Genomic DNA, 141,983 nt, shown 5'->3' on the forward strand with positions numbered 1-141,983 from the left:
CTAAAACAATGCTACCCATAAAGAGGTACATTACATTTTAATTTTGTATACATTAATATATAAATGTACAAGCAATATGAAAACTTTAGCATACACTTTTGCTTTCAGTTTAACTTGATGCTTCCCACCCACGCAAATATTTTCCTTCTGGTATGTTAACTGAATAACCCTAATCTTAATACAAGAGGACCGTCCTGTTCGTTGAAGTTTTTCTAGTTTGATTTCTAGCTTTCGAATCTAAAAATCGTTAACAGTTACGAAAAAAAGTCTTTAATAGTATAAGATTTAAAAGTGGGCAAATTAAAGTAGTGATACACAAATATAACTTAAATATATATATATATATATCTGAAGTATCAACCAACAAAATAAAGGAAAGTATTACGTTAGTAGCGAAATTGAGACCTCAATCTACCGGCGGTTTGAGAATGAGTACTAGATATTTTGGGTGATACCATTGATTATTCTATGTAATAGAAAGTCTCCAATTAAATGCAAAAATAAGTTATTTAAAAGTATGGGTCATTAGTAGGGAGCATTGACCTAAAAAAAAAAAAAAAATGACTATTAAATTTGTAACTAACTTTAAAAGGGCACAACAGACATACCAAATGATGGACATCGTGATAGGGGTTGCTGATTGGAACAAACTTTCGCGTTCTATTAAGTAGTGAAGTTGGTAGGTCAGTGTCAAATTTCATGACTCCTAGCGATCACTTTAGTTCCAATATCTCATCTGATCTTATATCCGAGAAACGCTTGGTACTTTCCGTTTGACAATACAGAAACGAAGACCTAACATCTATAGTTCAGACCCTCTTTCTTTTGCTTGCAAATTATCATTTTATGGGAAAACGTGTTTACCTCAGTGCAAAGTCTCGAGCATATTACCAAAATTAAAGAATGAGGAAAGAATCACCAAAACTTAAGAAAAATGATCTAAAAGCTGAAAATTGGCAGAATATCCATAAAAATGGTACCATTTTTAATTCAGAGCAAAGTGTAATATATATTTGATGGACATTAATTATGTCCGCGATATCAGAAAAAAAATAGCATTTCCGCCCCCCCCTCCCCCCAATTACGTTTCATGGAATTCCTAACACTATTTTCTCGCTCATAGCCATTTGTTCTGTAATCCTCTAACAGGATAATTTTGTTTTCGAAAAGGAAGTTTCACAGCTATTGATGGTTGATTTCTTTAAACAGAATAATTGATATTACCATCTGCTAGATATTTACTATTGCTTCTCAAATATACTATATAAACTGGATAGCATTTGTGTTCGTATGCTTGTTAATGTACTTGCAACATAAAAAGCCGAACACAGCTTTTACTGATCACTTCTGTTTCAGTTTCAAGTTCATAGCCGTCATTTATTTAATAGTTTATATTACAATGTGTAACAGCATGTTTCAATGGGTGACTTTTAAGTATCGGCCAGTTTTGTCAGTTATGTTTCCTTTTCAATTACGTGTTGTACGTTTATTTTAATTAGTTACAGAAATTGACATGGAATAACGTAATGATGATAAGAGACGTTTTCTTCGAAGATTATAATTTGAACGAGGTATTTGTTGTTCATACTTTCTAAAACTATATTTAGTTTGAATTGTAGTTTGTTCGAACGAAACCTCATTCTGTGAATACTATAGCTATGTAGTGTGAAAGTGCTACGGCGTTTTGCTTGCCGCATGTTTCACTGCCTTTGCATTTTGTTCCAATATTATATTTGAATAATTTCTGTGAACACTGTACGTGGCACGTTTTACATGATTAATAAAATCATAGCACACCGAAGGGAAAGGCCACCATAGAACTACAGATTTCGTGTTCATGCGTAGAGCAGTACAAAGGTCGGTTAGGAAGTAACGCACATTCCACTGTAGCTCAGTAATTGGTAAGCACAGCGAAATGAAATTTTCAAACAGAAACATTGGTCTTTGGGAATGTCACCGAATATATATGATCTATTTGCTTCATTGCGCTACAGCCATCTTTGTTTCCATGACAAATGCAAGCCACTACTCTTTCACACGCAGTGAGCTCAGCTGAGCCTTCAGTCGTTCAGATAAGACAGAAATCCAGTGGAGTTATGTGGGGGCTAAACGGAGAGGAGGACATTCTGGACAGTTCCTAAAGAAACTTCGCCAATCACATACATTTACTTTCTTCCTGATTTGCATTATTTTCCATATCCTAATCGTTGGATTAGCGTCAACACAGATCATTTGCTATACCTGTGCTCCATGATATCTCTCTCTTGGTGATGCACATTTCATTTTAGAGGAGTTCCTCAATAATTAATGCATTTTCATCAGTTGTGACTGTTACCCTGTACCGTAGTTAGTTCTGGATACTGTGATCACCAAGCCGAAACCGCTTAAGCTATCGGCACACACTACTTCGATTCATTTTGTTGTGCTCATTGACTTGCAACACCTTAGTGTGAATTGATGTTGCTGAGCTATCCCTGGATTCGATCACTACACGTAAGCGCAGTATAATGTTACCTTCATCATTTATGGTTGACTCCTGCAAAAACGGGAAATGAAAATTGGGTACAGTTTAAGTGATGAAGACCAATACTTCTATTTTCAAAATTTCATTTTTCTAGTGCTTAACCATTACCGAGCAAATTGTGTGTTTACTTGTTGACTGATCTTTCTATTTTATTGCCTAGTCATCGTTGTCAATTATATAACTGGGTATTGGTAAAGTGTGAACTTGTCATAAAAATTCAATTCAATTTTTGATAGAAAGATGTAAGTGTTCAAATAATAATTGCAATTAATGAAACTTGGCTATTTTGGGCAGGTCAGATGTGTTTTGGCATTAGAAAGTCTGCTTTGATTTTAAAATCACAAAAATGAATAAAGTTTGTACCTATGAAAATATATCTATTCATATATCCCTATATCTATTCATGTACACTGAAACAAGTTTCCTGTGAAATATGCAGTTTTCCATTCCAGATTTTGCTTACTTACTGAAGTGTTGTATCTGAGGATTACTCCCTATCTTTCAACAATGTTAATAAAATGAAAATTTTACTCCAATTATTGTATTGGAATATTTAAACATGAATGCAAATAAGCATTTTCAATCCCTCGTTTACTCAATGAATACCAACTATGCATGTATTTTAGCAGCACAGAGACCAAAAGAAGACACGGCTTCAGCAGGTAACTCTAAGCTGGGTGTCAGAATATTGTGATTTTAAGAAGTGTACAACGTATATTAAAACGCAGATTTGCATTGTGAAACTGCTCCTTTCACATGAGTCAAATTTAATATCTGTCTGAGTTTATCCGACCAATTTCTTTTTCACTCTTGTAATGTTTTTTGAAAGAAGTTTTGGGGTACAAGGGCTTCGTACGGAAAATGCGAACCCTTGGTCTACAGTTAAACGTTAATTACTGCAATATGTATATTCCCACAGGGTTGGCAAAAACCATGGTTTTTATTTAAAAAAAAAAAAAAAAAAAAAAAAGTTTTCTTGGTTTAAATAATTTACTTCATGTATTTATATGGACAGAAATAAGTTTGTTTCGCCTTGGTGTTACTATACAACAACCAGGTTATGTTGGAAGGGGTCCCATAAGCTTAAAGCGGAATCCAAACCGCTTCTCTGCTTACATCCGAGAGAAATTGTCCTCCACTTGAACTCGAAACCGGGACTAATTGGCCACAAATACGATACGTCTGCCGACGCACTCAGGAAGGACTCCTGATAAAAACACGTTCTACTGATCTTTACATAGGTCTACTTGTCAATATAATTGTCAAGAATCCTTTAAGGACAAAAAGATAAACAGTTGCACAAGTGAAACCATTATACAGAATTACATATGGACAATTTCAAAATACTTCAAGTGCAGAAGAACTAATTTAGTCCAAGTTAAAGAAATACGACGACTTAATTTGCATATCAGTAAGAAAAGTGAATAAAGATACGAATTAATTGGGTCCACTTTGGCTCTGACCCATTTATACATAAACAGATACCAAAGATACTTCTGATTTCAATAAATGCCTCTCGTAGGGTTTGTATGACTTCCCCCTTAAAAAATAGAACGGAATTTCTATGTATTTTATCAACAATAAACATTATTAAAACGAAACAATATTTAGAATTTTCCAATTGCATAACAATAATAAACTATAAAAAAGTTGCTTTTGTAGTATAATCCTTTTGAGTAATGAATGGAGAATTTAGGTCTGAATATAATACGAATAATATACGGGAGTGAAACGTGATAACCCACAAATGTGTGTTCATTACGATGTACCGAACATTTTTCGTTTTTTGGTTTAAACCAGCCAACCCTGTATTCCCATCAGGGAAACGAACCCAATTTCAAACCAAATACGAGGAGTGGATAATTTACAAAGTAATACTTGATTAGAGCCTTCATACAGTGTTAGCTTTAATTAACACTGTTAGTAATCATTGTTGAAAAATTAAGTATTGGTCGACATATGTCAGCAGGTATTGAGGATGAAATCACTGAACGAATTGTAAATTTAAGCAACACCTGCGCAACTTTTCTTCCCGTAGATATAACTACCTCCTTTCAAATCAAGGATTCCATTGCTTTTACAGCAAATACTTTGATTTATTATTGCTTTAAAATATATACACTTTTTCCAAGTTGAATCATCTCAAGATGTTTGTTTATTTGGAAGGTTGAAAAAAGATACATAAAATTCAAAGTCTAAATACAAGACTTAAGAATGGCACCATCATTGGCTATAAGGGGATAAATAGCACACAATCACAGCCCCTTTACAAAATATCTATACAAATTGCACATACGTGTAAAAGAAAAAAAAATTAACTTATAACTAAGAATTAATATATGTTCACAACCTTTCAACCACCAAAATAGATCTAATTACCGTAATTACTCGTAACTTCAACATGTTAAAAAATATTACTCTACCAATAATTCAACCTAATAAAAATAAACAGTAATTAAATTTTCAAAACTATCCCGATTAAATTTCTCAAATTAATAATAATGGAAAATGATGGTGCCAGAAGTACAAATACACTCAACATAATTACAATAAACACAATTTACATGACAAATCGATAGTTAACTTCTAAACAATGCAATTCTAGAAAAGGATTTTATTAGGTAACACACAAAAGTAAGGTTTTAAAAAAAGGCACCCTAGTATTTTGTTTCAATCATTTAAATTATACACAGGCAAAATAGTTGATTTATGTACAATAAAAGAGTAAATATTAACACATTAAATATACACAGGTCTTAATAATATAAAGACATTTATTTTACTAACATGCACAGATAAAACTTCTCAGTTGAAATAACAAACGTTTCCCTCGCAATAACTTGTGTGCTATTTTCAACAGAGGAAGTAATGACATGTCTGTCACTTCCTTGCAGGGGTAAAGATCATGACAAAAGCAAAATATGAATGCAGGAGAATATATAAATAGTATTTTTTTTTTTTTTACAACATGTACATTGCACTTGCTAATATTTAGCAAAGAGGAGCTAAAACACACAAATTGTATCGTATAATACATGAACACTCCCCTTAAGACTTATGGTGAATGGAGGTAGACAACAAACGTATGTAGACATGGAGGAATAAAAAAAAAAAGAAAGAAAAAATATGACGTGTAGCACATGAAACTCCTGGCAACAATGACAAATTCTAGTAGAAAATGTAACATATCACAGGTGTTCTTTTAACACACCATCTACTGAATTAACAGCAGTTAGAAATTAGGGTTCCACAACATAAGTGTTGCATTCAATAATTTCTTCCTTATCTACTGTTTACTCAGACTTCAATGATCCAGGATGAAAGAGGCAATTTAAACTCAACAACCACCCCATGCACCCAAAGGTAAGGACTTGAATTGACACCGAAAGTTCCTTTGAAACACCTTAAAAGCAAAAAAAAATTTGTACAACTGCTACACGTCGACCACCATCTTCTTATGAATATCTGTATTTCCGACCACCTGAAAACGTAAAACATTTTTATTAGAAGGTAATAAGTAATAATAACCTCTTTGCAAATAGCAAGAAAATTGTAATTGAAGTAGTTCGTTTTTTGTTATTTCATCCATGTTTTATTTACTTCAGCTTACGCACTGACTGCTTCATCATTCGAGTTCAACTTACATGAATGCAGTCAGTCGTTTCAAACGTAAAAGGTGAAATAAAGTAAATGGAAAACCAGGAATTGAACTTTTTTAAATTACAAATATCTCCAGGAAAATTTGGTTTAATATTAAGTAAAATAAAATATTTATCTGAGTATGTCATGTTTTATTGTTTACCCGAATTTTCGGTACCATTCTTGACCGTTATCTTTTGCAAGGGACGAAAATTCGATTTAAAACTATATTACCTAGCTACATTCCTGATAAAAAAAAAAGGGAATTTTGTGCTTAAGATAATAATAATTTCAGTTTCTTTTCATTATTTGCGAAAATATTACACGAAACAGCAACCGAAGATAACTTGGTAGTCAACCCAAAGAAAAATACCAACAACAGGTTAGAAAAATAAGAATTTCTGGGAAACGATATCAAGATTTTTTTATTATTATTATTATGTGGCTACATGGAATGATGTTTTCGACCCTCGCGAAGGTTATCGAAGCCAAGAGTTACTTAACATTGTATACAAATAAAACAAGACGTACTCAGGTAACATTTTACTATTATTATTATACAAGCATATAAATGAAAATGAATCGTTAACATTTTATAGGAAAATTGATTGCTGTATTTTCACCATTGAATTCCACAGCATTATTAAGAGTTCCTTCCAAGACAGAGATTGTACGAGACGTGAATCTAAACTTAACATGGAATCCGAACCCGCCGGGAATCAAATCCGGATCTTACACGCGGAAGACTCATACGCTAAGCTAGGAAGAAGCCCATTTTCACCATACAACAACACTAGATTACCATCGTTTCGACTATTTATTGCAATATGTGTGAGGTCATGCGTAATCAATATGCTATCAATGAATTCCTTTTATTATTATTAAAAATTAGATCATGTGCCCACTTGGCAGACATCAAATAATACAGGTGATTATCAATCGAATTAAAAACCACAAATTGACAGCATAAGATGATTTGAAAATAGTAATTTTATATATATAAGTAATAGATCTGCTTTTGATGAATATTGCTTTCATTACCATAATTTTTTTCTCAGTTACAACAAATAGTCATTTGGTATTAAGTAGTAGAAAAACAGTACAGTTTCAAAAATCCGGACCAACTGTAATCGTTGACCAAATTTCAAAAGTATTCATACTAATTAACGTTTACAAAGATCAGGCACAAGATCATCCGAAAGATGGTAATTTTTCCAAATTGAAACAGTTATATCGCATTTCGTCAAAAACATTTAAATAATTTTTGACGAATGCTACGTGTAATACACGCAGAAAAACAATAAAATGAACTATTCCATTTATCATTACTTGTATACGAATATTTTACTCAAGTGCTCACGAAGTTTTTGGGTTGGTACATAAACATTTGGTTTGAGATTGTCACGAATACAATTTTCTCCCTCTTAACTACGTGGTGTGATTGGAAAGTTTTAAGACAGATGGTGCTACTGCTCAAGAGTCGATATAATTGCCCGTTAGCGTGACTTGGTGTGACCTTGATACGTGCTGCAAGAATCACTGCGATATCGGTTCAGTACAGCGCAGCAACTCACTGAGTGCGAAAGTGTGTGTGTGACGTGGCGGATTATTAATTGCGCAAAATGGATGAAAACTGGAACAACGCGTTTGTCAAATTTTGTTTTAAAACCGGGAAATTTGCTTCGGAGACTTTTGAACTCTTAAAAACAGCTCTTGGAGATAAATGTTTGACCCGGTCAAACGTATATATCTGGCTTAAGCGATTCAAAGATGGCATCGACTCAGTCGAGTTGATTTTGAGTTTAACGTCCCGTTCAACAGCGAGGCTATATGAGACGTGGACCTACTGATTAACGTGGAATCCAAATCACGAGCTCCCGTCGGGAAGCGAACCCGGGTCTCCCACGCCAAAGGCGCGTACTCTAACCGATTAGCCACGAATAAGCTCTTGACTCAGTCCAAGTTGACCCCCGGTCCGGCCGACCTTCCAGTACATAAACCACGGAAAACAGAAAGTTCGCGATTTAGTGCGCTCGGACCGTAGACTTACAATTAAGGAGATGGCTGACGACCTGAACTTGTTTCTGCGCGGTTCAGTCAATCTTAACTGACCATTTGGACATGCATCCAGTGTCCGCAAAATTCATTCCGAAATTGTTGCCAGTCGAGCAGAAACAACACCAACCTGAAGTGTCCCAAGACCTGCTTAATCGGATCGAAACAGGCTCATAATTGTTAAACAAGGTAATAACAGGTATGAAACATAGGTTTATGGGTATGACCCAGAAATAAAAGCCCAATCTTCTCAATGGAAGAGCCCAGATTCACACCACGACAAAGTCGGTTGAATGTGAAGACAATGTTGGTGTTTTCTTTTTTCTCGATTCTACGGGTATCGTGCATCATGCATTTGCCCCTAGGGGGCAGACAATCAACCAGGAATACTACAGAAGAGTCCTTCAGCATTTGCGTGAAAATTTGCGGAGGAAAAGGCCTGTCCTCTAGAAAGATAAGAATTGGATCCTCCAACACAACAACGCACCGGCGCACTGTGCGTTTTCGATCCAGGAATTTCTGGCTAAATTCAACATTCCTGAGCTTCTACAACTCCCTATTTCCCTTATTTGGCTTCTACCGACATCTACCTGTTTCCTAAATTGCAATTGTCGCTGAAAGGACGAGACTTGATTCAACTGAAGACATCCAGGCAAATACGGAGAGAGTTCTTCACACCCTCACGAAAGATAATTTTCAGGAATGCTTTCAGAAGTGGAAACATCATCGGAATCGGTGTGTTCAGGTAGCAAGGGACTACTTTGAAGGAGACCCATCGCAATAGCCTGTAAGTACTGCCATTTTTAAATTACAAGCCCAGTCTTAAAACTTTCCGATCACACCAAGTATAGTTGTACACTACCCATCACCTTGAAAAGGTAGGGGTTATTTCTTACTAATTTTACTTGATTTCGATTTAATTTATTTTCCGACTTAAATAATCCATGGGCATTTTACAGTGTCATTTCCTAGACGCCACGCCATATACCAACACAAAAGCAAAACAAAACTTAATACCGGTGTTTAAAAAGTTCATTTTGTAACATTTTGATCACTCAATTTGGGCAGCCAAATATTGTAAAGCGCAACTTCGTACAGCAACGGAAAAGATGCCTTTAGTTTAGCTTCCGTGGTTATACTCGGCAGATCAAACGAACGATAAATACATGTGATCGATGATAAAAGAATTTGTAGAATGAAAACAGTAAAAGTAAACCGGAGAACTCAAGAGAACATTATAATGCTGTCCACCACCTAGCTTCAAAATAGCAGTTCTTCCACTACAGTAGAATGTACTACTACTCAGCCACTCTATCTCCAACTGATTAAACAAAAATAGCCACCTACATTACACTGCTTTTGGTACAGAAAAAGGTGTAAGCTGAACTAAATGCTAAACCATTAGGTGAAATCGGTTAAGCAATCAGTATGTTTATCACGTTAAGAATCAAAGTTATGAACTGCAGTAACATTTGTGCCATTTGCTGTAAGTTGAAAGGTAAAAGAGAGTACGTATTTGGCATATCAGTTGCCACAATAGTAAATGCATTTATGGCATGAAATAAGTTGTAATTGTAAGAACTCAGTACAGGAATGTACAGCACATTACATTATTTTCAGATATGTCTACCCTAGAAGCACTATAACCTAGAAGTGGAGGGTGACAGTAAAAAAAGTAATTATATTTCCACAATTAGTAGGCCGAATTAGTAAGGACCACCTTATCTGGCTGGGCTCGAAAAGCATGTTGCTGATTGCTACATCTATTTGACCAATTCTACCTAGCCTTTCGAACAAGAATATCTGAGAATTCCGATGAGACTACATCGTTAGACCCTTTCAAGTACGCACTGCTCTATCCATGTAGGAAGATATTCCGTTAGTTGTTTGCTTGCTTACAGAATTTTAGTAGCGTCTCTCTTAAGTAACGAGGCTAAATGAGACGTGGCCGTACAGTTTAAAGTGGTATCCGAACCACTATAATGCGTTTAATTTCGATGTTCTCCCACACTGACACTTGAACACATTACGGCATTCAGATTCCACCCTAAACTGTAAGTCCACGTTTCATATAGCAAAATTCGCTTCGGAAGGTAGGTCGGTGACCCAAACATTAGAACATAAATTATTTTAACTCATGCTGCAAACAATGTCAATAATATTGCGAATTAGTACACTACAACTTTATATATTCAAATAATTGGTGATAAATACATAGACAAATAATTTATTTTTTAAAGAAGCCTTAAATCTGTTACTTTTATTTGTTTTATTAGCAACCTCGTACACATTGCATGCATCATATCTTTCGCTGAACCATTTCCCTACTGAGCGGCACAGGCAGTTTTCCCTGAACCGTATTACGTATAAACATGGCGACCATTGTTTTAAGCGCACGAGCAGCAAACCGGAATTCAATCGCAAATTTCGACTAGTTAGAATCATCGCATGAGCGAAAGGAAGTGTTCTCCGTAATCAGCTAGCAGTGAAGTATTTTAGTGCAATAAAATATGAAATCAGTGGAAATGTCAATTTTATTTGCATATGTAAACAGTAACTTATTTCTTTACGAAAACAAAACTAACAGCACCGACAATAACGAAATACGATTCAATAAATATATTAATACGAAATCTTACTCTGATCTTTAATACACCCTCTCACATTCATTCATTCAGTGGGGTATTTCGTCTATAGTTTAGTTAGTGTCAGCAAAGATGCTGAAACTAGAGGCTCTTTTAAAGTGAGCAGAGTTCTAATTTGCAAAAACGGGACACACATGAACTGGGGAGAGCGGAAAGTCCCAACTTATTCGCAGACTGCATTGGACGCTAAGTTCTAGACATGACCTAAACTGAAATGAAACGCAGCGTTTTTGTTCAATATCCCATGGTTACGGCCTTCAGGCTAGATGAGACGGATGATTAATGAAAGTGAATGGTTCTAAAATTAACTTTAGTGTTATCCTCGGGAATTGAACGCGAGAGTGTATGCACCACATTCAAATGCTCTAATCACGAGGCCAGTGGAAAGGGCTGCACGGCTTAAACATTCTCCATGAATAATATTACGAAAATAGCTTTGTACACCGTCATTTTAACGAGTGTGTGTGTAATTGCTCTCCTTATTTAAATTTTAAATGATATTTACGGGACACTATGTTTTTTTTTTTTCTTCATAAAACGGACATTTAACGTCCCATTTGAGAATGAACAAAACAGAGCAACAGCTAAAATAGGACGAACGCCTGGTAACCTTCGGCTTTTTAGATTTGACTACAGCTCAAAAAGATATTGATCGTCCTGCTAATAGTGGGAAATTGTCTCACATTGCTAGAGATTTTGGTTGTGAGGAAGTGGCTGGATCGGTAAAGTACATCCATTCCTTATTTTTTACTGACTTTAACTGTGTTTAGGAAGAATCATTGAAAGCCTGAACGGAAATATGCGCTTAGCGATTCACCCTTAAATTCTTGACGAACTTTTGTCGCATGAAATGGGGTGATTGGTAAGCCTGAAAGAAAGTATATGCCATATTGTTATTATGAAAGAACATTATTTTCTTAGTATCATATTATTTCAATAAAGAAACTTCGAAGTTTTGGGAACTTATATCTTTTACCAACTACTTCATCGGTTTCAACTGCAACCATTGAGGATGAGTAGGATGCCGTAAAGAAAGTATGAGCTACGTTTTATCGAATTCAAATCATGTTTACGTAGTTCCTACCTGAAATTGGTGTTCTGTATGTGAAAACTTATAGGATAGGGATGATTCTATTCCCTTTCACTCCCTTATTTTTGATAGGTTCTTACAAAGTTAAACAATAAGGTTATTTTTAAAGATTGGAGGAAGGCATATACAGTTTCATTAAAATCGAATGTTTAACCAGAGCTACGGTGAAACAGGCGGACAGACAGACAGAGATTCAACTTGTGGTTGGTCATCTTAAACACAGCAACAATAAGTCTGATTTAACGAATACTTTAAAACAATGATATCAGGTAATCTAAAAAGTATTCAGAGTTTTGCGTGTCAACTGGCGTTAGTGTACCAAATTCCAGGGTATTAGTCCAGGACCCATAGTATACCCCCGTAAAAAAAATCGAGGTCCAGAGAATTGGATTTTTGATTTGTGTTCTCGGATCATTATTGAATTAATTTAGCTTGCGTAGACATTTCTAATCCGGGCCGATTAGGTTCTGAACGTCATTCTAACCCTTTCGATACGGTGCGCTTTTTGATGTTTTCGTCGACGAAGCTATGCAGGTGCTGCAGCTTCCCTAATTATCCTATTGAAATTTTCTATAGTGCGTTGTGTCGGCCAAAGACAAGGTTTTCAGATGCTGGTATATTTGTTTCAAACTACTAATAAGAGGAAAATTATAAAGGGAAAAATGGAACTTTTCTCAAAATTTTCACCTACATTCGGGAATTAAAATTTCTCATGGCTGGAAACACTGCCACTAGATAGATGCAACTCATCTTTAAATAAACTTTGATACACCACTAATATCTCCGAGAAATATGTCGATATCTAACAAACTAAGCATGTAATTTAAAAAAACATATCATGCTATCTTTTAAAAAAAATCAACATTTTCTGGACGTCATTTTTAAGAATGGTGAATATATTTTAATGATGAGTTAATATTTCGTGAATCATGAGACCTATATTCAACATTTTTGTGTCAAACGTAGTTTGTCTTTCATATCTCTGGCCAAGAGAAGGTGTAGCCATCTACGGCCCACTCACTCATCAACGGATGGGAATGAAAGCTCAATTTAGAAAATATGGTTAAGTATTCTTATTTGAATCTGAATATGAATCTTATTTATGGCAAAGAAAATAATTTTATTTTTAAAACATATTTGAATAACATTTTCACTTAATTTCTAAAGAAATTTAAGTCTAATTTTGCAATTCTAAAAAAATGAGTGATTTTTATTATATAATCTTTTTGTTACATGCAGTTGTTAGAAGGTTTCAATTGAAATATATTAGTAACATTATTTTTATAAAAATAAATAATTTCCAGTTTGTTGTATCACCTCTCGAGTTCTCCCCCCTTTGTTTCTTTTTATTACCTTTAACATGATCGGTCAACTTCTGGAATTATCTCTAAACTGATTGGTTGACTATTTTGTTTTTGTTTTTTTTTCTTTTAAAAGTTTTTTCAAAGTTATGAATTCAAATATTTTGAAATTTAAGAAAAAGAAAAATCTCACTAGTGTGTGTTAAGTTGCCATAATAAACTATTTATACAGGGGGTGAACGAAAGTCAATTTTTTAAAAAGTGTGTCTGTTTAGTAATACTTGCACCTATAAAATTGAGTACTGTATAACAACCTTGCTTTTAGAAGATTTTCTTGAAGACTGCCGCTTACAGAAATAGCATGGTGTGATTTTTTTTATTGGTTTGGTAGATATTTTCTTCATATTGGCAGACAGTATTGGTTAAAGTTTCTTAAGCAGTGACTGCAATTGCAGTGGCAGGTAATATCTAGTTTCGGTGTTGTTACATTTTGTGTATAGCAGGTATTCTATTGACTTGGTGACATAAACATGAGTGATAGCAGCTGATTGAGATCTCCTGATAAACTTTTGTTAGCTATAGACTCTCTGAACCCATTCCAAAAAGGGAAATGTGTTATATGCCAAAGTGATACAAAAGTAAGACTGACATATACCAAGGCTGGACAGAAGCGAATTCGAGACGCAGCTGAAATAAGACAAGATTAAGTCCACAAAAGATTGAAATTGATTGGTGAACAAGAGCCAATATTTTATCACTGTAACAACAAGTGCTACAAGTCTTACACAATGAAGAAAAACCTGGAAAGAATTAATCAACAACTAGCAGAATCCAGTGTACCGCAACAAGATTCTGAGTGTTCCAAGAAGGCAGCTTCGGCCAAATCCAGCGTCCATCAACTAAGGAGATCTATGGCAACCCCTCGCTAAGCTCCAACATCTTATCACAAACCAGAGGACCTTCCGTGTATTATCTGTGGTTTAGCCAGAATAAGGGCAAAAGGGAATGATGGAGGAAAATACAGGGTGTGTGAGTTTTGAGGAGCAAACAAGTTTCTATTTGCAGCTAGTTTCTTCCAAGATGAATTTTTCAGTCGTGTTGCTGATCTTAACTCTGAGGTTCACGTGTTTGCAGCAGATTTGTATGCCCACGGGAACTGTATGGGTCCATATATTCGGAGATACGAACGTGCCGTGAGCTCCCAGCAACAGAAGATTCGCTTCCCGCTTTGATAAGTTCGCGCTGTTTGAAAAAGCAAATGAGGTTTTAGAACCACTCTTGAGTGCTGGGTACGGATTCACACTCAGTAATATCAGGGAATTAATGACCAACATGGATGAAACAGTAAGTGTTTGTAACAATGAGATTAAAATGTTTCTAATGAGAGTGTACGATGACAAAATTCGTTTTTGTCCGTCTGAAAAAAAAAAAAAAGGCTTATGCTATTTTCAGCAAATCTGACTCCTGAAGATCTTGCAACCAAAATAAGATCGCAGGATGCAGTGAAATCAGCAGGAAGAATTTTAAGAGAAGTCCTGAAAGACACAGATTTTGGACTTACGGACAAATTCTGTGATGCCTCAGAGCTCCGCAAATTATGGAAGTCAATAAGAATGCCTGACGTTTTCTTGACATCTTTTTCCGTTTTGTTTAATATTAGTAAAGGAAAACTATTACAAGCAAATTCCTTTGACTTAAGAACAGATGCCAACTACACTGATGATGGGTTTGAAGATATAAGCGAAGAAGAGCAGAACAATCCCATGAATTGGCTGGCTGTACGAATGTACTGTATTTATCAAATTATGTTTTATGACCTTCATCAAAGAAGAAAGAAAACTTCATTACACATGATGACCGTTCACGCGATCTATAACAAGTGCAAAGGTAAAGAGCTTGTCACTTCAATGAATAGGATAGGTGTATCAACAAGTTATAAGACATAATACGGAGCAGGAACTTGTTAGCAGCTTACGCTGTGAAATCATGTGAAACTAACAGCACACCACTCCGCAGTCACTTTACTAACAAAGCATTTACAATTGCAGCCTTTGATAATGTTGATTTTGAAGACAGCTCTTCTTTGTCCGGCACATATGGCACAACAATACGGCAATGGTGCCTTATCAAGCCCGTGCCAATGAGTTAATGCAGGGAAGTAATCAGTGTCAACATTAAATATACAGGCACGAAGTTGTAAACTTATAACACAGCTGCCTTGTCAGTGTGTGCAAAACTACTACAAGCCAAAAACACGTCCCGGTTTAACAGAAAGTTTCCAAGTGGCTGAGGATATGCATCATGTAGTGCCTGATACTGCAGTCTGTAAAACCAAGGAAACTGAATTTGTTAGTACTCTTATTCGGTGTGGACTGAAAGATCAACACAAGCCAGTTCCTCCATGGGCTGGAATTCATGTTCTAATCTCCCAGAGTACCGTCTTAATGAAAACGGTTGGCTTTTTACCAGTAATACCATCTCCTGTCGCAAAGTACGCAACAGAATATACAGCTATAAAAAAAATTCCAAAATGTGCGTCCTCAGCTTGAAGATCAACCAATCCTCCCAATATTCTGTGACGAAGGTGTCTTCCGTATTGTTGCTGCGATCTGTATGAGCAATCTAGAAGAATTTAGTGATCTTTGTCCAATAATGGGCATTTTTCACGTGACAAAGGTTGCCCTGCGGTGTGTAGGAAGTTATTTAAGTGAATGGGGCATAGAAGATGCACTTATTGAAACTGAAATCTTTGGACCCAAAACTGTGCAATCTGTATTGAGCGGAACTCAATATGTGCGATCGTTACAGGGTATGCTCGCCATCTCTGAGGCTATAGAAACATTGCGTTGGATGGCCTTTTCGGAAGAAGAATAACAAATTAAGATTTCGCAGATGTTATGGAAGAAATGTGCAAGGCACACAATGCAAAGCCAGGCAACATTTACTACACTTCGTTCAATATTACAAACCTTAAGAGCCAAGTTTGAAGAGTTTATCAAAGAGTGCGAGGATAAGTCAGAGCTTTGCAAGTACTGGGGAAATGTAATTTTAATCGGTCTAGTGAAGAACCTAGTACATGGTGATAGAAAAGGTGACTGGGAGCTGCAGAAAAAAAACTGTGGTCACTCATTCCTGTTTCGTGAATTCGATTGTATGAACTATGTGAGATATGGCTCCTGATATTTGGAAAGAATAAAAAAAAACTAGAAGTAGAAAACAAGTACCTTCACAAGAAATTTGTTCAAGGACACTTCGTGATCAAAGACAAAGAAGAACGATTCAATGCTGTAGCTCCTGATATGAAATTAGAACAAACCAGTCAGAGATCACAGAAAAGTTTCAAGGGAATTGTCGGTCAAACACGTAAAAGTGACTATGTTGCTCAATGGCAACTAGTTTACCACGAAGTACTTTCTATTTGTAACGTTTTCAAAGAGGTGACTAATTCTAAATTAATGGACCACCGTGAGCTAATGGGAAAGAGAGGAGAACGTTTCAATAGAAATGTTGAGAGCCTTGTTCATTTTATGCAGCGATGAGGAAATCCGTTTGAAATGTTTGAGCCTGTGCGGCTGCATAACTGTCACAAAACAGCATGTGAATAATGATGTAAAGGCACGTCTATTAGATATCTTTTCACATGGGTCAGAATTATATACACAGCTGAAGCAGGAGAAGTTTGTATTGAAAGTAAAATCGTTTCTTGACTTAATCAATAAAACTAACCTTCCACACTTTAATCTGAACAGTGTAACAGAACCAGCAACCAGAAAAGCTCCACTGGTGATCTCAAATAAAATTCTTTTCCAAGTCCACATAGAGATAGATGTGGCAAAAGAAAGGGGGGAATCTATCAAGAACATTATGTCTCACGACCTTCTTCCAACAAACATTTTATTTGATGGAGATGCTGCGACAAAACCAGTAAAACACACACTCTTTAAAGAATTAGAAAAATATCTTTCACCTGGTGATTTTTATTTCGAAAAAGTCCCTGCACTAAACACTGCTGTTATTGTGGATTATATGTTCCAATTGCGAACGGTCAAGCTGTCATCCATGAAAAATTTTGGAGAGGTTGTTCAGAGTTCTACGAATATCAAAATCAGTATGCACTCTGCAAGAACTGCATATCATATTTGACAGTTATCTTGAACTTTCGCTCAAAGAATGTGAGAAAATCAGGCGAATGTCTACAGCTGGATGAATCGAACTTGCATGCATAACCAATTCTACACCTTGCCTTTGCAACATGATAAATTATGGTCATCTACATAAAACAAGCTTAATCTGGAGATGCTAATCCGGCGAAATATTACTGATGTTTCAGCAAACTCAGAATTTCCAATTATTGCTAGTGGAATGATTGTTAATGAAGAATTGATGCCAGCACAAATATATTCAAACGGTGCAGGCCATATTGTGGAAGAACTGAAATACAAATTGGAGGGAGCTGACCTTCGTTCATTCCACATGTAGAGAGGGCAGTTCGAAAAGGTTTGAAGTGAGTAATTGTTCTATCGAATAACACAGATGTAATTATTCTGTTACTTCGTTTTGTTGCACTTCTTATAAGTCAAGGATTGGAAGAATTATGGATATGTTATGGAACAGGTGTAAAAAGACGCTTCATCCCTCTTCATATTTTGTACCATAGACTCAACTCAGAGATTTACAATATTCTCATCAAGGCCCATATTCTCACAGGTGATGACATTATGAGCAAAATAGGAACTAAGCATGGAGCTTTAGCCTCTGAACCACAAGTTTCTAAAAGAATTTGCTGAGATTGACGACGAATGTGACTTCAAAGACGTCGATAAGTATCTTGTGCGAGTGTGGAAAACAAAGTGTGATGCTGACACTTTTGATGAACTTTGCTACAATGAGTTCAAGAGATCAGTTCCACTAAGTGACCTTCCGCCAACGTCATCGTCCGTGCATGGACACATTAAAAGAGCATTTTATTTACTCAGAAGATGTTCGTATGTTCCAAAAGGCCTCTGTGAGTTTCGATGGGAAAACGTTGGTGTTCTTAAACCTATTAAATTTTTAAAGCCTCTACTCAGTGAACACGTAACTGCAAAACCTGCGCTATGAAAAGATGATCCTGCCGATACGCTCTTCTGAAATGTTCGTCATGCTGGAAATGTAATGCAAGTGACTGTAAAAACGCGTACTTGCAAATGGACATAATTAAATCCAGCTTCACGATATACGCTTGTAAAAAGAAATCGTGTTTCACAAAATTTCATTTTTGATTTGCAATCTTGCATCATTATTGAATTATATAGCTTAAGAAAATTGTCACGTATTTCATACAAATGTAAATCAAACAAATTTATATACACGTATTCATTACTTATAATGAGTATTCTTTATAATTTGAATTTGTATACTTGTGTACCCATAGGCAAACTTATGTATTTTATCTACTTGTGTTAATTACTTCTATTCGTGGTCTTAGACATTGTTTGCTGATCACAATAAAAGGATTGAAACCTATTTATATTTAGTTTATTTCAATACATGTCTATTCGATATTTATTACAGCCCTCATCAAAACTTTCTGTTAGACCTACAGTTAATCTAGTTGCTAGCACGCATGTCTTGAGTGCATAGTCCCGGGTTCGATTCCCGGTGGGGGTACAGTTGAACTAAAAAGTGGTTTGGATTCGTCTATAATCAATCAATAGCTTAAGAAAATTGTCACGTCTTTAACCTCTATGGCATAACTCAAACCAAAAAAAAAAAATAACATTCATTATAATTTCCTATATAATATTCGCTATTTTGTAAAATGACTAAAAGGTTGCTCTGATAGGTTATTTTCTATGTTTATAAGAATATTTGACCTTCATAATCTACGTCTTGACACAAGAATGTTGAATGTAGATCTCATGATCCACGAAATATTAAGTCATCATTAAAATATATTCGCCATTCTTAAAAATGAGGTCCAGAAAATTGTGATTTTTTAAAGGTAGAATGATATGTTTTTGAAATTACATGCTTAGTTTGTTATATATCGACATATTTCTCGGATATATTAGTGGTGTACCAAAGTTTATTTTAAGATGAGTTGCATCTATCTAGTGGCAGTGTTTCCAGCCATGAGAAATTTTAATTCCCGAATGTAGGTGAAAATTAAAAAAAAAAAAATCCATTTTTTCCTTTATAACTTCTCTCTTATTAGCTAGATTGAAACAAATATACCAGCATCTGAAAACCTTGTCTTTGGCCGACACAACGCACCATAGAAAGTTTCAATAGGATAATTAGGGAAGCTGCAGCACCTGCATAACTTCGTCGACAAAAACATCAAAAAGCGCACCGTATCGAAAGGGTTAAAATGACGTTCAGAACCTAATCGGTCCGGATTAGAAATGTCTACCCAAGCTAAATTAATCCAATAATGATCCGAGAACACAAATCAAAAATCAAATTCTCTGGACCTCGATTTTTTTATGGGGGTATATTATGGGGCCAGGTCTAGTATATAAGTCACAGCGGGACTAACCTAATGTTATTTGACGCTTGACAGTTGAAGCTATTACATAGGCAAAAGATGTTTGAATTGATCAGATGTAAGGTATTTCGCAGGGAGAAAAAAAAAATGAAATTTACACAAAACTGTGCTTCATTTTAAAATTTCATTTCAATAAAGACGTACATCCCGGAAAAAAAGAGCTGTTTATGGGCAAGATAAGTTTTCAAAACCAACACCTGAAACATGGTACCGTCGCTTTCGTTCTCGAGGTTTCGATATCCAATATGTTTCTCGCAGTGGGCGACCAATCACAGCAAAAAAGGACATTCTGGCAAAAATCGACCAAGATCGGTATGTAAGCAGTCATGACATGGCCAATGACCTAAAAATCCATCACCAAACAGTGTTGAAACATTTAGAGAAACCTGGCTACAAGAAACGACGTTTGGGGGCTACATTATCTTATTCAATCGAATCTCTCTCTATTGAAATGTAACGAACTCGAGAATCCATCACCAAACAGTGTTGAAACATTTAGAGAAAGCTGGCTACAAGAAACGACGTTTGGGAGCTACATGATCTTATTCAGTCGAATTTCTCTCTATTGAAATGTAACGAACTCGAGAATCATCACCAAACAGTGTTAGAACATTTAGAGAAAGCTGACTACAAGAAACGACGTTTGGGAGCTACATTATCTTATTCAATCGAATCTCTATCTATTGAAATGTAACGAACTCGAGAATCCATCACCAAACAGTGCTGAAACATTTAGAGAAAGCTGACTATAAGAAACGACGTTTGGGAACTACATGATCTTATTCAAACGAATCTCTCTCTACTGAAATGTAACGAACTCGAGCCATTTCTCTACGGCTGATCACGAGTGAGGAAAAGTAGATAGCTGGCAACAATGTGGGGAAAAAGATTGTAGTCGAAGCAAGAAGGTCAACTGTCTGTGGCAAAGCCCATTATGCTGTGCGTTTAGTGGGATGGAAGGACATCGTACATCACATCACAAGTTGCTGCCGCCGAGTAGAACGACAGACTCGGACCTGTACTGTCGACAATTAGCGCGAGTACATTTGACAATTCAAAAGAACGACCGGTACTGGTCAACATGAAGAATGTCGTACACCATGCTGATAATGCAGATCGCATACATCTTTACTGACCTGTCAGAAATTGAGAGAACTTGGCTGGGAGATTTAATGCATCCACCGTATAACCAGGACTTTGCACCGACAGACTATTATTTATTTCTGTTTCCGCAGAACTCCCTGAACGACGTTAAATTAGTTTAAAAGAGGCCCGTAAGACCAACGTGTCTCAATGTTTTGAACCGAAACCACAGAAATGCAATAGCGAGAGGATTATGATTGGCGAAAAATGGCAGAGAATCATCGAGGAAAATGTTGTTGTTGCTGAGTTTGACGTCCTGTTCAGCAGCGAGGCTATATGAGACGTGGACCTACTGGTTAACGTTGAATCCGAACCACGTGAGCTCCCGCCGGGAATCGAACGCCAAAGGCGCGTACAATAACTGCTTAGCCACGGAGGAGTTCCATCGAGAAAACGATGCATATGTGGTTTCATAATGTTATTCAGCTCCAAAGGTTCAATACTTTTTAGACAACCTCATATTAAGATCAGAGCAAAAATCCAACAGCCAATTGTTCAAGTCAAAAACAATGTAGGAATTTCACCAATGTCTGCCAATATTGATATATATCAGCAGAAATAAGATTATTGAGCAAGAAGTATATTTTTCTATAATTCGAAAAACACTGTAAGAGCTTTTTTTAAAAAATAGTTTTCATTTTTACAAAGAAAACTGAAAGACGTAATTCGTCGAATATATTCGTTGGGTGAAATTCTGCATGCCTACAAAACAGTCTTCTCGACTATAAACAGTGTGCTTGAAATATGTTTTCTGATGTTATATATATAAACGAATTCCTTGTATTTACGGATTTATAAGCAACTGTGGAACATGGCCATTACGACTATGTACGGAATTAGGAATATATACAGGGTATCTACTATTTTGGAGCGAACTTGACGCGATACTAGAGGCCTTTGACTTTCACCTGCTGTTTGATTCAATCGATCGGTCACCCTTGCGAGCAAGAAAATTAAATGAAATCTTTGTTTTACGTCTCACGCTTATGTCGGCTAGGCTAAAAAGAGACGGTAATGATGAGAAATGAATGGAATGAATAAAGTAGGAGGAAACGGGAGAATCCTGAGAAAACCCCCACACACGGTGTATGTCCACCACAAAGCTCACTTGGCGCGAGGTAGGATCAAACCAGGGACCTCATACACCAAAGGTGAACGCTTTACCACTGAGCCACCGCGGCCCCACACCTGTAAGCAGGGGTAATTATTTGAAATCAACCTTCTGTAAATAGCTCTTACATTCTAGTCATTTGAAGGCATCGTGAATTTCGAGTAATATTTTGACAACTTTTCTCATTTATTACAGAATTTCCAATTAACTGTTGGTCTGTCCAAGAATTTTTTAAAAAATTTATACCTTTTATACCTTCTTCAAAGCCAACGAGTACCTCCTACCTTCGACACTGGACGAGCTATGACTGCTGTATGTGCACAACAACCTGTATTATTGAAGGTCGATGGTCAGCTGACTTCCGATCGCTTGGCAGGCACATGCGTCATTTCCTTTCGTCTCTGTGAGCGCATGATTAACGGGACATCAAAAACTGCAAGAACTTTTTTTTGGGGGGGAGGGGGTTACCTTGTTCTATTCTTTGTTCTCATGCTTTTCAAATGTTCCTTCTTGGAGTAAGATTCTAATCCAAAAACAACTGTACCTAGGTATTTGCAATTTTTCATTCTGAAGTTTCACACTATCAGCCACTTCATTATCACGAAACATATGCAAACTAGCCTTCGGCTAGCTGGGGACTTCGCCCCCACATTCTCGCATTAACTCGGCCTACGGTCTGAAACATCTAATATCTCTAACATGTCTCTAATCTTAAGGGATTTCTAGATAAAGCCATATTACTTTCACAATTACAACTCCCATCCTTTTTCCTCTCCTTCTAGGAGAAATATCGAAAAACGCTTAAACACATCTTTAATTATTTTAAATGAAAACTCGACTAGATATCAAATTTCATGTCTCTAAGTTTAACGGATTTCGTGAAATGGACATGTTATTTTTAACAATTTCAAGCCCTATTTTTTTAACCGCTTTTTTCTTCCCTTCTGGGGTAAATATCAGAAAAGGGAGAAACACGTGTCTAATTATTTTAAATGAGAAATCCAAGTACTGAATTTCATCTCTCTAACCTTAATAGATTCCGAGATATGGACGTCTTGTTATAATTATTCTAATTTGCAATTATTTTTCCTTCTCACCTCCTTTTCTTTCTTTCTAAGTTAAATATCAAAAAGCGCTGAAACATTCTAATTGTTTGAAATTGGAAGTCCGTTTATTAACTTTAATGTCTCTAACATTCATAGATTCCGAGATAGGGACATTTTAAGATGATAACTGTCACTCCACTTTTTCCTCTTTCCGTCAAATTTCCAGTGGGACCTTGCATTCACAAATCCTACGACATGTCCAAATTTTAAGTTTCTAGTTTAAGCGGTTTGGCCTGAGCGTTAATCAGTCAGTCAGTCAGGATTTCTTTTATATCTATAAAGACATAACGGAACTGCATTAGCTGCTCCCCTTAAGAACTGAGGAGTTGGTTTCTTATAATTGAATGCAAACACTAAAGAAATTCCCACACGTGTAACTTGGTCTTTGCAGAGAATTTCTGCATAGTTTTATCCTCATTAAGAATGAGATTTTTCTGTAGAAATTTTCTGAGCAGTATTCATAAATAAAGTACTTGCAACATCGTTCTCGGAATTGAGTTCTTTCTGATTTCCAGACATGTTTATCCATACGTCGAGAGTGATATATTTCTTTCCTGTTCAGATAACGAATATTTTGAAATGAAATTAAATATTTCACTTTAACCCCACTTTTCTCCCGATTATGCTCTTTAGGCTAAAGGAGACTACGATCAAGGCAAATGGAAGATGATGGAAAAATTGGTGGAATGAGGAATTAGGAGGAAATGGGAGTACCCCGAGAAAACCCACGGACACGATGTTGTCCACTACAAACTTACATGGCCGGAGATCGGACCGGGGACCCCACGTAGAGGTAAGCACTCTACCATTGATCCACCGTGCCCAATGAATGATGTTCTCTATCATCTGTTTTTCTATTACTTAAAGGTAGTTTCATTTACACAAAACGCAGTTAACCTGAAAATTTGTCGACTGTTATTTTGACAACTCAGTATGAATTTCCTTCTCCAACAATATCTTGTTAAATGCAATTTTCTTCATCATAGCTACAATTATAACGAAGGAAAATAGGCAGGACTGAATTTCACACATACAATAAACCTACGGTGTACAAGGATGTCATCACAAATACTCAATAAAAAAGGAAGTATTGTGTGATGAACATAACCAAATTCCCGAAAAATAAGTAAGGTGTTAATTCTATACCAAGATGGCAAAACATGATATGTACATTTGTACAAGCAAGCAAATTTCAACCTTATGAATCAAATCTGCAAGATGGCAAAACATATCACTTTGTGTTCATTTTTTTGTTTTTTGTTTTTGTTTTTTTTTTTTTTTTTTTTGTTTTTCTTTCTGATTTCGAATATATGTATTTCGTTTTCGCTAGTGAACTAGAAATATTTTAAAATTTAATTCATAAGGTTAAAATTTCCTTGCCTGTATGAATGTACATGTTTTGCTATAGAATTAATATATAAAGAAAATTCGCTGGTGAAATATTCATACCAAAACAAGAGGAGTCCGTGTGAGCAGGTAAAATGTCACATAGTTTCAAATCAGCAAATGTGAAACATTTACTTTAAAACGCCTGCTAGAAAATTAAGGAATCTATTGAATGCGGTTAAAGGAATTACTTAGAAACTAGAATAGTTTCTATCTAACTATCCATGTTTTAGATTCCACCACATGCGAAACGCTTTTTTTTTAAAGGAAATCTGGGTTTTGAAACGTGTCCCTAAATACGGACTCGTGCGTCATAAAATTCGTTCTGAGCATGGCAGGAGTTTTTCATATTTCAAGATAATCATCTACTTGAAATTAGAGACTAACACCTTAAAAGCTTTTCTTCAAAGAGAAATGAGTAGATTCATACTATAAAAAGAGTATATCAAGTAAAATTCTTTAGAAAAAGAAACTGAAAACATCGGGAAAACTGTCGCACCAAGGCATGGTTTCGTTGTAGCGAAAACATTCATTCATTAAATTTTCTGTATTTTACAATATAAATTTAACCTATCACTCAAATTCCCAAAACATATTGAAAATTCTATGACTTTTCCAGGGTTTTCAAACCAGTAAACTCTGGTAAAAGATAGTGCTCACGTCATTCAAATCTATCTTCCCGAAAGTATGTGCAGTAACAGAGAAAATTAATTAATATGAAATGTACTAATTCCGTATCGAAACTATTTTCATTTCAGAGAATCCCAATAAAGATACACATTACGTAGTTAATACTTAGTACCAGCAAGTATCAAATAACCGAACAGTGGCTCCTTTGATGCAAAACATCACAAGTTTGATTCCTGGTGGGAACACTCGGCCGAAAAAGTGTAAAGGCTTTTTCAGGCCAGTCATTCTGAGTGAGGTTTTCCTAATTCACACCAGGTAAATGTCGGGATGGTATCTCAAAAATCGGTCCCTGCCCACCTTTTTCCTCCCCGATTCCTCGGGTAGTGTGACTGCCAAGGGACATCATCCCTCATACGTGAACGGGTTACCATGGCCATAGATGTCAAAAGCCCAGATATCTCATTTCAAATCATAGTTCTACTTACCGAACAGAATTCTTCGAAAGATATCTTTCCGTCTTCATCTTTATCTGCGAAAAGAATAGTTTTATCCACAATCTGCTGCAACTGTGTGTCTTTCAAGTTGTTGCCCACCATCATTTTCAAGACCTGCGAAAAGAAAAATTTCTCAACTCATATGCACAAAAATTCACTCCTGTCTAGAATTATATCCAGAATCAACAACTATTTCAAAGATTTACTAACAAACTAGTTCAAGTACACTACAGATAGATATCAGGTGTTTGTATTATTTTATAACTAAATCGCGCAAAACAGAAAATGAGAAACATCAGTACCAAAATTCGGAAGGACTCGAAATAAATATAAGCTAGTACTACATTTTTATCAAACAACACACCTATATATATACAGTGTTATATATGCATAGTCTAAAACAAGTTTAAAAAACATAGTCTCTAAAAAAGAATGTGCAAATATATTTATCATTAACAACATATTAGCCACAATGACTAAAGAAATGAAAATTTTACAAAAGTGACGGAAAACAGTCACCAATTAAATTCTCCATTATATTTATCCATTTTGAATGTGGAAACCTGTTTATCTGGAACCAGAATCCTGTACCTGCAGCACATTTGAAGAATAAAGAAAGAAAAAAATAAAAAACTTCCTTTTATTTCGCAAGACGATGGGAAAAACTTTTTGGATGTACTGCGAGGTCCATCCTCCATGTTGAATTCAACCCAACATTTTAAGTGGAAGTAGGGTCATGTTTCATCTGTTCAGAAACATTATGGTTAGTCTATTTTCCAATATTTGAGATCCAATACTGTATTACCTCGTATTACATGTGTCAAATACTTGGGAATAAAGCATGACATTACACAATAAGGCAGAACATCATGAGGGGCATTCCATGTGAAATCAACCAAGCCCAAAACCTCATGGTGTCAGATTTCCATGAAACTTGGTGTACATGTAGGCCTCTACGAGAAATGATCATGCACCAAATTGTAGCCCTGTAGCCCCTGTAGTTTTAGAGTACAGTGTGAAAAAAAAACAAATTTTATATTTTTGCAGAATCTTGTTAAATTCAATTGATCACATCTCCCGTAAATATTGAGCTAGGGAGAAAAATAATATACCATTTTGAAGAGGAAAGAATAGGCTATAATATATGTCAGGAACATTTATTTGAAAATCAAATATCATTTTCCGGGAAACCCGGGAAAATTTTGGATTAGTGATATCTCAGAAACTGTTCATTTGATTTCCTTGAAATTGGGTACCAAGATAGTTCCATATGTTCGGCATAAATATGCCAAATGTCAACTTTGGCCAAGAAAGGGCCTGGAGTCTACAATGATTTTCGTGTCAGCATGTCGGGAGAAACACCTGGGGTGCCAAACACTTCAGCTTCTTTTTCTGAATTGGTGACGCACCAGGTACCTGAAAGCTTTGGTTCAATACGTCAATTGTTGCGTCAGGTGATGTGAAAGGCTGATCAGGATTTGCACTAAGAGACTGCCCATCAGACGATTCTTGGAGATCACTTGCTTGTACGTAAGCTGCTCTGAAACGGCGCCTACTTATTTTCCTCCTGCACTTGTTGCACATCTTGCTCAGACACTCAGTTTTGAGTTGTGAAGCCAGTTCTGCCATTCACGCTTGCACCAGGCGAAGTCCAACCCTCACTTTTTTGCTATGACTGCCAAATGGATTGACACAGTAAAGGCGTGGCAACGCTGACATAGTGGAATCACCTAAGCAGCAATGCAGCTTCTGAATGCACACAGTTACAGATAATGCTGCACCTGAATTACGGGACTATCCACTACTGACATTTGGAAATGTACTGTATAGTCACTGTGATCTCACTAGCTATGCCTGAACACTATATAGACACTTCCAGCTAGACTTGTTGTCCACTCTAGAACTAAGAGCTTACTGGTATGCAGTGTCAATGTCCTCTGCTTTTATACAGGTAACGAACCTGCCAGAATATTCTAAACGGTTCTAGAACCTTCTAAAATGTTCCAGATGATTCGAGAACATTCCAGAATGTTCACATATTTAGGTCAATGCAATGTACGACGATTGATAATGGAATATTCCAAAGATCCCCACAACATTACTGGATTACAGATTGCACCAGAAAAACATTACTGCTAGGTCAGTTACACCTTACTTCACCAGTACTGACAAATTGGCAAGTTGCCACATTGGCACCCCAGGTGTCTCTCCTGACATGGTCACACGAAAATCATTGTAGACTCCAGGCCCATTATTGGCCAAAGTTGACATTTTGTACACTTATGCCGAACGTATGCAACGTATGCCCAACTTGGTACCCAATTTCAAGGAAATCAAATGGGCAGTTTCTGAGATATCATGATCCAAAATTTTCCCGGGATTTACCGAAAATGATATTTAATTTTCAAATAAATGTTCCTGACATATATTGTAGCCTATTCTTTCCTCTTCAAAATGGTATATTATTTTTTTCTGCACAGTTCGTGGAATAGAAATAGTTACACAAATTCTAAGTCCAAATTATTAATAAACTCTTGTCCTGTTTTCTTATGCATCCAAAAATACATGTCTCAATCGATTAGTAGCTTCTAGTATTCAATCCACCTCCTCCCCCACTTCTTATCTAAAGCAGGTGTGTGACGTAGTACACTCTTTCCATTCAGCGGAAAAAGAAACAGGAATCAAGTTTACAACGTTATAGATTTAAAACAGTCTTTTCCATTCGTTTGTTCTGAAATATTTTTAAGAGCCTAAATTAAAAAAAAAAAAAAAAAAAAGTCTCACAGTGTTCCCAGAGCTTCATAAAGACCTTTAGTTTTATTATTTCCCTTTTTTAAAGACTGCAAGCAAGTAAGATGCTCCCTAAGAAATCTATCGAAATTGCCAAAAACGGCAGTAGGTTTTGTGCTTCCTGAAGTCTGTAATGCATGCACAGAGCTATAAAATATCTATTGACAGAAATGAGTGTTATTCAATGATTCATTTCATTTCTTTTCAGTAATTGCAAGCAAATGTTCTAGGGGCGTCATTTGGGCAGGACAGGAGGGTGTAATTTCCCCTCCCTTGAGCTTCATAAATGCGTATTGTTTGATCAAGTGAATAATAATACACTAATAAAAAGTGAAAATCTTATGTCGGCGGAGAATCACCCCTCCCCCGAATAAAATCTAAAAGACATTGCTTGGAAAGCAAAAAAGACAATACATTGATATTTGAAAAGTAGTTAACGAATTCCTCTTCGAAAAAGACCACCCGTAAAATTGTTTTTCAGATGGTAATTTCTAATTATACTTACGTTGGTTGAAATTCCTCCAGAGTTGTGGGGGCGAAACACTGAAACCATCCCTACCAAGAGGTGAAGGTGACATGTAAAAATAGTCAAATACGAACGATATTAGTGTCGAATTCATGTGCAAAGATAAATAGTGACACTGTGAATGCTGCGTAAGTCCAAATTAAGCCTTGGTTGGCATGGAGTTGACAATGGGAGGGTGACAGGAAAAAAGAATCAAAAATATCCTATATTCGTGTCGAATGGGTAGTTTTTGACATAAAAGGTGATATTTCAGATGTGGATATGTTCAAGGTTGGTCCTATTGGCATGGGGTCATAGGGAGAATTAGTGAAGACGTCAGAACAGTTCCTTTTTGGTGCGTTTCAATACACAGAGTGAAAAGTGAAAATGCACAAATACTCATATCACATTCGGAATTATCGGAGATATGACTTCTGGGGAAGTGTCGTTGCTCCAGGGAGGCATTACTAACTGATCACTACCTAAAATCGTCACTGCTTTGCAGGGGCGTAGACAGGAATATATTTCAGCGATCGAAAGCTTGACAGGAATTTATTTCAGCGATTGAGGGCATATTTTACTAAAATGTCTATCATCATCTGTAAAATAAGATATAATTGACAGAAAAGTAGTGATTTTGTCGGGGCAGGAGCTCTGGATTGCCAAGGCCTGCACCCAGTGTATGTCCCTGCTGTTCTGAATTGTCATAAGCTCCTCTTCAAATGTAAGACATAAAATGTACATAATACACGTATAACATAGAATACAATATAAATAGAAAATGTTATTATAACTAAGAAATAGAAAATGATTATAAATTAAAGTTGAAGGACAAGTTCCTTTTTTTTAAACAATCATACTTGAAAGTAAAATGTACTTTTAAAACAATTTTGCATTTATGCAGGGCTACAAACAAGTGAGGAGTAATAACAAATATCATATTTGAAAATAATTTCGAATTAAACTAGCTGTTACATTACTTCAAAACTGAACTTATGGAATGCACAGTATGAACGTAGCTCAAAGAAAATATCCAATAAGAATGGTCTTTATTCGAAGCTCGGACCATCCACGTAGGAGTAATTTACATTAACCATTCACGTAACAGACAATGACGCACAGAGTTTGGCACTACTTTATCAGATGGTTCTATCAAATATAACTTAATTAACACAATAATAACAAATTTTACTGCTTTGAAAAGTTTCCTGGACAAGGGGAAGCTCATTATGCACATTGTAACTAAGTTACAAGAGGTTTACGTCCTATCCGAACGGCGCATCCACCAAGTCAAATTTTGGAATATCCCATTAAGTAAGCTTTCAACGTAGCTAAAGGAAAACGTATGTGAATGAGTTCTCCGTAGCAGAATGGATAAAGTCATAGTTCGATAACAACAAGCTTCGTGGTTCGAAACCCGTCTCGGAAGCTACAGATTTTTTAAATCCTTAATTCCTAAGTTCTCAAGATCTTTCTCTCCCTTCGTAATCATCTGATGCTCTAAAAAGAGTTCTCCACCTTAATTCGACAACTGCCTAATGTGATCCTCGCAGTTCGAAACCTTCCCTTCTACTGTTTCACAAAATCACAATTTTCGTCATAATACGAATGACGTCCGATCATTTCTTCCCCCAATTCTAAATCTGTGTATATAAATCATTCCTCTCTGTCTCCATACTTGAATCTCTCGCTCTCTCTCAATGTCGCCCAGGAACTCATATGGCTTGAGATCAAACCTTCGACTCTTGAAACTAGTAATGTGCTATCGTAACTCTATAGGTTTGTTGCTAAATGCAATGTCTTCTAGATTTTATTTGGGGGGAGGGGGGGTGATTCTCCGCCGACATAAAATTTTCACTTTTTATTAGTGTATTATTATTCACTTGATCAAACAATACGCATTTATGAAGCTCAAGGGAGGGGAAATTACACCCTCCTGTCCTGCCCAAATGACGCCCCTGGAACATTTGCTTGCAATTACTGAAAAGAAATTAAATGAATCATTGAATAACACTCATTTCTGTCAGTAGATATTTATAGCTCTGTGCGTGCATTACAGACTTCAGGAAGCACAAAACCTACTGCCGTTATTGGCAATTTCGATAGATTTCTTAGGGAGCATCTTACTAGCTTGCAGTCTTTAAAGAAGGGAAATAATGAAATGAAACTAAAGGTATTTATAAAGCTCGGGAACACTGTGAGACTTTTTTTTTTTTTTTTTTTTTTAATTTAGGCTCTTAAAAATATTTCAGAACAAACGAATGGAAAAGACTGTTTTAAATCTATAACGTTGTAAACTTGATTCCTGTTTCTTTTTCCGCTGAATGGAAAGAGTGTACTACGTCACACACACTGCTTTAGACATGGAGAGGTGGAGGTGGGGGAGGAGTTGGATTGAATACTAGAAGCAACTAATCGATTGAGACATATATTTCTGGATGCATAAGAAAACGGGGCAAGAGCTTATTATTAATTTGGACTTAGAATTTGTGTAACGATTTCTATGCTGCGAACTGTACTTCAATATTTAGGAACATAGGATCAAATGAAGGTAACAAGGTTCTACAAAAAACATCAAATTTGTCTGAAACCACAGAGGGTACAGGGCTAAAATTTGGTGCATGATCATCTATCATAGGGGAATACATGTACACCAAGTTTTATCAAATTCTGAGACGACGTTTCTTTTCTTCTTTTTTTCCCTGAAATTTGGTTGATTTCACATGGAATGGCTCATGACGATTACAGAATATGTTCCACATGGTGTCCTTCCATTTGGTTGGTTAACGTGGTGGCGTCTACCCAGAACCCCGACGTCCAATCCAACACCCGGAAAACTGCTGAGTCAGTCAAGCCCGAACACCAATATCATGTTGGGTTTGTGATTTATCGTACTGAAAATAAAGAGGTAACGTGTCCTGTTCATTTAACACCAAACACATAACTACTTCATCCAAAATCTGCAGATAGATAGGTGCGGTTACCGAGTCTTTGATTAAATTGGCCGGGTAATGTTACGTTCTCCAAATTCCGCACAATAAAGTCACTCTTTTCGACCCTTGTACCTTACAAGGATTCGTTCATATCGTGTTGTAAGGAGACCAGTATCGTGCATTTTGCTTCATAACCTATCAACCCCTTAAGAATTAGCCATCACTAAACAGTAATTAACTTGCAGGCAATTTCGGGATCAGTGTCTTACGGTGCTAACACTTATTCACAGAACTGAACCTACGATCTGGGTCTCTTCCACCAGATGTTTCAGTTGCTATCTGAATAGAGCCAATAATGTTTGTTTACGATCCTGTGGACAGAGCCTGCTTCAAGGAATATGATGTTCTAGGGAATCGGCAAGTACCTTGTCTGGACTCTTGACTATTGCAGCTAAAAACATATGTACCCTGAACATGGCCAGAACTGTTTTTATCTTCTATCAATTCTGTGGCTTGAAGTTGCAACTACTGCCAGACTGGTTTCTCATCAAATTCTCGTTCATTGAAAGTCCTGAAAACTTTCATTCAAGTACGATCGCCAGCTAATAAAACTGTCTATATCCTCTTGGGATGTCGCTGAAACATCAAGACAAATCCGCAAACATAGAAACAAAATTTTTCATGAACTACACGTGTTACACGAAGTATTATTTTACTTCTAACCTATCAGGGTATTTCAAAATTGACTTCAACAAATTCTAGTGTTTCTGAACAAATTCTAGTGTTTCTGAACAAATTCTAGCTCTAAAATATACACCACATGACCCTAGCCTCATAAAAAAAGCTCGAGTTCAATCCAAAATGACGGACGAATCTCGTTGTCCATTCAAAAAATTTCCTTCCTATAATTATTATATTTAAACCTTCTCTACACTCCGTGTATCATATTGCCCGTCCTGATTTTTTAGACACCTGTATAACATTCGTATACTGAATATTTCATACTCTAATTCATTTCTTGAACTTCAATGTGAACAGAAAGCTATGAAGTAGTATTAAACGAGGTTTTTTAAGTGGTAGAGAAAACGTAAAATTATTTCGAAAGACGTGCTCTTACTCGAAAAATTAAATGAAATACTTTAATTAAATGTCCCACAATTATATCCTTTAGAGATGGATGATTAATAATCGTCCCATGATTATACCATTTAGAGACTGACGATCTATGCAAACCCTTGCACCACAAATGACTAATGACCGTCCTAAATGCCGATTATTTTGTAACTTGTACTTCTCTTTGTAATAATTTAAAATAACTTAATTTCAAATAATTTCACGCGACTCTAAACAAAATACACATTCTAAACTATGACACTTAAGATTGCTGAGTTACTCATATAGAAACTTACGCCGATATATGGATACTTTTATTGTTTATTTTAGTGTAATGCCCTTTTCAGTACTGAAGATGTATGAGAAATGTCGCGATATGTAGCCTTACCCTGGAAGTCTTGAAAATAAAATTTCTAGTTTCGTGTCCCACAATTATATCCTTTAGGCTAAAGGAAATGTATGATAAATGGAAGCGATTGTGAAAGAATTTGTGAAGTGATAATGTGGGAGGAAACAGGAAAATTCCGAGAAAATTCACACAAACTTTTGCTTCACAGGTAAGCTACCATGCCTCAGTGAAGTCTTCGACTTACAAGATGTTTAGCTTACCAAAAAAAAAAAAAAAAAAAAAAAAAAAAAAAAAAAAAAATGCACATAGCAAAATGAAGACAAGATATGAAGAATACATTATAATCATTCAAAATAAGTTGTCTTTACGTAGACTAGAATTAACTGAAGATGCTTTGTTTCTTCGGCCATGAACTTTTGACCCTATCTTGACGTTGTCAGGATTGGACTCTGGACCCGTCTCTTTTTCTTTCCCCTAGGATATATATATATATATATATATATATATATATATATATATACACGAGATGTGGCAATTAAATAACGAGACTGTCCACCTCCTGTCGCGCAGGATCGTGGGGAGGAGGTAGCTAATGATGTGTTGTTGGTCTTGAACCTTCATGAGCAGCCACTGTTTGTTTTCATGATTCTGAAAGCTTTTCTTTTCTTTGCAGGCTTGCATGAAGAGGACAGTGTTCTGTAGTAGTGCCAGAATCATGGTGAACAGTAAAGTTGAGCAGTGCATTTAAAAAAAATGAAATGAAATTTTTGAGTTTTACGTCCCACGGTTATGCCGGTTAGGCTAAAGGAGACGGTGATGATGAGAGATGAATGAAATGGTGGAATGAAGAAAGTGGGAGGAAACGGGAGAACCCCGAGAAAACCCACGCACACGGTGTTTGTCCATCACAAAGTTCACTTGGCGGGAGCAGGGTTTGAACCCGAAACCCCAAGCACCAGAGGTTAACGCTCTACCACTGAGCCACCGCGGCCCCCAGCAGTGCATTAACATCAAATTTCTGGTAAAATTAAAAAACACCGTCGGAATGTTATGCAATGTTAAAAGAGGTGAATGGTGATAATGCTATGTCACGTGCGCGAATTTTCGAATGGCACAAACTATTTTCAGAAGGTAGGGAGGAGATTGAAGATGATGAACGACCCGGCCGCCCTTTGAGTTTAAGAACGGACGAAAATGTTCCAAAAATTAATGAATTTGTGCCGAAAGACAGACGTCTGAGCATTCGGATGATCGCAGACATGGCGAACATTAACAAAGAGATAGTAAGACAATTTAAACATGACAAAAGTTTGTACAAAAACTCCCGAAAAACCTCTCTCAAGAACAAAAACACATTCGAAAGACTATTTGTTGTGACGTCATGGAACGACTCAAAGCAGAACCAGACTTGCTAACACGTGTCACCACATGTGATGAAACATGGATTTTCCAGTATGACCCCGAGCCCGAGCATGGGACTAAGCGTCAATCAATGCATTGGAAGACTCCCACAAAGCCAAGAATGAAAAAAGCACGAATGAGCAAGTCGAAAGTGAGGGCAATGTTCATAGTTTTTTTTTTCTTTCTTCGAAATCAGGGGTATCATCATGACTGAATGGGTGCCTCAGGATCAAACGGTGAATCAGACCTACTACAAAGAAGTCCTAATCAAACTGAGGGAAAGAATAAGGAAGAAGAGACCTGACTTGTGGTAGAACGATGCATGGATCCTCCACCAAGACAATGCGCCTGGCCATAATGCTCTTTCTGTGAAGCAGTTTTTAGCAGCCAAGCGCATTCCTGTGCTCGACCATCCTCCGTATTCCCCAGACCCGGCTCCCTGTGACTTTTATCTATTCCCAAAAGTGAAAAGTGCATTGAAGGGAACACATTTTCAGTCTGTGGAAGGGGTGAAACAAAAATGGCAGAGTTGTTGAACAGTGTGACATCTGATCTACAGCATTGCTTTGAACAATGGAAGGCACGAATGCAGCGGTGTATTGATAGGGGAGGGGAGTATATTGAAGGGGATAACAGTCAATTGAAACTTTCTTTGCAATACATCACATTTATGACACCAGTCTCGTTATTTAATTGACACAATATATATATATGCAGAGTGTTTCAAAAACAACGTTTGGGAGGTGATTCCTGACACCAAGATAAGACAAAGAGTATAGACCAATCTGGGTGCACAAATGCTTCCTTTCGGAGTTATATTCTGCCGAAAACAAGAAAAAAAAAATGAAATTTAAAGGTTGATAGCTCCAAAACTATGGGACCTACCGTAGTCGGGTCAAGACTTCACTTAGGAACTAGTATGTACCCTATCCAAAAATACATGTTTAGAATCCTAAGATACTGATGCAACAATTTTTATAGAGGGAGTTTGGCTACAGGCATATAATCTGAAGTACTCACCAACTACCTCTATAACACTTGTTGCGGAAGTACCGCAGGATTCTGAAACTTGGATATTTGGACAGGGCACATACTAGTTCCTAAGTGAAATCTTGACCCGACTACGGTAGGTCCCATAGTTTTGGAGCTATGGGCCTTCAAAGTTCATTTCTTCAGGTTTTCGGCAGCCTATAACTCCGAAAGGAAGCATTTGTGCACCCAGGTTGGTCTATACTTTTTGTCTTATCTTGGTGTTTTGAAACACTCTCTCTCTCTCTCTCTCTCTCTGTATATATATATATATATATATATATAAATATAAAGTTGGTTACTGAATGTTGATATTAACCTGAATGATTTGCCTTTTTCATGTATTTTTAACCTACATAACCCCTAAGCCTCGACGAACAGTACCCGCGTGCAGGAAGTACTTGAAATATAGACTAAAAAACATAAAAATGGAACATTATTTACATTAGTTTTAATTATATATGTACATAATCTACAATATTATTAGCATTTAATGGGAAAAATACCCCAAAGATGAAAAAGAACACAAATAAATAAATAAAATAAATCTGTAGTCCTAGAAAATGATGATGCACGATAACCTGACCACTCATTACGGTGAAACTGAAAGGGACGCTATCATTAAGCTCTTCAAAATGACATTTGAAGGAAGACAGTACATATCCCAAAATGAAGCAACTCTACGACTTCATAATAAAAAAAGTAATATACGTAAATCGATAGAACATTTGTCGCCAATAACACTAATAATAATAATAATACCAGTTTTTATTCTACATGAGTAAATTGTATTTATTACTGTCTGTCTTCTCTTAACGGTGACACACATACTCTTAATAGTTACAGATACTCCTAACACTAATTATTTAAAAAAAAAAAAAATGAAAAGGTTATTGTTAAACTTAACTAAAAAAAATTGTGCAAAATTGTATTTATGTTAACTGTAACCTTGTCATGTCTATTCAAAAATTACTAAAAAATTTACCTACAAAAAGCAAAATGAATTTGTAAATTTTTCCAAAATGTGCAGTTGTGATCAAAAAGCTTCGGGCACTAAGCTTTGTTTTAAAAGATTATTACGGAAGTATACGTAATTTCTACAAAGAGATCAAATTATGATTTTCTAATAGTTTTGAAAGCACATTAACTTAACAATTTGATTTATTCTGTCACTTGTCTGCTTTGGCATTATTTCAGCTATGCAATATGTGAAATAACTAATGTAAATATAATACCTGAAACAGTTCCCCATTTGAGATGTATCCATCGTTATCCATGTCGTAAATTCTAAATGCAAACCTCAGTTTGGACTCTTTGTCCCCTTTTACGCTGAACTGTGATACTCCTTGGATAAACTCTGAAATAAGTTATATTATTAAATATATGCACTGACATTGTTTAAAAAGAAAGATATTCATATTCAAAACAGCATAAAATAGTTTGCCCGTGATTCAATCTATACCTGATTCCCGGTTTATATCCAAACTAGCTGTCAAATTTCTTTACTTTTACATAATTAAAATGAATTACTTAGCTAGAATTAACCTTTTAGACACTAATGTTCCCATCTGGGAACATCATGCACTTTCGAATATATAGCTATACTAATGAAATACAGTTGCATTTTTTGACACGCTTCTTTCAGATTAAACGTGATAAGATGTTTTGGAAGAATTACCGCTTCGTAAATAATTATAATAGGTCGAATAAAAAATTCTAAACTTCTGTTTCATATTCATTTTCCACATGAGTGCTCAGGCTTATTTGTAATTTTCTTTTATAAAGACTAAACTCTATGTCAGTAGCGTTTCTGGTTGGTTTTTAAGACCAACCTTTTGATCCAATGCAAATCTACACCAATATTACAAACATAAAATGACCGAGAGATCGAAATTTTACGATGTTCCCATTTGGGAACATTGGCGTGATCCGTTAAGATTTTATTTGTGCAATATTGAGAAAAACAAAAACATTGTTTGGAAAAAGTGTGGACTGGCAACACTAAGTGGAAGTAAACTGTGGTTTGCATTGCCAGATGTGTTAGGTGGTGGCACATTGCTGAGGTTTTCGAATTTCCTGCGTACATTGCAAACACATTATTATGAAACGATTTTTAACATTACAAGAAGTTCGTGAATATTTTGAGACGCTTTCAGACATATCTGATGCTGAAGTGTGTATTATTCCCCCTGATCTAACGGACGAGGAGCATATAGATGATGCAGATTTGATTCCTATTGAGCCGAATGATGTTTGTGGTGAGCTAGAAATTATAATCAGTACCGGTAAATCTGAATTAGATTGTGCTACCATTGACAAAACGCCGAACGTGGCGCAAACTGAGCGTTTGAGTGCTAGTACACAGGTCAGAAAAGAAAATTTACGTAGATGGAAGAAAATCATTACGTTCGATTCACAGCTGGAGACGGAACCAATTGTGCCTTTGTGTGAAAGACATCCTGAACTAGTTTCGTTGAACAGTATTAAGTTCTTCAGAACAATTCTTCCTCTTGAATATTTTGAACATTTGTCAGCCATGACCGTACTATATGCCTTGCAGAAAGGACATTCTTTGGAAGTAGGTACTGAAGACATTTCCCAATTTTGTGGATTGTTACTTTTGAGTGGATATCACAGTATCCCCAAAGAAGACATGTATTGGAGTATTGCAGAAGGCACGTCTGTTCCCATTGTGCCCAAAATTATGTCTTGTGGCCGTTTTCCACAGGTAAAACGATTTTTCCATGTGATGGATAACGCTATAATGAAACCTGAAGATAAACTTTCAAGATTTCACCTATATACAATGAACTTCCAAAAAATCTTTGCCAGTTTGGTGTATTTCATGAGATGTTAAGTACTGATGAATCAATGGTTCCCTATTATGGCCATCGTTTTTGTAAAATGTTCATTCGAGGCAAACCCATAAGGTTCGGATATAAAATTTGGATGATATGTTCATCAAATGGGTATGCCTATCACTTGGAAATCTACAGTGGAAAGAAAGGTGAAGGTGAAGGTGAATCAAGAGAACCAATTTGATCAGCAGTAGTGAAGCGTATGATAAGTATTTTGTCAAATCCAAAGCAGCATGAGGTCTATTTTGATATTTTTTTCACTCCCTATGATCTCGTAAACGAACTGAGATTATTGCACGTGAAAGCAATAGGCACAATTAGGGAAAATTGAACCAAACAATGCCCTTTGACAAGTTCGAAAGAGATGTCGAAAAAGGATAGGGCAATTTTGACTACCGCTGTGATGGGAACGTGTATGTATGCAAATGGAATGACAATGCAGTTGTGACGGTTGCTTCTAACTTCCCTATACACGAACCTGTCTCTACTGTCAGAAGGTTCTCCAGATCTAAGCACGAAATAATCCAAATCCCGCAGCAGGAGGTGTTGATCTTCTTGACCGAGAACTAGGTAGCTATCGTCCACAGTTACGAAGTAAAAAGTGGTGGTGGAATTTGTTCAACAACAAACTAAATATTCCAGTAGTGGCATCATGGCTTTTACATTCAGAAATAAATAAGAAAACACAAGGTGGTATGACGCATCTTCAGTTCCGGAGAGAAATTATACTGGCGTTGCTGCACAGCAAACCCGTGATTGTTATCCGACCCGGCCCCCGAGCTCATCAAAGATCATCCTCATGTAATCAAGTTGGTGGTCACTATCTGATATCAGCACCGAAACAGGGATGGTGTGTTGTGTGTCAGAAAAATACAAGAAAGCAATGCCAGGACTGTGAGAAAAGGCTTCATCAGGAGTGTTTCCCATTGTACCATTGAAGATCTACCGTAGATGTTTGAACAGTGAACTGTACTAATTAATGTTTGAAGAACGCCAAATGCCTTGTACTCTGTCAATTTTGAAATTCAAGAAGACTAAAAATATAGTGTCAATTGTAATATTCAATTTAATAGTGATATTATAATATATCCTAGGTGCATCAAATAAAACTTTATTTTCTTAGTTATATATAGAATGTTCACTTAAAACGCCAATGTTTCCAAACGAGAATATACCTAAATAGGAATAAAATGACCCATTCTATGACACATAAAAAATGTAGTTCAATGACAAAGCAATTCGGCGTCTAAAAGATTAAGATGATTCATATAAAGCCCAAAGTCAGATGATCGGCACTGAAAATAAAAGCAGAAGCTTTATTAAAAAACACGTAACCAGAAACAATGGGACTTGGTAGTTTGCGGATACATGATTTTTTCGGATAATTGAATATAACCTATTGTATATCTTACTGTTGACCACTGTTTCCAATTTCTCTAGCAATTCAAGTTGTAATTTAAGAGTACGAGCATTCCTCTTGCCTTTTGTGGTAATAGCCATAGCGGCATCACGTGAACGAAGATATTAAAATGTATTATGTAAACTCAGTACAGCAGCGTAACTTCCTGCGAACTAAGTTTGTTGGCGGGAGTTTCTCCGGCCGCGTAACATATGAGAGAACTCACGTAATCTCTTTTAGCCAATGTGCCGCTTACAGTAAGCTATTGTGTGAAGCATTTGTTCTGGATTGCCTGCCCGAGACAAATAAAAAATAAATAAATAAATAAAACGGGTCTTGTTTGCACATTCCCGGTTACAAGACATCTTATTGTCCCGATAAATCGCATAAATTATTTATTTCATATTACATTTTATTTTATCAGAAGTCCAACACTGAAATTTCACAACTCTTATTCTACAAAGGCATTTTAGATGAACTAATAGTTTGTTTAAACTGAGTGAGTAGTCATTTTCTAGACATAGTTAATTGAGACTGGATGAAATGGGTTTAATATAATTTTTGCAAATACTGTTTCACTATTTTATTTTAAATTTTAATTTGTAGTTCTAGGTTAGTCCCAACACAACAGCCTATCACATGATTACAGATCAGACGTATTAGCTCCCTTTAACACTAAGTTCCTTTCGATTAAACTTTTGCTCTATGATGCTTACGTAGGCAAACTTAGGGTGATTACATATGCCTTGCATTTAGTCTCGTACAATTTCTTCTATGGGCATGGCAATATTACTGTGTTTGGGATTGTGATGTAGTCTTAGTCTTAGTAGACTGCCTGCCAACTGGAAGCACAACTAACACGGACTATTATAAATTTTTGTCTGGGCTCGTCTCGCCAAACAAAGACTATTTTCAGTGAATTTTCGATGGGATTATTTGCAAATTCTAACTTTTACGTAGTGTGGCATTCCAAATTGTGAATGATGTAAAACGAGCTCCAAATGATAAAAGACACCGGAAAGACTTTATTTGAAGAAGGCCGTACGAAGCTAGTTTCAAGCTAGGACAAATGCATACAATTAAGTACACATTATAATGAAAAACTACAATGTAGATAATACAGATGAAAACTCATTATCATCATACGTATTCTGTCATTATTGGCAGGCCACTTCCCGCAACTGAGAAACTTCCATCCACCTTTAGGCCTATGTCTTCACGTACGATTTTTCTGTTATGTTACCGTTCAACAACTGTAGCCTCCTTTGCCTCCTCCTGTTTCCTTCCACCATACCCTCTAGCACGTCACTCATACAGTTTTTTTTCTCAGCCAATGTTCAAACCAGTTCTCTTCCTTTTTTGTAATTGTTCTTTTCTTCCTTACTATTACTAACACCTTCTCATTCGTTTTCCGTCCGACGTAATTTTTGTGACGAACACTGACACACAGGCTACGTCTGCAAAAGTTCGGAACATAAGAACTAAACCAGATGTGGAATGCGATGCCCAAACAACTCACATAAAGCGACCAGAGCCGGCACCTCGCGTGTTAGTGTACTTACGCGCGAAATTGTATATTATCTTTGTATATTGTCGTATAGGCATAATTTTTTTTCTGAAAGCTACCCGAATACTTTTAGTTACAATAATAATTTTCCGAAACATGTACTTTTTATTCCTTATATCTTATAAACTACTGATCCTACGAAAAAATGTAAAGTATATTTTTGTAGGAAACTTAATGTAGTTTGATTTTGTACTTGAAATGTTTTTAGCTACCGTACACCTTATACTTTGAGATATTTAACAAAAATTTAAACTTTAAATCCCTCATCCACCGCCCTCCGGCCCCATCCTCATGGATTTGTAGTGTGTCGTTTGGGGTACTCCCCCCCTCATAACTGTGCCGAATTCCAAAATTATACGGTTTATTTTTTTTCTAATCAGTGCTTTATGGCCTATATATCGACGTACTTCGTAAATTTAGAGTAGTAAACCCTGCCAGTACTGAAATATCTAAAGTGTCATTTAATGTGCTATTTATATTTTATGGTATATATTGCTTCCAAAGCCATCGCAAAATAAATCTTACGTTAAAGATAACTCATTTAACTACGTACCTTAAAAAAAACAACATTTGAAGTCAAAAGATACTATATGACCTTGCTATAAGATGCTTGACACTAACATAAAACTATATTTAATGAAGACATCTTCAGAACAAGCCCAAAATCAAGGTTTTACTTCACAACTAAAGCTATGACTTACGCTTAATTTGTATTAGTAGCTTCGCTATATGAACATTGTATATTTCAGAACGACAGTCCCATATTCTCTAACATTTCATCAAATTCAGTGAAAACATTGGTTGGCTGAATTGAAAAGAGATGTTGATTCGGCATAGACTAGCCCATGATAGATTGTACAGTCACAGAATACAAGATCAAAGTATTATTTTTACCTTTATTTTCTACTTCAGAGTATTATCAGAGTATTATTTTTACCTTTAAAATCTACTTCACCATTCCCGTCAGCATCAAATATATCAATCACGCGCTGTACTAATGGATTTTGCTGTAGTTCCGGCAGCGACATAAATTCATCAATACTCAGAGAGCCTGAATTGTCCAAGTCGAGTTTTCGAAAGCGTTTTCCCAACCTTCTAATCTCATCTGCGTCAACTGCAAAAAAGAGAATACATATATATATATATATATATATATATATATAAAAACAATATGTGATGCAAATAATATTCAATGAGATATTACAAATACAATAAAATGGATTACTCGGAAAATGAATTGAGCAAGCCTTCTATTTAGGTGTCCCATGGTTATGTTCTGTAACCTAAAGGAGATGTATGATGATCAACTCAAGTGAATGGTGATAAATGGAGTAAATAAACAGGAATAGTTCAAGAATTGCGTGGACATCTCGTCTAGGGTTCAGAACTGTTGTCTTTTTAAATTGTCCAACGAACGGAACAAAATTGTAACCTGACGAAAGAATGTCACATTCAAAATATCCAAAGAAATTCTTGCCATTTTTGACGTCCTATTTAATAAAGATCTTTCAAAGAAGGAACTAAATTGCGTACGCGCCGGAAAAACGATGGGGAATTAGTGTGACTACTGACCTATGTCACTACAGGCACGATGTGTACATAGCTCGTTCAATATCGAAGAAAACTGGAGGTATCGAAGCAGCTCGTTTATCATTGTCTCCTGTATGACTTTCAGGTGAACCTATCACCAGCTGCATCAAATCGTTGAATACGTCAGGCGTGTTGTAAACGAACGCCCCGCCAGCCATTGGTTCCAGAAATTCAAGTGGGGAGATCTGACTCTTTGTGATGAATCCCGCAGTGGCAGACCTTAAGCGTTGGATGATGAGGCCCTACAGACAGCTATGGAGAACAGTAGTCAAACTTTGCTTGCACAGCATAGGAAAAGTGTACAAATTGCAAGTGGGTACCCTACATATCTTCTTGGTAGCTAACGAGGAACAACGAGTGACCGCCTGTTTGTCGTTCATGTCGCGGCACCGCAACACACCCATACGTAGTTCAGCGCTGACTGACAAAAAGTGATCCAGTATGACACTCCTAAGAATACCAGACATTGGTTGTTACCACGTGACGCTATGCTTACCACCTCAAGACCACTTCTGCACCCACGCACAATCATGATCTGTGTCTGGTGGTAGTCGCCGAATGGTGAATTACGAGCTTCTACTACTTAGCCACACCATCACTGCGGACGTGTACTTACAGAAATTAGAATGGGTGCAACATGCATTGCAGCAGACAGGGTTGGTTAATTGTAAATGTATGCTGCACCTCCACGACTATCCCACGTAGCAAGAGCGACTTGGCTGGGAGATGTCCCATTCATCATACTCCCCAGACCTAGCGCCATCAGATAACCACCTGTTCCATCCCCTAGGCATCACCTCTGGTGGAAATCCTTCGATAATATGCAAACATGCGACAGCACTCATGGACTTCTTTGCGTTCAAGATCCCCGAGTTTCATCCAGGGCAATACGCAGCTACAGGAACATTATGGTAGTGTGTGCTGAATACTGATGGAGAGTACTTCGAGACCTAACGCTGAGCAGTATGTCTGTCTGTTTCTAATAGTCATGAACGCAAGAACTTTTTTGGTTACCATGTTTATTACAGTTTCCAGTCAAGTCCGTTAATGGTGTTACGAGTAGCGTCAGCAGCATGTGATTTCGTGTTGTCCTGAAGCAAAACAATGTATTTCCCGTTCAGATGTACTAGTTCTACAGTCTTCCATTATTATCCACATTCTACTTGTTTCGCATACACAATTGTATCGATCATCAGACTGCACAACACACGATATCCCCAAATCACCAAATACAATTTTTATTGATGTAGTTGTGGTCTTTGATGTTCGGAAATGATTTCATGTGATGCCAATTATTGCTGAAGGCGCCATAGAGTATTGTAAAGAACCTGTTCAGAAACTGATGCTCCCAATAACACGGAAACAAGATATTTGCTCGTGTCACTATTTAGCCCGCAGTCAACTTACGTAAGCTCTATCGTCCCACTTTGCAGGATTTCCCAAGGTGGCAATAATAATGAAGAATGCTTTTTGCATGCAATTGAATGCTTCTCCTCATGCCTCACATATTTAACTATTATCGACTTAACTAGCAACTTTGCGGACCTACGGCTTGTGTACATGGTCCGCTTCGACGAATTAATCTTCATTCTTAATTTTGTTAAATCACACTGTACTGTGTATTTAGACCTACATCATCCCATCCGAATGATTGGCATATTTTTATTCCTGCTCCAGTAGCGTTTGTTCCCAGTTCGTAAAAACATATAGACCCGTATTCTTACTATACTGGAAACGGAAGGGTGACAAGAGATCTCTAAAATTAGCTCCTACACAAAAAGCTGCCAAACTGAGAGAATGTGGAACGTGCTCAGCACTGCAAGGGAATTCAATCTGGGACCACATCGGTACAGCAATCTAAACTTGTGGTCAACACAAGCTTTCAGTGAAGTAGTTTCAGTAGCTCCAAATCACTAACCATAAGTAATTCCAAGTAGTGTTGAAATTCCATCATTATGAAAGAGTTTCCTACTACAGAACCTGGTTTTTAACATTTACCTGGACATGATTAAAATTATTAATACTTTGAAGTAACAAATAGTTAATATATACATAATGCATGCTCAAAATACGCAATGATCTTAAGTTATAGAAACGAACAAAGGGCTGCAACATTTTCTGTAACAAGCAGTGCGGTTTAATGATGCGTGCAAGCAAATAATCCCACATTTTAAAAATTACCCTTTATGTAGAACCAAGTATGTAGTTACGATTTGATCAAAGAACTACAATATATATATATATATATATATATATATATATATATATACAGATGGTGATCAGAAAAATGGAAACACCTGTAGTTGGCAACACGTCAGATGAAAGGGTTGGCAGTGGTATCGTGGCGCCCGCAGCGCTGGACCGCTGGTGGTGGGATCTTAGGTCGGTCTCCACACTACGTCAGGCGCAGTGGAACAGCAGTGTCCAGTGGCTGCAGCAGACGGAGGTAGTGTAAAATGGGAGACCTCTCAGATTTTCAAAGAGGGCAAATTGTTGGTGCGCGGTTATGTGGAGTGAGTGTGGCGGCAGTGGCTACTGTGTTAGGTGTGTCGCGTGGGACAGTGTCGAAGGTGATGATGGCCTACACAACACACGGAAAAACCACATCGGGGAAGCGGAACAGTGGGCGGAAGAAAATCATGAGTGACAGGTCACGCCGGGTATTAAAGCGCATAGTCACGCAGAACCGTCGTGCCACTGCGGAACAAGTGACGGAGGAACTCAATCAGCACCTCCCCCACCCTATTTCCACAATCACAGTCCGCCGCGAATTACATGACATGAACTTACGGGGCCGTGTTGCACGGGCCAAACCGCTCATCAGGGACCATAACGCTTTCGCACGCCGCAAATGGTGCCGCGACCATGCAACTTCGACCGTTGAGGACTGGAAACGTGGGATATGGTCGGATGAGTCATCCTCCACCCTATTCCCAACCACGGGCCGTGTTTGTGTGTGGAGAACGCGCAAAGAAGCTTATGATCTGCAGTGTCTCCGCCCAACTGTGAAAAATGGCGGCGGCTCGGTGATGCTGTGGGCCGCTATATCATGGTTTTCATTGGGTCCTGTGGTCACACGTAGCGGACGAATCACTACCAACGATTATGTCGCAATTGGAGACCACTTGCATCCAAATGGTCCAGATGTTGTTCCCGGACAATGACGCCATCTTCCAGGATGATAATGCACCCATTCACACAGCTGGCGTTGTTGCAGCGTGGTTTGAGGAACATCAAGATGAAGTTCAACACCTCCCCTGGCCCGCCCAATCCCCAGATCTCAACATAATTGAACATCTGTGGTCCGTCTTGGAAACACGACTCCGGCGACGATTTCCACCTCCATCCTCTCTCACAGAACTGGCTGATGCCCTGAACGAGGAATGGTGTAAAATTCCACTTGCTACCATTCACGACCTCTATGCCTCCATCCCACGTCGCATCAAGGCTGTTCTGAAGGCGAAAGGTGGCCCGATACCATATTAATCTGGTAAGTTGCAATTTCGTTCAGGTGTTTCCATTTTTCTGATCACCATATATATATATATATATATAATAGTTTGTTTTCTGCTGTACATGTGCAATATGACGTCCTGTGCGAAGGAAATTCAGTGTCTGTTCACCTGCGTGTTATTTTTGATTACATTGAGGTGGCAGTCCATTAAATAGTTAAGCAAGACAAATTACTTAAACGTATATTCATACTTACGATTTGCCGATCCCTGTAAGAGTGAGAGTGCTGTTCTTAGCCTTACTGCTGGTAAATTACTTGTCAGTGAGCGTGAAAAACGAATTCTTGGAAGAAGGGAAAGTGTCGACACCCACAAACACACGAGACGGTGTGAAAAATAAAGGTGCACGATTGGAAAAAGTTGATGATTTTACAAAGCGTGTCATTCGTCAGAAACTGCATAAATCTTGATGCAATGCAAGCAACAAGGCTACCATGGTGAAAGAAATATCGGCTGAAATCAACAGTGATCCTCATTTAGTAAAAATGGCTTTTAAGTTTTAAAATAAAATTTGTATCGCCTCTCTTCACAAATCAATGTGAACGACAGAAATAGTAGAAGCTCTCACTCTTGAACTTCCTTGGTTATATAGTTAGCGTACGCGCTTTCAGTGTGGGAGACCAAGCTTCGATTCCCTCTGAGAACCCATGTTAAGCTTTAGGTACACGCATAATTTATCCTCAATGCTGAAAGGAACTCGGATCCAACCAAGCAACTACGCATTTTTAAATGAACACACAGCAGAAGCACAAGGAACAACACAATGTACTTTATTAAGATCCTATTTTCTATCAATAATTTGCATCTTTAAATTTCACTATTTACCACGAGGTTTCTCATAAATTTATTAAAAGACAGAGGTTTTCATCGTACAATTTGCTGATCGCCACGCAACGTAAAAAGACAATGAGCAATTATAACTGCTATGCTTATTATCTCAAATTAAGACGCACGTGTTGCGTTGCGTTAACGGAAACTCTACTGAATAAGGTCCAGAGAGACAACGAAGTTTTTTTTAAGATCTGAGATTCGTACGCACTTTTATTCTCTTCCATTCTGTACGGGGGCACGATGTCTCAGTAGTAATTTCTGATTGGGGTCAGAAAGTGTATAAATTTTGCTGTAATGGAAGGAACAATTTTGCTGTCAGCTGTACTCGCGCATGAATACAATACTTTCCTTCTGATTGTGAGTGGGCCAGTGCTTACGTCACTGCAAACTTAGGTTAGCCACGAGATTAATAAACAAGGTTGGTGATGACACCCAATTCGTTATTAGTAAAGATCCAAGAGACGCAAATAGCAGAGTAAAGGTAAGGTTCTACTGTACCTCAACTATGATGCATTCATAGACTCCTTTGATGAGTTGTTAAGGTGAGAGACAATCCTACAAGTTTCAATGGTAATCACGTGATGATCCGCGTCCAGTCCCACAGGGACTCGAGCCTGGGATTCTAGTATAAATATCATGACTTTCCTTCTCTGGAACATGAAGGATTTAGGCTCTTTCAGAATAAGAGATAGTGACAGTTGGTCCTTGGAGGTATGACATACAGTTGATAGTAAGGCTATGGCTAGCCTTACGTCTTTGATAAAGAAACTCTTATGGAATCAAGTTAGCGTTCCACTCATGGTCCTCTGTCGGATTTGTGTGTCGAGGGGCTTTGTTTGACGTTTCCTTGCTGTTTCTTCCGTGTTGTACACACGTGCTGGCTACCTCAATTAAAAGTTATGAGTCGACAACAGGAAATGAATTATGCTGAAAGAATCATGGCTGAGATTGTATCCAGTAAACATTGTATGGAATTCCCATGCTTGATAACAGTACGGACCACAGTCAGCAGGCTAAGGAAAAAACACTAAGATGCTGCCTTTATTTTTTATTCCTTTTTTGTTTCTCCAATATCAGCATCGCCTCGAAGTGAGAGATGTAGGAAGAATGTACTGTCACAAATGAACTCGACACAATTTTTTTCAGATACCTAATAAGCAACAAAAAACTGTTTAAATCTTGCCAATATAACGTGACAAGAAATTTGACGCAGAACTCCAAAATGACACGCATAGTGTAAATAGTGTTAGAAAAAGAAAAGAAAGTATTAACATTTGAATGTTTATGAAAATTTCCTTGCTCCATAACATGGTTGGCTGGTTTAAACCAAAAAACGAAAAATGTTCGTAAAAGTGTGTTTGTAAAATCTTGAACACCATTTGTGGGTTATCACGTTTCACTCCCGTATATTATTCGTATTATATTCAGACTTAAATTCCCCATTCATTACTCAAAAAGATTATACTACAAAAGCAACTTTTTTTATATAAGTTTATAAATGTTTGTTTTGTGACTGTTTTTGTAGTTGTTATTATTATGTAATTGCAATCAAAGAAAAAATCTAAATATTGTTTCGTTTCAATGTTTACTACTGATAAAATACATCGAAATGCCGTGCTTTTTGTATGTTGGGGGGGGGGGAAGGTCATACAGACCCGAGAGGCATTTAGTGAATGAGAAGTATCTTTGGTAACTATTTATGTATAAATGAAATGAAATGAAATGAAATTTTGAGTTTTACGTCCCACGCTTATGCCGGTTAGGCTAAAGGAGACGGTGATAATGAGTAATGAATGAAATGGTGGAATGAAGAAAGTGGGAGGAAACGGGAGAACCCCGAGAAAACCCACGCACACGGTGTTTGTCCACCACAAAGTTCACTTGGCGGGAGCAGGGTTTGAACCCGAGACCCCTAGCACCAGAGGTGAAAGCTCTACCACTGAGCCACCGCGGCCCTATTATGTATAAATGAGTCTGAGCCAAAGTGAACTCAAATAATTCGTATCTTTATTCACTTTTCTTACTGATATGCAAATTAAGTCGTTGTATTTCTTTAATTTGAATCAATAAAAATCGTTGTTAACTAACTTGAACTAAATTAGTTCTTCTGTACTCCATAGTACTTTAAAATTGTCCATATGTAATTCTGTATAATGGTTTCACTTGTGTAACTGTTTATCTTGTCCTTCTGAAATGACTCTTGACAGTTATATTAAGAAGCATGTAAAGATCAGTACAATGTATTTTTATCAGGATTCCTTCGTGAGTGAGTCGGCAGACGTATAGCATTTGTGGCCAATTAGTCCTGGTTCCGAGTTCAAATGGAGTATAATTTCTCTCGGATGTAACTCGAGAAGCAGTTTTTATTCCGCTTTAAGCTTATGTGATCCCTTCCAGCATAACCCAGCTGTTGCATAATAACATTAAGGCGAAACAAACTTATTTCTGTCTATATATGATATGAATATATACAGCAAATTATTTAAACCAAATAAACCTGGTTTAAACAAAAAAAAAAAGTTTTTTTTTTTCAATAAAAATTATGGTTTTTGCCAACCCTGCTCTATAATCTCTTAAAAACGAGATATTGGAAATTAACGCACTAAACCCTAACAAGGTAAAAAATAAATCCTAAAATTAAGAAATGTGCTACGAGCACAAGGAAACGTCAAAAATCAGGGATGGAAAAAGAACCGCTCTTTTGTTCCAAAACCGGTTTCACTGTTTTGTTGAATTTAAGAAATGCTCTCAGAACCGGTTCTATTGTTTTAACTTTAGAAACCGCTTCCAGAACCGGTTCAACATATTTCCTACATTTTAGAACCGCTCTCAAAACCGGTTCTGCGTTTTGACCATGGTTCAGGAATCGGTACAAGAACCTGTTTGGTTTATTATGAAGTGATTGTGGAACCAGTTCTGAGATGTCAAGAAACTAGAGAGATTGGTTCTTGTGTTAGTCTTTTATGTAAGGTAAAAGTGGACCTGGTTTTTAAATGTAAGAAAAATCTAGAACTGGTTCTGATGCTCTTTATGAGAAGTCAGAAGAAGAAAAGACAGGTATTTGTACCAGATCTAAAAAATGAAACAAAAGACCGGTTCTGCGACAGTCGGTACCAGTCCGTGGATACCGTACAACTAAGACATATCTTGGACGTTCTATGGACATCCTATTTACGTCATGACGTCCATGGACATCCACGGGACGTCACCAGGATATTCTCAACTATTAGTGCTACATATTTGAGAAATGTTAATGGAAATGCAATGAAAAACATTTGAATAAGTGTATTTCTTTCATGCAACTGCAGTTGTTTTGATTTCATTGCGCCAGTGTGTGTATGTAGTCGAGAAGCCGAAGCCCATCAAAAGGCGAAAGTAGTGAGAGCAAGCGAAGAATACAACGCTATCCTTCGCTTTACTATCATATCAAAACCGGTTCAAGAAACGCTCCTGTCTTAAATCTCAGAGCTGTGCCGAGAACCACTTCGTATGAAAACTGTTCGTGAACCGGTTCTTGAACAGCCGAAACTCAAAACCGGTTCAACATTTTACCTAACATCTCAAAACAGCTCCCAGAACCGGTTGTTCATTTTCTTGATGTCTCAGAACCGGTTCAAGAAACGCTCCTCTCTGCCCGTAACATCTCAAAAACGGTTCGAAAACCACTTCCTGAAAAAACAGAATGGTTTCTGAACAGCCACAACGCAGAACCTGTTCAGGAACCGGTCCGGAGAGTTTTCACAAGAACCGGTTCATTTTTCATCCCTGTTAAAACTTGATCAAAATGTTCTGTAATTAGTTTCTATAATTTATGTTGAAAATTAAAATACTCGCTCATCACGCAAGCTCTTCATCTCTTCGGAGTTCCTGCGATTATGGTACTCAGTCGAACCCTGTGTTCAGTAACTTCATCTTTCTTACTAAATCCTCACACCTTCTTTAAGTTGTCTAGAAATTACGCATTAGAAACACTACAAAAAACAACGGAGAACTACAAGTAATAACATGCACTACATGAGGAAGGGCATTTCTGCAAATTATTCGAAATACCTGTTTCTTCCAAACCTTCGTCTCGTCTGCAAATTCCCTCCATGCTAGCGACATCGCTTGACATCAGGTAGGAGTCAGCACAGCTAGTTACAACTATTAGCCTGACTGGGCCCCATTAGCAATTAGCGTGACTGACAGACTGAGGCGTCTTGCCTTCATAATAAGAATTATGCATGTCTAAATATTCCCCCAGATGTTTATGCAATCCGTAACTTAAATGTTTTGAAGTTTGCATAGCGTTACTCACAGACTGGCTTGATTTTCGTTTATAATAAGGATAGCTGAGTAGACCAATATCATAGTCTGCTAAACTTCTGCATCTCATACTGTACACGGATTATTACCTCTAGAAAAGGAATGTATGAAAGAGTTCGTGTACACATGGACATCATAAGCAGTCAGCATTTAATAAGGAAAAGCAGTTACATGACACTTCTTGGCATTTTTTTAAACATGAATAACAATAAGCAATTACTCTAAGTAACGTTGTAGTTAAATATATCAGCTATTCCTATCTATAGCACATTACTATATCTACTTGTTTTTGTTCGCACAGTGTTTAAAAATAACACATAACTTCGTCACACAAAAATGATTTTCTAGAACTGAACGTGTTTTTTCTTGTTTCTATATGAGAAGATTTGCTATTTAGTCTTTCGTTTTTTAGCTGAGCTGCATATTTAAAACTAGATTAACATACAGTATATATATATATATATATATATATATATATATATATATAAACTTAAACGATGATGTCAATATCTCAAGCACAATAATACTCTCATAGTACAGGATGATCAAAAACTGAGAGAACACCCTAATAAGTGGTAAACGCTGGAAAATATAACCAAAGTAACAATGTAGGTGAGAACAGAGATAGGGGAAAATGAGGACACATGACAATGACGTCTGCCACCTTGAATTTTACGGAACTGCCTTAAATGGAAACCACAACATCTGATATGTCATTTTAATAGCAAATTTTCGTAGACAGTGAATGGCACTATTCTTCTTGTTCTAGTGTTAACCATTACTTACTAAGTTATTACTGTTTCCTTATTTGTATTGTTGCATATGGCTTACTAGCAGATGAACTTGACGCATGTAGAGCACATAGAGATCGTGCTGATCTCTGGAGAACGAAGCACCAGGTTGATTGCAGACGATTTTAACTGCTGTCATTCGGAAAGAACTCCTACCAGCAATGGTACTGTGTTCAAACTGCTGAAGAAATTCCAAGAAACTAGATTTGTCGCAGATCGACCCAAGACTGGTAGATCACTTATGGCGATGGACAAGGCAACAGCTGTGACAAGTTGACATCATTTAGTAGAAGTCCCAAGAGAAGGACGTGAAGTGTAGCCCGTGAAAGTGGTGTTGAGTCGCACCTCAATCATGTATAGTACGACGGATTTTTTCCGCTCACCTACACGTCTACTGGCACACACTCACGACTGTTAATGAGTCCGAGACAGAAACAACCTCATCGCTGAATACCACCACCCTTTCCCAACCCACGCAACATAAGCAAATATCAGAAGTAATTATGCGGGAGGTGTTTAATGTTCGTGTGCTACATGGAGGACCACAGTGGCTCTGAATACATTGGTGGTTGCCGTCCGCTCAGTTAGGTAAGTCCAAACGTTGTCTCTAACCACGTGCTGCTCAATGCGTCGCGGAGAAATTGGGGACAGGTCAATTTATTTGATATTACTTAACTTCAGATTAGAAGGTTGCTGACAAAGTGTATTACTTTTTTTAATTTTGTACAGAAAATTGTACTATATTTAAAGAGTTGAAATTAACCATTTATTTTTTCAGATGTTCAGTTTTCTTTCAACCAGCCATTTTCCACATACTTTTAAGCCTGTTTTGCACATTTGAAAGACTTACGGTAAGCGCTGTAGCTTCGTTACTTCTGAAGATATGTATTTCGAACAAAAACTATTCGAAAAAAATAAAATAATATCATTTTATGTCCAATATATATATTAGTTGTTCTACTTGAATTGCTAATAATACGAATTTGGCCACTCGCAACTCAAAATTAGTCTTACTGATCAGAATTAAGCACTTCTTACTACGCAAATAATGCTAGTTTTGTGAAAAATTAAGATTTTTCAAGATTACGCCTTGAAATATCTTAAGTTGGATATAGCTGATTTTCAAAAGATAGCTATTTTTGAAGACTCGTAGAAAAAAAAATGCTGTCAGACATCAAACTCGTTTAGAAAGTAGTACACCATGAAGCCTATAACTAGAAGAAAACTAACGGCAAGTCTTATTTTATTACTTTTTTTTCAATTTTTTTTTTATTTCAAATGTGAAAATTTGCGTTTTTCAAACTAATTTTCAATATTTTTCTTAAAGGCATTTCCATTGTAGTACGGTTAAATGAGTATTGGACCACAAAATCAATTCTCTTCCAAAGGATTTTTCTTTGAAGTCGATATCTTAAAATATAACGGAGTTACAGCGTTCACCGCAAAGATTTGAAATGTGCAAAACAGGCTTACACGCCTGTACAAAATGACACCTGAAAAGAAAACTGAACATACATACATACATACATATATATATATATATATCTTATTTTTAACTCTCGAAGTACGGGAAAACTTCGTGTACACAAATCAAAACATAATAAATTTTGTCGGAAACGATCATCAGTTGATTTGATATACGGATTTCTGCGGGAAACCTTCTGCCTAAAATTGTCTACACCACTGATGAATCAGTAACAGATCACGACCTACGCGAACAGTAATTCTGCGGAACAATTACCCAGGCTCTCAGATCCACTTTGATCCACAAACAAGAGATTCATGATAGAAACACATTCGTTTTGTTGTCCCATATAGCTATGTTCTGTCTTACGCATCAAAGACATTACAAGGTGAAGAAAACATGCAAGGAAATACCAACACTACGTCTAAATAATTAAGATAGGAACTTACAGTTTGAGCATAGCTCCATAGGAAGTGACGTTTCATTACCCTGAAAAATACAGAAATTTGTAATTAAGTCAGCGTATGTACAACCTACTACAAATAACGTCATATTTGATTTGAAGATTTCAATTATTTCACAAGTAACATGAAAAGGTGACAGTGTGTGTATATATAATATATAAATCCAAATTACTGGATAGAAGCTAAAGCTTTCGTAACTCACACAATAATGTGTCACTTAAAGAATTATCCGTACCAATATTACTTGAATCCGATAATTTCCTGATGCCTTCAAATTAATGACACATAACTGTCATGTACAATTCTGATCACAAAAACCGAGACTGCCTTCCAGAGACAAAGTCCAAAAAATTAAACCTAGATCCTTAAGTCCCTCAGATGTTTACTTACAGAGAAATTTATTCTCCCTCCATTCTGACAAGAGAGTAATATGTGTAGTCTTACAAGAGCAACAGAACATCTTCACGTTGCCGCCAAGTGAAAGTATAATTGGGATATAGACTACAATCACAACAGTTTAGAAAAAGAAATGTATAAGTGATATATAAATGGATGAACGCCAAAACCAAACATACTGGGTGATCCGGGATCATTCAAGCCTGCAAGGGACAGGATGACCAAGAAAGCTAGATATACACACAGTGGTAATAATTCCAAGACACGCATTCGTGAATTGGGGTTAGCGTTAAGGAAACCTGTAGAGCTGCTTATTTAAGTATGGTTTCAAATAATGTCTGCTAGAAATCAAGTTTCAAAGTAAAGAATCTGCAGCTTATTGCAAAAAACATTCATGTTTCATGTACGGCTGCAAGAAAATTAAAATACGTAATATAGGAAATTAAATTATATATTAAACCAATCATAAATTCTTCTCGTCTAATGTGCATGTGGGTTCGATTCTCGGTGGGAAAGCAGGAAAAAAAAATCACTATTAGTTACTTTCATTAATCATCTGTCTTCTTTAGTCTAAAGGGCATAACCATTTCGCGTTAAACTAAAAAAAAAATCATTTCTTTCTTTCCTTTTTTTTTCTTTCTTTTCTTGTCTCATATACATTCTTGAACAAAAAGTAATATGGAAAGATGTTAATCAAAGAAACTATCTATTCAGTATTTCATCATGTAAGGAAACAAATGACCACTGAATTGTATAGGTTACTTTAGTACTACAAAACTTGACTGTTACGTTTGCTACCGAAACGTAGGTGTTACTTGCTATCTATATATATAAAAGAGAACGTACAAATCCTTTGTCCGCTCATCACGCTAATACGGCTGAACCAATTTCTTTTATTTTTGGGGGGTTATTAGGATTTGGACCCTAGATGGTTTTTATCATATCACTTTAATTTTCAATTACCAGTGTCTTGAGATAATTGACCATTCAGGTGTCCATTACGTACAAATCCTTTGTTAGTTCATCATAGGTATAAAAATAAACGTATTTATATGCAACCCGCATGACCGTGTCACTCGGCGGGTTAACATAAATGACAGGCGTTATAATGGTTTTTATCATATCACTTGAAAGCGAAAAAGTAAAAATTATCTAAGTAACAAAGTTTATTGCGTTCGGGGGTGACCGCAGCGAAGCGGGGCGGGTTAACATAAATGACAGGCGATATAATGTTAACATTTACTGCAATCTTCTATGGTTTTTATCATATCACTTGAAAGCGAAAAAGTAAAAATTATCTAAGTAACAAAGTTTATTGCGTTCCGGGGTGACCGCAGCGAAGCGGGGTGAACGCTGCTAGTTTCTTAAATACACGTAAAGAAAAATAGAGACTTTGACCTAAAATTCGACACAGTAGTAACATAGTATTGTTATTTATGTTGATTTACTAATAATGGGAAAGAAGCTACAGTAGCCCTCACTGATTTATTATTCTTATTATTTCATTATTATTTGCAGATGGAAACAATATTATCGGATATTTAATATGGCAGAAAACTTGAAATTGGAAAAGTTCAAAATCCAGCGATGTTATTGAACTTTTAATAGTAACGAATACAATAAGTTTGAAAAACCCTCTTCATCGATCTTGTCGTTGGTATTCATAGTTAAGTGGTCTGTAACGTTCGGCTGTAGACTGCAAGGAGGAGTTTATCGTGGGTCCGCCTTCCACCGAAAAGCACGTACATTTTTTATTTGTCTTTGGCGTTTCTGTGTGATGTTGCGGTCGTTTGCATAATATGATAAAGTACAACAAAGGTCTGTGAAGTCAATATATTAAAAGAAAATATGAGAAAAAAGTTTTCAAAATAAATCGACAAAAAAAGAAAAGTAGCGTACATTTTGTGTTCAAGGTTTTGCTTAAATATAAAAGTAATAAAGTGACTAAGGTGCACATCCTGGGTGAACGAGTTTCTGAGTTCGATTCCCGGTGGTTGAAATTGAGGTTTAGCATCCCTTTTAGAACCAATGGTATAACAGACGTGAATTTACAGCTTACGGTGTCATGCGGACCACATGAAGTTTCGTCAAACCCGAGTCTCCAGCAGAAAGCACAGTTCACAGTGGGAAAGCGTAAAATGCGCTACATAGCTTCAGATCCCTGCTTAAACAGCAGATCTCGTTAAATATAATATGTCTGCCCACTGCTTGAGATACACACAAATTTACCACTCACATTATAAACTTATAGCGAGCTCTTTCGTGACTATTTGGCGCAGGACGCAAAGATTATTGACTTATTGTAAGTGGAGGCAAAGAAACTTAAGCACACTAAAGACGAATCATTCAGCGCGTAGTGATCGTGGTTCAGTGATCAAGGCGCTCGATCAGTAATCTGGAGATCCTCGGATCGGAACCACGGTGTAAATATATTTTTTTACTTTAGAATTTTTGGTGGCGATTGACCGGCGATCACACATGTTTCATTATCTTAAGATATTTAAATATTTGGATGTTTCAGTATTAGAATTATCAATTCTTCAGTAGTATATAATATTTATTATTATTATTATATAGTAAAAGATGAAAAGTTAGGAGCTCATCACCGCTCAGGTCGTACCGTTACAAGCACAAGCGTGACATTTGGCAAGAATACTGCGGTTTTGTTTAGTGTTACCCACGAGAAGAGGAATTTTTCATCTCGTTTCTAAAACAAAACAATCGAAACAAGAATTAACATTTTAAAGTTGAGACGGGACAAGAGTAACTCAAATTATTGTCTCGTTTTAGAGATGAGAATCGAGACCAGACGAAAAGTATCGTAAACATTTCTCTTTTTATCGGGATTCTCGAAATAGTATGTCCATTCTTCAATTAGCAATGCTCTGTAGACTAAATCTTATATGCTGTTTTGTTACTTTGTATTTCGGAGCTCATCGAATTATGATTTGTGCAGGCATTTTTGTAGTAAAGCTTTTACAACTCTTTCTGCATATCCTAAAAATTAGTTAATTATGTGTCTTACTTTTCAGTAATTATTATTATTATTAGGTATTCTGCCTTTCGGCAAATCCTGGGACTAATGAGGATTTTTTTATTCAATTTTAGATTTGGGCCTGGAAATGTTTATTCCACTTTTGTCGATCTTCAGCTTTCTCTTTTAACTCCCAATATTTTCTCCTATCTTTCAAATCATCGATCAGCTGTGTTTTTCTTCTTCCTATTCCTCACTTCCCTTCCATCTTTCCTTCTATGGCGGTGTGAAGAAGAAAATTTCTTCTCAAGATGTGTGGAATCCAATTGGCCTTTCTAGGAAGAATGGTGGCTAGAAGTGTCCTCTTCTCTCCTATCCGTTTTAAACCATCTTCGTTTCTTGCTCTCTGTCCATTTTATTTCTCCATTTTCCTCCAACATTACATTTTGAAGCTCTCCACATATTTCTTCTCTAACTTCCGTAATGTCCAAGTCTCTGAACCATACAGTCCAATGCTCCATATATAGCACTTGACCAACTTCTTCTTAAGTCCAATATTGAGCCTGCTAGTTAAGAGTGATCTTTTCTTGTTGAATGCTTTTTTAGCTATGGCAATTCTTGACCTGATCTCTTTGGTGCAGTAACGTCTCTCGTCAAAATACTTCCCAGATACTTGAAATTATCGACCTCTTGAAGTTCTCTTTGTTCTACTCTGATCAGTAAGGGCGTGTTTCCACGGGATATTCTCATGACTTTCGACTTTTCGATGTTAATTTCCATTCCATACAGTTTTCCAGTGTCAACTATTTGGTCAATCATCTCCTGTATTAGTCTTTCGGTTTTAGCTATTATTACCGTATCATCTGCATACCTGATCTTGTTAATGATCTGCCCTCCAATCTTGAAATCTCCAGTTTCCATTAATGCTTCCTTCATTAAACATTCACTGTAAATGTTGAATAATTGGGACGACAAACTACATCCTTGTCTGACTCCTCATCCAATTTCCACACTATTGGTTTCTCCTTCATTCAAGCGCATCTTCACTCGTTGTCCTATGTACAGGTTTTGAATGAGTCTTCGATCTCTCCATTGACTCCGATTTCTTTAAGTATTTTCAGAAGTTTCGTTCAATTGACTCGGTCGAAAGCTTTTCGCCAGTCGATGAAGCACAACCACAACAATTCTTTACATCAAGAATTTTTTCTGATATAATTCTCATCAATCCAATAGCATCTCTGGTGCCTTTTCCTTTCCGGAATTCAAATTGATCTTCTAACCTCTCATCTATCTTGCTTTCCAGCCGCCTGTTCAGTATGCATGCAATTATCTTTCCAGTGTGGGGAATCAGGCTAATGGTTCTGTGATCGCTGCACGTCTTTGCTTGATTTTTCTTTGGCAATGCAATCATTGTACATCGAGAAAATCTTTGGCCATTCTCCACTAAATTAGATCTTGTTAATAAGTGAGTTAATACTTTCATTGCATTGTCTCCTAATTCCTTGAGCAAATCTACTGGTATGTCGTCGTCCCCAGTGGCCTCTCTCCTTTTTCAGTGGTATTCAGTTACTTTTATTACAGTTACTTTTCCGTAAAACATAACTGGTGTGAGCATATGTAATTCGGACTCTCATGTTAGCCTGTAGCACCACATTTTATATAACCTCGCTGCTGCAATGGGCACTAAACTCTCACCAAGAGAGCACTCATTCTCAACATCTAAATGGCTTGATCTAAGCATCAAAAATTTATTAACGAAACGAATTACGAGCTCCAGAGATTGAGTACAAGTAAATTAAGACTCAGGAACTCTGACATGAACTACCATTGTTTGTCGCTTATTATTATTTACTTAGTAATAAAATTCCACACAGAAATGAAAGAGGGGTCATCCCATGTCAGTTCATCCAGGTCATTTAACCCATCATCACAGATTTTCATGAAACTTCAGAGCCTTGTGGGTAGTACAAGGGTTAGTTTTGTGAAGTTTTTCCTCCTCAGACCAAATAGGTCCGAAGTTAGAGGTGATCAAAATTTGAGATATAAGCACATGTACACAGCTCTCGAGGTTCTACTTTGAATCTGCACTCTAAATTGAACATGTTATAGCTCAAGATCTAACAAACATAACTGCACATGATGTTTGTCCCTCATAAAGCCCACTTCGCGGGAGCTAGGTTTTTCAGAGAGCGCTCTACAAATGAAACAACCATAACGAAACGCTTAACCTTTTTGAAACAGGGTGAACCATTAAATTCACAAAACTCCAGTATTATTATTATTATTATTATTATTATTATTATTATTAATAATAATAATAATAATAATAATAATAATAATAATAATAATAATAATAATAATAATAATAATAATAATGGTATTAACATTCTCAAATTTGCCCTAAAAGTAGACAAACCTTACAGAAAAGTCGGGATTTCGGGCAGAGGTCCTGACTTCCAGGATACACCCCTGCAACTACCCAAATATTAAACGAAAGTTCCATTAAGTTTCATGTAGAAAGTATTCTACTATATGTTTTACGGAAAAGTAACTGTAATAAAAATAACTGAATATCACTGAAAAGTAAGCCACATAATTAATTAATTTTTAGAATATGCAGAGAGAGTTGTAAAAGCTTTACTACAAAAATACCTACACAAATCATAATTCGATGAGCTCCGAAATACAAAGTAACAAAACAGCATATAAGATTCAGTCTACAAAGCAATTGCTAATTAAAGAATGGACATACACTATTTCGAGAATCCCGATAAAAGGAGAAATTTTTACGATACTTTTCGTCTGGTCTCGATTCTCATCTCTAAAGCGAGACGATAAGTTGAATTAGCCTTGTCCCGTCTCGAATTTAAAATATTAATTCTTGTCTCGATTGTTTTGTTTTAGAAACGAGATGAAAAATTCCTCTTCTCGTGGGTAACACTAAACAAAACCGCAGTATTCTTGCCAAATGTCACGCTTGTGCTTGTAATGGTACGACCTGAGCGGTGATGAGCTCCTAACTTTTCATCTTTTACAAGATAATGATAATAATATTTTTTAAATTTCTTAAGACAATAAAACATGTGTCATCGCCGATCAATCGTCACCAAAAATTCTAAAGTAAAAAAAAAAAAAAAAAAAATTACACCGTGGTTCCGATCCGAGGATCTCCAGACTACTGGTCGAGCGCCTTGACCATTGAATCACGATCACTATGCGCTAAATGATTCGCATTTAGTGTGTTCAAATTAAGTTTCCACTTACAATAAGTCAATAATTTTTGCCATAGCTTATATTAATAACTTGAGTTATTTTTAAACTTTTGGTTCACAATTTTGTTTCTTCTCCACATCAAACTACAGATATGACAGATTTAACTCTTATACTCTACATTTGTTTTTAAAGCAGTTGCCATTAACTAGTAAAGCAATTTAGTCCGCCACGATAAAATTGGACGAAATACGAGATCGTATAAATGAATAATGACGATTTTATAAGACAATAAATATGGCAACAAACATAATTTTGCCAACGTTTCCACTTGAATATTTCTGATGGGTGAAATACGAAAATTCTAAAATTTAAAATAAATGGTCTTCAATTCATTATATATTGTCACGGTATGCGTGTCACGGCACTCCAAAATTATGGAAAAGGTTAAGATCTAAATTTATTCATATCATTAATTGGTTTCAGAAGGAAATACTAAAATGTTTGTTTACTATTTTGAATTGTTGTAATTAGGTTGCAGACATGTTATATCATCGTATTACGCATTGCTGATGCTTGTTGTTTCTTCAAGGAATAGACACGAGTCTGCAGTGTCATAAGAATAACAAAAACAATACGAAACAGATAAATGTAAAACGTTGTAGAATTTATGTCAACACATACACATAACCAAAATTAGGTAAAAGTGTGAATTTCGCAGACATAAGCTGTCTGGAGAATCTGGTCAATGAAAGAAAATGCAGAAATTGTGAATAAGCACAATTTCGGCTCAGAGATGTAAAACTTCAGAATTTGTAATCAAGAACAACAAAATTCGTCATCGTGAAGACGATGATAAAAAGCCAATGTTGGACTGAATTGGGATCAGTCTTGGAGGAGTCTCCATGGTCAGTTCTGGGAGATCCATAGCAGCGCTAGTCTCCAAGTATTATCATTCTCAATAGAGCCACTATTGAGATCAGCTGGTTAACTACGTTCCAGTGGACATCCATCCACTGTGAGGAAGTCAGAAGACGAACTTCGCAGCCAGAGGTTCGAACTCAGATCATCAAGGTATGCTTTAATACATCTCTGATATTCTAACGTTGACCAATTCACAAACAGTTCTATGAAATGTGAGTTAACATTTTTACTTAATATCGTACATCACAACACCATCATAAACTCTACTAATTAAACGCTAATTAATAAATGAGTACCATAAAGATAAACAGTCTTAGTTATCATTGTATCACCTTTCGCATGTTGGTATATAAAAATCCTACGCTGTAGGTTGGTGGAGATAGAAGGAGTTTAAGGTATTCCTACCTGTTTCAGATAGCAGGTAGAAGCAACGGATACTGTGTGCTATTATATTTACATCCCTATATTTAGACCTAAGCACAGTGTTTGTTGACAATATATATATATATATATAACGTAGTTTTAGACTTAGCAAGTATACAAACTGTAACGTATAAAATTGTCAACGTACATTTGTAACAGAGAAATTTCGTTGCACAAATTTTCTGTAATACGATAGTTTGTCCAAATGGGTGTTGACAATTCCGAAGGTGTAAATTGTCGCAAAACCAGGGTTGTTGGAATTTTCCCCAGCTTTTTTTCTTTCTTTTTTTTTTTTTTTTTAAACCCACAATAAAACCCATCTTTAAAATATACTTAAATATTTGAATTGAAATAATAATGTTAATATAATTATTTTCTTTAATCGCACTTCTTGGTGTATGCTAGTTTCAAAATTGGCTTAAAATATGTATTTACAACCAGAACAGAATACCAGTGAAAACAAAAAAGGTTTAGGAATCATTCATAATGTATTTTGTTTGCGCTGGATCAAATTCACTATAACACTGTTCAACTGTAATCTATGAAAAGAGTCTTGTTTGTGTGCGCAACACGTGAGAAGGTTAAACTGTTCGGAATGAACTTTTGGATGCATTTATTACGTATCTCGTACTAGGATTTTAATCAGGTTAGTCTGATTAAAATGCTTGTATGGGAGGAGCAGAGAATCAAAATCTATGCGAAAATCTTAGTATCTCACGATTCTCTCAAATTAGGAAGACGACATTTTTTATGTAAACTTCTCAATAAAAGTAAGAGGAGCCGTGTCCCAGTGCTTTAAGAATTTCCACTTTAAGTGGGGAGGGGTAGCAAATTCTATAATTTGAAAGCAATCTTGCCTGTTGTTTCTGATTGCATCACACGAAGAAACGGTTACGCAGTTTGTAATGAATTTTTGAACAAATAGTAGTTAGAACCTACCTTGAGCTGGGATTTTTATACTACTTTGATTCAAGGGCGCATCTTAGGAGAAGGAGTAGAGGAAATTCAAAATTCATGTAAAAAAAAATAAATAAATAATACAGTCTGTCACGAGCCCGCCAAGTTAGGAAGATGAAACTCGGTGGTTATTTTCCGCAGTTCCTTTAATCACTTGGAAAGCGATCAGTAGTAGCATCACGGGGAAACGGTTGAACAGTTTGAAATGAATTTTGGAATATACTTCATTATTATTTATTGTATTACTTTGATTAAAGAGCACATCGTAATGGAAGTAAAGGGGGTTCAAAATTTCAGCCAAAATTACAACAGTATCTTGTGAGCACGTCAAGTTGGAAGATGAAATTCGGTATATAAACACCTCACTAAAAATAAGGGGACATGTCACTTCCTGTTTCTGAAAATTTTCAGGGAAGAAAGAAGGTGTTTTCATAATTTCCATTCTTCACATTTAAATCGACGATGTCTGTTATTTGTGATCGCATTACGGAAAATGGTTGAACAGTTTTTAGAACATAGTTAGTACGTACCTTAAGCTAGGATATTATTATGTAACTTTCCTTAAAGGGCGTATCCTAAGGGAAAAAGGGAGGTTAAAAATTCATGCCAGAGCTAGAATATCTTCCTACACTTTAAGTGATGTGTGTCTCCTAAGGGGGGAGAAGAGGCTCAAACATTTTCCTTGAATCTAATTCTTCCCGTGCAAAGAACGATCACTTCAGCTAGTATGGAATCAAAAGTAATCCTTTGTTTTTGTTACATACTTGCGTATCTAAAAGATAAAATGTCTTCCTACATGTATCAATTACACAAAACGAGAACGCTTCACTTAGGAAAAGAAATTACAAAAATACAATTCTATTTTCCAAACATTAACGGCAATCAGACCGTGGAACTCCCTAATTCTTCTTCCGTGTCTGATGGAGTATTTGAAGCACAGTACAATTATTGTGTGTCACAAAACCTCTTTAATCGTAGAATTTATTATAAGAAACCAAATTGGCAACTGAAAATGAGAAAAAAAAAATCCATTTCCAACATTTCAGCCCTTTAACAAAACAAAAAAAAGTTATTTTTTTTTACAAAAACAACATCCATTCAATAAAGCCACTTTTTTATTTCTGGCTCCTGAACTTGAGATACTATCCCAGTATTTGCCAGGCGTGTTTTGACAAACTCAGGACGGCTGGCTCAGGGATTTGAATCATAACAGGGAATTTTATTTCTCGTCTGTATTACATAAAATTATGTATCTCTTCGTTACTCTAGAAAATTGTGTACTTCCTCCTTTCTACAAATCGAAAAATAAGCGAGTGTCAATGGTGCAAAGTGTGTCCCACGAATCGTGTATGGGACTTTACGGATTCCTTGTGCATCATTCTTTTTCTTTCTTTTTGTTATTTCTAAGCTCAGTTCAATGTATCATCATTATGCAACAGGTCTAAGGAAGACTGTAATGATATGGATAATAATGGTAGCATGACGAAAGTGGTAGGGAACGGGAGAAATCCATGCACAAAATGTTTCTGCAATGGAATTCTGTGGGCATTAATGTGTACAACACATAATACTGATTACAATAATATATATATATATGAATTCGCACTTGAGCCATTTCTGCATAACACTCCACTTCTCTTATAATGGTATGTTTTCCTACCATCAGAATATAAAATAATTCTTGTTTTGACATTTTTTTTTTTTTAATTTTAAGCTGCGTGGATACTTCATGTCATCATTTATTTTACATTAATCGATCACAGGAAAAAAAATCAAGCTCAAATTTAAGATCTGAAATGAGGGAGACATAAAAAAAAGAAATATATATACATATATAGAAAGGAAAACTATTTCTGTGAAACTAAATCTTATCTGACTATTTTCACTTTAATTTAGATTATAAGCACTCCAGGTACACGCAGTGGTGCCATTTCAATTACGAAACTTCTGCTTATTTTAATATAATTTTAGCATATGAAGATGATTTTCTATCTCATTCGATAGAGTTATCTTAGCTTAGTTATCAAATTTATTGATTATGACAAAACAACAAGCCCCTTTACCCAGACTTTTATTAAATTCAGGTATTACATTCAATTAATAAGAAAAAATAAAGTATGAGGATGATATATGCAAAGTGATTAATAATTTTCTTAAACAGTTCATAATTTTCTATGAAAGACAACAAAGAAAAAATAACAAAAACAAAAGAAATTCTAACAAATATTAATGAAAATTTATAACAATAGGGAACTTTGCAGTACAATAACAATGTTTTTAATAAATTAGCGCCAGAGTCCTTTTTTTTTTTCTTTTTTGTTTCTTTAAACTTTCTTAATAAACATAAATCATATTTCAGTTTCTTTTTTTAATTAATTTTATATAGTTTGCAAATTGGGCGTTAAGTTAAGTTCTCGCACTTCTACATTTCATTAATTTTCTCACTCTTAAAAGGGTGATTGTAACATAGGGATGTACCGATACCACTTTTTCACCGATACCGATAATTTTGGACATATTTCTTATATATTATCAGGACTTTTCAGAACAATAAAATGATCAACATATAAGGCCAAATTTGGCATACAAAGACAAAAAGCAGAATTTCATATTAGGTACCACACAAAAAATATATTTCCTCTAAATTTAATCCATCTCACATAAAATGAACTAAAGAAGAGCAAATACTTATATAGTGTAAACTTAATCCTAAGAGTTAGTGATTGATATTGAGACTGATTATGTACTTTAATAGTTACATTGTATTTACTAGTCTCTATTACGTACATATAATGTAAAAGAACTACCGTTACAAATTTTTACTGTTCACAAAATTATGCATGCTGAACCAGGTGTTGCTGTGTATACTACATATATATATATAAAGTTATTTAAGCGAAGTCGAACACGATAGAACTATTTATCAACCATAGAATTATTTTTAACCAGTAAGTAGGAGAAAGTAATGACAAAGTGAGCGTCTTGTGGGTTTCTTCCATATCATTTTCTTCTGAATCGAAACCTCTATCTCGTTTGGGATTCAAATTACGGGGGTCTGTTATCCTGACCAAGGGCGCCCGAAGGGGGAGGGCAGGGTGGGACCACCTGGCTCACGAAAATTTATACATAATATAGCAAACCATGTATGTTAAATACCAGACGCAATATAGCAACCAAGGAATGGGCCTCCCCTAGAAAATTTTCTTCGAGCGCCTATAATTCTGACTGAGGACCCTTTAGCTTTTCTTCACCACTATTTTGGCATCGAGGGACTAAAAATATCAGTTGAGTACGAGTAGTCAAAACAAAGGCGTACACATGCATAAAGAAATCGACTGTACAATTGACAATAATTTAGATAAACCTTAAGTCTAAAAGAAACCGATAAAATATAAGTGTCACTGTTAATATGCAACAAACTGAAAATAGTTCGGAATATGTATCGGTATCTATTTGCCAATACCGATATATCGGTACATCCCTATTGTTATCATTTCACATAATAATATGAATGCATCACTTTTGTATGGGATATCACGTTTCCATCAATGGAAGCTATTTTTTTATCCTTCATTATTATAATTGGTCCATCTTCTAATTATTAAACAACAGGGACCAAAGGTAAGATACATACATATATATAAAAGTATAGATTAACTATACTTAACCTAATGATGATGATGTGATAGGAGAAAAAAAAATTACACTTTCTCTGTAAAGGACAAATAGGCCTACCGAATACATTATATAGAGTTAGTTCAAAAGTGAGACATAATTAAAGGATAGCATATGATATATCGTTACAAATGTAATCATACTGTGTGAATACGTTATTTATGATAATCGTTCAAGGCAATAATCTTTTGCTATTTTCGTTCCCAGACAAAATTCAAAACTCCATCGGATATAAAGAGCCGAGCAAATCTATTGATTTGATTTAACTTTAAGAAAGGGAAAGAAAGTAAATGATATTTCAGGTACAGGTTACTGTTACGAAGACCACAACAAACTATCACCAACATGCAGTAACCCCTTTCATAATGATTATGCAAATAATGTGGTAAGCTAGGACTCTCATTGAGATCAAACATGCTAGAAACTTATTGCCAAGATTATTAAAATAGGAAGCAAGCAGACTCCTCCCCCCTCCCCATAATTTATTTGAACGTGCTGGAGCGAAAACAAACTTAACCACACATCATAATTTCAATTTGCATTTTTACCAAAATAAACACCAAAGAACTAATAAAGAATCCAATTTAGCTTAATGATTGTACAGTCTAGAGAAAACTTCACATTTTGCTAGAGACGGATATTCACTAAAATGGCGCCAAGCATCGGTTCTACGAACATCTTGAAAATTTATGATCTAAAAATTTTATCTTTCTAATCTAGAGAACCTATTTTCCGTCAATATTACCCATGTTGTTCATTTTTTTTTCTTTACAGCCAAAATTTACTTTGGATTGCTTTTTAAAAAATTTAAATCTTGTAAGACCCTCTGATAACTATCTTGAGATCTTCTATCAACTTCACTCATCCCCTGTTGAGAGGTGAACAGCATACATTTGATAATAAATAACACTAGCCTGCGATGGTTCTGTTTAACATTTGATGATGGATTCCTATACATATCTTGGTGTGCTTAATCCAAAAATGACCTTAGTTTGTTTCCATCACGTCAGAACTGTTTGCAAATGGCAATGTACCAAATATAGTGTATGTCGAAAAATATCACAAATATGCGACTTAATGACAAAATCGGTTTGTTATGTAAATCATGTGGAATTGTGGAAGAAAAGGAAGAACATAGAATATAATATAACATAAAAGAAATACTCACGAGTTAAGACATTGTGTCCACGTCTTTTTAGACCAATCATGCTGTGTTTCTGGTTTTTCCACGCGTGCTGTTTTCTGGGTTCATCTCGATGCTGGGAACATCTAGCAGTAGTCCGTCATCATTGTTGTATTTCATCGTCCTTGGGAATGCTTTTGCATTTCTTAGATGTCCTGATGGAATCTCTCACCCATTCTCTCCACTAACAGCACCCAGGTTCTTCGGGAAGAAGTCCAAGTGGAAATGTAAGAAATGAATCTTCAAACTCATGGAACAACCTAACTTTTCGTACTTCTGCAGCATAGTATCAACGATAGACTTAAAATTCGGATTATTCTTGTTGCCCAGAAACTTGGTCATTATGTCTTTAAAGGTGACCCAGGCTTCTTTTTCAGCAAGCTCCATGTGCTCCTCAAAATGTCTATCTTTGCGGAGTTATCTAATGTCCGGAACCGTAAAGACATTCTCTTTTAGTTTTGCGATTGATAAGGCTGGAAATTTGATAGACATGTACTGTAAACATGTACCATCCTTTGGTAAGGCTTTCACATATTACTTCATCAAGCCTAATTTGGTATGTAGAGGTGGCAAAAGAACTTTCGTCGCTTCGACGAGAAGCATTTTGAGTACATTTTTTACTCCACGTTCCAATTACGCTCGTTATGGATAGTTTCCCGCTTCCAATGATTGTGTCACTGCTATCTCATTCACACACACACACACACACACACACACACACACACACACACACACACACACACAAAAAAAAAAAAAAAAAAAAAAAAAAAAACGGATACTTTGTGTACCCGACTTTTGATGACGGAAGATACGTACGAACGGTTGCACCAGCACTAATAGTTGCAGTGTACACCACGTTTAACGGCGCAAGTGCTGCCATCTGCCGGTTTATGTTGACAACGAATCGTTTCCGTCATAAACAAACGGATGGCAGTATTTCCTATGTCCTGACATCTGTCCGCAGTCTCATATTTGTGAGTTTTTAGACAAAGCACATTTTGACACATTGAGATTTGCAAACAATTCCGACGTGATGGGATCAAACTAGAGTCATTTTTGGATTAAGGGCACCAAGTTACATAAGAATCCATCATCCAATGCTGAAAAACATGCCACAACCGAAATAATGCAGGCCTGTGTAATTTCGAATTGCAATTACTATATTTAATTACTAAATTTCCTTTTCTAATTTCCAATTAAAAGAAGTTATACTTTGCATTTAGTTTCAATTTCAATATTCTACTCTTTAAATAGCACAAAACTATTTCAGGTTTCGAAAGTCAGTTTTTCAACATGGCGTCAGTCGTGTTATTAAGCAAGCTTAATATATCGCTTTTGACGATTAATAAGGCATTCTACGGATTTACATCTTGATTTCCTGCTTTCTTTCTTCCTCAATGAGTGGGTATGCATCCCTATTGTATTACATTATTACTATGGAAAAGTAGTACTCTTTACCTATTCGGTGTTGCAAACTCTCTAATTCAGAAATAACGAAAACAACGTTTCGAAGAAATTATAAACCTGTTTCCTTACTTTATCACTATGACAGACAATTTGCATTAATGGATGCAAAGCGACGGTCGGTATACACATACTCGACGACAGCGGAATAACAGTTCACATGACATTAAAACATGTCTTATGTGTGGCAACACATTTGTGCCACCCGCATGTTCACTTTGTAGACTGTCTTCGAATAGCACTTCTCTACATCATGTTTGCCTTAGAGAGTACCACACGGTAAGGAGCACACTTTACATTTCTATTTCTATTTTGTTATACGTGTGAGAAGTAAGATCCCGATATATTTGGATTTCTTATACAATCCTATTGTGAAATCAATTCACATACTTCTTTCCCAGTTTAAAAATTGATAACAACATAAATAGGATAACACAGAACCCAAAGGGGCTATACGTTGTGAGACACTGTAGCGTGTTGCTAGAATCAATCAGTGCTTTCTCTCCCCTATTGCATTATATATTTGGTCTAGAAATTAATTCGTGCGGGTGGACAAGAGATGGCGCAACGAACGGAGCGTCCCACAGTTCCGTGTATCCACACATGTGTTGCAAACCCCTGTCATCGCGTATCGTTCGTAGTATAGGGCAGTGGATTAAAGCGTCAACACCACCAGTTTGTAGTTAAGTGAACATGGCGCAATTTGTGAATGATAAAGTGTTTTTGCGGGGTGTCCTACTGCATTATTTTAACATGCAGAAAAGTGCGACTGAAAGTCATCGTATTTTGGTGGAAGTGTATGGTGACCATGCTCTAGCTGAACGAACGTGTCAGAAGTGGTGATTTCGGCTTGGCAGACCAAGAGCGAGCTGGACAGCCAAAAAGTTTCAAGACGAAGAATTGACAGCATTGCTCGAGCAGGATTCGTGTCAAACGCAGGAACAACTTGCAGCAGCATTAGGCGTTGATCAAACAACAGTCTCCAAACGCTTGAAAGCCATGGGAATGATTCAAAAGATGTCACATCGGGTTCCACATGAATTGAAAGACAGAGACGTTGAAAGACGAAAAACCATTTGCGAATTGCTGCTTCAACGACAGAGCAGAAAGGGGTTTCTGCATCGAATTATTACGGGTGATGAGAAGTGGATCCATTACGAGAACCATAAACGAAAAAAGGCCTGGGTGAAACCAGGTGAAACAGGTCCATCACAACCAAAACGAGATATCACTGTGCAAAGGTTATGCTGTGCATATGGTGGGATATGAAAGGTGTGGTGTACTATGAGCTGCTGCAACCCGGTGAAACTATGAATGGAGAACGTTATCGACGACAATTAATGCGTTTGAAGCAAGCTCTGGCCAGAACACGACCAGAATGGGAGAACAGACATGATAAACTTATTGTTCAACATGATAACGCTTGCCCACATGTCGCAAAACCGGTCAAAACCTATTTAGAAAATGTCGGATGGGAAGTTTTACCCCACCCGCCGTATTCACCAGACGTTGCTCCTTCGGACTACTACTTGTTCGATTGCATGAACAACGATTTGATTGGACAGCGGTTTACTTCTCCAGAGGATATCGAAACATGGGTCTCTGACTGGATCGCTTCCAAGGATGAGGACTTCTTTCGCCACGGAATGCGTACATTGCCTGACAGATGGGCGAAAGTGGTGGCTAGCGATGGACAATATTTTTCTTAAGGTATTTATGTATTTTGTGTTTGTACTACAGCTTCAATGTGTGCGTACCAACCGCACGAATTAATTCCTAGACCAAATACTTCCTAGACAGTGGGTTTGAAACAGTGAAACATTATACTCTATTTTCAGGTTAACTAATATGGTCTCACTCCACGCCTTCATATTCTCGAAGATTAAACTCCATGATTCTCTGTAATCAGTCACCGAACAAGTGATGACCTTTATTACCTTTCTTGCTTGTCTAATGCTTAAATTTCGTATAATTCACTTAATTTCCCTGTAAATGTTGTAATCTTCGAAGGCCACCTACGGAATTTAACCCACTTTATTTCTACAGGCTTAATGATATTTATAATCGAGTCTTCCATTAAGTAAAGGATGCTACTCGTTTTTACAGGAGCTATTATGTTTTATTAACAGGCATGAATTGTTGAAATTAAACAGGCAGTGTGATACAGGGTTTGTATGATAAGTAATGAGACCAGGTCTGGAAACATTGTTTTATTGATCTGATCTGTACAGGGACTTAAAAGCTTTCGAAGTACTCTCCTCTTGCGTCGATGCACTTCTGCAATCGATGTTTCCACGCTGCAAACGCCCCCTGGAAGTCAGCAGCCGGCATGTCCTTTAGAAATGTGGTCACGGCTGCTTGGATGGCTGTGACGTCGGCAAAACGGGTTCCTTTCAAGCGTGGCTTCAGCTTCGGGAAGAGGAAGAAGTCGGCCGGGCTCACATCTGGGCTGTAGGGTGGTTGTGGAAGGACTTCCACCCCAATCCGGGTCAAAAAGGAGGTCACTAAGAAGGCGGTGTGGGCAGGGGCATTGTCGTGATGCAACTTCCACCGGCTAGCGATCGCCGGTCTTTTCCGCTTGACGCTCCTGTGCAGTCTCTCAAGGACTTGTTTGTAGAAGGCGGCGTTGACGGCTTGTCCTTGGGGTACAAACTCCTTGTGGACCACCCCCACATTGTCAAAAAAAACAATCAACATTGTTTTCACCTTTGACTTCGACATTCTGGCCTTCTTGGGGCGCGGGGACGCAGGAGTGTGCCACTCCGCGCTTTGACGTTTCGTTTCAGGGTCGTACTGGAACACCCACGACTCGTCACCTGTTATGACGTCATCTTCAAAGTTAGGGTCACTGTTCATGAGGTTCAACAGTTCCTGACAACAATCAACACGTCGTTGCTTTTGTTCGTCAGTCAACACTCGCGGCACCAGTTTCGCACAGATTTTTCTCATTCCCAATTGTTCCGTCACAATCTTGTGCACTGTTGTGTGGTTCATATCGAGTTCATCAGCAATCAATCTCAACGATAATCGACGGTCTGAGTTCAGGAGATCCCTCACTTTTGCCACAGTTTCGTCCGTAGTCACTGTTGTCGGGCGTCCAGCCCTCTCCAGATCCTCAACGCTTTCCCGGCCGTTCCGGAACGCACTGTGCCAACGAAACACCTGGGCTTTGGATAGGGCTTCCTCTTTGTAGGCCTCCGTGATGAGAGAAAGCGTCTGAGTAGCCGTTTTCCCCAGGCGAACGCAAAATTTGATCGCATAACGCTGTTCGATGGAACCCTCCATGTTTGTTGATTTTCCGCCGTGACAAGAATATTCACAAGGGCTTTGTCCAAGGCTTGTCCGCGCTCCACTAAGGCTCGGAGCCAACTGACGCGCGGTGCGTTGCTTTGCTCGGACCCCCCCTACATCCTCCATCACCGACAAACCCGCTCCAGCGACACGCGCGCCGCGGCGCGGCGAGTCTCATTACTTATCATACAGACCTTGTATATATTCAAACAGTTACATATTCAAACGTGAATATCGTAGTGATGGTGTGAATATAAGTGCAGTCAATGCATTATGAAATCAATGTTAAAGATAGTGTTAAAGGTATGGAAAAAAATGGACTACGTGGAAGGTTATTTATCAGGATATTTATTCAACTCCTCTACCACAACGTAAAGGTAAGAAATCGCAACGAATGTATTAAGAAAGCAACTGGTTTAACGTAATCTAGTGTTCTTAGCGACACCCTTGTTTAAGCTCATACCCAAAACAGACGCGCCTCCTCCCAATGGACGCACCCTTGGGTCCACTGCCCTGATTCGGTTAGATAGCCTTTGTGTTTTTTAGTGTCCACCTAGTACAGATTGGTTTTATTTTTTCACAATGTAGCTTTTATGGCATATCCTGACGGAATATTTAAACGCAAATAGGGTGGATTGATTTAAATCAACCGAAATAAATTAATTTGACGTGAAAACACGTGAAATCACGTTTCGGTAATAGTATACATGAGAACCCCCTGATCTGCGTTTCTTCTGTGGTCTATCACCACTTCTACATGAAATACCATAAATTTTCTACGTAGTGCAATATTAAGAAATATCCATGTGCACAAGACATGCGATATGCTTTAAATTCCCCCCCCCCTCAACACACTCATAGTCATAGATAAAGTACAGGTACGTTCTTTTTTTATTTTCGTATTAGTCAATAAGTAAATAAAAGTCGCTTTGTTACCCCCTTTGTAAGTTCGTACATACTCAATGAATAATCCCTAAAAGTATGAGCGTCCTGCTCCTTGGGGAACTGATGGAGCTTCATGTATACTATATCCCACGTTTCCGTTCTGTTATTTCGATTATGGAAGATAATAATCATAATACAATAAGACTCAAATATATATATACAGCACAGTATGAAGAATGCTTCATGCAGAGGATGATTAGGGAAAATCTCGTTTTGAACGGGTGACGGAGTAATCATGCTTTCTTGCCTTCGTTGTATAGGGTTTGTAAATCATTAGCTATTCCAACGGGGAAATCACCATCTACATTTAAATCAAAACTTCTTTTGTGTGCGCGTGTTTGTTCTCAGATAATAGGGGTATATTTAGAGGTGCCCGATCCCATCTCCGAAACTTAATTATTCATTTTTAGATTTTATAACTTTAAGGGAAATTTATGTAAGTTACACGTACTTCGTGCCGCAAGCTAGTTCCGATTTTTTAAAAATATGCTCCTGCCAAATATCAGTAACTATTGTGAAAAAAAAAAGGGCAAGGTTCTAGGACGCAGGTCCCCCTTCCCATTTAGCTGTAATAAAGGCAGAAAACAACGTGCCCTGGGGGCTCTAACCTGCCTTCACTCGCTCACGCTCGCTCGGCAATACTGTATAAATTAAATATTAAACTTTGGTACAGAAAGGAAGAACCTAGCTACTAACCTATATGGGGGGGACCTGTGTTCTAGAACCTTCCAAAAAAAAAAGGGGGGGTCATATTGATAAATGTTGCTGTACTTTTTCCTTAATGCTTAAGAAACATTGTTTGAGATTGAAATGAGTTAACGAATTGGGATTAATTCAAAATTGAACCCCAATACTTTTACTTAAATGGCATAATTAACATTTAATACTAACTCCTAATGTTTTTCCTTCAGTTCACGACTTGTATGATAAGAAGATAAACGATTTGATTTAAATCAAAAAAGTCGATTTAAATAAAAAAAAAATTAAAAATCATGATGTTTTCCACCCTGCACGCAAAACAGTGAAGTTCTCTTAAAATGAATGCGCACAGAAAAATTCTTAAGAAACAGTTTATAAGGTACCGGTAGTGACAATTTCCTAATAACTGACAAAATTTTCAAGTTTTAAAGCTTAAGGATACTGCACTCACTCTCAGGCACAAGGGCCGAATTCTAATTTTTCAAACTTTAAGCACTGTTTTTTGTATGTTACAAAGTCCAAGGGCAACTTCAGACTGGAGGGGCAACTCTAAACTTAAGCCATTATTTCGAGTGGTATACCTAAACTCGACCTTACACGAAGTAAAGCTCTTGCAGCTTAATAAACAGATTGCCCCACTCGTAAGTGCAAAGGTGGAACAACTATCTATAGTTCATGTGAAAGCAAAATACACATCTTTTTTAGAATTGTATTAATAGCGGTGTGTCAAGTAAATACAAAACATGAACACAGAGACTGATATTTTCATATATATAAAGCAATGCTATTTTTTGACATTGAAACAAACATGCTCTTCCACGCCTAATATTAATATCGAAAACATTTTGACAGTTTCTGTTAATACTGTACCGACGCTACTGCTATAACCTTTTTTTTCCATAACGTATTTAACTCAATACTTTCAATTACAGCGCATATAATTTTTTGGCATCAGTCAGTTAGCAGCTTAAATTCTAAGAATATCCAAGCTGACAAATAAGATAAATTAAAAGTAACATCCAATTTACAGCATGCATTCTTGGCATTACAATATAAACATAATTCTCTTTCTACTGACAATATCCATATAAATATTGAAAGTGAAATATTATAAATATCTTCAATATGCAAATATTTACCATAATGATAGCTCTTGGAAATTCTTCTCTTCAAAAAAAACCTGCAGTACTAGAGGATACCTACTGCAGTCGGCTGTTCACTGATGTATCATCCGGGACATCAGATCAGACTTGCCAACTTATCCATAAAATCTTTATGATACGTTTTCTTTCGGTGCGCTAGACTCTAGATAACAGCTGCGATGGCCCAGATTACGGTATGTTAATGACTCCTTTTTGTTTGTGTGAAAATCTTCATGTTAGCAACGAGTGTTATCTACGACTTCACAAATCGAAAGTTATCAATGCTAAAATGTTTCGTTTCTAGAAATATGAAATGTGCCTTCTTTCTGGTGTCTAATATTAATATTTTATTTCAATTTTCTTTGAATGTTACTTATTAGAATTACTTCAATCAATGGTTACCATTAAATAAATAAAAGTACAAAACCTAAACCATACGCTAATATAGGGCAATGGCACCATTCACCTTTTAACCCTGGCAGGACCGAGGGGCTACCAAGTGTCCACTCTTATGAAATTTGAGTTCTTGATCCTGAATATTTGAGACTCGCTTCTACGTTTGTTTGTTTGTTTGTTTTATTTTTGTGTAAGTGTCTAAAACAGTAATGTTCATGGGACATTTTTTCTTCTGTTTCTTTAATAATAATAAAGAGAAATCTGACGGTGAATACAAAAGGTCTGACTACTGCAGGAAACATATGTTAGTCGAATTCTTTAGTATGACACTAATCACGCGTCAGATGACTCTGCATAAAGCCCAAAATATATATTTTTCATATTATTATGTAAGTTTTTGTATTGTATTTTGTATGTTACTACCTTTAGCTGGCGACTATGTTCATATAATAGACAGAAAGTCATTTGACATACTCAAGTTTTAAGATTTTTTTTTTCATAAAAGTGAAAAATAAAATATTTCAAGTGCTCTACCAGAAATAGGTTTCGAAATAATAAAAATTATGTCACGAAAGAAAGTTCAAATTATTATCCAGGCATAGAACACCCTACATAAGTCGTATTTTAAAATTATTTGGATAACAGTTTGTACTTATCTGTAGTTCCGGGGAAAAGCTATCCGAGTTTGGAAACACTGCTTGATAATAAGGAGTGTTTCGAATAATACAGAGCGTTCAAAAAGTCTCTATACACCTGAATCGTGGCAAGTCAAAGTCGCATTCAAAGCCACATGAAATAAAATTTTATGCGAAGGTTTGCAACACTGCTATATTATCGCCTTGCGTGAAGTTCCTTCCTTAGATTCCAGTCGACAAAGTGACGTTGAAGTGATTGTTGCGTGTAGTTAGCGGTCTCTGAAACAATGGTGTTAACTTTGGAACAACGAATATTCTTGGTTGAACATGTGTTCCGTGAACAAGGTGAGTACAAACAGACAGTCAAAGATAAGTTTGCAGCTAGCTTTCCGGATACACCTGTTCCGAATCATCACACTGTAAGAACACTGATCGATAAATTTAGAGACATTGGAACGGTAATGGACTATGATCGAAGTGGTAGATCGTCAGTGCTCGATGAAGAAAAAAATGCTACACATATCGGATGCAATGCAACGTAGCCCCCATAAACCACTTCGAAAACTTGCCCAGGAAGAAGCAATAAGTGTTGGTACGGCACAAAAGGTGGTTCGTAAGAAACTGCGTCTTATCCCGTATAAGGTGAGAGCGGTGCAGCAGTTACTTCCTACCGACAGTGTAAAACGAGTGCAGTATTGTGAATGGTTTACACGGTTTGTTATGGACAAGTCTGACGATGTTTTAGATTTTTTTTTTTTTTTTTTTTTTTTTACTGGTGAGGCCTGGTTCCATTTATCAAGTTACGTCAGTGCCCAGAACTCACGTTTGTGGTGTGCAGAAAACCCACATGTCATACATGAAGTTCCTCTGCATGACCGGAAGGTAGGGGTGTGGATCGCAATGTCCAGAAGAAGAATAGTCGGACCCATATTTTTCAGACAAACAATAGATTCAACTCGTTATTGTGAAATTGTTCACCGGTTCATGGGAGAACTAACGGAAGACGAAATTCGTAATGCTTGGATACAACAAGATGGCGCTACAGCACATACAGCTCGCCAATACATGAGATTACTGCAAGAGGTTTATGGAGATCGAAAAATTTCAAAGGGATTGTGGCCACCTCGGTCTCCTGACTTGTCTCCTCCGGAATTTACTTCTGGGGTTATGCAAAGACTTATGTTTATAAAGGGAACCCCCACACGCTCCAAGAACTCGAAATAGCTATTTGAAATTTTGCTCATAGCATTCCACATGAACAACTTGTGAGAGTATTTGAGAACATTGCTGTGAAACGTATTTCCAACATTTGCTGTGAAAATGTGTGTATATATGCTACGCTCTGTACATAGTGCTTTTATGCCATAAAATATAATAAATTTTGAGTAAAATAATTTTCTCGTTGCTTTGAATATGTGACAATTCAGGTGTATGGAGACTTTTTGAACGCTTTGTATATTGGTACATTGAAGTTAAACCAAACTCAGTCCTTTATTATCTGGTATTCATAGATCATTATCAGCTAATTTGCTGTCAGAAAAGGAAAAAATGAATAATGCAAGGGATAAAACTAAATGTCACTATCAAGGCTATTCACAATAGGCCAAATTTCATATTACCGTTTATTTAAACCATTTTCATTACAAAAATATTATTTAAAAATATCGCCAGCTATTCGGTTAGGTTTGTAAGTCATTGTTAGTCAGTGGTCGAAGTTGTTACGGTATGCGGTGGTATGCCATACCGCCTCTGGTTTTTCAGTGGTGAAGGCATACCGTCTCTGGTTTTCCAATGATTAAAACATACCGTCGCTGGAAAGTAGATGCTAACTAAATTTAATAAATCCATTTTTGTACACAGTAATTGACGAATAGCTTTGCACCTAAACAATTTTCTTCCTTATGAAGAAATGATTACTAAGTTGACAACACCGACAATTGTTAATCCTTTTCCTGCCTTTTGTTTTTAAAATGAGGTGTCTTCAAAGAAGTTTATCTAGTTTATATTTTGAGTGTCATATTGAACTGTTTCTTTGTTATGTATATGTGTCTGTCTTCTTGCGGTACTGCATATAAATGCCGTGTTTTGAGTATGGGCGGATATAGGGGTTGTCTGCTGTGGGGGTGGATCTTCCATGGGTTTGGGTTGAGTTGAGTTGATTTTAGTTTAGCGTCCCTTTCAGCAGCGAGGATATATGAGACGTGGACCTACTGATTAACGTGGAATCCGAACCACATGAGCTCCCACCGGGAATCGAACCCGGGTCTCCTACGCCAAAGGCGCGTACGCTAACCGCTTAGCCACGGAGGAGCTCTCCATGGGTTTGGGATGCCCCACAATCGAGTGGGGGAACTTGAGAGTTTCCCCGTAGAAAACTGTTAATATTCTCATTCTGTTTTTTTAGTATTTTCGTGTATAATTCTCTATAATGCAACATAAGGGGATATTTTTATTTTTTTCAGAAAGTTATTGGCGGGGGATCAAAATCTTCTATACCCCCCTCCGTTACCTCTCCCATGGTTTTCGGTCATTATGTAAATAGAAATGCGATCTTTTAAGCAACATACTCTCACAGCATTTCAACATTTAAATAGCCGGTATGTCGAGTCAAAATCGTAATAAAACATACCGTTTCTGCTTTTTTCCACTTCGAACACTGTCAAGGGCGCCCATATTGTGGTTTCCAAGGGGGGGGCAAGTATACGCGACATTTCAAATATAGGTTCAAATTTTGCTGTAACTAACGTAAAAATTCTATTGGGTTTTCGATATTCCGAAGTATAATTTCCTCTAGGGGGCAAGCGCCCCACCTTGCCTCCCCTGATGGAGGCCCTTGAACACTGTTGTTAGTTATATTTTGTTAAAAAATATTTGACCTTCGCAGGAAATCGTTAGTACCTTTCAGTGTTGTCCAAGAGAGAATTTTAACAAGTAGAAATATCCACTGTGCGCCTAATATTATACTGAAGCGATATTTTATGGCGTGGAATTTAGTTTACTTAAGAAATACAGCTTTTCATGTGTTATTCCTGGTAGGGTATATATATAAGATAATCTAAAAAGTAGAGAGCTTTTCGCGCTTAAGATAGCATTAGTGTCCAAAATCTCAGGGTATATGAGTTGCAGTGGTCAGACTTCACATTATTTTAACAGCTGATAATTAAAGCTAGTAAAACTGCAAAAATAGTATGTAATTCTCATAGACGAAAAATATTGTTCTGTGAGAACTTTCCGCAAAACTGCGCTACATTTTATGATTTTTTTCAAAAAATATATAAATGTGCAAATTGTCCGCAGGCACGTGGAGAAATACGTGCTGTGTTGGAAGAAGATACATTAGGAAAGACCAGAGTATTCACTAGAGATGCGCACGAGTCCAGACACACTTTGTAAAATTCGAGATAAACGTATTTCTCGACTCGAATTTTCGAGTCGAGACTGCTAATAAAAATCTCGACTCGACTCGAATGTCTCGAAACTTTTTCTATAATTTTTAATATTACTTTGAAGAAAGTTTTCACTCAGGAACAGCCTTGAAACCAATTCCAGCATTTATTATTTTAAAAAGGTACAGAACGCATAAACTTAATAGTTAATCTTTCGAGATCAAGATTTAATTTTCAGCTCAATTCAGTTAATTAAAAGCCATTATATTTGATTGTACTTCAAATATAATAATAATAATATTTCATTATCTAGTTTGCATAAAACTATTATCCGTAGCCTATATCTAGTTTGTACAAAACCATTGCAATGAAGTGAACATCATAAATTCTCTGAATGAGCAATTGGCAGTCTATAGTGATTTACCATAGTTAAAACTAATGTGTTTTTATTTCCATGAACGCAATGGGGCACATAACTTCTGGATTATTCGCTTCTCCAATCAGGTGTTACGGATAATATATAATGTAACATTTATTGTACTACTATGAGCAAAATAAATGACGCGTCTCTTTATTTTGAAGTTTTTTAAAAATATCTCCGTTTTCTTTATATGTTCTAAATTTCGGAAGGTTTACTCAACAGGACAGGTTAATAACAAACCCGTTTTTAATATTTGTATTAGATATTAGATTAAAATAAATAAATTAGAAGCAAAAAACATTAAATCGACAGAAATCTCGAGAATTACCAACTCTGCTAAAGTGGGAAATTTTGAAGAACGCGAGGGAATTCTGCAGTTCAAAACGAAGCAGCGACATCTATATCATTGAGAGAAACGTGGATTAGATCTACAGACGAAACTTTTAACGACACATTTCTAATATGTCTTACTACATGTATTATCAGCGAACTCCAAATATATGAATCTATGCTAAGTATTAACGTATAGATAGAGCAAATAGTGGAAATTACCTATGGAAAAAGACGAATTCTTAGCACAATCGTAATGAAAATTTCTCTTTACCGTAGAACAGGTTCAGTTCACGTTAGAAAACAAAAAGCTCAGGCAGTTAAAGCAAGTAGTCTGTATGCCGAAGCTAGTGGGTTCAAACCCCATGGAAGTGCCCTTGTCATTTTTATTTGTATGGTTATTTTATTTATTTTTTTATGTGGGAAAGATTCAAATTGTAACATATGTGCAAAACTCATGACTCAACCAAAAAAAGAGAAAATGTTGTGGCACTTGCATTAGTGTTCTAATTTTTGTTTGCAAACAGTTTCGTAATTACTTCCCCTGTGCTCACTGCTCACTACATGCTCAATGGTGCATAACGAATGTTTTCCAGTAAATGTTAATTCTAATTTGGAGAATTTTATAAAGTTTCACGGTGTTTCTCACTTGATAGTCTTCTATCTACTTTTTTGGACACTTTGATAACAGATTTCCCTATATATATTTAATTACGGAAAATTTTTAAATGTATTTGTCTTAAATTGAAATTGTTTTGAATTTACCACATGAGGTAAGTAGCCCGAAGGAGGAGAACTGAAGTAACTGATATTCTACGTAAAAGCAACCTGTTCTAGAATGACTATGCTTCTTACCTTCAGCACATAATCTTTACGTTAGAGAGTCATACAAAGAACAATCCTGTTTTATCCTCTACTATGACCACTCATCTTAAAGCTCTACATGTAATGATTCGTGTCACATAATTTCGGCTCTCCAAAGACATTCATATTTATTATTATTATTATTATTATTATTATTATTATTATTATTATTATTATTATTATTATTATTATTATTATTGAATATGCCACCCTTACATAATGTAGTAACTTTAGACATCTTAGTTTAAAGTGCTTTCTTTAGTGATAATTTGAGCAACCACGTAACAAAATTTAAGATGTATGAGGAGGCACGACGTTTTATTTCCCCCCTCTCTTTTCAGCACCGTCCCAACAGAAAGTATATAATTTCTGACAAGCAGGGCAGACAAAATGAATAAGAAATATATTTAAAGTATCCTTTCCTCCTTCGTGAATGAAATATCACGTAGCATTTTTTATTCTACCGAAGACGACTCTAGGCCGTTATGGTTAGGTAACAAAAGAAATACCTAATATATTTATTGCGAGCCTTGACTGTAATATTACCTCTTCTTTATTTGTTCGAGGCCGCCCTACACAACCAAGGGTGACAAAAAGAATAGGAAAAGTGTCTAAAGATTACAAAGCACTTTATATTTTGTCAGAAACAAGGAAGTGTATACACAGCATTGCTTTCGTTAACAAGTGTTTCACCCTTGAGTCACTTATAAAATTAGGCAGAATAAACTTTTGCCGATCATTGTTCTAGAGGGATTTGTCCAGGATCTTTTGGCGTCGGGCTAATAACGATGAGTATCCGGTATGTTTATTTACATCGCTTTTAAAGCAATAGCAAACTTTCTGAAAGGAACTTACTTAGGAAACATCAGATCCTCCTTCTACTTAATTTCATCTAGCGTTCTATGGGACTATTGGAAAAATATATATTCCCGTTTCCACGCTGATGGTAGAATTTCTTATGCAGTTATTGAATTACGTTCGAAGCTTATAAGATTAGGCAGAATAAACTTTTGCCGATCATTGTTCTAGAGTGATTTGTCCAGGATAGTTTGGCGTCGGGCTAATAACGATGAGTATCCGGTATGTTTATTTACATCGCCGTTAAAGAAATAGCAAACTTTCTGAAAGGAACTTACTTAGGAAACATCAGATCCTCCTTCTACTTAATTTCATCTAGCGTTCTATGGGACTATTGGAAAAATATATATTCCCGTTTCCACGCTGATGGTAGGATTTCTTATGCAGTTATTGAATTACGTTCGAAGCATAGGCGTAAATACCGCCCCCGCAACTCTGTGGCGTGGGGACCGCACACGCTGCAAGGCCAAAAAATATACAGAAAGTACGCAGTGGCGGACCAGGGCAAAGTAACTTTTTGGCGCCCTCCCCCTGGTACTAGCCTATATTTTACATTTTACCATAGTGTTTTTAATATTTTAAACCCATTTTTCAAAAATACATTCATTACCTAGGAAAACTTCACAAAGGATATGGCCCGCTATACACAATACGAACTCCGCCCCCCCCCGTTTGGTCTTTTGGCTAGCACGCCTGCTTTCTGTGGTACCGGGTCCAATTCCCGGTGGATTACTGTTGAACGATAAATGTGGTTCGGATTCCACTATAACTAGTATTCACATCTCCTTTAGCCTAACACCGTGTGCGTGGGTTTTCTCGGGGTTCTTCCGTTTCCTCCCACTTTCTTCATTCCACCATTTCATTCATTACTCATAATCATTGTCTCCTTTAGCCTAACCGGCATAAACGTGGGACGTAAAATTCAAAGATTTCATTTTTTCTCCTTTAGTCATTAAGGCATAACTGTGGAACGCTGAACTCAAGCAAACAAACAATGCTTACTCCCCCGCCACTCTTTATTCTACATGCCATCTCTCCATTTTTCGATACAGTCCCCTTAGTACTATGAAACTCTCCTCTTCCATGGTAATGTAATTGCCACTACTTTACAAGATTATAAACCAAAAAGTCAGTAGAAAACAGGCTATAAAATTTACTTTTTGAGGCTCGTTTTGGCGCCCTAGGAAGTCGCCCGGCCCTTGGTACGCCCATGAATGTTCGGACGCATAACTAAGGACTGCGGAGGAGAGGTTAACCTTCATGTTATGCCACTCGTTTGACGTGTTTGAAATGTTCAGTGACTGATCGGTTAGTGAAATAATTTCGACGGTTACTGATGTTTAAAGTTTAGCTAAGACAAAGTTACCTAACCAAATACATTTGATATCGCGATGTCACAATTTGATTTTTCCTCACATAAAAAAGATAAAAACAATAGTAATAAAAACCCTTACTCGTACTGGGCTCTAACTACCAACCTAATTCGTACAGACTTGTTGCTCTGACCAACTGAGTTTCGATTTTGTACGCGAAAGAAGTCTGTTATATTACGAAGCATGCTTTTCATTCTCAAAACTGTTCGAAGTAATACGAACATGGCTTAAGAACAGAGACGTAACTGAATTACCTCTCGATTGACCTTGAGGGCAAATCACCAAAAGGTAGCTATAAACGTAAGTTCAGCACGCATTTCTGTGGAGTTCTGTTCAGTATTCCTATCTACCAATCACGCTTGTTCGTTGGAGTAATATTTTACAAACGTAAAATTTCGATAGAGCACAATGGCAGACCAAAGAGAAGGAATTCTTGCCCTTGAGAACGTTGGATACCACCATGTGCAATAAAACTGTCGCGTCTCCTTGAAGTAATATTTTATCGAAAATAACTGTTTTCCTTTATATATCCGAAGTTTTTGAGGGTTTCAAAATGAGGAAACGTTACTGTAAACAAGGACGCATTTAGGGGTGGGTCCATGGGGTCCGGACCCCCCTCTGAAATCCCAACTTTTCTGTAAATTTAGCCTAATTTTGGGGATTATTTTTTAAAATTTTATTATAATTTATCCTAATATTGAAGTCGGACCCCTCCCGAAATAAATTACTGCATACGTGCTTGCTGACAATTTTCAATATATTCGTTAAATAATAAAGTAAAATAATTAAATTAGGAGCAAAAGCTTCAACACGGACTAACTTCTTGTCCACTGCCAATATTGTTAGAAGGGATATTAATAGCAAAAACTGCTAGTCAATGCTGAACCTTGGAACTTCACCCCGAACGGCACGTCTATTATTGAGAACTACATATGAAACATTTTATCAAAACTTATCCAGCTTTTATCTGGCATGAAATTATTATATACACCAAAATGCACTCTCCTAAAATGTGTATCTAAACATTGCTCTACGTATCTACGAAGCAATGAAAAATTTTTATCGAAATATGTGAGCAGGAAACTCTAACAGCCAGCCATTTTATTTAAATCGTAGTAAACCTTGTAACAGTGCGTTAACGTGAAGACAAAGCTTGGTCCATTGGTAAAGTGTTGGAAGAATGAAAACTCAATGTTTGTAGGTTCGAATCTATCCACTCACCAGAACATTTTATTCTTATGTGTAACGATGAAATAAGAAAGAAAAAATGTATAACCGTTAAGACAAAACTTCAACCAAGTCTGAAAACAACAATACTAAAATAGTAACACAATGACGTCAACCAAGAATTATTTCATGTAGCGTTTGGACGAAATTACAGCTGTCAACAATTGCAGAAGTAAAAACAGGCTGATAGGTGTAATGCAGTCTAGACTTCTGAATGCATTTACTTCCTGAAAACTTCCGTCTCGTCATTGGCATGCCGTTAGTCATTGTAAAACCTTTCAATTGGAAGTGAAATGACAAAAACTAAAACAGTTTTAAATCAATAAATGTCTATGTATAGAAGTAGGTGTCTCTTATCCGTAGTTCTGAGTTCCTTTTACTTTGATCATGTGGTTCGGATTCCACGTTAATCAGTAGGTCCACGTCTCATATAGCCTCGCTGCTGAAAGGGACGCTAAACTAAAATCAACTCAACTCCTTTTACTTTGAAGTGACAAATGAGAGAAGAAAATATGGTGTTCGAAAAAAAAATCAAATTTGAGATTTCAACAAATTTACACGTATTAAGCCCCTAACACCGAAAAAGTTATTTTTCGATTCATGTCCATCTGGGGTTCGTCCGTCCGTTCCCTACACTTTTCTGTGCACTCGTCTAGAGGTCATACCGTTCAACTTATCTGCACCAAATTTTAGTTTAAGATTTTCATAGTATTACCTATAGTTTGTTTCATTTCCCTCCTACTCCCGAAACAAGGATAGTTTCCTGTACGATGAAAATAGAAAAAAAGATATTTTCTCATAACTGGCTCTAACGATCTTGTTTTATTTTTTTTATATAAATCAATATTTAATTAGCAACCCTATTTTGTGGTATAAGGCATTTATCTGAGAAAAAACTACAAGGGGTAGTTTATACTTAGGGCTGAGTTTTTTCTAAGTGATTTTCTCAAAATGGACTTAAGTGTTTTCGATCATATTTCATAAATAAATATTTCATTAATAACTTAACAATATGGCATAACTCGTTTGTCCTAAAAAATGCGAGGGGTAGTTTATTCTTGGTGGAGTGTGTTGTCTGAGCGATTTTCTCAAAAACGACTGAAAAGAGTTTATTCATATTTCAAAAATACATATTTCGTTAATAACATAACAATATGGCAAAACTCGTTTGTCCTGAAAAAAATACGCGAGGGGTAGTTTACTCTTGGGGGTGTTTTTCCTCCACGGTTTTCTCAAAAATGAGTCAAGCAATTTTCTTCGTACTCAGAAATAAATATTTCATTAAAAACCCAATAATATTGAATAACTCGCTTACCGTGAAAGAATTCTCAAGAGATAGTTTATTCGGGGAGTTATTTTTCCCTCACGATATTGTCAAAAATTACTCGGACAATTTTATTGATAATTCATAAATATGTATTTCATTAATAACCCTATATTTTAGTAAGTCATTTCTTTGAAAATCAATTAAGACGGATAGTTTATTTTGGGGGTCAAGGTTTTTCCCGACAATTTTCTCGAACGACAGGCGATTTTGTTCAAATTTCGCAAATAAATATTTCATTAATAACCAAAAGTATATCTTAACTCATTGTTCGAAACAATTCACAAGAGGTAGGTTGCTCCTGACGTGTTCTTTTTGAACGACTTTCTCAAAAACGACTAATTTAATTTTTTCATATTTCATAAACAATTATTGCATTAATTGTTCTATTATATGTCTAATGAAAATATGCTCAAAGTGTGACTTAGTTTTGTAGTGTGGATTTTCTTCAATCGAAGTTTTTTATTCGATAATCTGACATTCGATGTATTTGAATAATACGACAATTTTATTCGTATTATCCAAATACACACTTCAGTAACAACTGCGGCCTAACAAGTTAAGAAATTGAATTGAAAAAGTTTAGTGCGGTGGCCCTGTAATTGGTTTTTTTTGGTAAACTTCCTAGATTTTTGTCGTAAACTCAGCTTTACTTTCTCTTTTTCGAGCGACAAAAGAGAGAAGAAAATATGGTGATTGTGAAAATAGTATATCAAATTCAGATTTCAACAGATTTACATGCTTCATAGCGTCTACATACCGAAAATGTGATTTTTCGATACCCATCCTTCCGGTCCGTCCGTTCGGTACACTTTTCTGTGGACTCGCCTAGAGGCCATACTGTTCAACGTATCTACACCAAATGTTAAACTTAGGGTTTACACAATATTTCTACAGGAGATTTTCCAATTTTTTTCCTACCGCCTAAAATAAGTGTGATTTACTAACAGCCGAAAATCGAAAAAAGCTATTTTCTCCAAAATGGTTTTAACAATTTTGTTTATTTTTCATTAATCAATATTTAATTAACAACCCTACATTGCAGTATCAGATATTTCTCTTAGAAAAATTTACGAGGGGTAGTTTATTTTTGGAGGTGACTTTTCCTCGACGATTTTCTCAAAAAAGACACTGGCAAATTTTGTACACACTTCATAAATAAATATTTAACCTTGCAACATGGTATAAGTCAATTGACCTGAAAAATATATGAGTAGTAGTTTATTCTTGGAGTTGAATTTATTTCCTTAATTTTAAGGCAGAGAGCTACTTTTGAGAGAATAGATCTTGAAAAATAATTTTAAAACTTAGACTTTTGTTTTCGAGACATTCCAGACAAGACGAGACATTTTAAAAGCTATCTCGTGTCCAAAACATTTGTCACGTCTTATTTTGGATGTCACAAAGTGCGTCTCGTCTCTTCCTCGAGACATGTCTTATCTCGTGCGCATTCGTTAACACTTGGAAAGGATTATCTCTCTACTCAAAGAATTGTTTTTATAATGGTTAAATATTTATGATAATTGCCGTCAACATAAATTACAGTCCTTTCAGTTGAATTAATTGTTTATTATTATTGAAATTAAAATTAAATAGAATATCTAGTTGCACGATTCTGCACCTACGCTAAGGAAGAAGGATGATGAATGAAATGGTGAAATGAAGAAAGTTTGAGGAAAATGGAAAATCCCAAGAAAACCCATACCCATGCACACGGTATTTGTCCACCTCAAATTTCACTTGGCGCGAAGTGGAATCGATCCGCGGACCCCATGCACCAAAGATGAATGCTTTATTATTATTATTATTATTATTATTATTATTATTATTATTATTATTATTATTATTATTATTATTAATAATAATAATAATAATAATAATAATAATAATAATAATAATAATAATAATAATAATAATAATAATAATAATTGAAGTGAGCTTAACGAATTTTAACCGTCCGACTCAACCAATGTTTGGGTGCCTGTTCGTTCGTCTGTTCCATGACAAATTCTCATAAAAGACATTTCATTTTAATGAATCTATGTAGTAAGGGCCTTCTTTTAGCTTTGAAAAGTAACTATGGCTTGGAATTTGAATCTGCAAAATATAAGAGGTAAAATTAACCAAATGGTGCAAGTTTCCACCCATGTATACAAAAGTTTTGCAATATCAACTACGAGAATCTTGTCCCATAAAGAAGCCGAAACCCCTACACCGAAGAGCCCTCCGAAATTTGATCATTCTCCACACGGACTGAAATTGTCATTTGAAGCCAAGACTTTAATATGAAGTCAATAATTTCTTTAAAATAGACGAAAAATTCGAAAGTTATAAGCATTTTCATATTTTTGCCTTTTCCCATAAGGGAGCCGTAGCCCCCTATACTGAAGATTCCCCCCAGGATTTGATCACTGTTCACTCGGACTGAAATTGTCATTTGGAACCAACACTTTAATACGAAGCCCAACATTTCTTTAAAATAGATGAAAAATTCGAAAGTTATAAACATTTTAATATTTTTGCCTTTTCACATAAGGGGCCGTATTAGCCTACACTGAAGAGCCCCACGAGATTTGATCATTGACCACTTGGACTGAAATTCTCATTTGAAACCGAAACTTTAATATGAAGCCAAAAATTAAACTTTTACATCAATTTAAACTGACTGGGTTCCGGTTCACCCCACTATTATGTTTAGTTTAGTTAAGTGGTAATTTGTGACAGCTTTACATCATCAAAAGAATTTTTCACTCCCCCCCAGGAGTTTGTGCTGGATCCGCCACTGGAATCAATAGACACTTTTCCTATTCTTTTTGCCACCCTTGTAGGGGTTCCCTCGAACAAATAAAGAAGCGGTAATATTACAATCAAGAGGCACTATATATTAGGTATTTCTTTAGTTACCCCTAACCGCACAGGGCCATCTTTGGTAGAATAAAAAATGCTACCTGATATTCAATCATGCAAGGGGAGATGATGCTGTAAATATATTTCTTATTAATTTTGTCTGCCCTCCTTATCAGAAATTACTTTCTGTTGGAAGGATATTAAAACGAGAGGGGCAAAATAAAACGTCGTACCCCCTCCTACATGGTTGCTCAAATAATTACTAAAGAAAGCATTTTAAACTAAGATATCTAAGATTTAAACTAAGAAATTAAGATATCTTTACATTATGTAAGGATGGCATATTGAGGATTATTATTATTATTATTATTATTATTATTATTATTATTATTATTATTATTATTATTATTATATGAATGTTTTTGAAGCACCGAAATTTTGTGAGACGAACAGAGGAATGTAGAGGTTTAAGATGGGTGGTCATAGGGAGGAAAAACCAGGATTTTTTTTCTGTCTGACTCTCTGACGTAAAGATTATGTGCTGAAGGTAAGAAGTATCATCATTCTACAATAGGTTGCTTTTACGTAGAATATCAATTACTTGAGTTTTTCTCCTCCGAGCTACTTATCTCATGTGGTAAATTCAAAACAATTTCAATTTAATACAAATACATTGTAAAACTTTTCCGTAATTAAACATCTAGGGAAAATTAAACATTTAATAGGAAAATCTGTTATCAAAATATCAAAACCAGTAGATAGAAGACTATCTAGTGAGAAATATTGTGAAACTTTATAAAATTCTCCAAATTAGATCTAACATTTACTGGGAAACATTCGTTATGCGCCAGCGAGCATAACGTATAGTGAGCAGTGAGCACAGGGGAAATAATTACGAAACTGTTTGCAAACAAAATTAGGGACGCTAATGCAAGTGCGACAACGACTTTTTTTTTTTGTATCGTCATGAGTTTTACACATATGTTCCAATTTGAATCTTTCCCACATAAAAAATAAAAATAAAAAACCATACTAATAAAAATGACAACGGCACTTCCAGGGAGATTCGAACCCACTATCTTCGGCGTACAGACTCGTTGCTTTAACTAACTGAGCTTTTTGTTTTCTAACGTGAACTGAGCCTGTTCTACGGTAAAGACGACTTTTCATTACGGTCGCGCTACCAATTCGTCCTTTTCCATAGATAATTTCCACTTTTTGCTCTATCTTTACGCTAATACTTGGCATATATTCATATAGCCCTATTTGGAGTTTGCAGATAATGCACGTAATAAGACATATTAGAAATATTTCGTTAAAAGTTTCGTCTGTAGATTTAATCCACATTTCTCTCAATAACATAGATGTCGCTGCTTCGTGTTGAAGTGCAGAATTCCCTCGTGTTCTTCAAAATTTCCCACTTTAGCAGAGTTGGTAATTCTCGAGATTTCTGTCGATTTAATGTTTTTTACTTCTAATTTATTTATTTTAAGCTAATATCTAACACATATATTAAAAACGGGTTTGTTATTAACCTGTCCTGCTGGGGAAACCTTCCGAAATTTCGAACATATAAAGAAAACAGAGATATTTTCAAAAAAAAAAAACTTCAAAATAAAGAGACGCGTCATTTATTTTGCTCATAGTAGTACATCACGTATTATGATACGAGACTATTTTATGTAGTATATTACAATAAATGGACTGCTTGGATGCCAAGAACTAGTACAGGTACCTTTCACTTCTATAGATAGGTATTTTTTAAAAGGAGTTTTGCAAACACTAAATAAAACAATAAACTACATACAGTATTTGTGGTTTTGGTTCCCAACATAAAAGAAATATGGATTGTTCATGAAATATTGAAATTCAACTTTTACTCCTGGAACATTTAAATTTTGAGTTAGACCACTTGGCTTCAAAGCAGTTCACTGTAAGATAAACACACTCCTCACTTTACTCTTCAGGTTGCAATGCTATTTTCTTTTTCTTTCTTTCTTTCTTTTCATGACAATTCCAGATAGTTTTGTTTTGTGCTGGGAGTATATTTTACATTCACCTAATAAAATTACGGATTCATTTTGTAATCAGTTTTAAATTTACAGAAACTATTAATATAAGTTCACAATCAAATCGAGCTAAATGTTTAATGCATTTCGAAGGCTTCATAATCGTAACATTTATGTACTACGAAACTATGAACGAAAAGTCGACTCGACCTAGCTCCGGGTCCGCTGTGACTCAGTGGCACAGCTTTCACCCTAGGTGTGTGAGGACTCTGATTCGATCCCAGCTGGTGCCAAGTGGGCTTTGTGGCACAGAAATACCGTGTATGTGGACTTTCTCGTGGTTCTCTAGTTTCCTCCCACTTACTTCATTCCACCATTTCATTCATTCTCAACGTCACTGTTTTCTTTAGCTTACAGGGCAAAATCGTGCGACGTGAAGTAATACTGAAAGATATCATTTCGAGTTAACCACCCAAAATTATCTTGCCCTCCCCTGTTTTAAGTTATGGTTGGAGGCCTGAGTTGGACGTGTGAAATTCAGGATGCAAACACTTCGTTCATGAAGTAAGAAACAGTTATTCCTATACTGCTCTAACTTTAGATCTTATAAGCACATAATGTTGAATATAAGGATTCACTTAAGTCAGAGACGTGAATTACTTATTATAAACTCCTCAATAATAATGAGCAAACACGTATTCCAGCTTTCCCGTTTTAAAAGGAGGAAAGAAGTTATTTCGTATAACACTGAAATTTCTGGGATTTATTCATTAAACTTTATTGTTCCTCACGTAACTCGGACACTTCTGCTAGTATATACACCTAGGTATACACTGTTGTGCAACTCTTAGGACAAAAGTAAATTCCGTGTGCTATGCCATTTGCGAAAGTAAGTTTCATATGCCCGAAGTGGCATAGATTGGTGGAACTTGAGCCATACATAGAAAGTATGATACAGGAAGCAATACAAAGAAACACATGATTAGAAAAAATGACACTTTTATTCCAAGTCAACGCTGAAACCACTGCGATTCATGATGTCTCCTTAAACATTACAGAAGGTACTAAGTGGTCCTTACAAGGTTCTGTGATTACCACAGACAGTGATGCATGCTCTGCACTGTGCTTCCATGCTACTTACAACGTTGGTAATGAGTGGACATCGGATGTTTATGCAAATGCATATTATATTTGCTTATATGCATCTCTCTTAGACTTGGTAGGGGTTTCTAACAACAATAATACAGCTCGAATTTGAAGTTTTATAGTGCATATAAATGCATATTTCAAAGGTTAATGCATATATTAGTGCTTAAGAGCATATTCAGCATATTCTATGTTTTATTTAAGATATATGCTTATAACATGCAAAAATGTCTGTAACAGAATGGCTTTCTGCATAGGAACATGAGGAATGCCTAGTTTATGGAGAAACAATATTGTTAGCAACCAAGACAAACAAGAGATAAACTTGTTCTAAAATCCTACAGGTTTTTTTCTCACTTCCCTCAGCCCTTCCTCGCTTGCTAGGACTAGGCAGAAAATGGACATTAAAAAAAATGAACGGTCATTCTCTTGTAGAAGGCGAAGGAAAGTTTAGAGAAAGGAATAATTGGTACACTCCCTCCTCCCTGCTCTCTCTCTCTCTGCCTAGTATATTTCCTTTATTTTATTGTTTCCAAAACACTATTCCAGACAAATGCTTTTCGGTAGAAAAGTTAGAAACAAACCATCTCACTCTTGGACAAAGTGGGCAAGATGCGGTACTCAGGTCAATGAACCTGCTTTCGAAATTTTGGTGAAATTTAGGTTACTGAGAGGGTATAGTTTCTTCAACTATGCCGTCATATACTATGGCTCGTGCCATAAATAAGTCATCGTCTGATCATATGGGAAACACCGCTAGTTGTCCTTGCCTGACATCTGTTTCATATTCATATAGCCATGGTGTCGATAGCCAGTGGCGGCGATAAAGGGCCCACAGACCCCGCGGTGCGGGGGAGTAGACTTGAGGGACCCCTACAAGGTACGCTCACAAAGGCATCTTTTACTTGTCAATTATAATTTTAATGCATTTTGAAAGCGTTTTTACACAGTCTATAATTAATTCTAACAGTTTCACAGAATTAAATAATGAAGTAATCATTAAAATTAAATAATGTGATATGACTGTGAACATGAATGTCAGGTTGCTCTTTGCGATTTTCCAAAGATTTTATTTTCCAGTGTAACATTTGCATATTATTATGTTAGTCTATAATGCCATACTTTCGTTATCGTGTATCTTAGACTACAATTACCATGTATTACAATAAATTATCGTGTTTACCAGAAATATCTACCAAGAAAATAATTCGAGATATTGGAACTTGTTAATTGAAGAAGGCAGTTTCTTACTAACAAAGGAATGGCTCCACTGAAATCCGAACGAGACAATTGTGTTCGCATATCATCTCTCTATGACTTACCATTCCCGTGATATTCGCCAAAAATGGCCAATTTCTACATATTTAACGAGCCATAGCTCGGGAACCATAAGTTGTAAAGATATGATATTTATGTTGATCGATACCTAAGAGGATGGTAAATATTTTGGTAGCAAATAGTAATCGGTGGCCACTGTTCGACTGGCCACTGGTTTGGCCAATGGCCAGTTCGCTAGTGTCCACCCATTATTATCGATACCAAAATGTTTACCATACTCTTAAGTATTGATTAACATGGATGTCATCTTTCTATAACTTACCGTTCCCGTGATATTGGCCAAAAAAGGCCAATTTCTAGATATTTAAAAAGCCATAGCTCGGGAACCATAAGTTGTAGAGAGATGATATTGATGTTGATCAATACCTAAGAGGATGGTAAATATTTTGGTACCAAATAATAACCGGTGGCCATTGATTAATTGTCTACTGGCCAACTGGCCACCGTTATCCAGATATTGGCCCAAAAAAGTTCGAATTTCTAGATATTTAAGCAGCCATATCTCGAGAACTGTGAGTCATAGAGAGATGATATTTTGCTAATTTTTGAGAGAAAGAGGTGTGGATAAAAAGATTTATTTTTACATCTAGGAACAACAGTGGTGCCCACCCCCCCTTATGTCTATGACGCACCCCCCCAATTGTCTATCCGTAGGTGTTCTTCCATGAAAAAATCTTCTTTTCGATTAATTTTACCCCCCCTCATCAAACATATTTATATAGATTTTAACCCCCCCAAAATATTTCAATGACGCAGTTTGCGTCATAGCCCCCCCTTGTGGGCACCCCTGAGGAACAATCACAGTTATCCTTCCCGCTCCATATCTTCATTCTTTTTTAAGTTCGTTCTGGCAATGCTCTTGGAGCATTCTGAACTGGTTTGTAATGTAAAAGTTACAAAAAAATTACCTGGTAGAATAGTTTGAACCAGTGATGTGCCGTAAACTATAATTTTACGTCTACGCGATTGTCTACTGTAATCTATACGTAATCTACATTACACCTTTTCCCGTGTAGACTATGTAGACAACCACTATCAAATGTAAGGAAGAATTTCGTTGCTCGTTTGTTCATATTTCCTCATTCAGTTGTTTTGCTTCGGTGCAGGGAAAGATTAGGGAAACGACTAACATATAAAAAGTAGAGGGAATTATCTGATCTGTATGTTTACTCTGCTCTGCACATACCACTTCCTTAGATTTTCCACTTCGAGCACTGCTTTTATAATGAAATTTACGAAACTAATTCTCACCTGTGGGCTCTCAGTCTTGAATCTGCTGTATTTGCCAATTTTTTCTTGCATATTTTACAAAATGCATATTTTTCATTTTCCTTCATCAAGACGAAACTAAATATTCGAAAGTTACTATTCGCTGGTCTAGGTATTTTATTTTGTACGCAATTTCGCAAGGTAACGACAAAATAAAGTTCCTTTATTCTCCACGATGCCATATTAAATTACGTGTTGTTGACATATTCTACATAGTCTACGTTGTTTACATTGTCTACGCATAGTTGACACGTAAACGTAAACTATCGTTTTTTACGCGTAGACGCACATCTCTGGTTTGAACAGGGTTTGTTCGGAAACGGTTGGGTAAATGGAAAACTCGGTGAACACGTATCCCATCATTTTCAAGGGCACACCTTTTTGGGGTAAAAAGTTTGCCCCAGTATTTCCCGCAGAGACCCAGACGGGGTCCAACTCAAAAGTTTGAAATGGCAAGGGAGGTTAAGTAGCACATCGTTTTAAAGCTCTTGTAACATGAAGGAAAATGGAGCAAGTCTCGACTTTCTACGACAACCCTGTGCAAAATGGCGGCGGTCAAAAGGTAAACAAAAACTTAATTGAAAAGTCCACGGCCACCCCTATAAATTGAAAATGGTGAGACAAATGTTAAAACAGGAAAGGGCGTGTGGCATTACGAGATCGAGCTAAAGAGAATTTCACAGTGAATGTCAAGCTCAAGCTAAATTTACTGAGAATCTTGACTAGTGTGATCCTCATTGAGATTAGCGAACGCGAGCTCCATTGAGGATAGGGAGCATGAGCCCGAGTGAGTCACGGTTGCAAAATTACCATTTTTACTTCTTTCTTTCTATATTTTTTCCTACTCGAATGCGTAAGGTTTATGAACAGCAGAGGTGCTTCCTAGAAATACCTTAATTAGCATGTGCTTGAATTATCCATAGGAACTGCTTAGATATCTAATGCAACGTACATTCGCATTTTAATAATTCAGGTTGTAATTAAAACCTTAAATACTGAGCAGATGAGCAGGCAGAATTTTTTGTTTGGGTGTATTTCTAATGCGCAATTAATTCTTCGTAAACTAATACAACTATATAGTATCTGAAGCGGCTTGAGTTGGATTGAATGAAAACGTAAACATGTATTCGAACTGCGAAATGTATTGTTAATTATCCTGAACTAGAACAATTAGAAAAAAATGGAAGCGCGACTGATGAACACCAAACATCAAAATTTCACAAGGCATGGTCAAAGCTCACACCTCAAAAACCAGAAAAAAAAAAGATTGCCTCATAACCTAAACGTTGTCTTGTCCAAGTCAGTTGCTTCTTGTCATAACTTGTGAAATTTCCTGCAAGTTAATCAGAATGTTGAAAGTTTCCTACATTTTAAATTTATTTATTATGTACTGATCAGCCAGAACATTATGACTATCGATATAAACCCGTCCAGGCGATATCTGCGTCACCTGCCGACAAATGTCTGCTAGTCAGTCACACATACGGTGCATGTAGTATCAGTGAGAGTGCTTGCCTTGTGTAGAATGGGAAAGGCGCGCGATCTGCGTTTGACCGAGAGCAGGTTGCAATGGCCCGGAGATTCGGCAGGAGAATTTCGGAAACTGCAGGACTTGTCGGGTGTTCGAGGAGTGCTGTGGTGAGTGTCTTCAATAAGTGGCGAAACCAACGGGAAATAAAGTCCAAACATCGAGGGGTTGGGCGCCCCCACCTCATTACAGATGTCGGACGTCATACGCTGGGCTGACTGGTAAAACAGAACACGCAGCGAACTGTGGCAGAACTAACTTCAGACTTTATTACTGAGTAAAATACAAGTGTGTCTGAACACACAGTGTACCGAAAACCCCTATCGATGGGCCTCCGAAGCCCATGTTTCATCCATGTGCGAATGTTAACACCACGACTGAAATGAACACATGACCATCGTCACTAAACCTTGGCACAGTGGCAGAGCGTTGCATTGTCTGATGAATCCCGATACCTTCTTCATCATGACGATGGGAGGGTGCGAATCCGTCGTGCTCCAAGGGAACAGCTTCTTGACACCTGTACTGTGGGATGGAGACAAGCTGGCGGCGGCCTAATTATGCTCTGGGGAACATTCACGTGACCATCCATGTGTCTAGTGGAACTCGAGCAAGACACCAGAACGGCCGAGGCGTATCGCACACTGCTTGCAGACTACGTACACCCCATCATGACGACCAGTGGAATTTTTCGGAAAGATAATGCACCATATCACAAGGCCAGGATTGTGATGGAGTGGTTTGAGGAACACAGGGCAAGTTCGAAATGATGTGCTGGCCGCCCAACTCGCCGGATCTATACCCAATCGAACACAGATCGGTTGTGATTGAACGTGACGTCATAGCGAATTGCCCCCCCCCTCCCCAGAATTTACGGGAATTAGGTGACCTGTGTGTACGCATGTGGCGCCAACTCTCTCCAGTGACCTTTCAAGGATCATGGCGTCCATGCCAAGACGCGTCGCCATTATTATCAGTGCCAAAGGTGTACACACTGACAATTAAGTAGATAGTCAGAATGTTCTGGCTGATGTGTGCGTATATTTTAACTCGTATATTTTGTCTCGACTCGAATTTCGAGACGTCTCTTCTCGAATTCGAGTCGAGTCGAGACAGAAACTTCAAGTCGAGACAGAAACATATTTTCGAGTCGAGACAACATTTTCTCGAGACGAGTCGAGACAGGCCCAAATCTCGACTGGATTCGACTCGTGCGCATCCCTAGTATCCACGAACACTTAAGCTTTGATTGTTAATAACTCTTCTCTTTTTAGAGGTAAAATTAAGATTTCTTGTGTATAGAAAGCATGAAGTGTTTCCTGTTTACTAAAGTGCAGAGGGAAGTCAAACGTAACGTTTTTCAACAACTCAGTGAGATGTTTTAAATATGTATTTATGTTCGGGATTACCGCAGTGGTCGGGGTAATGCCGAAAAAAATGAAATGAAATTTTGAGTTTTACGTCCCACGGTTATGCCGGTTAGGCTAAAGGAGACGGTGATAATGAGTAATGAATGAAATGGTGGAATGAAGAAAGTGGGAGGAAACGGGAGAACCCCGAGAAAACCCACGCACACGGTGTTTGTCCACCACAAAGTTCACTTGGCGGGAGCAGGGTTTGAACCCGAGACCCCTAGCACCAGGGGTAATGCCGAAAATAGTGTTCACTTTAAACTCTTCTTTACGAAAGAAGCGAAATGCATTAAAATACATTAAAATTATACCTAATTTAGTATTTAAATCTTTAATAAGAATTATAATTCCAAACATAACTCAAGTTAATGAGAAACATGACCATACCTCATCATTTTTGAAACTATTACAAATGAAAGCTAATAGGTAATAAGCTAAACAAAATGTACTCTTATGAAACAAATTCAGAAATAACGGCGCATAACGTAAAATATTTATTAAAATGAAAACATTATTTGGAATTGTAGAAATCATAGATATACGCATTAATATTTTGCTTCCAAGGATAGAATCTTTATTAGTTTAATGTTCAAATGCGGTTAATAGGCGGATCAAACTTGGCTAACTGCTAATGGACGCTACCCAGACAACACGTACGTGTACGACACATGTGCACTATCCATGCATAAGCCGTACATTTGCATATGTGCATTTGTGTGGATGATGAACATATACATAACCCGTGCATAAGCCGTACACGTGAATTTGCGTGGATGAAGCACACATACATAACCCGTGTATGTGCACATGTGCATTTACGTGGGTTATGCACACGTACATAACCAGTGACTAAGTCGTGCATGTCAACATGTGTATTTGCATGGATAAAGTACACATTTACATAACCCGTGCCTAAGCCGTTACATACACATGTGAATTTGCGTGGATGAAGCACAAGTACAGAACCCGTACATAAGCCGTTATGTGCACATGTGCATTTGCATGGATGAAGTACACATTTATATAACCCGTGCTTAAGCCGTTATGTACACATGTGCATTTGTGTGGATGCAGCGCACGTACGTAACCCGTGCTTAAGCCGTTATGTACACATGTGCATTTGCGTGGATGCAGCGCACGTACAGAACCCGTACTTAAGCCGTTATGTGCACATGTGCATTTGCATGGATGAAGCACACATTTATATAACCCGTGCTTAAGCCGTTATGTACACATGTGCATTTGCATGGATACAGCGCACGTACGTAACCCGTGCTAAAGCCGTTATTTGCACATATGCATTTGCATGGATGAAACACATATTTATATAACCCGTGCTTAAGCCGTTATATACGCATGTGCATTTGCATGGATGCAGCGCACGTACGTAACCCGTGCTTAAGCCGTTATGTGCATTTGCATGGATGAAGCACACATTTATATAACCCGTGCTGTAGCCGTTATGTATACATGTGCTTTTGCGTGGATGCAGCGCATGTACATAACCCATGCTTGAGCCGTGCATGTGCACATGTGCATTTGCGTGGATGAAGCACATTTAAATTACCGGTGCTTAAGCCGTTGTGTGCACATGGGTATTTGCACGGCTACTGCACGTGTGTATGAGACGTCCATAATACCGTGCAAGTGTATACTTTTACTTTCATTCTTTTACTCTCATTCTCATCAACAGAAAGTAACCTCCATTTTTAGTAGGTGTCGTTTTTCCTCCAGGCGGTGTTATAGAGACTTTTCGACGAATAACAGCTGAATGATTGTAAAAACTCCATAACGTCCACTGAGCTACGATACAAGATAAACAGGTGGCAGCATTGTACTGATGTAACTACAGTCAGGCAGTTCATAGGTTTACAAAATTATTTTCGTGACCGATTACAGCAGAATATGTTGCGTTATTTGTTACTTGGCAAACATGTCAAAGATACTACCTAAAGCTTTGCTCGTTGCAAATAATAAACTCCAAACCTAAATTCTCACTGACAATTGTTAGTTACTTGTTATATACTTTGAAGGTGATGTCTTTGCAGTTCTTTTCGGATACTTAAATATTCCTAACCCTACTTATAGTTCTCGCTGCACAAACGGTGATAGAGTATTGCAAACGTATTCTTGAGACTTGTGCAGTCATTCTATTAAAGGGATAGACGAAAGATTTTCATCTTTCGGAGGGAACATTTATTTTTGCATTTACCTTGTGCTTGGCACTGTGGTGAATTCTTTGTCTTTTGTTTTTGCTAACTGGTTCGAAAGTCCGCTCATAATTTGGCACAGCAGCATCACATTGTGATTAGCGAGCACGCCAACTAATTATTACTAACATCTAGCTTCGTTGATCAGAGTATTGCTCTATCCTTAATTGGTAGTGATCTCAAACCATATTATTACTTGAGTATTGCTTTATCCTTTATTGGTAGTGATCTCAATCTTACTAGACGAAAGAAGAGCTCCGGCTTTTCGGACGTCATCTACGACGACTCATGCCTAAGACACCGGACTTCTCTTCCCAGGGTAAACATCAAGGATTACCCTCGATGGGACCGCCTAGGGAATCACGTCGGGAATCGGCACGTTCACAAAAGCGCACCAAACCACCTAGCACCTCACAGTCTTCCGATGGCTCCCCACCTAGGGACCGCGAACGCTCTCGCTCTCCCTCTAAACCATCCTACACTGAGGCTCTCAAGAGTCCTTCCAAGCCCGCTTCTGTTGAATCTGATTCCCATACTATCGCAAGCACTTCTGTTGCCCAACCTCTGGCTGGTATTACTCCGAATCCTACGCTACTCACCATTCTCTTCACGCAGCTGGATCCAGCACTCCATAATGTTAAATCTTTCTATCTGAAACTGGTCCGTTACTGCACTCGCCTTGATTTACAACAACTAATCAAAACACAGAATGGCATTATCCTCAAAACTACAAACCCGAATCTATATCAACATATCATCTACAAAGTCGGACCAGCCATGTTCGGCACCAATGCAAAAGTCCAGTTACTACAATCTCCAGGTTTGAAAACACCACCTCCACCTCAACGAACCCCTTTACTGTCTGTAGTGATTCGTGGCGTTGACCCTAGCATCACCGAACAAGAACTGTTAGATGAACTCAAGGCTGATGATATCCATCCCAGTCGTGCGCTTCGCATCAAAAATGCAACGGGTCCTACTTACATGGTCAGACTGCTTACTGACAACCAAACACTCATAGATGATCTTCTCCAACATGGCGTTTTTATTTACCGTTGTCACCATCGAGTTGAGGCTTCTCGCACGCCACAACCTCTCTCTCGACGATGCGAAAACTGCCTCACCTACAACTCACATCCGACCAATCAATGCACACTTCCATCCATCTGTGCACACTGCAAAGGCCAACACAAGATCAAAAACTGCACCCTTCTTCAACAACCTCCTGTGTGCAACACCTGTAATGGCGACCATCCCACTTACTCTTATCAGTGCAAAAATAAACCGAAGCCGCTGCCAGATAAACCAGAGACAGTGGTGCCGCTCCGACTACATACAAGTGTTTCGACTGGCACTCAAACCTCTTTACTTCCACCTCCCACAGTCGAAAATGTCTTGCAGTTCATCACTCTAGTTTTACAAAATGCTTTCCCGTTTCAACGCGAAGCCATTCTATCACATGCAACAAAAGCTGCTTATGACATATTCCATATCCATATGGCAGCCACTTATTCCGGCCTATATTCCCATTTTCATTTCCATTCTGAATCTACACCTCCTGATCAAGATGGCGGGGAACAGAAATAAGATAGTCAAATTGCTCTTCTCCAATATCCGCTCGCTCAAGACTAATCGGGTATTGCTTGAAACCATGACGACCTCACTCAACGTTGATTGTCTTGCACTCAATGAAACTTTTTTGAAGCCAACTGACCGGTACTACTTTCCACACTACCACCTGTTACGTAGTGATCTCCCTAATAACATTGCTCGAGGTGGAGCCGCCATTGCCATCAGACAATCCTTACCTCGTCGTCACGTCATACCACCGTATCCTGACCAGTACTCCGAACACGTCATCAGCACCGTTTACTTTCCAGCCCTTACTCTGACCCTGGCAACCATATACGTCCGATCTACTCAACCTTTGCCATACCGCTTTCTCACTTACCTGGATGTCAACTTCAAAACATACGTAGTTCTTGCAGATCTTAATTACCACTCACGCACTTCGGCGCAGAAACAACGTTTCCAGGACTTCCTACATACCACGCATAGTTCTTGTATTCCTCTGCCACACCACACTCGGCCTGAGAGTGACACCACACCTGATGTGGTTATAGTCAGTAACAATCTGCTCCCCAACTCTTCTGTGGATGTACTTAGCTCGGTTGGCAGCGATCATCTCCCAGTTCTGCTTACAATAACTCCTTCTGGCACCAAACCCAAGGAACCACCAGCATCCTCTGCGACCTACAATTTCGCCAAAGCCGACTGGGAGAAATATCGAACCTATATTTCTGAGCAACTGGCTTTTACTCGCACCGAAATCTCATCTTTAGACGACATTGACCATGTTTCCATGTCTCTTAGTACCATCATTGCAGGCGCTACCGAACATGCAGTACCGAAACGTTCAATCCACTCACATCGACCGAGTTTACCACCTCATGCAGTCATTCTCCTTCACCGGTCACATGCCCTTTTGACTGAATACAGGCGGACTCACGATGCACACTTTCTCATACTGCATCGACAGTTCCAACGCATGGTCAAACAGTACCTCATAGCCCGGAAAAGACTCGACTGGCGAACCTCATGCAACGAGTTGCGCAACGAAACCAATGCCACTAAATTCTGGCACTTATTTAAACGTCTTACTTACCAACGCCGGGGCTCCCAATATCCTATTCTTGTTGATGGCAACGTCCCTACGACGGATTCTGACAAAGCAGTCGCCTTCGCTAACCACTTTGAGGCTGTCTTCACCCCTCACAGTGCTCCATTGTTTTCCCATCCATCACACCGTCATATTACCACTTTGGGTAATCCTGAGCGACCATTATTTACACCTGACATGGCCCATCAACCTGATCCGACTAATTCCTTGACAGCTCCAATCACTAGTTCTGAAATAGTCACTATGCTTCGTAGACGCCGCAATACAGCACCTGGGGCCGACACTATCACATATAACCAAGTTCGGCAAGCCCCACCGGAATTCCATAATGTGCTCGCTCAGTTGTATACTACTATTCTCACGACTGGCCATTTTCCAGCTCTTTGGAAGCTCGCCAAAATAGTAGTTTTTCTGAAACCGGACAAAGATCCAACCAACGTCGGATCATACCGCCCAATTAGTCTAACTAACGTCTTCAGCAAAACTATGGAGCGTATTGTGGTCACACGCCTTCATTCTTATCTCCAAACTCATCATCTTCTACCCCCAACGCAAGCTGGCTTCAGACCATCATTCAGCACTACTGATCAACTGCTCAAACTCTCCAGCCTCCTGGTTAACCACTTGAATAAACGACTGCCTTCTGTCCTCATCTCATTTGACGTCGAACGAGCATTCGATACTGTGTGGCATCAAGGCCTTATTTTCAAACTACTACGTATTATTCCTTTACCGTACGTTCGCCTCATAGCAAATTTTCTCCATCAACGTTCAGCTTATATCCAAATTAACCAGGCTCAATCCCACCATTTTGTTCTTCGCGCTGGTGTACCACAAGGCTCAGTGCTCTCCCCCTTACTATACATCTTATATGTAGCAGATATGCCCCAACCTCGGCCTCCCATCCACGCACTCCAATTTGCTGACGACACCGCCTATATCGCCTTGTGTTCCTCTGTTGATCGTATCAACATCACTCTCCAACCAGCACTCGATAAGCTCGTCAGCTGGTGTCTGAAGTGGAAGCTGAAATTAAACCCCTCCAAGACCCAAATGGCATTATTCGCCCGCAACCGCAACAAATTTTGTCTAACTAGAAATCCCGAGCGTCTACATCTTACGCTTCTTGACTCACCGTTGACCTTGTCAAACAGTGTCAAATATCTAGGCGTCATTTTTGACAAACACCTTACCTGGACCGCCCATCTCTCCCTTTTACAAGCTAAGATTAGACGTCGTATAAATTTGTTGCGCTGTCTCTGCGGCACCAACTGGGGTCTCAACACTAGACTTATTCTCCATACGTACAAAGTTTTTGTCCGCCCTGCCCTTACACATGGTCATATTGCCTGGTTGTCAGCTCCACAGCACTTCTACGACAAATTACAAGTCCTGGAACGTCATGCTCTGCGGCTTGCATACTCCATACCGCCACATACTCCTACTCAAGAGGTCTACCGCCGCACCACCATTCCCACGCTCTTACCGCATCTGTATCGCCTGCGCACTCGTTACATTCAGCGCCGCATAGCGGAAGGACATCCTATCCTTGGTGAATTAGTAGACCAGACTCCTGCACAACCACGGCATGCCTATCCTCCAGTTGACCATCTACTCGCTTTACATGACCAAGAAGAGGCCACTGCTACCTATAACCCACGTCGTCGAATATATCATTGCCATCCGCATATCTATAATCCGTAACCTCTATCCTCCACATTTGGGTTTTCATCCACACTCATGCACTACTTCTATCACATCCCTAGATATAATAATGAATATACAACTATACATTTAATAGCATCCTGAGCCCATCTATAAACAAAAGATACCAACAACTCCGTTTTCACTGGCCCCAGAGAAGGCGTTACCTTCTGTGGCCCGCCCAGTTTTGACTGGGAATGAAATTGCAGGTAAAAAAAAAATTTGCAGTTATAGATGGTTGTTACTGCGTAAGACACAAATATATAAACTCATTTTTTTCGTTGCATCTCGAATTTGCTTTTACATCACCTCTGTACTACGAGGAAATCACCTGTGCACAACATGTAAATCATCTGGGTACTGCTTCAAATCTCCTCTATCGTACATGTAAATCATCTGGGTACTGCGTGTAAATCACCTCTGTCCTACATGTAAATCACCTGTGTGTTACGTGTAAATCATCTCTGTCCTACATGTAAATCATCTGGGTACTGCGTGTAAATCACCTCTGTCCTACATGTAAATCACCTGGGTACTGCGTGTAAATCACCTGTGTGTTGCGTGTAAATCATATCTGTCCTACATGTAAATCACCTGGGTACTGCGTGTAAATCACCTGTGTGTTAACGTGTAAATCATCTCTGTCCTAGATGTAAATCACCTGGTTACTACGTGTAAATCACCTGTGTGCTACATGTAAATCACCTGTGTGCAACGTGTAAATCACCGCTGTCCTACATGTAAATCACCTGTGAACTACATGTAAATCGAATACGTGCTACTTGTAAATCACCTGCGCGGTAGGTGTAAATCACTTTTGCATGACGTGTACGTGTGCATTGCACATGTTCTGTGCACGTGAAGATGTTGAATAGAACCTGGCATGTATATGTGCATCACATATACAGGCGTGCATTTATACAGATGATGCACATGTTGCATCCGTGCAATTGTAAATGTATTATACGGATACTGTACGTGCATTGTGCTGTCTGGGTATTAGGCTAAATAAATTTGTAAAACATTGTGTGAATCACGCACAGAAAAAAATGCAGCCTATGGTGAAGGATCAGATATCTAAAATAGGGTTGCTGGCTATAGAATAATGAAGTAGGCTACTAATGGCCAAGAATAGTAAGTGTAGCGAACTATTCTAATTAATAAGGCTAATAACGCTTATTGCCAAGACATGATTATTTCCTAAACCAATTTCATTAACTTATTACTTAGTACTTTTCAATAGAAAACTATTTTTAAAATTTTCATAATTTGTTTCATATTATAAAGCAATCCCGAACACTCTGGGGTAATGGCAAACATTCTTTCTGGCATTTCCCCATGGGACACCATTTTATTGTTAAAGTTGAAACTAATTGTTGACTGCATACAGGCTAGTGAGGTTACAAAGAATTAATGTTCAAATATAAAGGAATATATAGCCTTATCTGTAACAATATAGATAAGATAAGAGCCAACTTACCTTGCTCAGATTGTTGAATCAACGTTAGAAGTAAATCGACAAAAACAACAAAACGTCTTCTTCCTGGCAATACACTTAACTGATTGTCACCAAATTGATGCTACACTTTTCCAGGTCTCTCCGCTAGCACGCAGCAAAACCGTCTGTTTTCTAACAAACTTCCTTGGGCGTAAACTTAGGTGTGCGTCATTACCCCAGTGTTCGCGAATACTCCGGTTTCCCCTATAAAATATTGTAACCTAAAGAAGATTGTTCAGTCCCTCGCGCTCTGAAAATTTTGATGCTCAAAATGCTCCTCTTAGTGGACGATCAATCATAGAAGAAGAGAATGATATCCTAGGAGACAGGCATATAAGCAGTTATGACATCGCCAACGACCTAAACATTTATCAACAAACAGCGTTATTCAATTTGGAGAAAACTATTTGCAAAAAGAAGAAACGTAGGACGTTAAACTGAAAGATTCAATTTCATTTAATCTTTCAAAAAGAAGCTTGATATTTGGGTGCCACGTTATCTGACTCAAAAACATTCACTCGACCGAATTTCTATTTACGAATCTCTATTCAAATGTAACGAACTCGAGCCATTTCTAAAGCGGTTCATCACAAGTAATTAAAAAGTGGATAACTTAGGACAACAATGTGCAAAGAAATCGTGGTCGATGAGAGGGGAAATTTCATAGTTTGAGGCAAAGCCCATATTGACACTCTAGCGTTTTTTTTTTGGGGGGGGGGGATTGCAGGTGATCGTGTATCATGAGCTGCTGTTGCTGGGAAGAATGATAAACTTGGATTTGTACTGTCGACAATTAGCGCTAGTGCATCTATTGAAAAGAAACGTTCGGAATTGGCAAACAGAAAAGGTGTTGTATACTAGGCTAACCATACGTCATTACCGACTCGTCAGAAATTTAGAGAACTCGGCTGGGAGGCTTTAATGCATCCACGGTATAGCAGACGTGGCACCGTCGGACATCGATCTGTGAAGAATTCCCTGAATAGTGTTAAAGCTAGTTTCAAAAAAGATTCGTGAAAATGTTGCGATTTTTTTTTACCAGAAACCACAAAAATTAATAACGATAAGATTACGGTGTTGCCACAAAAGTGGCAAAAGATCATCGAACAACTTGTATGTATGTAGTTTCAAAATGTGATTTTCAAATCACATAGTTGTTTTCTCAATATTGACCTCCAAAGAGTCAATATTTTTTAGACAACCTGATATAAATACCTGACAACTTTATCTATCTATCTATCTATCTATCTATCTATCTATCTATCTATCTATCTATCTATCTATCTATATATATATATATATATATATATATATATATATATATATATATATACCTTATATATAAATATTAAGTGCACAAACTTGGAGATGGTTTAGACTTCTGAAATTTGACTTTTTGATCTTGAATATTTGTAACCACATTTCTCATATTTTTATTTTGTCAGTACGCGTTTAAAATATGTTTCCATGAATTAGATCTTGTTTGTTTTGTTTGTAAATAATAGGAGAAACTCCGGATATGGAGAAAACATCTTACCCTTTTAGTCAAATTATGGATCATGATTTTCTCCATTTGCACATTAGGCTAAATTCAGTGGCAGATGATGCATTGTGGCTTTGGGTGTTGCAATACGTACGATCGAAAATAGAAGATATAAACTGGACTCATTGACTAATCAGCAAAACTTTAGATTCAAATGCTATGCGACATGTGAAATTAAATAAAATTCTGTTTAAAAAAATAATACAGAACATTTTATTCGATTAGTCATCTTATTTAATTAGTATGTCTTCTCCTCTCTTTGATTGGAGCAAATCTGTTTAATACATGCTGGTTGAACTCTGATATTTTTTCTTGGTACATTCATTTCCTTGAAAGTGTCAATACTTTTCGATGTGGAATGTCAATGTCATTCCTTTTCTCCTTTTGCTGACGTCATAGGTACAGTTAATATTAATTTCAGAAGCTTAGTAGATTCACTAAATATTTTTTCTAGATTATTGCGAACAATTCATTCTAGCAAACTCAGTTCCTGACAGTGATCCAAATCCTCTGCAGCTTAGACTGAAGACAGTTTGTGAGAGAGATTAGTGTTATATAAAAATGTAAATTAGTTTATCTAGGAAAATTTAAAACAAATTGTAGAAATATATCTAGTGTAAACAACATTGCTGCCATAAATTGCCCTGCGAATTTAAACCGGATTTATTTCGGACGCTCTCCTGAATTGGCGTTGCTTGTTTTATCTTTACAAGCTTTTCCTCAGTAAAGAGCTGAACAAGTTTTTTTGCAAGTTATTTACAGAAATCATGGTATAGAAGTCATTCAGAAGTTATTTACAGAATTAGAGCACACACACGATATAAGTAAAACTAAAAACCAAGACAGTTAATTCAGAAAATAACAGCTGATACAAAAGCCAAAATAGCTCATACAAAAGAGGTATATGAATCGCAAATGTCACATATACACCAATACACACACACACATGCGTAAGAGAAAAACTTCATTCCAAATTTTCTTCCTTGGTTGTAAACAAAGCACGATGAACACAATATACTTCCACATGAGGTGAAACAACACTTATCAATGTCATACGTTCTGGAAAGCAAAGTTTGAAACCCGCCAGATGTAGTATCAGCATGTAACAGAAGCCAAAAGTCATAAACCGTCAAATCAAACAGCATTGCTAGTTTTATACCCAGAAATGTTTGCTCAGAGGGGTCCAAAGTATTTGAGGGGGTACAATACGTCTATGTAATCATAACCGTGGAACATAAAACTGAACGTCTATGTAATATCGAACCTGTCTTATTCTGCACTCGAAAGGACGATAAGTAATTCTTAATTACTGTTACCTATAGTTTTAATAAAAGTGATAGAACGATTATTTTATAAGAAAAGAAAGAGTACATGATGAGGCGTAAAATAAAACATTTAGCCTACATCAACCTCTTCTCTGTTAAACAAGTATAATTCGTTAAGAAAACCTACAAATGTTAGTGGAGGTTCGAAATTTTGGGGAGGTCTAGGCCCGGTGGACCTCCCTCGTGGCTGTGCCCCTGAGCATTGCTAACTAGTCCCAAATTCAATGTGGTGTTTTCCATCATACAGTTTTATGTGGAAAGTTATCAAGAATATAAAATACATTTATTTTGTAAACGAAATATGTATATACTAAACTACTATTCACAGAGGAGGGATTCTACGTATAATTATATCGAGTTACTAATATTTGTTTCACCAATTACTGTACAAGAAGCCTTCGTTATGAATATAAGCTAAGAATTAACTTGTAAACGCGTGTTTACTTTCATTTGTTTCTGCTCTACTACATATTTTACTTCTTATTTTGTAATTCTGTCTACACTTTTCTTAATTGTCATTATTAAGGCCCGGATTTTTATGTATTACAAAGTACCGAAATATGTACATAAATATGTAACAAAAATCAATGAAATATGTTAAAAATATGAAAATATGTAAAAAAATTTCGTGTTTATTTTGTGTCTGTGCTATTTTCTTAGCTAATAAATATACTGTAACATATTTCTGTAATAAAAGCTTAACAAGTGTAAATAACTTCCTACAGATACGCACAAATTTTCAAGAGAAACAAATGAAAATATGTATCAAGAAAGTAAAAAATCACATTATTGAACATAAAAAAATATTGATTTTATTCTAGCTTCTCGCTAACGCTTGCAATCCACCCGAAATTACTTGCAATGTATGCTAGTGAACATTGAACAACAGGATTTTTGAACGCACTTTGAGAATCACGCACTGCTGCACTGGACTCTACAGGAAATGTTTTGACAACTGACTTTACAGTATCAAAATTTTCATTGTAGAAGTTAACAGCCTGTATCCAGGTGCCCCACCGTGTCAGTACAGGCTGCGGTGGTAGCGACATATTTGGTAGCATATTGTTGTAGCACTGCACACGACCAGGGGCTTTCACAAAAACTTTCTTAGTAGAAGACACAAGCTCATTGACTTCAGGGAAGTTGATCCGCACTTCCTCTGCTACACGATGTAATCCATTGACCAAACAGCACATATGAATGAGGTTTGGGTAGAACATTTTAAGCGCATCGGCAGCTTTTAACGTGTACGCCTTAGCATCAGAACACATCAGAAGCACTTTTTCTGCAGGAACACTTTCTGGCCACAACACTCTCAGTCCATCATTTACGAAACGTGCAACTGTGGAATGGTTTGTTTTGTCCAAAACTTTTGAACAGATCAGAAATGGTCGTGATGGAGAATCAGGGTCAAGCTTTCCTACCACCAGATTGGCAACGAAACATCCCAATACATCTGTGGTTTCATCCACCGTAAATCATATATGCGAATCACCAATTTCAGCTCGAATGTGTTTGATAGTATCTTCATAGCACACATCCAAATAATTCTTGCGGATAGTAAATTCGTCAGGAACGTGTCTCTTGCAATATTTTTCCAAAAAGGACGCGAACTGTTTGACTTGCAATTTATACCACAATATGTCTGCTGCTATGAACGCATTGGCAAGGCCCTTGTAAAATTCACTGCTGTTTTTGTTTGGGTTAAAAGTTTTTGCTTTGTGGCACGCTGCAACACCTTGTTTTTCATGTGAATAGCTGTTTTCATGTTCTGGTCCAATTGCGACTTCATTGAACAGCTCACTTTCTTATCGAATACTTGACAAAATACAATTTTACCGTCTGTGCTATAAGCGTCATCCATAGCTATCCACGATTCCAATTTTGACGCTAAAGAGGAAGCCATCATTGGAAACAAGAAATTGACTCGGTCACAAACGTGCACACTAACAAACCGGTCGCGAAACTGAATCCTTTTCCCCTTTGTTTGAAGGAAGAAGTGGCGAAGTAGCCATCGAGTCATACAAAAGCAATTTTTTATTCGATTTAAGAAACAAGTGATAAAGCCTAGCCGCTCCAATCACCTCCCTCTCACCGCCATCCCCACCCCCGCCCGTAGAGGTTGCACATACAAAAAAAAAAGGTGAGAGAGCCAGTCAACTGAGTGCGTTTTAGTGTGTTTTGTCGGCACACATCCGAGTGGCGTCTACTTGCAAAGGCGATAAGCACAAAAATCCTTATATTGTTTTCTTTCTTTATATATAAAAAACACATTTTTTCAGGATTGGAAGCGATAATTGACGACTTTTCTTTGCATATTGTAGGGTGTATGATTTGTTTTAATCCAGCTTTCCAGGAATGCAAATCGGTTGAACAAAGTGAGAGAAAAATACAGATAATTAAATAAAGTACTTTTTGAGTTATTGTTCCATATATAGGCCTATTTTTATTTGCGTGTTATTTAAAGAAAAGTAGCGAAAAGGAGCAAGGAAACTGAATTTATGTAAAAAATATGTACACTAGACCGAAAATATGTAACAGACTTCAAAATATGTAAGAATATGTAACGTGATTTTGGTTTATATGGCTCTTTACTTCGTAATTTGCGAACATTTCATATTTTCACCAGCGTACATACAAAGGAAAAATATGTAAAAACATAAAAATCCGGGCCTTAGTCATTATATTAGTTTTCTTCAGTATAGTCCCATAATTTAAAAATATGAATGCATAAAAATAAGTTCCATTTGTTAATTGATAGTGAAACAAAATGCAGAAATCATATTTAGCGCAGAAAAACCTTCTTGTTGACTGGAAACCATGCCGCGTTTCAGAAGTACTGCAACGACCAGAGCCTTTAACTTCTGAGATAGGAGAAAGGAGACTTTAACATTCGTTCCAATTCCCGCCCTGTAGAAATCTGGTCGTTGTATGATTGCTGCAACACAATATAAATTAGACTTTGTATCGGATTTTTTTTTTTTTTTTTTTTACTTTTTAAAACCGATTAATGGATTTTACAGCTATAGAAGTAGAAAAATATGTTATTTTAAGTATGTATAGGAATGTTAGTAAGTAATTTTTTGCTGTTATTTACTATACTACTACTAATATTTTTTGTTGAAATGTTTTGGTCATTGCGCAATGCTGCAACACTAACATTAGCCGCTACTGCCTAAATTGACGTTCTCACGTAGCCGATTTGCGATCAATTCAGTTGAATTGACGTTCATTTTTCAACTCAGTCGACTATATGAACAGGACTTCAACTGCCTGTAGAAGTAGGCGACGAATCGACTGTCAACTGAATTGAAAGAGGTTATTTTTTCTTAGGTCAATTCGATCAGATCACCCAGCGGTAGCGACTAGATTCTCGAGTGGAAACATTTCACTTGTCATCAGGTGGAAATGCAAAGTAGAACGCAAATGCTTTGGAAATAGTCCGTTTTGGAACTAATGAGATTAAATAAAGTTTAATAATAATAATAATAATAATAATAATAATAATAATAATAATAATAATAATAATAATAATAATAATAATAATAATAATAATAATAATAAATGACTGATAATAGAACAGAAAGAACATGCCAACAAATGTTTCAGAAAACTAGTAAGTGTGGTGAATATTTACCAAGAAACAAATAGTTCAGTTTCATAAAACTGATTGTTTTTACGGCAAATTATACATGGGTGAAGCTTCATAAATATTAAGACGATTCGTTCAAATTGATGACCTGTCGTTGAAAGACAGCCTTAAGCTTTGTGCTAAAGAACGGATTCTATTTTATAATGATAATTTGTTGTTATACCGATTGTTGTAAGGTTAAGACATATATGTGTACTGATTAGAGATGCAAGAAAAAAGCAGGCTTTTTGGAGGAGGATTCTTTTTTTTCTGCTTCCCTTTTTGTGCTTGGGAAATTTTGGGCTTTTTGCAAAATTCTGCTTTAAATTTATAGACTTTGTTTCGCTTCTCTATAACACAAAAACTCATGTAATTAGTTGATGCAGATAATAATATAAAACCTCGAAAATAAACCATGAATTCCAAAGGATTAACCAATGTATATAATAAGAATTTTTTAACCTTATATGCAAAAGTAAGCAGGGTTGGCAAAAACCATGGTTGTTTTTGAAAAAAACAAAAACCCGTTTTTTGTTTGTTTGTTTAAACTAGGTTTTTCGGTTTAAATATTTTGCTCTATGTATTTATATTATATATTAAAAGAAATAAGTTTTTTTCGCCTTGGTGTTATTATGCAACAATAGAGTTATGCTGGAAGGAGTCACACAAGCCTAAAGAAGTCCGATCAGTAAGTTTCTTAAATTGGGAAACTCCCGCCTTAGCCATAGGTAAAATCCCGTCTTTACTTTAAATTAAAACAATAACGGAAAAATCCTATTATTGCTTTGTAAAATTTTAAAGTCAACGTATCATAATCAGTACGCTTGGAAGCTACGTAGGCAGTCGATAAATTTTGCCTATTTCTGTCAATATATTTAAGCAACCTTTGCTTCTTTATAAAACAACAAGCATTCAGGCAAGCAGAAATATACAATTTGGTTTCGTTTCGTATGTTAATACTTAACATCCTTACGTAATACCGAGGTTATCAAGGAGAAGACTTCCGCTTAAAGTGACATCCGAACCACTACTTGGTTTACACATAAAAGAAATGTTGTGGTTCAACTGAGAATTGAATATGGGACACCTTGATTAAAAGGTGAAAAGAAGATCAAAGTAATATAGATGGTTTGATATGTGGAAACGTTACCATGAAGTTCACACGATTCGCATTTTTCGTACTTTTTATTATTATTTGTTGTTTAAACCAATTGTTTCTTTAAAAAACAGTTGGTTTAAACCACTTTGGTTTAAAAAGCCAACCCTGAAAGTAAGTACTTTTTCTTTAAAAAAATTAAAAAAAGAAATAACTAGCAAAATTGTATGTAGTATTTCTACTTCAAAATATTACACACCCTCTTTTTGAAACAAAATTAAATTTAAATTAAACATAAGAGAAATACTTACATTTATATGATACATTTAAAGGCTGCACATCTAGAGCTTTGTTTTGGGTGGTTCTGTATATTCCTGAAATTTTACAGCTAAGTTTTATACAACCACCATCACGGTTTACACAGTCCTTAAGGTTTCTGAATTTTTAACAAGAGGAATTCAATATATCATTACGGAACTCACCTCCCCCCCTAAAAAAAGTAAAGCTACGGAATATATTTAAGTTAAGTCAACACAACTGCACAACAAACATGACTGACAGTGACTGGTTAGTAGGGTGCATCGAATTTCCACTTTTTTTGAAATCAGCTTATCCTTAGTGATATTTTTTTGCGAAATGGCCTCCATATAACGTGTAAAAAATTGCAAGTCGATTGGTCAATATCTTTAGGTGCCACCAACGGCCAAAAGTTTTGAAATTTTGTTAAAAAATAAATGTTATTTAAAAAATGTAAAATATCTAGTTTTATGAAATATGGTTATCCTATGTGGTTTTGTTTCTGTAAAAGTTCAATATTTTACGTGAAAAAAAATTCAGCTTGATGAGTCAAGTCATTCAGGTGCCACCTGTGGCTTAAAATATGGACAAATGCGTCCCTACTTTTTCATTTTTTAAAATTAAGTAGCATTGTTTGTGATTCATCTGGATCGTTAATTAGATAAGAAAGATTTTGTTTTACATCTGCAGCTATTTGCTTATTTCCAAACGTTAATGATGGAAATGACCCAGAACTCACCATGAGGAGGTGGCTGTAGTTCGAGTTCCGCCCACCCGTATATACTAATGTTGCATATGGTAGTGCAAGTCATATTGTTACTCTTTTACCTCAAACTGTTTTTCTTTTCTTTTTTGTATTACATTCTGGTATGTTTTTTCTTGATTGTAGTGTTGATAGGACAAATCTATGTCTTGCATCTTGCCCACATACCGTTGATGCCGCTTCTGTCCCCAACTTCACCATTCTTTCTACCGCGCGAGTGTGACAGGGTAAGGATGTAATATATTCATTAGCCATTGGAGCCGTCTTTACATTTTCTCTTAGCTTCTGCAGGCTCAAGTGTTTTGTCAGTGGTGACTCTGTCAGCGTCATGCTGACCAATTAATCATATCACCAATTAATCATCATACACACGAATGAGCTCCCATTTCGACATTTGATTGAATTTATAGACGGCAAGTCTACTTTACCAAATACATTTAAAGGACCAATAGGATCAGCACTTCCAATCTGCGAAGAGTTGTCACTCCAGATTTTTCAGCCCGTTCCAGTAGACTGGGATCTCAACTTCACTGAGGATTCATTAAACACGGATCAAAAATATGTGCTGAATATCTGCCAAGCGGTTTCTTCAGGAGAATGGCCCATTGAGTTAGCTCACATGAAGCCTGGTAAAAATCCATCAAGCCAGATGGGTAATTACAGCAAATAGAGTCTTACGTTTGTGCGTAGGAACAAAAGAACCCACGAATGAACTTAAAACCATCGTCCAGTACATCATGATGGTCTACGCGCCACTCTGGTTTGCTGTGATCCGTAATGCATCGTGTGCAGAAGAAGCTCATCATTTGTGGCAACTCATCACGACTTCTCGCCACATGGAAGCGAAATACAGGAAAATAATTGATCCAGTGTCCGTAGAAATGCGTGGTACGGTCATCCTGAAAACCTACTTCTATCAATGTTGACTGACCAAGATGCTAAGGTACGAGAGCTCGGCTGGAGGCGAGTCCTAAAAGCAAGACAAACGACCCAATCTGGTGATCGCGTACCGGTACGAGAATTCGTCATCCCTGAAATCAACTTAGAAGCGACAAACTATGTTGATATGATTCATTGGTCAACATGACGCTGACAGAGCCACCACTGACAAAACACTTGAGCCTGCAGAAGCTAAGAGAAAATGTAAAGACGGCTCCAATGGCTAATGAATATATTACATCCTTACCCTGTCACACTCGCGCGGTAGAAAGAATGGTGAAGTTGGGGACAGAAGCGGCATCAACGGTATGTGGGCAAGATGCAAGACATAGATTTGTCCTATCAACACTACAATCAAGAAAAAACATACCAGAATGTAATACAAAAAAGAAAAGAAAAACAGTTTGAGGTAAAAGAGTAACAATATGACTTGCACTACCATATGCAACATTAGTATATACGGGTGGGCGGAACTCGAACTACAGCCACCTCCTCATGGTGAGTTCTGGGTCATTTCCATCATTAACGTTTGGAAATAAGCAAATAGCTGCAGATGTAAAACAAAATCTTTCTTATCTAATTAACGATCCAGATGAATCACAAACAATGCTACTTAATTTAAAAAAATGAAAAAGTAGGGACGCATTTGTCCATATTTTAAGCCACAGGTGGCACCTGAATGACTTGACTCATCAAGCTGAATTTTTTTTCACGTAAAATATTGAACTTTTACAGAAACAAAACCACATAGGATAACCATATTTCATAAAACTAGATATTTTACATTTTTTAAAATAACATTTATTTTTTAACAAAATTTCAAAACTTTTGGCCGTTGGTGGCACCTAAAGATATTGACCAATCGACTTGCAATTTTTTACACGTTATATGGAGGCGATTTTGCAAAAAAATATCACTAAGGATAAGCTGATTTCAAAAAAAGTGGAAATTCGATGCACCCTACTGGTTAGCTTTTGCGCTTCTATTGGTAAGTCCGGGATTCAATCCAGCATAGGTCATTCTGACAAAAGTTTTTCTTCATTCCATTTGTGAATGTAGGAATAGTGCGTGTACTGTGAGTCCTGGCCGGCTTCCTTTCTTATTGTTTTCAAATCGTTGTTATTACCAATTATCAGCAGTGACGTTTTTGCGGTTAGGGGAGTTCTTTCGGACTGAAATCTGTTCCCTAAAGTTACGGAATGTCTAAAAGAAACGAAATATTAGTTGTGTTTTACTCATAAACTTTAAGCTCTCCTCAAATAAAAATTAGTATTTTAACTTTTAGAAAAACTAAACATTAGTACGAAAAACCCCTCCCAAAATACTTTTCTAAATCCGCCACTGATTGTCAGTACAAAATGATCTTCAGGGTTGTATCCGGAAGAATATTGTTGAACATATAGACGAAACGAAATATTAGTTATGCCTGTGTACTCATAAACTTCAAGCTCTTTGGGATTAAGGATTTTTAGAAAGAAAAAACAATCTAAGAAATCCCTCCCAAAGTACTTTTCTAAATCCGCTACTGATTATTTGTATAAAATGGTATTCAAAGTTGTATCCGGAAAATTATTGCTAAATCATTGCACAGCTACAGTATAATAGAATGTGGAAGTACAATTTGACGGATATATTGAGAAACGTACGCTTTGACCGATAAACGTAAGTTTAACTTTTAAGCTAGAAACTAGAGTACTAAGCTCTTAGAAATGAAACACGGATGACAAACTGAAATGATCCAGAGAAGAAAAATGTCGATAACTCAAAAGTTAAAATAGAGCTAAATAGCCTCTAAAATTGCCCTCAAATACTACTGTGAAGAGACTAATATGTATTATTTATTGACTTACGTTGATACCCCACAAGATCATTTATTTTTCGTATAAGAAACATGATATTCTTTAAGACTTATCATCGGTGTTGTGAGACTATTTCTTTTTTTCTTCCTCATTACATAAGGCTATTTCTTATGTGTCAAAGTACTCTAGTCGTTCGGAAGTCTTAGTTAATGAAATTCAGTTATGTCTGAGAAATTAGTCAATGTTTTTCTTCCGTAATTTTGTGTTTTCGTAGCTAAATCGTGGAAGTGTTTGTTTATGTTATATAATGTATATAATGTATTGTGTCAAAATGTATTTTATGTAATAAAGCTGAGAGAGCTCCTTTGCCAACTATCTATCCATCTCGGACGTCATGAGTACCTGTTGAGACGAAAACATCTCATCTACAGGTGCCCGGAGTCAGCAGGATTACCAGCAGATCTTTGTCTTTAAATAGTTCCTCCAACCCGGAAACGGGCAGTTTTTCACGGAGTCAGTTTGCGGAGTCACACGGAGCATATGGAGTAAGTCGGAGTCTTTGGAGTCGGTTATCGAAGTTAGTCTCCAGAGTCTGCCGATAGTCGGTCCTCGGAGTCATCATAGGACTCAGTCGCGGAATTGTCAAAAGACTGTCAAAGGAGTCGGTCCGGGGAGTGCACGGCAGTCAATTGGGTACACCGAGAGTAAATTAGAAAACGAACCGAACAATCTGTAATTCGGTTGTCGACATACAGAACGACGGACGAACAACAGAAGGATAGCAAGAAGCCCAGCAGAGAAGATGAAGCTACAGGTACTGTGACGTCAGATTTCTTCCTTTCTTTTCCTCACCTCTCGCCTGCCCACTCTCTCTCTCTCTCTTTCTCCAAAAAAGCTGAAATCCTTATTTTTATTTCTCTTAAAATCAGACGGGTGTCGTCCGGTCCCAGGACTCGTTCAACCCTTGAGAAACATCCCAAGAATCTCACTTTGACGACACAGCTTTCTTTGAAAATACTTTTCAAATTAAGTACCGTAAAACTACATTCTTTATGTTTGCTTTAATTCATAAAACATGTGCTCCATCAGTCTTGATGGTAAATTCCAGAGCGAAATATGGCATTTAGGTCATGGAAATCTTATCTAAGTATAGAGTATACTATAAGAAAGCTATTTAGATACAAAAATCATGAAACTGAGAAAAGCCAAAATTTCCTAAATTCTCAAAAAAGTCGGCTTTTTATGTGAAAAAACCATCGATTCAAAATAGCCGGCTTTTTTTGCATCTCTGGTACAGATTAATGAATTGATTTTTTAAAAATCTTTTAATATTGAAAAAACAGCGGCCTTATAATAATACAACTGCTCTCCCTATGGTTCGCTAACAGAAATAATGTGCAGATACAGAGAATCTTACTGTACATAATTGTAGAGTATTGAGGTGCTGAAAGTGAGATGGTGAATTCTATTTCAAGGCACTAGACATTTAAATATATGCAGAGTCGTTCTGGCGAGAGATTAGTGCCATACTAAAAAGTTCGACTAACATGTTTCCTGCAGTAGTAAAGTCTTTAGTATGACGCTAATCATACGTCGAAACGACTCTGCATAAGGCCCAACGTATTTTACATCCACGGCACTGGTTGCATATGCTTGACATGTTTGCCGCCTTCATAAGTAAGTTCCTTAAACATCACACGCTTGCTTACTACGGACGCACTCCCACGCTATCGCACAGCCACCAACTAACTATACCCGGATTGACCATTTAACACAGGTTGACGCACGATTTTCCACGACTAATCGTTATTACGTATGTTTAAAGATAAATCTGTACACAACAAGTGACATACACCAAGAAATGGATTAAGTGGCGCAAAGTAGGGCCAGAAATATGGAAAACATATAAAATTCACAGGAAAGGAACGATGAATTGGATTTTTTGTGTAATTCACTGGCTAAACTAACATAGCCTAACTCAGTAGCAGAAGAGCGTAACATAAACTATCTAATCTAACCAAACTCAGGAACAGAAGGAATGACAAGATTTTACGTTTTTAAGCTTAACGTTTTAAACATGCTCTGTAACACAAAGGACCAAGAAAAACTCCGGAAATCATTGGGTATTTGCACCAGAAAGGTGATATAAAAATACTGGGGCTAATGAATCAAGAATTATCATAAATTAATAAAACATAGCCTAATTACTTGTACTAATACTTCAAATATTGATGGTCTTTTTCAAAAGCAGCTCAAATGGTAGAGCGTTGGCTTCGCATTCGGGAGGTCGTGGGTTCGAATCCCGCTGCCGACCATCCTGACTGAGGTTTTCCAGGGTTTCCCTCAGTCCTACCAGGCAAATGCCGGGATGGTACCTAGTAAACAGGCCCTGGCCGATACCTTTCCAAATCCTTTCCATTGTTGTTGTTGTTGTTGTTGTTGTTAGATATCCAGTGTAAAATGGCCTCTGAGCTTATCTCGTGATTGTTAAATAAATAAATAAATAAAATAGTCCCCATTACATGCAATGCACATGTTCCAACGTTTTTGCCAGTCATCCAAGACATGCTGGAAGCAATTTTTGGACAGATTCTTCAAAATCGCCTCCGCAGCTTTCATCATTGGCTTTGAAGTTGCGAAACGCGTCACCGGAGGTGTTTCTTCAAAGTTGGAAAAGGAAAGAAATCACAAGGGAATAAATCAGGGCTATATGAAGGATGAAGTACACACGGAACGTTGATCTTTGCAAGATAGTCAACAGAATTTATGCACTGTTCTTCGCGTGTCACTTCCACGTTGCTTTATGCCAAGTTGAAACTACGTGTGATTAAACGGCTGCCAAGGTTACAGTCGTGACGTCATGTCCTTCAACCTTGCTCGATCTATTCGTCACTTCTCTCACTACATAGACGTGTTTCATTTTCTGTGTCTTGCTGTTGTATTCACCTCATAAACACTGATGATCGCTCTTTATTGATCAGCCTACGTATTTTACCACGTGTCCCTATTTTTTTTTATCTGGACGTACTGAAGTTACAGATTTGGTGGTTGTATAGTTGCATTCATATCCTCGTTGCCTATTCTTTAAGAAGCAATAGATTTTATTCGTAAGTTTTTATATACTAATGCTGGGCTGTATTCATTTTGAACCCCATGATACAGCATTTCGATAAAATGTTTCATATTTTGGAATGTAATCGCACGAAAGTGATAGAAAACACGGCAGGTGAATGATACAAGGGGAAAGTACAAGGACGAGTGCAATTAATAGTATGTGATAGACATTTATTAATTACACGTTGAAGTATTTTACAGTTGTTTTGAGTACTTTATTGATTTTTTCATTCAAATATTGACCCTTTTAATATCTTCTTTTCAAACTCCATTCTCTTACCCAGCATTGTTTTCTTTTCCATTGTTACTGGGACTTTAATTTCGTCTTGTAATTATTTTGTTATAATATAATACATTGTGAAAGAGCTTTTAGTTTGAATTGAAACTGCTAATCGGTTTCGAATCGACCAAAGCAAAAGAAGTCGATAAACAGCTTTCCATTTTGGTTGAAATAGTTGAACATAATTCAAATAACGGATTCGAAGTAGTCACTTGATTTAGTAGTAACTTCAGAGAGTTTATTAGTCGTGAGATCAAGTGAATACAGTGCTTAAAGAAGTTGAGTTGATTTTGAGTTTAACGTCCCGTTCAGCAGCGAGGCTATATGAGACGTGGGACCTACTGATTAACGTGGAATCCGAACCACATGAGCTCCCGCCGGGAATCGAACCCGGGTCTCCCACGCCAACGGCGCGTACGCTAACCGCTTAGCTACGAAAGAGCTCAGTGCTTAAAGAAGACGATGGTTGATGATGATAAATGATTATGGCATAATTGGGGAAGTGACAACGTGGAAGATCCCAAGAATAAAGATGATGTCAGATTTCCGTCGGGAAATTTCAATATACAGAAGGGGTTAAAGCGTACTGCTAAAATACTGGTAATTCTTGTTAAGTGTGATCGGAAATTTGCCTTAGCGGGAACTTCGAAACTTTGGAAGGAAAATTCCCCATGTCACAACTGAACTCATCACTGCCCGAAAAAAAAACTCATGGACACAATGTTGTCAATCACGAACTCACATGATAGGGAATCGAAACAGAGACATCTTAAACCAGAAATGAGCACCCTAACATGAAGCTACCGTGCTCTCTAAATCAATATCTTTTACAAAGAATACTGCATAGAAATACAGGGGATTTAGGATTTAGATTTCTGGGTTTTTGGCATCCATGGCCATTTAGCCCTTTATATATGAGGGATGGCGTCCCTCGGCGAGGACACTATCCGGTGAAAGGGAAGGAAAAAAGGATTGGGGAAGAAAGAAAGTGGCCTGGCACCTATAAGTTAGGTACCACCCCGGTATTTGCCTGGTGTGAATGATGAAAACCCAGGAAAAGGTCATTTAGGATGGCTGGCCTGAAGAAACCTTTTATACTTTTTCTACCGAGTGTCCCCACCGGAGGCATGGAAATATAATATATTGTACAACTTAATAATACAATTTTTAAAGTGAAGAAATCTCTCGTGGCATTATGTTTAGCATACACGCCTACGGTGCGGCAGACCCGCGTTCGGTTTCCGCTGGTAGCTCATGTGATTCGGTCTCTCGTTAAGCTGTAGATGCACATCGCATATAGTCATAGTGCTAAATAAGAAGCTAAACGAAAAATCGAACAAACAACCGACAACTTAGGGATATTTCTTCCATGCACGGTTGTCAAACTGATTATAAAATAATAAATAGTCATTGTGTTTGTCAATTTTAACTCTTTCCTCCAGTAAAACATCACAAATTATTAGTTAAGCAAAACGGTAATTCATTTGCTAGTTACTGCTCTAACTGTATCTTAAAAATGTTGTTCTCATGAAAGAAGAGGAGTCGAAATGATAGATAATAATTCCAGATCAATCTTCTGATGAGAAGAACGTTAGATACATGTTGACAATCGTAAATAGAAGACTATCTCGTGCCACAGGAGTCATTTGAAAAGGTGTGGGCATTTGCCTTCCTGAGTTTCAGAAACACGTGCCTTTTAATAAATTTCACTAATAAAAACACTCTTATGTCAGTAGGGCCCGCGGTGGCTCAGTGGTTGAGCGTTCACCTCTGGTGCATGGGTCCTTGGCTCGATCCCAGCTCATGCCAAGTGAACTTTGTGGTGGACAATCGCCGTATGCCTCGCTTTTCTCGGGGTTATCCCGTTTCCTCACACTTTCTTTATTCCACCGTTTCATTCATTACTAAGATGTTAGACACATTCAGGGCCGGCAAGTCATATAGACAACCCAGGTGCCTACCTAGGGCGGAATGGTAGGCATTTTTTACGAGAAGTTTATAAACATTAGCCAAAACGTACGTGCGCTAGAAGTTAAAAGCAAAGGCAACTTCCCAAGGGGTTTGAAAACTAGAAAATTTTCTGATGTTCATTACATAGAAGACTTCCGAATAGAGAAGAAGTATATCGTGAGTACCTTCAATACTCAAGATCAAGAGATAAAGTATTCTGTATTTGTTGAAAGATTTTGGCGTCAATGTTTCCTCTGCATTAGCACAAAATGATTGTAATAACTGGCGATTTCAGCGACTCTTGGCCAACACGAAACTGTTGAGCACCTGGATAACTTTCAGAAATTAAAAACGTTGAAGAAAATCCTTAAAGAGAACTCGACCATGGACCATGTACATGAAAGGAAAATAAAAGAAGAAACCTTCTGGCAGCAGCGATTAATGGCTCTTGTTAGAAATCTTGGCTCACAAAACTTGGCATTACGAGGTAGAACTGAAAAACTGGCTGCTCATGATAACGGAAACTTTTTGAAAATTATTGAATATTTGACCCGATTATGAATGAGCATCTACGAAGAATCAGAAGTGATGATAAAAGACATACTCATTACCTGGACAAAAATATACAAAATGAATTGATCCAATTGTTATCTAGTGCCATAAATAGAGAGATCTTGTCTTAAGTTCAAAAAGCTAAATATTTTTCTATAATGTTGGGTTGTACCCAAAACGTTAGTCACAGAGCGAATAACTATGAACATTAGATTAGTGGAAATAATTCTTCTTCTGTGGTAACGCCAAAAAACGAATCTGAATTTAATCAAGTTTTGGTCAAATAGCACTTTTTGGGATTTATGCCCCTTCAAGATTGATGCACTTACGCCTCTGCGTTATCAGTTCTCAAGTATATGTGGTGTTTTGGAAGAAATATCTGAAGATACCTTTCTTATAGGCTTCAGTGGCATTAGAACAAAGGCAGAAACACTTGGGTTACGTAAAAACTTCTCAGACTTGAAGTTTGTAGTTGCTCTTGTCATGTGGCACAACAATTTCAAGCCAATTTAGCAAGTAACATACTACAAGAAAATCATTTATCTCTCCAAAGAGCAGTTAGACACCTGAAAAGAACAGAACACTATTTAATCAATGCTAGAAGTGATTTGGAATTCGAGAGAACTCTGGTTGATGCTCATTAAGTAGCAGAAGAAATTGGAATAGAGCCATTTTTGAGAAAGAGAAGGTCCGCATTCGAAATAAGCAGATAATCTTTGACTATGAATCAATAAATGAATCTGCAAATGTAGCTGACTTCGTGGAAAATTTCAAGATCCATTTTTATATTGCTCTTTTAGGCACAACTATATGCAAAGAAATATTTTCCCAGTTAAATAAGGTATGTATTCTCTTCGGAGTTTTGTACAACATCCATGATCTCAAAAACAAAAACGCAACAGAGATCAAACTGTAGTATGAAAACTTGAAAAAGAACTTAACAGTTGAAAACAAAGAAGAAGGTGTGAAGAAATGTGATACTGACGCTTTAGGACTGTTCTGTGCTCAGAGTAATTTGTCATCATTTTAATGACTCAATATCAACCCCTGAAGAAGTCCTAAGCTACATTTAGCTTATTAGCGAATTCCACCTAAGTACAATTGTTTTCTCAGAAACTTAAGAATGCAACAAGTTATAGTTCTACTGTACCCCGTAGATTTTCTTGGTCATCGTCCATCTACTCCCATCCAAATATTTTTCAACAAAAGTACCTTATTAGTTATTACCAATTAATCATTTAGGACTCGTTAAATATAAGTTTCTCTAACTAGTATTATAATATATATTATGTTTCTTACTGTGGGTTTTTTCGGTCTACTCCCGTTTTCTCCAACATTCCCCTCTCACCATTTTTCAACAAAGTCCATTATTACCAACTAATATTTTTAGGACCCAATAAATATAGGTTTTCTTAAATGTTCCCACGGTTCCTTTCACATTATCATTCCACTATTTTTTCAATAATCTAAACCATCTCATACGTAAACACAGTAAAATAATTTATAAAAAGAAGCAAAGTAACTTACGTGTAAGTTCTAAGATGGAAATGACTTCACAAAAAAAGCAAGAAAGACGTACACACAGTGTATAATTACGCTAATATCATAAATAAGGATAAAGGATATGAATCAGGGGTAATTTATATGTATTTTATTTAGGACAGTGGGTGGGTGGGCATTACTTAAAATTTTTCTCTGCATAGACAATTTCAAATATTGCAATAGGTGGAAATGTATTTATTTCATATATTAGGAGTGCATCAACAATTATTTTCTCTCTATGTACAACATCAAACTATTAACTGTAATTCGGAAATTGCGTTTTAAAACTCGTCTAGACAAAAAGAAAATCTACAAGTTTGTTTAAGAATATACGGTTGTTAACGGATTCTCATCTCATATTCATTAAATGACGTCTCTCAAATCTTTGATTTCATCTGACACTGGTGATAATTTTCTCTCCGTAGATAATTCCAACTTTTAACAGTACATGTGAAATTATAACATCCTTTGTAATACTGATTTTTATCTATACAACATGCATATATGCGTTAACTGGGTTCTTGAATCTAAGTTTTCATCTTGTTTGTAGCAATACGAAAGTTGGTCATTTAGTTCACTGACCCTGACATTCAGTTCCAAGTATCCGTCCAGACTCTCACATCACTCAGTTCAATCATGCAGAGGGGGAAGGGGAAAGTTGTCTACATGTACAATATGCAACACGAAGAGGAACGAAGAAATCTTAGTTGCAATAGCAAAAAGTATGTCAACACTTACTTCCTTATTCTCATCCCCGTCATAATTCATTCACACAGAAGCCCCGTAAGCACAGGGAAAAGCGCCACCAATGCAATAGGTATTTCCTTATAACTGTGCTGTAGTTCATTAGCCCTGTGACGTCTGAGCCAACACACACTTTCACTTTGCAGAAAAGCAACCTTCGTCATTAACTCAGTTAGTATCCAAAGCTCGGTCAGGAAGGACATATGAGAATATATATATTCTCTCTCTCTATCATGCAACAGAAGTATGCGTTGACAACGTCGTTGTTCTAATGAGCTTTAAGTCAAATTTTAAATAAATAAATGAATAAAGATTTCAACCCTACCCTTCACGAGTTCCCAATATGTTTCTTCCCTGGAAAAACATGGACCATGGTCCCTACATACGCACTCACGAGTCCCCAATATGTTTCTTCCTATAGGATTTTTAAAACACTTTCCCGATCCAATTTAAAGTAAATAATACAAGCCAAATAAAGAACGGATCCTGGGTTCAATTCCTCTAGTGTGCAGGACTTTCACTTAAGGTCTCGGCTTAATTCTTATTAGGGTCTCCCTTCCATATTTTAACAAGGAGTTTTCAAACAAAACAAATAAAATATTAGTGTGCAGGGCTTTCACATAAGGGGTCAGGGCTCAATTCCTCTTAGGGTCTCCCATATTTTAACAAGGAGTTTTCACATAAAGGGTCCTGAGGTCATTCCTCTTAGGGTCTCCATTCTATATTTTAACAAGGAGTTTTCACATAAGGGGTCCTGGGGTCAATTCCTCTTAGGGTCTCTCTTCCATATTTTAACAAGGAGTTTTCAAAGAAAACAAATAAAATATTAGTGTGCAGGGCTTTTACATAAGGTGACCCGGGGTCAATTCTCAGCACAGACATACATATTTACGTCTCCGTAACATTGTCAATACATAGCAAAAAACATTAAAGGGTCTTAAAAACCAATGGGGGCCATTAAATGGCCCCCGGATTGGAGAACGTGGTCCATACATAGGTACTAAACCCTTCACAACCATTTTAAAGGTCCTGAGCAATGAGGGGCTATAGAAGGTCGATGAGAACCATTTAAAAATACATAAACATTAGACGGGCCCTGAAAACCATTGGGGCCGTTAAATGACCCCTGGATTCAAGAACGTGGTCCATACAGGGGCCATGCAACTACGTAGACACATCAAATGTCATTCACTTTCCAGAAAAAAAATCCATTTAGAAAATCATGACACACTTTCTTAACATCTTCTACGTACGCAGACCGGTGTAACGGTCAACGTCACACGTTTATAGATGATTTATCTAACCCATTAATTTTAAAAACCGTTAAGGCGGCATGTCTTTCAGATGTATAAATCTAAATCATCACTACTCACTAGTTTTACTGCGTAAAAAAGAGAAATTTGGATATGATAGAAATGAAGCCCAATTCTCACTTAGGGTTGGAATTTTTCTAAACACTGAAACGTGTTGAATTATTTTTGCTTTGGAGCCACCATAGGATAGAAGAAAGTATGACAATCATGAAAAATTGAAAGCGAAATATCTACGGATTTACTCGTTTTATGGTAATTTCATGTCAAAAAAGCGTTGAATCTCCGTCAGTCCTTTCGGATGCAAATATGTTCGGTCTCCTAGAGGCCACACTGTCAAACAAATCAAGGCCAAGTATTAAGCATAAGATTTTTTAATAAGAGTTTCTAGGTGGAGGGTTCGAATTTTCTTACTACCCTCAAAATTAAGGTAATTTACAGAGGGATGAAAATAATACATGTGGATTTTCTCGAAAAATGATCTAATGATTTTTAAACACAAACAATTTGCTGAACAAAAACAATATATTCGCATAAAGAACTACATACGTGTTACAGTTTCGCCAACTAATACTTTGGCTTTATCAGGCACTAACTGTAACACGTATGTACTCTTTTATGTGAATATATTGTTTTGCTCAGCAAATAGTTTGTTTGTGTTTAAGTATATACAAAGCAAAGCTTCTACTTATGGAAAATATTACTAATGATTTTGTTTATGAAATATTAGGGTCATTTTCTGCCACAGTTCAGAGCTAGATGGTCATTTTTTCTAATGACTGATATTTTTTCCTAATCCCAGTTTTGTTTAGGACAGGGAAACTTGCTACACCATAGGTACTCATATAATAAGGATTCTGCGCTAATTATGCTGATTCTCCCACTTCGCCGTCCTATGTTACGCTTTACGAGCCCAATATCCTTCTATACTCTGGGTATATGTTGACCTAACATTGGGGTTTACGAAATACAAACTGTGGTTAACAATATCGTGCTGGTATCCTAAACGCTCCAACCAGCTGTACCTTCTCCAGCAGACCAGGACCAGCTAAAGTTGCAGCATCCCTTCTTACAACTATTACTATAAAAAATTGCTGTATGTCCCCGTCAACACCTTCAACTACCCATCGGATATGTGTTATTCGAACTCTGTTGTATTTCCGCTTTCCAAAAACACTCTCGTCAATTTTAACAGTGTGTCCTATGCCACCAATTTTTTTTTTGGGGGGGGGGATATTTTCCACCAACCACAGAGAAGGAAGCTGTCTGAACTCATTCAGTAGTTTGGAGAGAGTAATTTTGTCAAGTGCTGTCTCACTTATAATCACGGTGGCTGGTGGCTTCTTACTTACAAAGTTAAAATAAAAAGTTTCATTGTTAGGGTGACAAAATACGGATTTCTTTCTTCAAAATAATCCACTTTCAACAATGATGCAACGATAAAGTTTCAAAGCTAGGGATCCCAGACGTCCCGGTTCAATAACCTGTCCGCCCAAACTTTTTCAAAATTCCAATTTTTCCCGATTTTCTTCCAAAAGATAAGTTAATATCCTTCCTAAGAAATTTAAAAAATCCCGCTTTTATTAATAATCAATATTTAACTAATAACAATAATCTACTCTCTATGACTCACTTTGATGAGTGTTGATCTTTATTCAATTACATTTGAATAACAAAAATGCATGAATATGATTATGCTGTAAATATTTAGTCTTGAAATCTTTTTTGGAGGGTCTATCCAAAACAATAATAATAAAAAAAGTATACTGAGCAATTTAAGTGTCTTGATAAAAATGAGTGAGAGAGTAGGGCTTCCTCTATATTTGAAAAAAGCTTACATACCTCATTCCGCATTGGCTTTCTCACAATTTGCGAATTGCAATGCAACGCAGATAATGCACCAAGCAATTATAATCTCTATGCCGATTATCTCTAACTAAAACGACAATTTTACGTTGCATTAAGCAAATCACTACAAAACGACGTCCTAGGCTTTGGTAGGACTTTACACAGGCTTGATGTTTTCATCGTACTATGAACATTTGTAGGATATAAACTAACATTTATACTATTACGATTACGAGTGTTGACTCTTTTCTTTTATCACTATGATTTACAGGTACTTGACAGGTAGTAAGAAAAATAAGAACGATGTCTCCTTGAGATAATATTTACCCCAATTTGGATAAACTTAAGGGATAAACTGTTAGTCTCCCGAAGCTAGGGACGGATCCAGGACCGACCTCTGCGGGGGAGGTGGTTGTCATACTGCTACTTTTAGGCCTCCAAACTTTGGGATGGGTTTTATTTATATATATAAAATAAGAAAGTTTCCTCTTCTGGGGAAAGGGCGATCGCCCCGTTCGCCCCTGCCCGAAGCCCGTACAAATATCCGTCAATAAATGTTGACCAGTCAACCTGGAAGTTTGGAACAATTTATATCTTCAGCAACCAATGAGGGTGTTTCCACCCAAAGCTTGTGAAATCCCTTCCTCTTTCCTTGTGTTTGCACATAAGCTTATTAAAACTCAACCATGATAATTATTACCTCCTTAAGATATAAAATACTTAGTGGCCAGGGAATTTAAAAATCCGGAGGTTACTACTCCAAAATCTGAGAATGTAAAAGATGTTTTATGGAGTAAATTTGACGAACCATTCAAAATAGGATGAAAAATCATATCACAGAGTATAAATAGGGTCATATAGAGAAGTCAACTATGGTGGAACATTACATCAAAGAACATAGAATTCTGTTTGATGAGACGGAGGTAGTAAAGGCAAAAGAAAAATGAAAAATTAATGATCTATTTCAAGTGACATTTGGTCTCCAATAATGAAAATTGTGAAAGGAGAAGAAGAAACTCATCCAAGCTTTGAAAAATCTTGCTTGCAGGTATTAGCCAGTCAAAAAATCTACTAGCCAGATCATTTTGCAGTCACAGTACAAAACAAAAAGTACTTTGTGACACAGTAAACGTATCAGTGCATTTTTTAAATTTTGTTTATTGGTATCTCTGTTACATAAAGAAAAAGAGTGACACCTGCTATTTATTCTTGAACTTCCTGTGGATATGTCCAGCTATATTTCGGCCAGCGCTTTTGAAATACCAGTGATTGACAGATTGCTTTGGGTCAGTGGCTAAGCGGTTAGCAAACGCGCCTTTGTCGTGAGAGACCCGGGTTCGATTCCCGGCGGGAGCTCGTGGTTCGGATTCCACGTTAATCAGTAGATCCACGTCTCATATAGCCTCGGTGCTGAACGGGACGTTAAACTCAAAATCAACTCAACTTAACTCAAGGTGAGGTTCGTTTAGATTTATGAGCATTAGCAAATCCAAATTAGAACTTTCTAGTGATGAACGTAGTTTCGTTTTAATTAAATTCGTGTGTCTGAAACCTCTGCAACAACAACTGGTGGAAACTGACAGAACACAGATTATATTTAACAGTTTTGAAAGCAAAGGAAACCAGTCTTTGTGTCGCACTGTCTTCTGCAGAAGTTCGGGAAGACATTTTTTTTATGGCTTTGAATGTGTACTACTCGCTTAAACTATCCTTAACCAGTTCATCCTCCTACATTTTTTCTTCGTTGTTTGGAATAAAACACGTTTTTGATTGATCAGACTTTACTCGCCAAATGTTAATAAAAAAAAAAAAAAGTACTCGCACTGGCGAGCAGTAGTGTTGTAAAAAAACGGTTTTTTTTCTGTGAAGTTTTTTTTCAATAAAAAACATCGTTCTTTTTCATGTTTTTTTTCAAATGTCTGTTTTTTTTCTGGCAACTATTATTTATTGATTTATATTGCAGATTATTGAAATAATCGACAGAACTTGAGTCGAAGCCCTCGTAACTTACAAATCGTTTGTTTCTTTGTACCTATAAGAGCAAAATTGTGTGATTATTCCTTTCGGCCCCAGGTCATTTTTGGCGTTTTCCTACTTTTCCAGTTAGTGACTTATTGCTCAAAAACTATTCATTCGATTGATATAGTTAAGGCCTTGTTTTTTAGAAAATGAATGTGGCTATTTTTTGGTGTACGTTGCATTGCAGTGTTGCCTAAGGGTGGGAAATTATTGAGGGAAATGCAGGGGTGAAAATTTACAAAAAATTCCAAAACCGAATTTAATTTTTTTTTTTTTTTGTATCTAGCACCACTGCTGCTATATGGGTTCAAGTCACCTAAACAAATCTTTGGTGTGTTGACAAGGTATAATGAAATCCTGAAGTCGCTGGCTTTCATTCAAAGAGGGGAAAGAAAAAAAATGTCATACAAATGAAATTTTGACACTTTTTAGGCCTCAGAAGCAAAAATCAAATATGTCGGGGCTACAGCTTCTCTAATTATCCTATTGAAACTTTTTATGGTGCGTTCTGTAGAGCAAAGAGGAAGCTTTCAGGTAGTGGTACGTTTGTTTCAATGTAGCCAGTAAGAGGGTAATAATAGAGAGGAAAAGGGAAATTTTCCGAATTTTTCACCTAATAACGGGAATTAATTGTTTTGGTTGGAAACGCTGCCATCAGACAGACGAAAACTATCTGAAAATAAACCGTAGTACTCCAAGAATATATCCTACAAGTATCATGGCGATATATAACAAAGTAAGCATGAATTTTAAAAAAAATCTCATTCTACCTCAGAAATTCACCATTTTCTTACCATTTCCAGAACATGGTTTATTATAAACCTCAACTGCACTTCCCCTAATTATTCTAGTGAAACTTTTTATGGTGCGCTGTGCAGACTAAGGATGAGGCTGTTAGACGCTGGTACGTTTGTTTGAATGTAACCAACAAGAAAGAAATAATAGAAATAAAAGGGATTTTTTTTCCAAAATTTGCCCCTAAAATCTGGAATTAAAATTTTCTGTAGCTCGCAACACTAGGGAAAAGGCGCCTTATTTGGGGAGGGTTCCTAATTTGGGGAGGTGGCGTATCTCACAAGTAAACCTTACGTTTGGGTGAATTGAGTTGCTGACTGAGACACACATGAGAAAGTTGTACTAAATGTGGTCAGTATTTCAGTGAAGTTGTAGGTGCGAAGCTCCAGGGGTTTAGGAGATACAGCTACCAGAACATCACATGGAAGTACAGAATAGTCTTCATACAGTTGGAGGTAAAAGCTCTGTAAGACCTCTTGTAACGACAAAAGGTGAATAACAAATATATGAGTACATATTAGGACTAGGGGGAAGTCATATAGTAAGGGTATACCTGACGGCGGCCATCTTGAAATCCGCCATTTTGAATTAAGGTTAAGTTTTTAAAATAGGAATAGGGTCATGTGATACATGATTTAAGGCGCAAATTTAATCAGAAGAACAATGGTGACGTTAATTTTGATTTACGCGCAATTGATAAAAAGTTACAGGGAAATTAAATATTGTTGCAGCATATGTATTAGTCCTTTACCCCACCTTGTACATTTTGTGTTAATGATAATAATTAAATAAATAGCAGGTGGATAAATATTAGGTCTATGGTAAGAGTTGCCTTGATGACGGCCATGTTCAAATCCACCATTTTGAATCAGACAAAAGTTTTAAACAAAACGCATAACATTGACACCTTATTAATAGCAACTTTTACCATAAATCCAACGGTATAACCATTTTTGCTTTATCATTAACCAGCATTTGTTATCGCATAAACAAGTTGCTAATTTAAGGAAAATGACCAAAGTGGAATTGAGTCATAATTGAACTTGGGTCTTTCTTCCAGAAAAGTCCTCAATTAGTACAATCAATATGTAGTTCAGGAAAGAGTACATGACTTGCACAAATGCTCTGCTCACAGTGAACACACCTAACAAAGGCAATCGAGTTAACTTGACACATTTGTCGTTAACAATTCCGTCAAAGCAGTAGTCGTAAGGAGCGATCCATTTAATTTTGTGCTGGTTAATGATAAAGCAAAAATGGTTATACCGTTGGAGTTATGGTAAAATTTGCTATTAATAAGGTGTCACTGTTTTGTTTAAAACTTTTGTCTGATTCAAAATGGCGGATTTGAACATGGCCGCCATCAAGGCAACTCTTACCATAGACCTAATATTTATCCGCCTGCTTTTTATTTAATTATTATCATTAACACAAAATTACAAGGTGGGGTAAAGGACTAATACATATGCTGCAACAATATTAATTTCCCTGTAACTTTTTATCAATTGCGCGTAAATCAAAATTAACGTCACCATTGTTCTTTTGATTAAATTTGCGCCTTAAATCATGTATTACATGACCCTATTCCTATTTTAAAAACTTAACCTTAATTCAAAATGGCGGATTTCAAGATGGCCGCCGTCAGGTATACCCTTACTATATGACTTCCCCCTAGTCCTAATATGTACTCATATATTTGTTATTCACCTTTTGTCGTTACAAGAGGTCTTACAGAGCTTTTACCTCCAACTGTATGAAGACTATTCTGTGCTTCCATGTGATGTTCTGGTAGCTGTATCTCCTAAACCCCTGGAGCTTCGCACCTACAACTTCACTGAAATACTGACCACGTTTATTACTACTTTCTCATATGTGTCTCAGTCAGCAACTCGATTCACCCAAACGTAAGGTTTACTTGTCAGTCGACGAGATCCTGACACCTAGTATAGCACTCTGAAAGCATTGTACTGTACAAAGGCTTTGTGGAAGATTCCAGAGCTCAGAAGCCGCATGGCTGTTATAGTGGAAGCAGTAGTGTGAAGTGTATGTTTTCGGACTGTGCGAAAGTTTTGGACTATCGTCAATGCTTTTAATGTACAGAACAGTGATACTTGCTGGGAAGGCGTGAAGGATCCTGAGAAGTAAGTAAAGTCTGTAGAATTGTTTCACTCTATTGTAAGGAATTGTGGTTTGAAGGACTACAAATATATGACGAAAGTGAAAATAGGAGGGAGCCTTATTTGGGGAGGTCGTGCGGTGCCTAATTTGAGGGGCCCAAATTTTGGAAACCATTCGCAACAGAGAGTATTACATGACGTTTTCCCGTTTTCCAGATAGCTCCGAGAAGAGAGTGGGACCTAGGTCGTATGGTTGCGGCCATCGAAGCAGTCAGAAAGGAAAAAAATGGGATCGTTTAAAGTAGCACGAGTGTTTGGGGTGCCACAGACTACGTTAGAGCGATATATAGGTATGGAGAAAATACCTAAGGAATAGGAAGAAGACCGGTATTCCCTATAGAACTGGAAAAGGACTTAGCAAGTTATTGCAAGATAATGGAAGAGCGTTATTATGGACTCACCAGACAGGATGTCAGACGTCTGCCCTATCAACTAGCGAAGAGTAATGACATTCCTAATTCGTTTTCACAGAAAGACGGAGCAGCGGGAAAAAATGGCTGAAAAATTCATCGCTCGAAATCCAACACTTTCGTTTCGAAAATCTGAAGAATTGTATTTCACTAGCTATGGCACAAGAATCGGGAGCAGTAAAAAGAGAATGATACAGTACAATTGTGTTTGATTTCGCCTGTCCTAAAAGTTTGTGTTGGATTTTTAGCTTCCTCCCCAAATTAGGAACTTCAAAATCCACTAACAAAAACTCCTAATCTGCTATCACTCAACATTTTTCACAAAACTTTTCAGCGATGTCACTGATTGGCACTTTGCTGAGTTGAGTTGAGTTGATTTTAGTTTAGCGTCCCTTTCAGCAGCGAGGCTATATGAGACGTGGACCTACTGATTAACGTGGAATCCGAACCACATGAGCTCCCGCCGGGAATCGAACCCGGGTCTCCCACGCCAAAGGCGCGTACAATTGGCACTTTGTATTAGTTAGTTAATTTAACTACGTACACCATTCATATTTTGCTAGAACCCTGTTACAAATAGGGAACGTTTTATAGCTTCCTGAAAAAAAAAAAACCTCCCCAAATACGGCTACTTGCCCCTATTATCAGACACACACAAACTATCTTAAAATAAGCTTTGGTATCCCTCTAATATATCCTACAAGTATTGTGACGATATCTAATAACGTAAGCATGTCAATAAAAAATATCTCATTCTACCTTTAAAAAAATCACAGTTATCTTTCCAATTAGAGAACAAGGTCTACTGTAAACCTCAACTGTACTTCCCCTAATTATCCTATTGACACTTTCTATAGTGCGTTGTGTAGAGGAAGAATGAGACTTCCAGATACTGGTACGTTTGTTCCGATATAGCCAACAAGAGGGAAATAATAGAGACAAAACATATAATTTTTTCCAAAATTTCCCCCTAAAATCTGGAATTACAATTTTCTGTAGCTGGGAACACTGCTACCATACAGACGCAAACTATCTTAAATTAAACATTGGTACACCACTAATATACCTTACAAGTATTATGGCGATATTTAAGGAACAAAGCTTCTAATTACCAAACATATATTACGGTAAACAGAAAAGTAAGGAAAAACTAGAAAAATCAAGGGTTAGAACCTAAATACGAATTTTATGTGCGCCGCCTAATTACCCCATTGTAACGATTTGTACTTGCGTTTGTTAAGTAAGGGCAAATGTTTGATTGGCGTAAGTTGACTTGCACTCGGACGTATAGGTACAGATTTATAAAGAAAAATTTCTAATTTTTTGCCCAAATATAGGAGAATTTTAATTTCCCTAATTGGCAACACTGCGCGCAGGCCCGTCCAATTGATGTTAACAGTTATGTATCTATCCGAGGTATCTACCTGCCAAGTCTTAAGGATGTCTTTCTACAACGAAGGAAGCTACAGGGAAAAAAGAAGTAAAGGAAATTCGAAATTAGAAAATTCTCAAAATTTTGACTGGGGTGAAATTTGAGAAGGAAATTCGACACCAGAAGAAAAAGAAATTAATATGATAAACTATAGTCCAATCATATTTTGCAAGAATAATATCCCGATATCTTAATTAGTGTCCACACAGGAGCGGATTAAACAAGTGACACACCCTTGTGTGCCACTTTGGCCACCTGGGCCACCGAGTATACATTTGATTACATTTTTTTTGGACTACTAACTCGTGTTGTTGTTGGAGTTATAGTCTCGACTAATAATAATATCGTTGTAAACAATAACTGTATAAGGAAAATTTTCTCTCCTTTTTACATCTTAGTTCCAACACAGTTGGTGAGAAATGCAGGGTGTTTCAAAATAAACTTTGGGGTTTTAAGTCTTCGTAGTACTTATTACATTTTACGTACAATTATAAGCAATGCATCAAGTGAAAGTGCACCTCAAACAGTCTTTGCTATAAGTGTTCAATGTGAGATTCATTCGTCACACGGCACATATCTAGTCGATAGGCGAGAAAGGCCCATAAACTTTCCGCCATATGGCACAAAACACATTCAATTTAGGGGAGTCTCGTTTCAACTGTACCATCTCCTGAGGATTTGCTGATGGCCAGATGTAAACATTATGAGTGTTCATATTAGCTCTTAGGTGAAAGGTCGATTTATCACTGAAGATGACACGATCCAGAAAATCTTCATTTTTATGCAGCAATATTTCACTTGCGAAATTGGCATGTAAACCGTAGTCTGTAGGCTTTAGACCTGTAGCAACTACAAACTATAAAGACTTAGTTGCAAGCGTCTCCTTCATATTCTTCACACAGACGGTTGCACTGTACAGATTCAGTCTTTATTAAAACACAAAAAGCTTTCTGCTCTCTAGTCTCCATCTTTGCTGCTTGCTCTTTCTAACGGCAGACAGAAGAAACAATGCATGTACATGCGTGCGTACAAAACTGTTTGAGTTGCTCTTTCATTTGATATATTTATAATTGTAAGTTGATTGTAATAGATACTACAAAGTTTCAAAACCCTAGTATTAATTTTGAAACACCCTGCATTACTTCAAATTGAGTCATCCTATATTCATGTCTTTTATATACATATCATCAGGGCCGGTCCTAGTCAATTTGTCGCCTCGTGCAATGGCATAATTTGCCGCCTCCCCCTTTCTCCAAAAAGAACAAATCTTAAGTCATAATTTTAAGTATGCTACTCCAGCATGAACAACAAAGGTGTGGGTAAGTGCAGTTGCACTCAGAAGGATTAAATACTTACTAATAATGCAATCCCGTTGTCTGTTCTTTTTTTCTTTCTTTAAATATTAATCTATTATGTTAGTGAAAGATAAAGCAAACACGCCTGCAGAAAAAAGATGGTAATTCTTCTTATAGAAATCACTATCGAGCTTCAATCTCAATGTATCAGTTTGCAATTCCAGTGCAACTAGCTCTTTTATCTTTATTTCCTGATTTTTCTTTTACATCTTCTAACATTTTTTTAAAAACTTGTTTCTATCTTCAATGATAAGGAACTTGTTTCTGACAAAAACAAGACTAGTTTCATATCAAAACTGTGATAAGTTACTAAATGGAACAGATATTCACTACTATTCGAGAATTGAATTCTTGCATTTGACAACAATCAAGCAATTTGTGCTCGGATTTATTCGACCATTTGTTTTAGCATTGTCCATGTGGCCTTAAACTAATGCAACGTAAACAAAATTTATGAATGTAGTATTCAAATAGAAGGTCAGCTTAGTAAATGTAACTACCATCATCATGAAGTCTGTTTCCAACAAGAAATATTTAATTTAAATAATATACTTATGACAGATTTTGCCGCACCATCCAAGCTTGCCGCTCCATGCAAATGCACGTGTTACAGATATGATAGAGCCGGCTCTGCATATCATATATATTAGTCGACAAATTATTTATATATGACATTTAGAAAAATACTATTAGGCAAATTAGTGTTAGTTTTTATCTTTAGACAAGTTATTGGAATTTTTTACTGTTCGTGACATTATTTTAGTACTTATTAAAGACCTGCTTTCACGAAAAAACCAAATTTCATTTCTACTTTTATTTCTTAGTTGATATTGATGAAAACTGCTGAAACCCGAATTGTTAATAGGTATAGTATTTATGTAAATTGTAAAATATTTGTAGCGTATTAGTATCTAGCGTTTAATTTATGTTGCATTTTACGGTGATTACACCTACATAAAAATATTTCATACTTAAAAGGACGTAAGATGCATTACAAATGACTATTTGAAAAAAAACGAAATTTAGAAAAAAAACGAGAGGCAATGTATTTTTTCTAAAAAAAACGTACATTTCTGAAAAAATACGAACCGTTTTTTTTCTATTTACAACACTAGCGAGCAGGGATTGGATTTTTCAAGCTCTACTGAAAAGAATCGAACATAAAAGCAATATCGATATAACAACGGGAGATAAACATAAAAGAAAGAGGAGAAAACAGATCATATGATTTTAATTTGACACTGCCCTATTACAGCGGGGCAAATCTGTCTTCAACATTGGGGGGGGGGTAAGACCGTTCATATATATATATATATATATATATATATATATATATATATATCGGGTGTTGCAAAATAAGTGTTACAACTCTTGGGAAGTGACTCCTGACTCTGAGACAAGAAAAAAAGCTCTCTTGAACTTTCGGCTATCGGACGTAGTTTCAGATCTACAAGGTGCCGAAAGCGTGGGAAAATGACTTTCGGACGCCAATAGTTCGGAAACTATCCAACGTAAAGAGGGTGGGTAAAAAATTCACTGAAGAAATCATACCTGCTGTATTGAATTTTGGATGTTTCACAATCTTACCATGCACGCGCAAGGGATTCCCCAAAGGAACATAGGGAGTCCCGAATAATCTGCCAAATGAAAATTGGTCTAAATGGATATGAATTGATAGGGTTTCTACCAGGTAACAATTATTCGTTTGTATTAAGTCGATGTCTGGAACAAATACAAAATGGCGGACACCTTCATGCCCGTTGTGTGTGATTGCATAATCGCCGGGTACGGATGCTGGCCAACAGTGATGTTCTGAGTATTAAGTGTAACGAATTTGTACTCAAATGCTCTAGAAAGACATCTGGAGTGTCGGTAGAGCACAACAGATGAAGCAGAGTGATTCACATGTGTGGAAACACGTAACGAAGAATGCCCAGAGATGCAATCAATACTCAGTAAACGTGAGTTCAAAGCGTCGGAAATGTAAGGAATAGCATCAAGAACGTGAAAGCCATTGTCAATTCACCAATAATATTTCATTAATCCGATGCAATATATCTGCACGCTTGCATACTAATAAGGATGCAACAACTGAGGCAAAGTTGAAATTGTGCAAGGGACTCACTAAGAAACTGGGTAAACTCAAGGAATGCCAGAATGTGACAATATGCTATGTAATGACATATAAAACACGTCTTACATATGTTTCGTATGTATTCAGGAAGTTACAACGCAAGTATACTCTCGTAACATTTAGAATATGTAGGAAACATATCCTATCACTGACAAACTGTAAATATTGTAGAACAAACGAGAAATATATTATTATTATTATTATTATTATTATTAATAATAATAATAATAATAATAATAATAATAATAATAATAATAATAATAATAAGTATCCGTAAATATGGAAATGAAATATTCTTGACCAAGCACTCACGCACTATATCTTTATGAACTACCATTAAACATTATGATTAATTTGTCACTTATCATTATTCATATTCATGTTGTGAATATTTTATAATTCTTATAGTTTAAAATCAATTGGAAGAAGTCCGGTTGCTTTCTCAAGAAAGAAATCTTTGCTTTAGTCGATCCTAAGTAGTGTCAATAATCATGCGCCGTTTTCATCCTACGCCGTTTCGGTCTATGCCGTTTTGATAGTACGCAGTCTATTCATATGACAAACACCATCATAGAATCGACAGGAGTTTATAATTTATAGCAACACAGATTAAACAGATAATAAAAATATTATTTTTTAAGACACATAATTAAAAGTTAAATTATTTCAGAGCAGCAGCATAGGATCGAAACGGCATGGGGCCGAAACAGACTTTCGAGCTGAATTTTCGGCCTTATGCGTTTCTGTCCTGTGTCGCATCCTCCTACTGACTGTGGGAAGAACTTGATTTTCAACTTGAGATTTGCAGAATTTCTGGGGAGCTTACATAGAGTACTTATATCACTATAATCTTTTTGAGTTTTTAAATATGTCTGCAAAGTTTTGTGACAACATGTCCAATAATAAAAATACAGTGAATTTTTGAAATTGGGTCAATCATTTATAATAATCCTGTATTAATAAGAACATTAATATTTATATCATCAATATAAAATATCTTATGATTTTTGTACTATTTATTTCTATACTATTTTGTGATCTTTGTACTGCAACTATTTACTTTCCCCCAAGCATCAAGATAAATATTTATATCTGAAGTTGGTGTCCGATACTTGGAAACAACCAGTGGTGCCCACCCCCCCTTATGTCCATGACGCACCCCCCCGCAATTGTCTATCCATAGGTATTCTTCCATGAAAAAAAAACTTTTCGATTAATTTTACCCCCCCCCCGTCAAACATATTTATATAGATTTTTAACCCCCCCCAAATATTTCAATGACGCAGTTTGCGTCATAGCCCCCCCTTGTGGGCACCCCTGAAACAACTATTATTCTTTTTTCTTTAAGTAACCAAGCAGCTATTTCAAAAGGAAGTTCAACACAAAAGCAACTTAAGGACTGAATATTCAATACCCATGCCATTTCTTCCATAAATACTTAAACCACTTCGTATCGTTTTTTCTCTACAGAAAATAGCAGCTAACGCGTACTCTGTTGGTATATACATGAAAATTTTATCTCTTGTTAACAAGTGTTCATTTACACAATGGAGTGGATTTTGAGTTTAACGTCCCGTTCAGTAGAGATACTATATGAGACGTGGACCTACTGATTAACGTGGAATCCGAACCACATGAGCTCCCACCTGGAATCGAAACCGGGTCTCCCACGCCAACGGCGCGTATGCTAACCACTTAGCCACAAAGAAGCTCTTCATTTACACAAGAATATCATAAGGAAACCTAGCTAAGAATACTCCAAGTTCAGATATGTCCACGTTGCATACTACCGGTACATCATTAGTTCCACTAGTTGTCGTCCTCCTTATCTATAATTCTGCTATTAACACACGATAGAATATCAACGTTGTTTGCATCAGGTTTGACAGTTCCTTGTACTGCTACTTTGTGCCCCAAGTATGGTTTCTTTTTTTCTGCCAATCTCCTACTATGACTATCAGCATATATGAATACCTTAAGCTGCAACTGTTGATTTCTCCAGGCACTACTTTTGTTTGTCTTTGCACTATTCTTCACATTATAAAACCCATCTTCTTCTTGGTTACTGCCTTAAATTATCAGTTTCACTTCTAGTATTTACTGCGTCCGAGTTATTCCCTGATTCATTTCCAAAATCTGTAAAAATACTGAATTTATTTGAACACTCTACTGTACTAATTAGCATATATACAGGATGATTTTGCCTAGGCCTAGGACTATTGTGACACATCTTTTTCCATTCATATTCAAGAGTTTTATTTTCTTTAACATTTGATTCTACTTTATTCATACTTCTTAGTAGTTCTTCATTTTCTAAATTTAACAACCTCCTGTCTTCCTGTAAAATATTTATATTCTGTAGCAAACTATCAGGATATTCATCACATGTATCCATCTTGACTAGGCCGCCATGTTAGTTTAGGTTGGAGATAACCACTGCAAGTCTTCTTCAATTATATCTTCACTTTTAGTTTTGCCACATTTAAAAATGTATCCACCCATGAAGAAGTCACACAAAACTCCATTTTTTCAACAATCCTTTTGCACTTCGTAGTTTTCATCATATTTTACCTTAACTTTCTCAGGAGCACGAGATACCACATCACTACTTCTAGATACTATTTTAAAAGCTTAT

At 36.9% G+C, this 141,983-nt stretch overlaps 1 protein-coding gene across 1 annotated transcript; it reads right to left on the reverse strand.

Moving 5' to 3' along the window:
- Positions 1-4,646: 4,646 nt before the first annotated feature.
- On the reverse strand, positions 4,647-75,965 carry LOC145660480 (calcineurin subunit B type 2). The gene is made up of 6 exons (XM_081725552.1): positions 75,836-75,965; positions 54,541-54,580; positions 42,535-42,711; positions 37,009-37,130; positions 25,645-25,767; positions 4,647-6,005 (listed from the first exon to the last, which is right to left on the reverse strand). The coding sequence occupies exons 1-6, from the start codon at positions 75,836-75,838 to the stop codon at positions 5,958-5,960; spliced, it is 513 nt and encodes a 170-aa protein (XP_081581678.1). The 5' UTR covers positions 75,839-75,965; the 3' UTR covers positions 4,647-5,957.
- Positions 75,966-141,983: the final 66,018 nt, after the last annotated feature.

Source organism: Thermobia domestica, chromosome 9, assembly GCF_964235325.1.
Source record: "Thermobia domestica chromosome 9, izTheDome1.hap1.1, whole genome shotgun sequence".
In the NCBI taxonomy this organism is placed as follows: domain Eukaryota; kingdom Metazoa; phylum Arthropoda; class Insecta; order Zygentoma; family Lepismatidae; genus Thermobia; species Thermobia domestica.

What these genes read in the sequence shown, in the direction of transcription:
- LOC145660480 (XM_081725552.1), bottom strand. An exon ending in TGGTGAAGTAGATTTTAAAG is followed by an intron (nt 37,131 to 42,534) that starts GTAAAAATAATA and finishes AACTTATTTCAG; the next exon opens with AGTTTATCCAAGGAGTATCA. An exon ending in CAAATGGGGAACTGTTTCAG is followed by an intron (nt 25,768 to 37,008) that starts GTATTATATTTA and finishes TTCTTTTCGCAG; the next exon opens with GTCTTGAAAATGATGGTGGG.